The 144,179-nt window shown below is 42.9% G+C and overlaps 2 protein-coding genes and 2 pseudogenes across 4 annotated transcripts in view; 2 read left to right on the top strand and 2 right to left on the bottom strand.

Annotated features, from left to right (window-relative positions):
• LOC120064137 (aryl hydrocarbon receptor-like) overlaps positions 1–28,034 on the top strand; it is a 107,087-nt gene extending 79,053 nt beyond the window's left edge. Inside the window, exons 3-12 of the mRNA XM_039014501.1 lie at positions 2,857–2,957; positions 6,574–6,663; positions 22,299–22,419; positions 22,611–22,750; positions 23,003–23,205; positions 23,475–23,584; positions 23,680–23,821; positions 23,947–24,790; positions 24,926–25,972; positions 26,167–28,034. Of these exons, the coding sequence (XP_038870429.1) occupies positions 2,857–2,957; positions 6,574–6,663; positions 22,299–22,419; positions 22,611–22,750; positions 23,003–23,205; positions 23,475–23,584; positions 23,680–23,821; positions 23,947–24,790; positions 24,926–25,972; positions 26,167–26,427 (3,059 nt within the window). The 3' untranslated portion in view covers positions 26,428–28,034. The remainder of the gene's footprint in view (positions 1–2,856; positions 2,958–6,573; positions 6,664–22,298; positions 22,420–22,610; positions 22,751–23,002; positions 23,206–23,474; positions 23,585–23,679; positions 23,822–23,946; positions 24,791–24,925; positions 25,973–26,166) is intronic.
• A 12,745-nt stretch (positions 28,035–40,779) lies between these two features.
• On the top strand, positions 40,780–83,104 carry LOC120064136 (annotated as a pseudogene).
• A 26,498-nt stretch (positions 83,105–109,602) lies between these two features.
• LOC120064134 (major histocompatibility complex class I-related gene protein-like) lies at positions 109,603–123,227 on the bottom strand. 3 transcript variants are annotated; one of them, XM_039014498.1, is made up of 13 exons: positions 122,985–123,227; positions 118,196–118,447; positions 117,820–118,095; positions 117,129–117,428; positions 112,594–112,662; positions 112,335–112,364; positions 112,057–112,089; positions 111,860–111,898; positions 111,618–111,647; positions 111,207–111,252; positions 110,430–110,506; positions 110,239–110,258; positions 109,603–110,102 (listed from the first exon to the last, which is right to left on the bottom strand). In XM_039014498.1, exons 1-11 carry the CDS (start codon positions 123,040–123,042, stop codon positions 110,446–110,448), a joined length of 1,194 nt encoding a protein of 397 aa, XP_038870426.1. In that variant the 5' UTR covers positions 123,043–123,227; the 3' UTR covers positions 109,603–110,102; positions 110,239–110,258; positions 110,430–110,445. The 3 variants fall into 3 exon arrangements, with proteins under 3 accessions (XP_038870426.1, XP_038870428.1, XP_038870427.1); XM_039014500.1 differs by having other exon boundaries at positions 117,129–117,365; XM_039014499.1 differs by lacking the exons at positions 109,603–110,102; positions 110,239–110,258 and having other exon boundaries at positions 110,445–110,553.
• Positions 123,228–143,157: 19,930 nt separating this feature from the next.
• LOC120064133 overlaps positions 143,158–144,179 on the bottom strand; it is an 8,275-nt pseudogene continuing 7,253 nt past the window's right edge.

Below are 144,179 nucleotides of genomic sequence, written 5' to 3'. Positions count from 1 at the left end.
CAGGACCCTGGAGTGAGACAGGGATGCAGCTTAAGCCCCACCCTCTTCAACATATACACTGCTCAAAAAAATAAAGGGAACACTTAAACAACACAATGTAACTCCAAGTCAATCACACTTCTGTGAAATCAAACTGTCCACTTAGGAAGCAACACTGATTGACAATAAATTTCACATGCTGTTGTGCAAATGGAATAGACAAAAGGTGGAAATTATAGGCAATTAGCAAGACACCCCCAATAAAGGAGTGCTTCTGCAGGTGGTGACCACAGACCACTTCTCAGTTCCTATGCTTCCTGGCTGATGTTTTGGTCACTTTTGAATGCTGGCGGTGCTCTCACTCTAGTGGTAGCATGAGACGGAGTCTACAACCCACACAAGTGGCTCAGGTAGTGCAGCTCATCCAGGATGGCACATCAATGCGAGCTGTGGCAAGAAGGTTTGCTGTGTCTGTCAGCGTAGTGTCCAGAGCATGGAGGCGCTACCAGGAGACAGGCCAGTACATCAGGAGACGTGGAGGAGGCCGAAGGAGGGCAACAACCCAGCAGCAGGACCGCTACCTCCGCCTTTGTGCAAGGAGGAGTACTGCCAGAGCCCTGCAAAATGACCTCCAGCAGGCCACAAATATACAAATTCCATCTAGACACCGTTGCCCTAGAGCACACAAACTATACATACCTTGGCCTAAACATCAGCGCCACAGGTAACTTCCACAAAGCTGTGAACGATCTGAGACAAGAATGGCAGCCTTTCTATACCATCAAAAGGAACAATTCAACATACCAATTAGGATCTGCCTAAAAATACTTTAATCAGTTATAGAACCCATTTCCCTTTATGGTTGTGAGGTCTGGGGTCCGCTCACCAACCAAGAATTCACAAAATGGGACAAACACCAAATTGAGACTCTGCATGCAGAAATCTGCAAAAATATCTTCAGTGTACAACATAAAATACCAAATAATGCATACAGAGCAGAATTAGGCCGATACCCGCTAATTATCAAAATCCAGAAAAGAGCCGTTGAATTCTACAACCACCTAAAAGAAAGCGATTCCCAAACCTTCCATAACAAAGCCATCACCTACAGAGAGATGAACCTGGAGAAAAGTCCCCTAAGCAAGCTGGTCCTGGGGCTCTGTTCACAAACAGACCCCACAGAACCCCAGGACAGCAACACAATTCGACCCAACCAAATCATGAGAAAACAAAAAGATAATTACTTGACACATGGAAAGAATTAACAAAAAAACATAGCAAACTAGAATGCTATTTGGCCCTAAATAGAGAGTACACAGTGGCAAAATACCTGACCACTGTGACTGTACATAGTCAAAGCTTTCCTTAAGTTTGGGTCAGACTCAGTGAGCATAGCCTTGCTATTGAGAAAGGCTGCCATAGGCAGACATGGCTCTCAAGAGAAGACAGGCTATGTGCACACTGCCCACACAATGAGGTGGAAACTGAGCTGCACTTCCTAACCTCCTGCCAAATGTATGACCATATTAGAGACACATATTTCCCTCAGATTACACAGATCCACAAAGAATTTGAAAACAAACCAGGTTTTGATAAACATTTGTGACCTGTTGCCACAAGAAAAGGGCAACCAGTGAATAACAAACACCATTGTAAATACAACCCATATTTATGTTTATTTATTTTCTCTTTTGTACTTTAATCATTTGCACATTGTGAGAGGGAGGAGTGGTTAGAGGGAGTTGGGGCGGAGGGAGGGAGGGAGTTGGGGCAGTGGGAGGGAGGGAGGGAGTTGGGGCAGTGAGAGGTTGAGAGGGAGTTGGGGCGGAGGGAGGGAGGGAGGGAGTTGGGGCAGTGGGAGGGAGGGAGGGAGTTGGGGCAGTGAGAGGGAGGGAGGGAGGGAGTTGGGGCAGTGGGAGGGAGGGAGGGAGTGAGTTGGGGCAGTGAGAGGGAGGGAGGGAGTTGGGGCAGTGAGAGGGAGGGAGGGAGTTGGGGCGGAGGGAGGGAGGGAGTTGGGGCAGTGAGAGGGAGAGAGGGAGTTGGCAGTGAGAGAGAGGAGTGGTTAGAGGGAGTTTGGGCAGTGAGAGGGAGGGAGCGAGAGAGTTGGGGCAGTGAGAGGGAGTTGGGGCAGTGAGAGGGAGGGAGGGAGACAGAGAGCTGGGGCAGTGAGAGGGAGGGATAGAGGGAGTTGGGGCAGTGAGAGGGAGGGAGAGAGAGAGTTGGGGCAGTGAGAGGGAGTTGGGGCAGTGAGAGGGAGGGAGGGAGAGAGGGAGTTGGGGCAGTGAGAGGGAGGGAGGGAGAGAGGGAGTTGGGGCAGTGAGAGGGAGGGAGAGAGTTGAGGCACTGGGAGGGAAGGAGAGAGAAAGAGAGAGAGAGGAAATGGGTAATTGAGGATAGGCAGGTAGCCTAGCGGTTAAGAGCGTTGGGCCAGTAACCAAAAGGTTGTTCGTTCGAACCCCCGAGCCGGCAAAGTGGAAAAAAATATTTCATTCTGCCTTTGAGCAAGGCAGTTAACCTCCAACAACAACTGCTCCCCGGGCGCTGATGACATGGATTAAGGCATCCCCCCGCACCTCTCTGATTCAGAGGGGTTGGGTTAAATGCAGAAGATGCATTCAGTTGTGCAACTGACTAGGTATCCCTGTTTCTCAAGTGGGAGGAAGGGAGTGAGTGAGTGAATTTTGGAAGAAGGACAGAATGAGGGGCAGACAGAGTGAAAAAGGGTGAGAGAGAGATGGGAACATAAACTCAGAAGAGTTGGCTTAGGGCAGGTGAAAGTTCCAAATATCCAGACCCCAGAAACCCCAGATTCCTGTGTGTATTGCTTTCTGGATAGCGTGCTGATGTGAGCTTGTTGTTCTCCCTCTCTGTCTGCAGCAACCATGAAGAAAAGCAGTGTCCTGTTTCCTGGGGGGGATGGCCTGAACATGAATGGGATGAACGCCCCAACCTTCTCCGAGGGGGACCTACTTCTCCAGGTACAACATGGCACAGTACAGACAGACAGACAGAGAGCAGTTTGGGATGGGCCCATAGTGTCTAAATGTCTTGATTGACTGACAGACATCTCAGCACCCAGAACCAAATCCTCTGTGGGTGCTGGCCAGTTTTGAATGTTAAAAGTCATGAGAGACTACTGGCTGGCAGACGAGTAGGTAAAGACCCAGACATTGTTCATGCTATTGTTAATCCAGGTGGATTGAGTTATAATCCAGGAGCATCCATTTAGCAGGAAGTTTTGACAGGTGAAATAGGTTGTCTGACAGGTGAAATAGGTTGTCTGACAGGTGAAATAGGTTGTCGTGGTACTTCCTGCCAAGGCCTGGTCACGGTTTACTACGCTTAACAAAGCGAACGCTCGCCCAGTGCTCTAGCACGCTGTTTTCTCATTCTCAGATGTCAGGTACATTTTCACACCAAACGATGACTGGCATGTTTGGGATTCCTCTCTCAAGATGGAGGCTGGTATGATCATCAGTCAATGCAGAGGGAACTGTGATAGACAGTAAACAGGTTGCCAGATTATAATACCCCCATTGTTAGGACCAACGCCGGAGATGAGAAGCAGGTAGGGGAAGTTGAACATTTTAATGAGGAACAGCGTCGGCACACGGGTAAACAAGGACATATGACAATCAATGCAGAAGCAGGGAATAGAGCGGGGAACCAGACAGATATAGGGGAGGTAATGACAGAGGTGATTGAGTCCAATAATCACTGATGCGCGTGACGGGGAGAAGGCAGGTGTGTGTAATGATGGTGGCAGGAGTGCACAATGCTGGGTAGCCTGGCGCCCTCATGCGCCGGGGAGCTGGAGCAGGCGTGACACCCATAGTAAACAGGTTGCCAGATTATAATACCCCCGTAGTAAACAGGTTGCCAGATTATAATACCCCCGTAGTAAACAGGTTGCCAGGTTATAATACCCCCGTAGTAAACAGGTTGCCAGATTATAATACCCCCATAGTAAACAGGGTGCCAGATTATAATACCCCCATAGTAAACAGGTTGCCAGATTATAATACTCCTATAGTAAACAGGTTGCCAGATGATAATACCCCCATAGTAAACAGGTTGCCAGATTATAATACTCCTGTAGTAAACAGGGTGCCAGATTATAATACCCCCATAGTAAACAGGGTGACAGATTATAATACCCCCATAGTAAACAGGTTGCCAGATTATAATACCCCCATAGTAAACAGGGTGCTAGATTATAATACCCCTGTAGTAAACAGGTTGCCAGATTATAATACCCCCGTAGTAAACAGGTTGCCAGATTATAATACCCCCGTAGTAAACAGGTTGACAGATTATAATACCCCCGTAGTAAACAGGTTGCCAGGTTATAATACCCCCGTAGTAAACAGGTTGCCAGATTATAATACCCCCATAGTAAACAGGTTGCCAGATTATAATACCCCCGTAGTAAACAGGTTGACAGATTATAATACCCCCATAGTAAACAGGTTGACAGATTATAATACCCCTAGTAACAGGTGACAGATTATAATACCCCGGTAGTAAACAGGTTGCCAGGTTATAATACCCCCGTAGTAAACAGGTTGACAGGTTATAATACCCCCGTAGTAAACAGGTTGACAGATTATAATACCCCCATAGTAAACAGGTTGACAGATTATAATACCCCCGTAGTAAACAGGTTGACAGATTATAATACCCCCATAGTAAACAGTTGACAGATATAATACCCATAGTAAACAGGTTGACAGATTATAATACCCCCATAGTAACAGGTTGCAGATTATAATACCCCCGTAGTAAAAACAGGTTGACAGATTATAATACCCCGTAGTAAACAGGTTGCCAGGTTATAATAACCCCCGTAGTAAACAGGTTGCCAGATTATAATACCCCATAGAACAGGTTGCCAGATTATAATACCCCCATAGTAAACAGGTTGCCAGATTATAATACCCCCGTAGTAAACAGGTTGCCAGGTTATAATACCCATGTAGTAAACAGGGTGACAGATTATAATACCCCCGTAGTAAACAGGTTGCCAGGTTATAATACCCCCATAGTAAACAGGTTGACAGATTATAATACCCCCGTAGTAAACAGGTTGCCAGGTTATAATACCCCCGTAGTAAACAGGTTGCCAGATTATAATACCCCCATAGTAAACAGGTTGCCAGATTATAATACCCCCGTAGTAAACAGGTTGCCAGATTATAATACCCCCGTAGTAAACAGGTTGCCAGATTATAATACCCCCATTGTAAACAGGTTGCCAGATTATAATACCCCCGTAGTAAACAGGTTGCCAGGTTATAATACCCATGTAGTAAACAGGGTGACAGATTATAATACCCCTGTAGTAAACAGGTTGCCAAGTTATAATACCCCCGTAGTAAACAGGTTGCCAGATTATAATACCCCCATAGTAAACAGGTTGCCAGATTATAATACCCCCATAGTAAACAGGTTGACAGATTATAATACCCCCATAGTAAACAGGTTGCCAGATTATAATACTCCTATAGTAAACAGGTTGCCAGATTATAATACCCCCGTAGTAAACAGGTTGACAGGTTATAATACCCCCGTAGTAAACAGGTTGCCAGATTATAATACCCCCGTAGTAAACAGGTTGCCAGATTATAATACCCCCATAGTAAACAGGTTGCCAGATTATAATACCCCCGTAGTAAACAGGTTGCCAGATTATAATACCCCCATTGTAAACAGGTTGCCAGATTATAATACCCCCGTAGTAAACAGGTTGCCAGGTTATAATACCCATGTAGTAAACAGGGTGACAGATTATAATACCCCTGTAGTAAACAGGTTGCCAAGTTATAATACCCCCGTAGTAAACAGGTTGCCAGATTATAATACCCCCGTAGTAAACAGGTTGCCAGATGATAATACCCCCGTAGTAAACAGGTTGCCAGATTATAATACTCCTATAGTAAACAGGTTGCCAGATTATAATACCCCCATAGTAAACAGGGTGACAGATTATAATACCACCGTAGTAAACAGGTTGCCAGATTATAATACCCCCGTAGTAAACAGGTTGCCAGATGATAATACCCCCGTAGTAAACAGGTTGCCAGATTATAATACTCCTATAGTAAACAGGTTGCCAGATTATAATACTCCTATAGTAAACAGGTTGCCAGATTATAATACCCCCATAGTAAACAGGGTGACAGATTATAATACCCCCATAGTAAACAGGTTGCCAGATTATAATACCCCCGTAGTAAACAGGTTGCCAGATTATAATACCCCCGTAGTAAACAGGTTGCCAGATGATAATACCCCCGTAGTAAACAGGTTGCCAGATTATAATACCCCCGTAGTAAACAGGTTGCCAGGTTATAATACCCATGTAGTAAACAGGTTGCCAGATTATAATACCCCCGTAGTAAACAGGTTGCCAGATGATAATACCCCCGTAGTAAACAGGTTGCCAGATTATAATACCCAGATGAACAAAATGTCCTCTTTAATGCAACCCTGTCATTAATGCGTTTGTTTTTGAAGCTCGTCTGGAGCAGTCAAATTAAATGTTATATAGTGAGAGTGTGCATTACTGTATTAACACTGTATCTGGTCTTGCAGGCTCTGAATGGCTTTGTGCTGGTGGTCACAGCTGAGGGACATGTGTTCTATGCCTCTCCTACTATCCAAGACTACCTGGGCTTCCATCAGGTAACTACTATATCATCACTGTAACGACGTTTACATTTGACATTTTAGTCATTTAGCAGACGCTCTTATCCAGAGCGATTTGTAGTAGTGAGTGCATACGCCAGGGCTGTGGGAATCGAACCCACAACCCAGCACCATGCTCTACCAACACCATGCTCTACCAACTGAGCCACATGGGACATCACATCACATCTGTAACACAACTGTAACAACATCACATCTCTAACATAACACAACATCACATCACATCTGTAACATATAGTGGTTTGCGACAGTATTCACCCCCTTGGAATTTTTCCTATTTTGTTGCCTTATACCCTGGAATTAAAATAGATTTTTGGGGGTTTTGTATCATTTGAATTACACAACATGACTACCACTTTGAAGATGGAAAATATGTTTTTTGGTGAAACAAACAAGAAATAAGAAGAAAAAACAGAACTTGAGCGTGCATAACCATTCACCCCACCACCCCTCCCCCCAATAGTCGAAATTACTTTGTAGGATGGAAAACACCTTTTGCAGGCAATTTTCAGCTGCAAGTCTCTTGGGGTAGTTGTCTATGTCTAAGCGGGTTGGCATTATTTTAGGGCACTGGGATTTTTGACCCACATTCTTCAAGGCAAAAAACTCTGCCCCAGCTCCTTCAGTTGGTATGGGTTCTTCTGGTTGTACAGCAATCTTTAGAGTCATACCCACAGGGAATCTCAAAAAATTTTTGGGGATTAGGTCTGGGAATTGGAAAGGCATTTCCAAGACATTTAAAATGTTTCACCTTTAAAACACTAAAGTGTTTGCGGTTAGGCCAGAATGCATAGGGTCATTGTCCTGCTGGAAGGTGAACCTCCGTCCCAGAGGAGAGAGACAAGAGTAACATGTTGTTAACCAGGTCAACCTTCTAAGAGACAGAGAGACAAGAGTAACATGTGTTAACTAGGTCAACCATCTAAGAGACAGAGAGACAAGAGTAACATGTTGTTAACCAGGCAACCCTCTAAGAGGACAGAGAAAGGAGTAACATGTTGTTAACCAGGTCACTTCAGAGAGACAGAGAGACAAGAGTAACATGTGTTAACCAGGTCACCCTTCTAAGAGACAGAGAGACAAGAGAAAATGTTGTTAACCAGCACCTTCTAAGAGACAGAGCAGAACAAGTAGTAACATGTGTTAACCAGGTCAATACTAAGAGACAGAGAGACAGAGAAAATGTTGTTAACCAGATCCACCCTTCTAAGAGACAGAGAGACAAGAGTAACATGTTGTTAACCAGGATCAAGATGACAGAAGACAAGAGTAACATGTTGTTAACAGGTCAACCAGACTAGAGGACAAGAGAACCATGTTGTTAACCAGGTCACCCTTTAGAGAGACAGAGAGAAAGAGTAAACATGTTGTTAACCAGGTCACCACTTCTAAGAGACAGAGAACAAGAGTAACATGTTGTTAACCAGGTCAACCATCTAAGAGACAGAGAGACAAGAGTAACATGTTGTTAACCAGGTACCACCTTCTAAGAGACAGAGAGACAAGAGTAACATGTAGTTAACCAGAATCACCCGTTCTAAGAGACAGAGAGACAAGAGTAACGATGTTGTAACCAGGTACACCCTTCAGAGAGACAGAGAGACAAGAGTAACATGTTGTTAACCAGGTCACCCTTCTAAGAGACAGAGAGACAAGAGTAACATGTTGTTAACCAGGTCAACCTTCTAAGAGACAGAGAGACAAGAGTAACATGTTGTTAACCAGATCAACCTTCTAAGAGACAGAGAGACAAGAGTAACATGTTGTTAACCAGGTCAACCTTCTAAGAGACAGAGAGACAAGAGTAACAGTTGTTACCAGGTCAACCTTCTAAGAGACAGAGAGACAGAGTAACATGTTGTTACCAGGTCACCATTCTAAGACAGAGAGACAAGAGTAACATGTTGTTAACCAGGTCACCCTTCTAAGAGACAGAGAGACAAGAGTAACATGTTGTTAACCAGGTCACCTTCTAGAGAGACAGAGAGACAAGAGTAACATGTTGTTAACCAGGTCACCCTTCTAAGAGACAGAGAGACAAGAGTAACATGTTGTTAACCAGGTCACCCTTCTAAGAGACAGAGAGACAAGAGTAACATGTTGTTAACCAGGTCACCCTTCTAAGAGACAGAGAGACAAGAGTAACATGTTGTTAACCAGGTCAACCCTTCTAAGAGACAGAGAGACAAGAGTAACATGTTGTTAACCAGGTCACCCTTCTAAGAGACAGAGAGACAAGAGTAACATGTTGTTAACCAGGTCACCCTTCTAAGAGACAGAGAGACAAGAGTAACATGTTGTTAACCAGGTCACCCTTCTAAGAGACAGAGAGACAAGAGTAACATGTTGTTAACCAGGTCACCCTTCTAAGAGACAGAGAGACAAGAGTAACATGTTGTTAACCAGGTCACCCTTCTAAGAGACAGAGAGACAAGAGTAACATGTTGTTAACCAGGTCACCCTTCTAAGAGACAGAGAGACAAGAGTAACATGTTGTTAACCAGGTCACCCTTCTAAGAGACAGAGAGACAAGAGTAACATGTTGTTAACCAGGTCAACCCTTCTAAGAGACAGAGAGACAAGAGTAACATGTTGTTAACCAGGTCACCCTTCTAAGAGACAGAGAGACAAGAGTAACATGTTGTTAACCAGGTCACCCTTCTAAGAGACAGAGAGACAAGAGTAACATGTTGTTACCAGGTCACCCTTCTAAGAGGACAGAGAGACAAGAGTAACATGTTGTTAACCAGGTCCACCCTTCTAAGAGACAGAGAGACAAGAGTAACATGTTGTTAACCAGGTCACCCTTCTAAGAGACAGAGAGACAAGAGTAACATGTTGTTAACCAGGTCACCCTTCTAAGAGACAGAGGCAAGAGTAACATGTTGTTAACCAGGTCACCCTTCTAAGAGACAGAGAGACAAGAGTAACATGTTGTTAACCAGGTCACCCTTCTAAGAGACAGAGAGACAAGAGTAACATGTTGTTAACCAGGATCACCATTCTAAGAGACAGAGAGACAAGAGTAACATGTTGTTAACCAGGTCACCCTTCTAAGAGACAGAGAGACAAGAGTAACATGTTGTTAACCAGATCACCCTTCTAAGAGACAGAGAGACAAGAGTAACATGTTGTTAACCAGGTCACCCTTCTAAGAGACAGAGAGACAAGAGTAACATGTTGTTAACCAGAGTCACCCTTCAGAGAGACAGAGAGACAAGAGTAACATGTTGTTAACCAGGTCACACTTCAGAGAGACAGAGAGACAAGAGTAACATGTGTTAACCAGATCACCCTTCTAAGAGACAGAGAGACAAGAGTAACATGTTGTTAACCAGGTCACCCTTCTAAGAGACAGAGAGACAAGAGTAACATGTTGTTAACCAGGTCAACCATCTAAGAGACAGAGAGACAAGAGTAACATGTTGTTAACCAGGTCAACCTTCTAAGAGACAAGAGTAACATGTTGTTAACCAGGTCACCCTTCTAAGAGACAGAGAGACAAGAGTAACATGTTGTTAAACAGGTCACCCTTCTAAGAGACAGAGAGACAAGAGTAACATGTTGTTAACCAGATCAACCTTCAGAGAGACAGAGAGACAAGAGTAACATGTTGTTAACCAGGTCACCCTTCTAAGAGACAGAGAGACAAGAGTAACATGTTGTTAACCAGATCAACCTTCTAAGAGACAGAGAGACAAGAGTAACATGTTGTTAACCAGGTCACCCTTCAGAGAGACAGAGAGACAAGAGTAACATGTTGTTAACCAGGTCACCCTTCAGAGAGACAGAGAGACAAGAGTAACATGTTGTTAACCAGGTCACCCTTCAGAGAGACAGAGAGACAAGAGTAACATGTTGTTAACCAGGTCACCCTTCTAAGAGACAGAGAGACAAGAGTAACATGTTGTTAACCAGGTCAACCATCTAAGAGACAGAGAGACAAGAGTAACATGTTGTTAACCAGGTCAACCTTCTAAGAGACAGAGAGACAAGAGTAACATGTTGTTAACCAGGTCACCCTTCTAAGAGACAGAGAGACAAGAGTAACATGTTGTTAACCAGGTCACCCTTCTAAGAGACAGAGAGACAAGAGTAACATGTTGTTAACCAGGTCACCCTTCTAAGAGACAGAGAGACAAGAGTAACATGTTGTTAACCAGGTCACCCTTCTAAGAGACAGAGAGACAAGAGTAACATGTTGTTAACCAGGTCACCCTTCTAAGAGACAGAGAGACAAGAGTAACATGTTGTTAACCAGGTCACCCTTCTAAGAGACAGAGAGACAAGAGTAACATGTTGTTAACCAGGTCAACCTTCTAAGAGACAGAGAGACAAGAGTAACATGTTGTTAACCAGGTCACCCTTCTAAGAGACAGAGAGACAAGAGTAACATGTTAACCAGGTCACCCTTCAGAGAGACAGAGAGACAAGAGTAACATGTTGTTAACCAGATCAACCTTCTAAGAGACAGAGAGACAAGAGTAACATGTTAACCAGGTCACCCTTCTAAGAGACAAGAGTAACATGTTGTTAACCAGGTCACCCTTCTAAGAGACAGAGAGACAAGAGTAACATGTTGTTAACCAGGTCAACCATCTAAGAGACAGAGAGACAAGAGTAACATGTTGTTAACCAGGTCAGCCATCTAAGAGACAGAGAGACAAGAGTAACATGTTGTTAACCAGGTCAACCATCTAAGAGACAGAGAGACAAGAGTAACATGTTGTTAACCAGGTCACCCTTCAGAGAGACAGAGAGACAAGAGTAACATGTTGTTAACCAGGTCAACCTTCTAAGAGACAGAGAGACAAGAGTAACATGTTGTTAACCAGGTCAACCATCTAAGAGACAGAGAGACAAGAGTAACATGTTGTTAACCAGGTCAACCATCTAAGAGACAGAGAGACAAGAGTGACATGTTGTTAACCAGGTCACCCTTCTAAGAGACAGAGAGACAAGAGTAACATGTTGTTAACCAGATCAACCTTCTAAGAGACAAGAGTAACATGTTGTTAACCAGGTCAACCTTCTAAGAGACAGAGAGACAAGAGTAACATGTTGTTAACCAGGTCAACCTTCTAAGAGACAGAGAGACAAGAGTAACATGTTGTTAACCAGGTCAACCATCTAAGAGACAGAGAGACAAGAGTAACATGTTGTTAACCAGGTCAACCTTCTAAGAGACAGAGAGACAAGAGTAACATGTTGTTAACCAGGTCAACCATCTAAGAGACAGAGAGACAAGAGTAACATGTTGTTAACCAGGTCAACCTTCTAAGAGACAAGAGTAACATGTTGTTAACCAGATCAACCTTCTAAGAGACAGAGAGACAAGAGTAACATGTTGTTAACCAGGTCACCCTTCTAAGAGACAGAGAGACAAGAGTAACATGTTGTTAACCAGGTCACCCTTCTAAGAGACAGAGAGACAAGAGTAACATGTTGTTAACCAGGTCAACCTTCTAAGAGACAGAGAGACAAGAGTAACATGTTGTTAACCAGATCAACCTTCAGAGAGACAGAGAGACAAGAGTAACATGTTGTTAACCAGGTCACCCTTCTAAGAGACAGAGAGACAAGAGTAACATGTTGTTAACCAGGTCACCCTTCTAAGAGACAGAGAGACAAGAGTAACATGTTGTTAACCAGATCAAACTTCTAAGAGACAGAGAGACAAGAGTAACATGTTGTTAACCAGGTCACCCTTCTAAGAGACAGAGAGACAAGAGTAACATGTTGTTAACCAGGTCAACCATCTAAGAGACAGAGAGACAAGAGTAACATGTTGTTAACCAGGTCAACCATCTAAGAGACAGAGAGACAAGAGTAACATGTTGTTAACCAGGTCAACCATCTAAGAGACAAGAGTAACATGTTGTTAACCAGGTCAACCTTCTAAGAGACAGAGAGACAAGAGTAACATGTTGTTAACCAGGTCAACCATCTAAGAGACAGAGAGACAAGAGTAACATGTTGTTAACCAGGTCAACCTTCTAAGAGACAAGAGTAACATGTTGTTAACCAGGTCAACCATCTAAGAGACAGAGAGACAAGAGTAACATGTTGTTAACCAGGTCAACCATCTAAGAGACAGAGAGACAAGATTAACATGTTGTTAACCAGGTCAACCATCTAAGAGACAGAGAGACAAGAGTAACATGTTGTTAACCAGGTCAACCATCTAAGAGACAGAGAGACAAGAGTAACATGTTGTTAACCAGGTCACCCTTCTAAGAGACAGAGAGACAAGAGTAACATGTTGTTAACCAGGTCAACCATCTAAGAGACAGAGAGACAAGAGTAACATGTTGTTAACCAGGTCAACCATCTAAGAGACAGAGAGACAAGAGTAACATGTTGTTAACCAGGTCACCCTTCTAAGAGACAGAGAGACAAGAGTAACATGTTGTTAACCAGGTCACCCTTCTAAGAGACAGAGAGACAAGAGTAACATGTTGTTAACCAGGTCAACCATCTAAGAGACAGAGAGACAAGATTAACATGTTGTTAACCAGGTCACCCTTCAGAGAGACAGAGAGACAAGAGTAACATGTTGTTAACCAGGTCACCCTTCTAAGAGACAGAGAGACAAGAGTAACATGTTGTTAACCAGGTCAACCATCTAAGAGACAGAGAGACAAGATTAACATGTTGTTAACCAGGTCACCCTTCTAAGAGACAGAGAGACAAGAGTAACATGTTGTTAACCAGGTCAACCATCTAAGAGACAGAGAGACAAGAGTAACATGTTGTTAACCAGGTCACCCTTCTAAGAGACAGAGAGACAAGAGTAACATGTTGTTAACCAGGTCACCCTTCTAAGAGACAGAGAGACAAGATTAACATGTTGTTAATTAACCAGGTCAACCATCTAAGAGACAGAGAGACAAGAGTAACATGTTGTTAACCAGGTCACCCTTCTAAGAGACAGAGAGACAAGAGTAACATGTTGTTAACCAGGTCACCCTTCTAAGAGACAGAGAGACAAGAGTAACATGTTGTTAACCAGGTCACCCTTCTAAGAGACAGAGAGACAAGAGTAACATGTTGTTAACCAGGTCACCCTTCTAAGAGACAGAGAGACAAGAGTAACATGTTGTTAACCAGGTCACCCTTCTAAGAGACAGAGAGACAAGAGTAACATGTTGTTAACCAGGTCACCCTTCTAAGAGACAGAGAGACAAGAGTAACATGTTGTTAACCAGGTCACCCTTCTAAGAGACAGAGAGACAAGAGTAACATGTTGTTAACCAGGTCACCCTTCAGAGAGACAAGAGTAACATGTTGTTAACCAGGTCACCCTTCAGAGAGACAGAGAGACAAGAGTAACATGTTGTTAACCAGGTCAACCTTCTAAGAGACAGAGAGACAAGAGTAACATGTTGTTAACCAGATCACCCTTCTAAGAGACAGAGAGACAAGAGTAACATGTTGTTAACCAGGTCACCCTTCTAAGAGACAGAGAGACAAGAGTAACATGTTGTTAACCAGATCACCCTTCTAAGAGACAGAGAGACAAGAGTAACATGTTGTTAACCAGATCACCCTTCTAAGAGACAGAGAGACAAGAGTAACATGTTGTTAACCAGATCAACCTTCAGAGAGACAGAGAGACAAGAGTAACATGTTGTTAACCAGGTCAACCATCTAAGAGACAGAGAGACAAGAGTAACATGTTGTTAACCAGGTCACCCTTCTAAGAGACAGAGAGACAAGAGTAACATGTTGTTAACCAGGTCACCCTTCTAAGAGACAGAGAGACAAGAGTAACATGTTGTTAACCAGGTCAACCATCTAAGAGACAGAGAGACAAGAGTAACATGTTGTTAACCAGGTCAACCATCTAAGAGACAGAGAGACAAGAGTAACATGTTGTTAACCAGGTCAACCATCTAAGAGACAAGAGTAACATGTTGTTAACCAGGTCAACCTTCTAAGAGACAGAGAGACAAGAGTAACATGTTGTTAACCAGGTCAACCATCTAAGAGACAGAGAGACAAGAGTAACATGTTGTTAACCAGGTCAACCTTCTAAGAGACAAGAGTAACATGTTGTTAACCAGGTCAACCATCTAAGAGACAGAGAGACAAGAGTAACATGTTGTTAACCAGGTCAACCATCTAAGAGACAGAGAGACAAGATTAACATGTTGTTAACCAGGTCAACCATCTAAGAGACAGAGAGACAAGAGTAACATGTTGTTAACCAGGTCAACCATCTAAGAGACAGAGAGACAAGAGTAACATGTTGTTAACCAGGTCACCCTTCTAAGAGACAGAGAGACAAGAGTAACATGTTGTTAACCAGGTCAACCATCTAAGAGACAGAGAGACAAGAGTAACATGTTGTTAACCAGGTCAACCATCTAAGAGACAGAGAGACAAGAGTAACATGTTGTTAACCAGGTCACCCTTCTAAGAGACAGAGAGACAAGAGTAACATGTTGTTAACCAGGTCACCCTTCTAAGAGACAGAGAGACAAGAGTAACATGTTGTTAACCAGGTCAACCATCTAAGAGACAGAGAGACAAGATTAACATGTTGTTAACCAGGTCACCCTTCAGAGAGACAGAGAGACAAGAGTAACATGTTGTTAACCAGGTCACCCTTCTAAGAGACAGAGAGACAAGAGTAACATGTTGTTAACCAGGTCAACCATCTAAGAGACAGAGAGACAAGATTAACATGTTGTTAACCAGGTCACCCTTCTAAGAGACAGAGAGACAAGAGTAACATGTTGTTAACCAGGTCAACCATCTAAGAGACAGAGAGACAAGAGTAACATGTTGTTAACCAGGTCACCCTTCTAAGAGACAGAGAGACAAGAGTAACATGTTGTTAACCAGGTCACCCTTCTAAGAGACAGAGAGACAAGATTAACATGTTGTTAATTAACCAGGTCAACCATCTAAGAGACAGAGAGACAAGAGTAACATGTTGTTAACCAGGTCACCCTTCTAAGAGACAGAGAGACAAGAGTAACATGTTGTTAACCAGGTCACCCTTCTAAGAGACAGAGAGACAAGAGTAACATGTTGTTAACCAGGTCACCCTTCTAAGAGACAGAGAGACAAGAGTAACATGTTGTTAACCAGGTCACCCTTCTAAGAGACAGAGAGACAAGAGTAACATGTTGTTAACCAGGTCACCCTTCTAAGAGACAGAGAGACAAGAGTAACATGTTGTTAACCAGGTCACCCTTCTAAGAGACAGAGAGACAAGAGTAACATGTTGTTAACCAGGTCACCCTTCTAAGAGACAGAGAGACAAGAGTAACATGTTGTTAACCAGGTCACCCTTCAGAGAGACAAGAGTAACATGTTGTTAACCAGGTCACCCTTCAGAGAGACAGAGAGACAAGAGTAACATGTTGTTAACCAGGTCAACCTTCTAAGAGACAGAGAGACAAGAGTAACATGTTGTTAACCAGATCACCCTTCTAAGAGACAGAGAGACAAGAGTAACATGTTGTTAACCAGGTCACCCTTCTAAGAGACAGAGAGACAAGAGTAACATGTTGTTAACCAGATCACCCTTCTAAGAGACAGAGAGACAAGAGTAACATGTTGTTAAACAGGTCACCCTTCTAAGAGACAGAGAGACAAGAGTAACATGTTGTTAACCAGATCAACCTTCAGAGAGACAGAGAGACAAGAGTAACATGTTGTTAACCAGGTCACCCTTCAGAGAGACAGAGAGACAAGAGTAACATGTTGTTAACCAGATCACCCTTCTAAGAGACAGAGAGACAAGAGTAACATGTTGTTAACCAGGTCACCCTTCTAAGAGACAGAGAGACAAGAGTAACATGTTGTTAACCAGGTCAACCATCTAAGAGACAGAGAGACAAGAGTAACATGTTGTTAACCAGGTCAACCTTCTAAGAGACAAGAGTAACATGTTGTTAACCAGGTCACCCTTCTAAGAGACAGAGAGACAAGAGTAACATGTTGTTAAACAGGTCACCCTTCTAAGAGACAGAGAGACAAGAGTAACATGTTGTTAACCAGATCAACCTTCAGAGAGACAGAGAGACAAGAGTAACATGTTGTTAACCAGGTCACCCTTCTAAGAGACAGAGAGACAAGAGTAACATGTTGTTAACCAGATCAACCTTCAGAGAGACAGAGAGACAAGAGTAACATGTTGTTAACCAGGTCACCCTTCAGAGAGACAGAGAGACAAGAGTAACATGTTGTTAACCAGGTCACCCTTCAGAGAGACAGAGAGACAAGAGTAACATGTTGTTAACCAGGTCACCCTTCAGAGAGACAGAGAGACAAGAGTAACATGTTGTTAACCAGGTCAACCATCTAAGAGACAGAGAGACAAGAGTAACATGTTGTTAACCAGGTCAACCATCTAAGAGACAGAGAGACAAGAGTAACATGTTGTTAACCAGGTCACCCTTCTAAGAGACAGAGAGACAAGAGTAACATGTTAACCAGGTCACCCTTCTAAGAGACAGAGAGACAAGAGTAACATGTTGTTAACCAGGTCACCCTTCTAAGAGACAGAGAGACAAGAGTAACATGTTGTTAACCAGGTCACCCTTCTAAGAGACAGAGAGACAAGAGTAACATGTTGTTAACCAGGTCACCCTTCTAAGAGACAGAGAGACAAGAGTAACATGTTGTTAACCAGGTCACCCTTCTAAGAGACAGAGAGACAAGAGTAACATGTTGTTAACCAGGTCAACTTTCTAAGAGACAGAGAGACAAGAGTAACATGTTGTTAACCAGGTCACCCTTCTAAGAGACAGAGAGACAAGAGTAACATGTTAACCAGGTCACCCTTCAGAGAGACAGAGAGACAAGAGTAACATGTTGTTAACCAGATCAACCTTCTAAGAGACAGAGAGACAAGAGTAACATGTTAACCAGGTCACCCTTCTAAGAGACAAGAGTAACATGTTGTTAACCAGGTCACCCTTCTAAGAGACAGAGAGACAAGAGTAACATGTTGTTAACCAGGTCAGCCATCTAAGAGACAGAGAGACAAGAGTAACATGTTGTTAACCAGGTCAGCCATCTAAGAGACAGAGAGACAAGAGTAACATGTTGTTAACCAGGTCAACCATCTAAGAGACAGAGAGACAAGAGTAACATGTTGTTAACCAGGTCACCCTTCAGAGAGACAGAGAGACAAGAGTAACATGTTGTTAACCAGGTCAACCTTCTAAGAGACAGAGAGACAAGAGTAACATGTTGTTAACCAGGTCAACCATCTAAGAGACAGAGAGACAAGAGTAACATGTTGTTAACCAGGTCAACCATCTAAGAGACAGAGAGACAAGAGTGACATGTTGTTAACCAGGTCACCCTTCTAAGAGACAGAGAGACAAGAGTAACATGTTGTTAACCAGATCAACCTTCTAAGAGACAAGAGTAACATGTTGTTAACCAGGTCAACCTTCTAAGAGACAGAGAGACAAGAGTAACATGTTGTTAACCAGGTCAACCTTCTAAGAGACAGAGAGACAAGAGTAACATGTTGTTAACCAGGTCAACCATCTAAGAGACAGAGAGACAAGAGTAACATGTTGTTAACCAGGTCAACCTTCTAAGAGACAGAGAGACAAGAGTAACATGTTGTTAACCAGGTCAACCATCTAAGAGACAGAGAGACAAGAGTAACATGTTGTTAACCAGGTCAACCTTCTAAGAGACAAGAGTAACATGTTGTTAACCAGATCAACCTTCTAAGAGACAGAGAGACAAGAGTAACATGTTGTTAACCAGGTCACCCTTCTAAGAGACAGAGAGACAAGAGTAACATGTTGTTAACCAGGTCACCCTTCTAAGAGACAGAGAGACAAGAGTAACATGTTGTTAACCAGGTCAACCATCTAAGAGACAGAGAGACAAGAGTAACATGTTGTTAACCAGGTCACCCTTCTAAGAGACAGAGAGACAAGAGTAACATGTTGTTAACCAGATCAACCATCTAAGAGACAAGAGTAACATGTTGTTAACCAGGTCACCCTTCAGAGAGACAAGAGTAACATGTTGTTAACCAGATCAACCTTCTAAGAGACAGAGAGACAAGAGTAACATGTTGTTAACCAGGTCACCCTTCTAAGAGACAAGAGTAACATGTTGTTAACCAGATCAACCATCTAAGAGACAAGAGTAACATGTTGTTAACCAGATCAACCTTCTAAGAGACAAGAGTAACATGTTGTTAACCAGGTCACCCTTCTAAGAGACAGAGAGACAAGAGTAACATGTTGTTAACCAGGTCAACCTTCTAAGAGACAAGAGTAACATGTTGTTAACCAGGTCACCCTTCTAAGAGACAGAGAGACAAGAGTAACATGTTGTTAACCAGGTCACCCTTCTAAGAGACAGAGAGACAAGAGTAACATGTTGTTAACCAGGTCACCCTTCTAAGAGACAGAGAGACAAGAGTAACATGTTGTTAACCAGGTCACCCTTCTAAGAGACAGAGAGACAAGAGTAACATGTTGTTAACCAGGTCACCCTTCTAAGAGACAAGAGTAACATGTTGTTAACCAGGTCACCCTTCTAAGAGACAAGAGTAACATGTTGTTAACCAGGTCACCCTTCTAAGAGACAAGAGTAACATGTTGTTAACCAGGTCACCCTTCTAAGAGACAGAGAGACAAGAGTAACATGTTGTTAACCAGGTCACCCTTCTAAGAGACAGAGAGACAAGAGTAACATGTTGTTAACCAGGTCAACCTTCTAAGAGACAGAGAGACAAGAGTAACATGTTGTTAACCAGGTCACCCTTCTAAGAGACAGAGAGACAAGAGTAACATGTTGTTAACCAGGTCACCCTTCTAAGAGACAGAGAGACAAGAGTAACATGTTGTTAACCAGGTCAACCATCTAAGAGACAAGAGTAACATGTTGTTAACCAGGTCAACCTTCTAAGAGACAGAGAGACAAGAGTAACATGTTGTTAACCAGGTCACCCTTCTAAGAGACAGAGAGACAAGAGTAACATGTTGTTAACCAGATCAACCTTCTAAGAGACAAGAGTAACATGTTGTTAACCAGGTCAACCTTCTAAGAGACAGAGAGACAAGAGTAACATGTTGTTAACCAGGTCAACCTTCTAAGAGACAAGAGTAACATGTTGTTAACCAGGTCACCCTTCTAAGAGACAGAGAGACAAGAGTAACATGTTGTTAACCAGGTCAACCTTCTAAGAGACAGAGAGACAAGAGTAACATGTTGTTAACCAGGTCACCCTTCTAAGAGACAGAGAGACAAGAGTAACATGTTGTTAACCAGGTCAACCATCTAAGAGACAGAGAGACAAGAGTAACATGTTGTTAACCAGGTCACCCTTCTAAGAGACAGAGAGACAAGAGTAACATGTTGTTAACCAGGTCACCCTTCTAAGAGACAGAGAGACAAGAGTAACATGTTGTTAACCAGGTCACCCTTCTAAGAGACAAGAGTAACATGTTGTTAACCAGGTCACCCTTCTAAGAGACAAGAGTAACATGTTGTTAACCAGATCACCCTTCTAAGAGACAGAGAGACAAGAGTAACATGTTGTTAACCAGATCACCCTTCTAAGAGACAGAGAGACAAGAGTAACATGTTGTTAACCAGGTCACCCTTCTAAGAGACAGAGAGACAAGAGTAACATGTTGTTAACCAGGTCACCCTTCTAAGAGACAGAGAGACAAGAGTAACATGTTGTTAACCAGGTCACCCTTCAGAGAGACAGAGAGACAAGAGTAACATGTTGTTAACCAGGTCACCCTTCTAAGAGACAGAGAGACAAGAGTAACATGTTGTTAACCAGGTCACCCTTCTAAGAGACAGAGAGACAAGAGTAACATGTTGTTAACCAGGTCACCCTTCTAAGAGACAGAGAGACAAGAGTAACATGTTGTTAACCAGGTCACCCTTCTAAGAGACAAGAGTAACATGTTGTTAACCAGGTCACCCTTCTAAGAGACAGAGAGACAAGAGTAACATGTTGTTAACCAGATCACCCTTCTAAGAGACAGAGAGACAAGAGTAACATGTTGTTAACCAGGTCACCCTTCTAAGAGACAGAGAGACAAGAGTAACATGTTGTTAACCAGGTCACCCTTCAGAGAGACAAGAGTAACATGTTGTTAACCAGGTCAACCTTCTAAGAGACAGAGAGACAAGAGTAACATGTTGTTAACCAGATCAAACTTCTAAGAGACAAGAGTAACATGTTGTTAACCAGATCAACCTTCTGAGAGACAAGAGTAGCATGTTAACCGGTGTGAGCAAGGCAAGGTGGAGAGCTAAGCCCACTGCATAACTTGGTAAGAATCCACATTTCCATGTATCATCAAAGAAAGCGAATGTGCAACTCAACCACCTGTTAACGAACCAAAATAGGCAAGGTGTTAAAGGAAGTGTCTTGTAGCAAATTTGCAGTTGCGCTTCGCCTTTCTCCAGGTAATCATAGTTTGACAATTCCTTATGTAGTCATGACCTTGTCTTCCACAGAGGAAGAGAGATGACATTGTTGTGGATGTACTAGGTCACTCCAAACTGAACTACATGATCTACTCTAGCAGGAGTGCATATAGTACGTATATAGTAGGTACAGTACGATCCAAATAGTACGATTCCAGACCCTTAACACAGTACTGAGGCGTACATTTAGAAAAATATGTGGCTATTCTTAAGTAGCCAATGATGTAGTAACTTGCAACCAAACATACTGTACATAGAACCGGGACGATGTCTTTTAACAAAAATAGACGATGAATAATCCTACAGGTTTTACAGTATTTGTTCTCCCCAACAATATAGTTGTGGGTTGTCCTCTTAATTACAATTATACACTATAGGGTATTTTCAGTGCTAACAGGTGTGTCTTTAATACCCTGCTTTGTAGTTTACTTTGACCCTTTATGAGTTGTCACTCATGGGCTGTCCCCACCGGGTGATCAGCACACCAGACACACCCAGAGCTTACTGTGTTTCCCACTTAGGCCATAAATCACAAGACAAACAGTGTTTATAGTTGTTGGATTATAGTTAGGGTTATGGTTCGCTCAAAGCATTTCACATTGGTTTTTCAGTAGAAATGCATTGTTTCAGTTAATTCAGTTTGACCGAGGCAAAATGTATGAGTGCCGTCTGACTGATGGGCTATGTGGCAATGTGATGTTACTCTGTCGGGTTCCAACTTCCAAGAGTCCGCTTTGGCTTTGACCACAAACCTCATAGTTCCTTTTGTTCTGAGAGAAACTTCTAAGTAACAAGTGAATCACATGAAACCAGGAACAAACAGTGTCCAGGGCCCACTTCAGACTTGTGGCTTCAGGGTTTGTTTGCTTAGTAACAGACATGCTTTTGTAAGACTTCATAAGCTCCGGTCCATTACATTGTCGTTATAGTTTTTCAGGGGTGGGCAACACAGTTGCAAGTCCTACTAAAGTCCTATTAGTTGTCCATTCCAGTGGAGACTACAAGTGAAGTACCCATGTCATTAAGAAGCCCTGATACGGCGTGTAGACACCATTATTATTATGCCTCTACAATAACAATGGAGGCTACAGCCATAGTCATAAACTAGATTTAACTTTGATGGAGTTCAGTCGTTGAGTTTGCCCTCTCTCTTTGTCTGTCTGTAGTCAGACGTGGTCCACCAGAGTGTGTTTGAGCTGATCCACACAGACGACAGAGCCACGTTCAGACGACAGCTACACTTTGCCCTCAACCCCAAGCCCTTTGACCCAGAGCAGGGAGGAGACGGTGAGTGACCTGGAGAGAATGGGTTGTGAGCAGTTTGGGTCATTTTTTTCTGTGGATTTTAGTGGAAGTCATCGATTGATGTCAATGGGAGCATGTTCGAGCTAGGTGTGTTTATTTCAATTTAAGATTTGGCCCATGTTTTTGATGATAAGCTCTCATTTTACGATCTTTCACCACATTTCTATGTTCAGGCATGGCGAGCAGCAGTGACATCACCAGGAACATCGTGACCTATAACCCTGAGCAGCTCCCACCAGAGAACTCCTCCTTCCTGGAGAGGAACTTCGTGTGTCGCTTCCGCTGCCTCCTGGACAACTCCTCTGGCTTCCTGGTGAGTCTCTCATCTATAGGGCTGTAGAGAAAACATCCACTTTGTATTGTCACCAGAAAGCACTTCATACACTGTTTTGTGTCAAAAGAACACACACCAGCACTGTTGATGAATCTGACCGTATGATGTGAGTGGTGGATCTTGGCAAAGTTTGGCAAAACTTTTTATACAATCACTATCACTAGGCACGTTTCAGATCAATCTCTAGCTAAGTTTAAGAGTCTAACATACCTTTGTTCTCCTCATATCCAGGCTCTGAACTTCCAGGGGCGTCTGAAGTTCCTCCATGGCCAGAGCATGCTGGGGGATGACGGGACGCGCAGCCAGCCCAGGTTGGGCCTGTTCACCATCGCCACCCCTGTCCACACCCCGTCCATCCTGGAGATCAGAACCAAGACAATCTTCTTCCAGACCAAACACAAGCTGGACTTCACCCCCACGGGTGTCGATGCCAGGTGACTCTAAAGGCCTGAAACTAATTCTCACTGGGTCCCAAAAAAAGTTGGCAGGCTTACATTTAGGAAGGAAGTATGCTAGCATTTAATCTAAGTGCCTTGATCAAATGTAGGACTTGATCAAAAGGGAACTGTTTTTAAAATGTCACTATTTCACTTTTCTATTCAACATGTTTGAGGGATGACTTCACAGGTGAACATGATGTGTAATGTGCTGTACTTTCCACTAACGCTAACATGGTGTGGCCTGCCCTGTTGTCTCTCTACAGGGGGAAGGTTGTCCTGGGATACTCAGAGATTGAGTTGTGTATGAGAGGCTCTGGGTATCAGTTCATCCACGCAGCTGATATGATGTACTGTGCAGATAGCCATGTCAGAAGTATGTTTACAATGGGTTCATAATAACTCTAGCAATTATTTGTTTGATCATTATTTTTGTATGCTTATCTAATGATATCAATATTTTTCCCACAGTGATGAAGACAGGAGAGAGTGGTCTGACCACGTTCAGACTGCTGCAAAAGACTGGGTGCTGGGTCTGGGTCCAGGCCAATGCCAGGCTTGTCTACAAAGGAGGAAGGCCCGACTTCATCATCGCTCGCCAGAGAGCTTTACTGTGAGTAATTAATATCTGAAAGTACAATCTGTCTGCATCATCATTGACTGTCATGTCATTGTGTCTCAAAATATATGATTGTATCATTCATTCATTCATATTATTTTCTCTCTGTATCCCTTTAGTAATTCTGAGGGAGAGGAGAATCTACGCCAGAGGAAGATGCAGCTGCCCTTCAGCTTCACCACTGGGGAGGCCCTGCTGTATGAGACTGGCCCCACTCTGGATGCCACTGAGTTCCAAACTAACCCCCCAAAAATCTGCAAGGTGGAGTCTCTGGACCCCCAGTCTCTACTGGGCTCTTTACTAAAGCAGGACGAGTCCGTCTACACCCGGCCCCAGGAGCCTCAGCTACCCATAGACCAGGTATTCATGGACAGCCGAGCGCTCACCAACGTGGCCTGTAACTCCTGGCAGAGTAGCATGGAGCCCCAGGGGCCCGACGGGGATGATGATGGTGATAGCCCCAGGGAGGTCAAGCAGGAGGGGGCGTTGGTAGCCATGATCGATGCCCTGGAGAAGATGGCGCAGGATGGGGACCTGTGTGCGGCGCTGCAGGGGATGGACGTGGGTATGGCGGAGCTGATGGAGTGGGAGAGCACCCTTCTCAGGCTGAGCCAGGACTCCAACGGGACCGGGAGCGGGGACACCTCCCTAGAGCTGGATGACATCATGACCAACGACATCTTCTCTTACGTGGAGGAAGCCTTGTTCAAGGAGAGCAGTGAGGGGAGCGGAGGGGAGCTCAACTGCTCCACCATGGTCAACAACAACCCTAACCTGTTCACAGGGGTGCTCGACAACAAAAACCAGGGTGGACCATTCACAGGAGTGGTCAGCCCTACAGGTGCCGGACAGTGCAAGCCCGGGTTGCTTGACAAATTCAGCTTTGTCCAAAATGGCTCCCCAGTGAATGATCTAAATGGTATCAGCCACAGTCAGGTAACAGGCAACAGAGCAGTTGGTTTGGCAGGACAGATCCAGGCAGGACAGATCCAGGCAGGACAGAACCAGGCAGGACAGATCCAGGCAGGACAGATCCAGGCAGGACAGAACCAGGCAGGACAGATCCAGGCAGGACAGATCCAGGCAGGACAGATCCAGGCAGGACAGAACCAGGCAGGACAGAACCAGGCAGGACAGATCCAGGCAGGACAGATCCAGGCAGGACCACAGCAGGTGTTCAAGAGCACCCAGAGGCTCTCCCACTTCGACCCCCAGATCCCCCAGATTCCTCAGACGGGCCTGAACATCCCCATCCTGCAGCAGCTACAGCTCAACGACATCTTCACCCCCTCTCTAGAGCTCCCCGAGCTCAGTAACCCACATAGCTCAGGCCAGAATGAGTCTGTCACGTTTAGCACTTGCATGGCTGGATCCTGTGCTCAGGCACCAAACAACCACATGGGAAGCCCTCGGATCATCGCTGGCCAGGTCCAATCTAACCAGCCACTTCCACAGCGTTTCCCTCATAATGGCTTGCCAGCTGCAATGGCACCAAACGGACCAGAGGAGATCTCTGTTCCACAGTCCAACCATCTACCACCTATTCTGGTGGATGCTTGGGCATCTTTGAATCCCAGTAATGACTTTGTTTCACCCCAGATTGTCTGCAGTGCACCATTTCAGTCACTAAAAACCCAGAAAGTGCAGCAGTGGCCCCAGAACCAGCAGCATCAGCTACCACCCCCTGCCAGCACAATGAAGAATGGACACCAATTCATCCCAGACTGTCACAGTCAAGCCACAGAGACCCAAAGAGTCCCTCTCACAGGCCTTTGGCCACAGAACACCAACGGACCGTACCACCAACCCCAGCAGGGGCGATTGGCCAATGGCCAGCCTGCTCCAACCGGCAGCTGCATGTTTGAGAACGTCTCACCCCCCCTCCCCAACAGGAACAGCCACGTGGATTGCACCAGGCTGCCCCCACCCTTGTCTGTATGCCAGAATAGGATGGTGGACCCCCAGGACCAGAGCTACTTCCAGTGGGGCCCCAGTGAGCCGGTGGTGGACACGTCAGCCATTGTCCAGGACAACGCCGGAATCAGCTTCCCGTCTCGCCCGCTGGTGGCCAACAACACCACCCCCGAGAGCCTGCTGGCCATGCAGCAGTACCTTTCTGGATGCAACAGAGTCGGACAGACACAGGTAACTATGCCCCCTCTCTCTGTTGTGGATGGAGCACTGACTTTTTCCTTACCACATAACCTGGTTCTACTGGTCAAGTCACGTGGTTAGGAAAACTCAGGGCCCTAACTAGTTATGAAGTCATATATTGATATTAATAATTGTTACTTTATGAAACACGCCAGGCTCTATTTGTCATACTTTTTCCCTAACAGATCCCAAGCCTCTGTGTAGTAGACAGCAATGGAACATTCTCCTCACCCCTACTTGTCAATGGAACATTCTCCTCAGCCCCCCTTGTCAATGGAACATTCTCCTCAGCCCCCCTTGTCAATGGAACATTCTCCTCAGCCCCCCTTGTCAATGGAACATTCTCCTCAGCCCCCCTTGTCAATGGAACATTCTCCTCAGCTCCCCTTGTCAATGGAACCATGTGCTTTACAGACCACAATCAAACCAACTATTGCGACTTCTAAACATGAGTCACATGTTACGCTGTAAACATTATGGACAAAAAGAGGAGGAAGCCATCCATGGATCTATCCATCCATCCGTACACATTCAAAGACAACACGCTGCCTTAAGAGCTGCCTCAGGGAGGGTGTCGTGAAGACAAGCCATCTCCTAGTTAAACACACCATTCATCTCCCCATATCAGTGTTTGCAGGAAATACAAGGACTCTTTTGATGAAGCGCTTGTCACTTCTGTCAACAACGGAACAAAAAGCAGCAACTTTACATGGAACTGGTTTTCTTTTTTCTTTGTGTTGTCTTCTGTTTTGTTTGTTGTTGCCTTGTCTTTGTTTTTATTACTGTGGAAAAACAGTATCTGTCACAACTTCAATGTTATGAATGAAGTATGAATCCTCACTGGTGAATTTGGCTTGTGTTATAATGGCTTTTCAGGGTCATGCCCAATTCCCAAAATGATTTATATATATTAATGAAGCAGGCCGTATTCATTTCTTTTTACGTTTGTTTCTTCTTACATTATAGTTGGATGGTGACAGGACACCATTCAAGTTTTCACTCGTGGAAAAACATACAAAAAACTGATATTGTACTCAAGAGATTAAAAATAAAGGCATAACATCCTCAATTTATGTATGGAGTGTAGAGTTGCAAAATTCTGTGAACTTTCGATAAATTCCCTAATTTTCACAAAATCCCGGTTGGAGAATTCCTTGAATCAGGAGGGAATAAGCAGGATATCCAGAATCCTCCAACAAGGGGAAACCAGGGAATTTATTGAAAGTTCCCGGGATTTTGCAACCCTAATGAAGTGTAAATACAGAAATGGCCTCTATATTATTCTAAAGATATTATTGTTTTGATTATGTGAGTGTGTTATGGCTGTGATGAATATGACAGTGTGTACATGGGTGTGTTCCTGTTTGTGTTTGCTTGTTCTGAAGAATGAATGAAGCAGTGTACAAATAGACTTTCTGAGGAAAAAGCAACGTATTTCATTGAAATGTCTGCATTGGTTGCAGAGTAGGCTATAAAGAACCAAATTATGTGCTTTCAGATTATACTCCTTGGTAATGCTTTTGGTATCCAAATGTCATTACAATTTAACAATAGTCTGATATAGTACGTTGATAATGCTATATCAATAGTATTCAATCCATTTTTTGTTGTTTCTTTGTTTTATCTAAACTTCACTGAGCCATACGCTAACTTGTGGTCATTTTGTTACTTGAGTTTTGTGTTCATAATATCATCTGTGGAGGAAGGTGCATGTTAAGGAGACTCAGGAGACTTACAGTCGCTAGTGAAAGTCGACGCACCACTTGCACAGTCTTCACATTCTGCTACCTTAAAATCTAAAAAGGGATTACATCAGATCTTTTTTCCTACCGATCTAAACAATCTACTCCACATTTTCAAAGTGAAAGAAAAATGTATAAAAAAGAAATACAAAACAAAGATGTTTTGATTGCGTATGTCTTCGCAGCCGAGGGTTAACACTTGGTGGAAGCCCCCTTTTTTTGGTAATTTTTCTCTCCCCAATTTTGTGGTATCCAATGTGTAGTTATAATCTTGTCTCATTGCTGCAACTCCCCTACGGACTCGGGAGAGGCAAAGGTTGAGAGCCATGCGTCCTCCAAAACACGACCCTGCCAGGCCGCACTGCTTCTTGACACACTGCTCGCTTATCCCGGAAGCCAGCCGCACCATTGTGTCGGAGGAAACACCGTCCAACTGACGACCGATGTCAGCTTGCAGGTGCCCGGGCTAAACCCTCCCCTAACCCGGACGACGCTGGGCCAAACCTGGACGACGCTGGGCCAAACCCTCCCCTAACCCGGACGACGCTGGGCCAAACACTCCCCTAACCCGGACAACGCTGGGCCAAACCCTCCCCTAACCCGGATGACGCTAGGCAAATTGTGTGCTGCTTCATGGGTCTCCCGATCACGGCTGGCTGTGACACAGCCTGGGATTGAAACCGAGGCTGTAGTGACGCCTCAGCACTGCAATGCAGAGCCTTAGACCGCTGCACCACTTGGGAGGCCCCCGGTGGAAGCACCTTTGATAGTCATTACAGCTGTGAATTATTTTGAATAAGATTATACCAACTTTTAGAGAAACATATACTCATTGTTTATGTCAAAATTGCTTAAGGTCAGTAAATTTGGTTAGGAATCATTGATCGGCAGCCATATTCAGACCTTGTCTCTGATTGTCAAGCAAATTTAAGTCAGGGCTAAGGAACACTCAAGAACACTCAACACCTATTGGTAAGCCATTCTGGTGTCTTTGGCATTAAAATTTTAGTAACTGTGCCGCTGAAAATTGAACTCTATTCCAGGGTTTTCCTCTAACTTTTTACCTAGACTTTGCTCTTTTCATGTTTCTTTTGATCCTGACAAACTCCCCAGTCTAAGCTAGTGACAAGCATACCCATAACATGATGCTTCCACCACAATACTTGAAAATACAGACGGTTTGTATTGGATTTGACAAAAGCCTGTAGTTTTTTATTTAGGCCAAAAAGTGATTTATTTGCCGTGTTGTCTTGCAGTATTACTTAAGAGCCTTGTTGCAACCAGAATGGATGATTTGTCATGGATATTTTAACACAGGCTTCCTTCTTTTCACCTTATTATACAGGCCAGTAATGTGGAGTGAATGTAATGTTGTTGATCCTCTGTATTTTCAAGTATTGTGGTGTGGTGGCAGCATCATGTTATGGGTATGCTTGTCATGGCAGTGGCTGGGGACTTTGTCAGGATCAAAATAAATATAAAAGGAGCAAAGCCCAGGTAAAAAGCTAGAGGAAAACCTGCCTCAGTCTTCTGAATGCATAACCCTGGGATAGAGTTTTACATTTCTGCCGGACAATTACACAAAGTCAAATGCCAAAGACACACCAGTATGCCTTTCCAATAGGTGTTGAGTGGTCCTGAATGGTCCAGTCTCAGTCCTGACTCAAATCTGCTTCAATCAGAAACAAGATTTGAATATTGCTGCGCATCAATGATTCCCGAACAGATGTACTGTGCTTGAGTGATTTTGACAAAAACAATGGATACGCAGTATGTTGCTCTAAGAGTGGTAGAATCTTATTCAAAATATTCACAGCTTTAATGGCTGGTAAAGATGCTTCCACCAATTATCAATTCTGTGGTGTGAAGACATATGCAATCAAGACATCTTTGTTTATTTGTAATTAATTAGGAACATTTTCTATCATTTTTTTTCAATTTGAAAACGTGGCGTAGGTTGTGTACATCAATAGGAAAAAATGTGTAATCCAATTTTTAGATAACATTTTAATGTGAAGGAGTGTGCAGACTTTCACTAGGCACTGTAGGTCCTAGAAGTCTAGTGTAGTAACCATGGTTACTATAGACATGGGACTGGAAGTAGAACTTCCCACGAGTCCACCATGTTGATCAGCATATTCGACAAATGGAACTTCCCATTTAGTCCCATGTCAGTTGATGATTGACAGAAACATGGCAGGTCCTCCATTTGTAAAGGCCCCCTGACACTGAAGTCTCCCGTCATCACTTTGACTCCTCCCTCAAAGGCATCTGAGGCTAAATCAATATGGCTGCCCACCTTTTATTTCCCTTGACCTATTTCCTCATTCTGCTCATATGAAAAGACAAGACAAGACAGTATTTAGACATAAGACAAGACTAAACCCGGCCAACTAGAGGGCCTCTCCTGCCAAACTGCTCTCACTGATTCAGTTCTCTCAGCTCAATGAGGCAGAGGAAGTTACACATAGCAACGGGAGCCGTTATATGTATTGGTTGTATTCACATTTAGCTTTGCTTTTGAATTGTATTTAGCAACTTTTCCTCATGCTTTTTGCTTCACCAAGCTGATTTATAATATAATGGGTGTCAAGTTTTCAAAGCTGGGTGTTACGTTTTCAAAGCGCCTGCCTTGAAATGTTGATAAAGTTCCTTGTATCAAAGTTGATATAAAAGAAAGGGAAGGGTATACATTATATATCACCCCTATGGTGGCAAAATTCCGGGAACTTTCAATACATTTCCTGTTTTTCCAGAAATCCTTTTTGGAGGATTCCAGATTTCCTGCTTATTCCTTCCTGATTCCGGGAATCCTCCAACTGGGATTTCAGGGAAAAACCTGGGAATTTATTGAAAGTTCCCAGAATTTTGCCACCCTAATCCACCCCTTGCTATATATCTATTCGTTAAGCTTACTCTTCAAAGGTCTCCGACATCAGGCAGTTGCAGAGTCCAGCATCAATATATTATAAATATTTCAGTTTTTGCATTTGTTTGTCGTATGTTTGGTTATTTCATGTTGTTATTATGTCTCGTGGCCTTACAACATCTGTTAGACATTTATTCTACTTGGAAATATTTGTCTTCACATAAATATTTAATTTAGTGTAGTTCACTTGTATTTAGGCAAGTATAGAGTATGCAATGTATTGATATTTACCAGCTTATGTTGTTACCTTATATTCTCAATTGTCAAATTAATTCTCATATAAAAAATATTTCTAATAACTTACTAACGTGTTACTTGGTCATTATTAAAGTGCAATACTTCTGTTGGACACTGGAGGGCGCGTCTGTTTTACTGTTGACTGAAAAATATAATCTCAATTATCTATGTAATCAAATATCACCCAACACTGCCCATCCAAAACCCTCTTCATGGATCTGCATGAGTTGAACTTACACTGAAAGGACTTCTATCACCAATCAGTGAATTAGTGCAGGTACGGTTTTATAATGAAGGGATAAAGGGTTCTGTGCCGTGGCAGAGACATAAGAAACAGAGATAGCTGGTTTTGATGAGGTTTCCATGGCACTGCAGCCACAGGTTGGCACACAGCCAATGTCAATCATACCATACCAACCAGGGCTATCTGGCCCGGCCCGTAGGTACCACTCACAGACCAGTCCTGGTCTTGGCTCTGACTATTAGTTACTACTCAGTCATTAATCACAGAGAGCAATATTGTTTATTATCTATTTAACTTGCTTTGGCAATGTAAACATATGTTTCCCATGCCAATAAAGACCCTTAAATTGAAAAATGTAATTGAGAGAGAGTTTATTTAACTTTTGTTTATTATCTACTTCACTTGCTTTGGCAATGTTAACATATGTTTCCCATGCCAATAAAGCCCTTAAATTAAATTGAATTGAATTGAGAGAGAGGGCATTGTTACAAAACAGACCCCCCCCCCCCCCCCCCACCCCCTACCCCCAGATTCACTGAGTCACTATAAGACATTAGAAAGTGTTTCTGGGTTGAGGGTTTTTCACTGTGCTTTGTCTTCTCATTTACTTGTGTACGTTGGGGGATAGAAACTAAAAGGAACATACAGTAGAGTACAGAATGTAGATACACGTGCTGTGTACATACAGAGATACAGGCTTAGTATGTGCTGTAGTAGTTTCACCAAAATTAGGTTTGTAGGTTTTATTTATTCACACCAAAGAAAAGAAGTGAAAGTGAAAACAGTACAGATAAATACATAAAAAACGGTAAAAACGATGTGCAGGTGAGGGTTGGAGCCCAAAAGGGCTGATATGAAAATTACACCAGTTGAGATCAAGATCCCCAAAACTAAACTAACAAATGTCCCATATTTGATTATCTACGTTTAATTTACATCTCTCTACGTACTCTGCTTCAATCAAAGGGAAACAGAGATATCCACTCTTACAATCAGCTGTGCGTAATAATCCCATTTGTTCTGCTTCATTTAGGTGTTCTCTGATTCAGAGATTTGATAACACTTTCATTAGGCCATATGTAAGACCTATTGAAGGGCTACATAACACACGTGCAACCATTATATCATATTCATAAGATATTCATGAATGTTTATAATTCAGTGCTTATGAGGATGTTATACACTGCTTCTGAATGGGGCGGCAGGTAGCCTAGTGGTTAGAGCATTGAACTAGTAACCGAAAGGTTGCAAGATCAAATCCCTGAGCTGACAAGGTAAAAATCTGTCGTTCTGCTCCTGAACAAGTCAGTTAACCCACCTAAGCCATCATTGAAAATAAGAACTTGTTCTTAACTGACTTGCCTAGTTAAATAAATGTTTAAAAAATAAAAGATTGTGTGTAACGACCCCAGCCTACATAAGAGCATTGAGTAAAGTATCTAGAGACTGTGGCTCGCGTGTGATGAGAAGGTTGGGAGAGGAGAAGGGGATATGAGGGGAAAGAGTTGAGGGAGAGGACGGTCCCTGGGACTGGTTATGTCTAAACACACAACCTCTCTCTCACAACCTAGCAGACACTCCTAATGGCACTGGGATTTCTGCTCTCCATTCTGCTTGATGTTTCAGAGTAAATAAATAAACTAACAACTAAACAAAACTGCCTGGTACCCGCTTCCCCCACAGGGAAGGTCAATAATATCATCAGTCACCATTTGGTTATGTCTGCTCAGAGTAGTGCGTTCCACTGACAGTTTTGAAATTATAGTGACCATTGCAGGTTGGTTGCTGTGGTTGATATTAATTTTCCCCAGTCAGAGTACTTCCTTGAGTTGCTGAAATATAGTCTACATAAATTGAATTATTAGGACCGTTATACTCACAAGATTTACCAGATCAGTAAATGTACAGGTACTCTATAGATTCATCATATGTCATCTATAAATATATTGGTACAAAGCCAGTGAGAGGGGAGGAGAGAGGAGAGGAAGGAGGGAGGGAGGGAGGGAGGGAGGGAGGGAGGGAGGGAGGGAGGGAGGGAGGGGAGGAGAGAGGAGGGAGGGAGGGGAGGAGAGAGGAGAGGAGGGAGGCAGGGGAGGGGAGGAGAGAGGAGGGAGGCAGGGGAGGGGAGGAGAGGGGAGGGAGGGAGGGAGGGAGGGAGGGAGGGAGGGAGGGAGGGAGGGAGGGAGGGAGGGAGGGAGGGAGGGAGGGAGGGGCGGAGAGAGGAGGGAGGGAGGGGAGGAGAGAGGAGAGGAGGGAGGCAGGGGAGGGGAGGAGAGAGGAGGGAGGGAGGCAGGGGAGGGGAGGAGAGAGGAGAGGAGGGAGGCAGGGGAGGGGAGTAGAGAGGAGAGGAGGGAGGCAGGGGAGGGGAGTAGAGAGGAGAGGAGGGAGGCAGGGGAGGGGAGGAGAGAGGAGATGAGGGAGGGAGGGAGGCAGGGGAGGAGAGAGGAGAGGAGGGAGGGGAGGGGAGGGGAGGAGAGAGGAGAGGAGGGAGGCAGGGGAGGGGAGGAGAGAGGAGAGGAGGGAGGCAGGGGAGGGGAGGGGAGGAGAGGAGAGAGGAGAGGAGGGAGGCAGGGGAGGGGAGGAGAGGAGGGAGGCAGGGGAGGAGAGAGGAGAGGAGGAGGGGAGGGGAGGGGAGGAGAGAGGAGAGGAGGGATGCAGGGGAGGGGAGGAGAGAGGAGAGGAGGGAGGCAGGGGAGGGGAGGAGAGAGGAGAGGAGGGAGGCAGGGGAGGGGAGAGGAGGGAGGCAGGGGAGAGGAGAGGAGAGGAGAGGAGAGGAGAGGAGAGGAGAGGAGAGGAGACGAGAGGAGAGGAGAGGAGAGGAGGCAGGGGAAGGGAGAGGAGAGGAGGAGGAGGAGTGGAGGAGGGGAGAAGGGGGGGTGAGAGGATATGAGGGGAAAGAGGAGAGGAGGAAAGGAAAGGAGAGGAGGGGATGGAAAGGTGGAAAGGTGGAGAGGAGGAGAGGAAAGGAGGAGAGGAGGAAAAGAGTAGGGGGGAGAGGATATGAGGGGAAAGAGGAGAGGAGAGGAGATGATGAAAGGAGAGGAGGGTAGGGGAAGGTAGAGGAGGGGAGGAGGAGAGGTGGAGAGGAGAGGAGGAGAGGAAAGGATGAGAGGAGGAAGAGAGTGGGGGAGAGGATATGAGGAGAAAGAGGAGAGGAAAGGAGAGGGCGGTCCCCGGGACTGGTTATGTCTAAACACACAACCTCTCTCTCACAACCAAGCAGACACTCCTAATGGCACTGGGATTTCTGCTCTCCATTTGGCTTGATGTTTCAGAGTAAATAAATAAACAAACAACTAAACAAAACTGCCTGGTCCCCGCTTCCCCCACAGGGAAGGTCAATAATATCATCAGTCACCATTTGGTTATGTCTGCTCAGAGTAGTGCGTTCCACTGACAGTTTTGAAATTATAGTGACCATTGCAGGTTGGTTGCTGTGGTTGATATGAATGTTTCATAGCATAAGTTTCCAGCAACAAACTCAACTATCTATGTGGTGTATTGAGAAACAAAAGGCTCTGCCCTACATACATGATCCTATATGTCTCTGTCTTCTTCACATAACACAGGATATAGGCAGTGGTGTAAAGTGCTTACGTAAAAATACTTTAAAGTACTACTTAAGTAGTTTTTTGAGGTATCTGTACTTTACTTTACTATTCATATTTTTGACAACTTTTACTTCACTGCATTCCTATAGAAAATAATGTACTTTTTACTCTATACATTTTCCCTGACAACTAAAAGTACTTGTTACATTTTGAATACTTAGCGGGGCAGGAAAATTGTGAAATTCACTCACTTATCAAGAGAACACGTGGTCATCCCTACTGCCTCTGGCCTGTCGGACTCACTAAACACAAATGCATCTTTTGTAAATAATGTCTGAGTGTTGGAGTGTGCCCCTGGCTATCTGTAAGTAATGTCTGAGTGTTGGAGTGTGAACCTGGCTATCTGTAAGTAATGTCTGAGTGTTGGAGTGTGCCCCTGGCTATCTGTAAGTAATGTCTGAGTGTTGGAGTGTGAACCTGGCTATCTGTAAATAATGTCTGAGTGTTGGAGTGTGCCCCTGGCTATCTGTAATGATGTCTGAGTGTTGGAGTGTGCCCCTGGCTATCTGTAATGATGTCTGAGTGTTGGAGTGTGCCCCTGGCTATCTGTAAGTAATGTCTGAGTGTTGGAGTGTGAACCTGGCTATCTGTAAATAATGTCTGAGTGTTGGAGTGTGCCCCTGGCTATCTGTAAATAATGCCTGAGTGTTGGAGTGTGCCCCTGGCTATCTGTAATGATGTCTGAGTGTTGGAGTGTGCCCCTGGCTATCTGTAATGATGTCTGAGTGTTGGAGTGTGCCCCTGGCTATCTGTAATGATGTCTGAGTGTTGGAGTGTGCCCCTGGCTATCTGTAATGATGTCTGAGTGTTGGAGTGTGCCCCTGGCTATCTGTAATGATGTCTGAGTGTTGGAGTGTGCCCCTGGCTATCTGTAATGATGTCTGAGTGTTGGAGTGTGCCCCTGGCTATCTGTAATAATGTCTGAGTGTTGGAGTGTGACCCTGGCTATCTGTAATAATGTCTGAGTGTTGGAGTGTGCCCCTGGCTATCTGTAATAATGTCTGAGTGTTGGAGTATGCCCCTGGCTATCTGTAATGATGTCTGAGTGTTGGAGTGTGCCCCTGGCTATCTGTAATAATGTCTGAGTGTTGGAGTGTGCCCCTGGCTATCTGTAATAATGTCTGAGTGCTGGAGTGTGCCCCTGGCTATCTGTAATAATGTCTGAGTGTTGGAGTGTGACCCTGGCTATCTGTAATGATGTCTGAGTGTTGGAGTGTGAACCTGGATATCTGTAATAATGTCTGAGTGTTGGAGTGTGCCCCTGGCTATCTGTAATAATGTCTGAGTGTTGGAGTGTGACCCTGGCTATCTGTAATAATGTCTGAGTGTTGGAGTGTGCCCCTGGCTATCTGTAATAATGTCTGAGTGTTGGAGTGTGACCCTGGCTATCTGTAATAATGTCTGAGTGTTGGAGTGTGCCCCTGGCTATCTGTAATAATGTCTGAGTGTTGGAGTGTGACCCTGGCTATCTGTAATAATGTCTGAGTGTTGGAGTGTGCCCCTGGCTATCTGTAATGATGTCTGAGTGTTGGAGTGTGCCCCTGGCTATCTGTAATAATGTCTGAGTGTTGGAGTGTGCCCCTGGCTATCTGTAATAATGTCTGAGTGTTGGAGTGTGCCCCTGGCTATCTGTAATAATGTCTGAGTGTTGGAGTGTGCCCCTGGCTATCTGTAATAATGTCTGAGTGTTGGAGTGTGCCCCTGGCTATCTGTAATAATGTCTGAGTGTTGGAGTGAGCCCCTGGCTATCTGTAATAATGTCTGAGTGTTGGAGTGTGCCCCTGGCTATCTGTAATAATGTCTGAGTGTTGGAGTGTGACCCTGGCTATCTGTAATAATGTCTGAGTGTTGGAGTGTGACCCTGGCTATCTGTAATAATGTCTGAGTGTTGGAGTGAGCCCCTGGCTATCTGTAATAATGTCTGAGTGTTGGAGTGTGCCCCTGGCTATCTGTAATAATGTCTGAGTGTTGGAGTGTGACCCTGGCTATCTGTAATAATTTCTGAGTGTTGGAGTGTGCCCCTGGCTATCTGTAATAATGTCTGAGTGTTGGAGTGTGCCCCTGGCTATCTGTAATAATGTCTGAGTGTTGGAGTGTGCCCCTGGCTATCTGTAATAATGTCTGAGTGTTGGAGTGTGCCCCTGGCTATCTGTAATAATGTCTGAGTGTTGGAGTGTGCCCCTGGCTATCTGTAATGATGTCTGAGTGATGGAGTGTGCCCCTGGCTATCTGTACATAATGACTGAGTGTTGGAGTGTGACCCTGGCTATCTGTAATAATGTCTGAGTGTTGGAGTGTGACCCTGGCTATCTGTAATAATGTCTGAGTGTTGGAGTGTGCCCAGGGCTATCTGTAATAATGTCTGAGTGTTGGAGTATGCCCCTGGCTATCTGTAATGATGTCTGAGTGTTGGAGTGTGCCCAGGGCTATCCATACGTTTTAAAAACATGAAAATGGTGCCGTCTGCTTTGCTTAATATAAGGATTTATAAATGATTTATACTTTTACTTCTACTTTTGATACTTAAGCATATTTTAGAAATTACATTTACTTTTGATACTTCAGCATATTTAAAACCAAATACTTGTAGACTTTTACTCAAGTAGTATTTTACTGGGTGACTTTCCCTTTTACTTTAATAACTTTCTATTAAGGTACCTATACTTTTACTCAAGTATAGAAATTGGGTACTTTTTCCACCACTGGATATAGGCCCTGCTCCCTCCCAGCTCAGGATATAGGCCCTGCTCCCTCCCAGCTCAGGATATAGGCCCTGCTCTCTCCCAGCTCAGGATATAGGCCCTGCTCCCTCCCAGCTCAGGATATGGGCCCTGCTCCCTCCCAGCTCAGGATATAGGCCTTGCTCCCTCCCAGCACAGGATATAGGCCCTGCTCCCTCCCAGCTCAGGATATAGGCCCTGCTCCCTCCCAGCACAGGATATAGGCCCTGCTCCCTCCCAGCACAGGATATAGGCCCTGCTCCCTCCCAGCTCAGGATATAGGCCCTGCTCCCTCCCAGCACAGGATATGGGCCCTGCTCCCTCCCAGCACTGGATATGGGCCCTGCTCCCTCCCAGCTCAGGATATAGGCCCTGCTCCCTCCCAGCTCAGGATATGGGCCCTGCTCCCTCCCAGCTCAGGATATAGGCCTTGCTCCCTCCCAGCACAGGATATAGGCCCTGCTCCCTCCCAGCTCAGGATATAGGCCCTGCTCCCTCCCAGCACAGGATATAGGCCCTGCTCCCTCCCAGCACAGGATATAGGCCCTGCTCCCTCCCAGCTCAGGATATAGGCCCTGCTCCCTCCCAGCACAGGATATGGGCCCTGCTCCCTCCCAGCACTGGATATGGGCCCTGCTCCCTCCCAGCTCAGGATATAGGCCCTGCTCCCTCCCAGCACAGGATATAGGCCCTGCTCCCTCCCAGTACAGGATATGGGCCCTGCTCCCTCCCAGCTCAGGATATAGAGCCCTATTGGCTTAATGGTCACATGACTTCATGTATGCATTATCATAGTTGTATACATTTCCCTTTGTCTACTGTGTGAGAGCATTCACTTGAGCCTACCTGTATATGTTTTGTTTACATTGTGAGAGTCTCAACTGCCTTTCAGCAGTAATCGTGTTTTAAAAAGGCCTATTCGGACACAGTTCCTGACAAATTATTACAAACGTGTACAATAGAAAAGTAATCAGATGAATCATGAATATATGTAACGGTGTAATTAAATAGTTAAATTCCTGCATAAAACAGATATTATGCCACCTCCTGGTAGATTCATCTGTTTACATTGTCTAATACACTCAGTGGTAAAGGTATGGGATTCTGGGTAATCCGCAGTAGATTTATGGAGAATTGCTGTGGGTGATTTGAAAATTGAATGGTCCCAGGATAGAAATGTATAAAGTGGACATTACATCATAAAATCCACATTTTACATTGTGCATAATAACATAAATTTATGTTATTAGTAACTACCGTTGTTGGTTTAGCGTCTGGGTAGCCACTTTTTATATGTTGTTTGCCGAATCTCAGTTTTTCATGTGGGTTTTATGCTAGCTAAAGTTCCCTCTTTCAAGTTGGTAACAGTTAGCTAACTGAAAAAGGCATTATCTTTAGAAGTGCTATTTATGTCCCGTCGAGTACTGATCATTCATCCATACTGTGTGTGTCCCATCATTGCAGGTAATTTATGACAAATGTATAAAGTAGATGTTTTTTAAACTCATGAGCACAAGCCAGCGCATTAGCCTGGTTTTGTTAGTTTAGGAAAATATGTGGTGCGTTGTAGATGTATTATATTTATTTGCCACAAGAGTGTGACATTGAGTCATTTTTCAGGTTAATTTTATATATTTTGATACTAAAATGGATGATAGTTTATTTAGATTTTGTAAATATGAGATTACACGTGGAAACTATTTTATTTTTATTATAGTAAATTAGGAATTATTAGAAATTGTTAAATCGACTACACGATCACAATGACTTGATAGACATTTTTATAGTTTTTTTTTGTTAGTATATTATACAGCAGATTTATGGAAAATTGCTGTGGGAGTGCTATTTATATCCCGCTGACTACTGATCATTTATCCATACTGTGTGTGTCCCATGATTGCAGCGTTGGAAATAATATATATATATATATGCAAAGAGGTAGGCCTGTGTTTAGGTTTTGTCATGTATCAGCAGGTCTGTATCAATTTCCGTAGCCTATTCAAATTGTATTTGTCACATGCGCGGAATACAACGGGTGTAGTAGACCTTACAGTGAAACGCTTACTTACAATCCCCTTACCCAACAACGCTTTAAGAAGTTAAGAAAAATAAGTGTTGAGTAAAAAATAGAAAATAAAAAAATTCAAGTAACAAATAATTAAACAGCAGCAGTAAAATAACAATAGCAATATGTACAAGTAGGTAGAGTTAAAGTGACTATGCGTAGATAATAAACAGAGAGTAGCTGCAGCGTGAAAGAGGGGTCTGGCTAGCCCTCCTAATCAAATGTAGGCTATAGAGCACAAACGTTTATGGCCGAAAAAACTATTAAAAAGTCATTTCAACACCAGGGTATGTGTAACGGATGTGAAATGGCTAGCTAGTTAGCGGGTACGCGCTAATAGCGTTTCAATCAGTTACGTCACTTGCTCTGAAACCTAGAAGTAGTGTTGTGTTACATATGCTAAACCATTAATTTAGAACAACATGGTTTCATTATTTAAAATTCTAACCTCTGACCCACATATAGCAGAGGACACTAGGCTCAACAGAAACCGTTCTCATTTCCACTCTGATTGGATGAAACGGGCCGCTCGGGAACGCGCAAACATTGCCGCGCTCCCATGTGTTTCCAGGAGATTTTCGCTTCCCCGTTGACCTCTAGTGCGCGTGCCCGCCCAAATCTGGACCCAAGCAGGGCGATGCGCGTGACCGAATTTGACGAGATAATTGGGAATAGAGGACGTTAAGCATAGGACTAATACAGTAAATACAATTATTGTCCTAACGTTTTTCACATTAATGTCAGGGTAAAATATGAAAAAATAGCCTGGGAAAGAATTGGAAAGGTGCAAGCTACCATGGAAGGGGATTGCGGTTTGCAAAGCGCACCGGCACTACACATCTAGATCACCATTCCGCTAGACGATGAGATTAATTACTTGGGTTTTATATTGGGTTGAGGCATTGTTTTGCAGACTAATTTAGCATCTCGATGGACTGTAAACAGTATTGCAAATTGTATGCATTTCAACGGAGTTAATTCTGAGTACGCAACAAGGCCATTCATTTATATAAATTATATTTCTTAACCCATCTCTGGATCTGCGCACAATTGAAGGATAAAATATCAACTAAAAGTGCGACTATTTGTTGTTTTTGTCGTTGTCCTCTCGCTAATGTGTTTACGTGTTTCATCTGATGGATTAGTTTAACGACACTTCTTGTCGACTGTAGCCTAAGTAGCTCGAAGGGAACTGTAGCCTTCGCCAATATTTTTGGGGAGATTCATCGGACTTGCAATACAGCCATATCATGTATGCTGGACGTAAAAGGAGAAAACCAGTCCAGAGAGCGTAAGTACAGTTTATTTATATGAATTGAAAGGCCTTTTCAAAGCCCTGCATCCATACCAGCTCGTCCCTTTTAGCGCTCAATCACTCATCTTATATTTGTGCAGATTTAAATAGTATATTTCACCGGAATTAAATTGACAATGTCGATGACACACGATAGGACACATATTCAGGTGGGGCAAATCCAGTCGTCGGGCGCCTGATTGGTATCACACTTGCCCCAGCCAGGCTAATACATCTGACTTTCAAAAATCAACTAATCATGATATGCAGTTTAGTATGCAATTAGTTTAATCAGCAGTGTTTGCTAAAAAAGTGTGACACCACTCCGGCCCCGTAGGACTGAAGTTACCCATCTCTGGATGAACTAGTTCCTTCGCGCCCTGTTTGACAGTGTCAGAAAGGCCTCGACCAGGCACTCGCATTGTAAAACCGTTTATTTGACTATAAGACTATTACTTTGTGAAATAATATATATATATATATATATATAGGCTACCTTAAATCAATAGTGCAACTATTGTGTGATTGTATTTTTTTTGAATGATTTCGCAGTAAGGTAAAAGTTGCGTGCGCTCGCTCCAAAGTTGCACTTGTCGTCAAAAATAGTTGCTGCGTTTGTTATTTCGTTATCACGTGAAGCCAGAATTTACTGTTAACCTCGTTGCATTGTTTTTGTTAAATTTAAACCAACATAAACATTTGCATTTTGAAATAATGTTTATACATCCAATTTGTTAATGATTCTTTTCTACCACAGTCGCAAATATGCTGCGCCATTTTAGATTAGTCAACACGCCCTTTTATTGACTGTGTAACAGAAATAAAGCCAACACTTTACGATATTTGAGAGCAATCACCTTGCACCTGCTGAAAGGACACTGGACGGATGTAAAACCATTCAAATGTTCACAACAAATGGCTTTGAAGTATTATTATGTAATAATTATAGTATTACATTTTAATTTTTAGCCTGTGTATTATTATTTTGAAAAGCCTATTTTATAATTGACTAATTCACTAGTAAAAATGTACCTAACATGTATAAGTCTAACATGTGTTTACATAAATACATCTTTGTTGAACCAACAATGTTTGTATGTTGTCAGTGAAGAATGTGTATGTTTATGACATAATGCCAGAAGTGCTTTCAGCGCTCTGGGGCATTTATTGGCATGATTTGTTAACTCATGAGTGGATTGTTGAAGGAGCTCTATAAATTATGACTCAAAACAAAACAAATTATTTTTATTTTTTTTAAACATGGTGTTATTCACATGAGGCAAATCATGTTTTAAATTTAGCATTTATTTTTGTGCTGTTTTAATAATTTCAATGTTACTCTACTTGTTGAAGTATTTTAATTATTAATTTACCTATATTACTACGAAAGTATAATTTGTAATGATATTGATAGTGCTAATACTATTAATAATGCTAATAATTCATGAGAACTATAATCAACCGAAGACCCTTGAGTTTTCTGTAAAAATGTCAAGTTAAAAATAATGATTTCTTCTCTCCTTGCAGCGTAAAACCGCCACAATCAGAAGGGGCCAAGTCGAACCCCTCGAAGCGCCACCGGGACCGTCTGAATGGAGAGCTGGACAGGCTGGCCAGCCTCCTCCCCTTCCCTGAGGAGGTCACCACCAGCCTGGACAAACTCTCCATCCTCCGCCTTAGTGTCAGCTACCTCCGGGCCAAGAACTTCTTCACTGGTAAGAAGTGGTCCACAAAGAACCCTATTATTGCTCTGGAACTATTGCTTGAATAGTGCCCTTAGTTTGAGGTCCTCAATAGAGTGCTTCCTGAAATGTTGTGCTTCCTGTGTAGACATAAGGTCCTTGTTTTGTAAACAGAGGTCCACTGATCCCTCACTGTGTACTGCACAAGGGTGTGTTAGCATAGCACACGGCCACTACAGTATGTAGCTAAAGCCTATCCTAAAAATATGCTCTACTTAAAGAGCATCAGAGCAGGGAGCTATCAGAGCAGTTAGCTTGAGCCCCTTCTAGCGTCCCTGTGCTGACTTGCTGTCTTCTCTGTACAGTTAGTAGATGGAACAGAGCAGTACGGTAGTTGCTATGCATAGTCATGGGAAGCACTGTGAGGAGCTACTGGGACTTTTTAAACCAAGCTTCCTTCCCTAGAACTCTTATGAAGATATCAAAACAGTAGAGAACCTGGGTCTTTCATGGCCTGTGTTTCCTGACACCTTCAAAGTACATTTAATCAGCTGTGAAAGCCAGCCTCACTCAGCCAACCAGCCAGCCAGCCTCACTCAACCAGCTAACCAGCCAGCCTCACTCAACCAGCCAGCCTCACTCAGCCAACCAGCCAGCCAGCCAGCCTTACTCAGCCAGCCAGCCAGCCAGCCTCACTCAACCAGCCAGCCTCACTCAGCCAGCCAGCCAGCCTCACTCAGCCAGCCAGCCTCACTCAGCCAGCCAGCCTCACTCAGCCAGCCAGCCAGCCAGCCAGCCTCACTCAGCCAGCCAGCCTCACTCAGCCAGCCAGCCTCACTCAGCCAGCCCATTATTTCATCCTGGAGAAGAAGAGGCCTCAATATTTCATAGAGGCTGTGACTCTGCCTTTATTTGTAGTTAAGGATGGAAGAGTAAGCAAGGGCTCCATTAAAAACGGAGGAGAGTGTGTTTGGGAACAAAATAATTGCATACAAAGAGGACGGATTTGTATTTTTTCTCTCCTATGTTGTGGGGAAAAGACGTTATTTTAGGCAGTGCTCTTTAAAAGAGAATGCTGCAATGCAGGCGTTGGATACTCTCGAAGCATTAATAATTAAGAGAAACCCCCGAGTTTAAAGAATTTATGAAATGGAGGGAGGGCAGTGTTTGTTTAAGACTGTGGCTTCTTGAAATGGCTGTTTGGGCTGCGCCGTACTGGATACGGGGCCTGTGATACCAGTGTGTTGTGGGGAGATATTGCAAATGTATGGCTTTTTTTGGTGTGAAGAGAGAGGGCCTATGTACAAATACTTTGTGGAGAGGAATGGAAATGCTGGAAAGGGGTGGGGGGAGAATCCAGCCTTTAGTTCTATGGGACTAAATAATCTGTAGCTTTAATCATTTGAAAAAGCCATATTATTATATATATATATATACATTTTGTTTTAAAATGTTAACCTTGATAAATGTAGTCATTTCTTGGGTCGTCAAGGGGTTGATTTGTCTCTGAAATTGTGTGACTTTGCTTGATTATGAAATCTCATGATTGGCACTATGAATATAACTGATTGTTGTGTTATGGTTCTAACAAATCTCTTCAGCCTGTCAAAATATATTGTTGATGTTGTATTGCAGCGTCACACGTCAAAGTGTGCTGCCAAGCCCTCGTGTCCTTGTAGTGTTACTGCATTAGCCTCCTTCCTTCCCTGACTGCACAAACAGTGAGTAATTAACAGGCCTCACATTCAGGAAGTACATGATGAGACAGCGGGCCTTAACCTGCAGCTTTATCAACACCCCTATCAGCCCATCATGTATGCCTGCCTGCCTGTCTGACTGCCTGAGGACGGGCCCATGGCCTCCGTCTCTGTGTCTCCCATCATCATTTGTTGTATGTAAACAGAGCTGCTGCTCAGTGCGCTGGGATTAGGCCCTGGTACAGTGTTGGATGGGTGATTTATGAAGAGGTGGCTCAGCTCTGCCTAACCGTCCAGGTCTCTGTCTCTATGGTGGCTAGTAGGCCATGCAGCCACCACCATCATTACACAACCACTTGCTGTTAATTAGCTGAGTTTGCCTACCGAATACTGTGTAGTGTTGGTTTAACAATCAGAGTGAACTAGCATTGTGCTCTGGTAGGGACACTATGTTCTGTATTTTTTAAGAATACCTCAGATGAATACCCAGTGTTGTTGCTCTGTGTGGAATTAAATGTCTTGTACAAGTTGAACAAAGCCTATCAGAGCCTGTTTAATCCGTCTGACAATATTATCCATCCCAGCTGCCTCCTCTCCTCCTCGTCTTCAGGCCTACTGGCATCCCTCCTCTGCCAACCTAAAGGAATGAGAGCAGGACTGCCTAAAACCTAAAGCACAGTAAATACCAGATAATTGTTCAGTATACATAGGCATTTCTCCCTGATAGGCAAAGCCACATTTGGCAGCATTTGGTTTGTTCCATGCTAATGCCTCAGACAAGGACATCACTCAATGTTCTGGTCCAAATGTCCTGGGTGCTTAAGGAGGAGATTCTATCCTGCACCATGCCCCCTGTACTTAGCCGGTTACATGTACAACAATTCACTCTCAGGATTATCAGTAACCCGGAATGAGCACTATACAACCACCAGGATCTCATCACAGGGAATCATGGGAGGCTATAACATCCTGGTCTCTGATGGGAGGCAGCTACCCACTGGGTACAGACATCAATTCAATGTCTTTTCCACGTTGGTTCAACGTCATTTCATTGAAATGATGTGGAAACAACGTTGATTCAACCGTGTGTGTCCAGTGGGTAGGCTGTGCTGTGTCCAACAATGCACCCTATTCCCTATGTAGTGCACTACTTTTGACCAGAGCCATATGGGCCTTGTAGTGCACTATGTAGGGAATAGGGTGCCGTTTGGGATGCAACATGTGTGAGCTCTGTGACCCTGGGTCCATGTGACACACCATGGTGGCCTCACGCGGGCAAATGTTGCGTGCGGGAACGTTGCAAAATAATTGTTATTCAATTATTTCAGCCACTCACTCGTCTGCGTCAACGAGCGTCTGCGTAGCCAGGCGCTAAAATATAACTGGGTTCTGTTTTAACCGCTCTGCAAGTCCTCTGTTGGATATCAGGAAGATACAGACCCACGTGGATACTTGAAAGACCAACGAGGAGAGAATAATTAAAGATAACTAACTAGGTTTCTCTTTTTATCTGTGGATTAATCGTCGGAGTAGATAAACACAATATTTTGTATGACTCTGGGTCAACATTCTACAAAGAACCAGCTAAAAAAAATAAGGACCATATGCATGCCAAGTAAAAGAAGAACCCAATGTTCATCTCCCAGGACAAACTAGCTAGCAACAGCAAGCTAGCTAAATGTGTGTTTCGACCTGCTCCCAAATTAGTATAGTTGTTTCACAGTTAGTTTTGATATTTTAACCTGCGTGTGATGATCGCGTCTGGTGGGGATAGACAAAATCAACATGCGCATGGTCCGTGACCAGTGTAGTCAGTATGTTCGGTAATCAGGATTTTGTTTCACTGTCAAAGTGTCCACAGAATGTGTTTCTGTATAATGTGTCATGCACTTCTGTTGATGGCATTGTCTTGTGCTAGATATTTACTGCAGCGTAAATGCTTTACTGTAATAGTTTTGCTGGTGGCTTTGTAACTTTTTTTCCCCAGCGTGGTCAAATCTCTATTCGAGCTGGAAACTTCATCTGTGTGGTGTAAAATACTTAAATAACTTAAATAAAAATACTTCAAAGTACTACTTAAGATGTTTTTGGGGGTATCTTTACTTCAAAACATTCCTAAGGAAAATAATGTACGTTTTACTCTGACACCCAAAAGTACTCATACATTTTAATGCTTAGCAGGACAGGAAAATGGTCCATTCATGCACTTATCAATAGGACATTCCTGGTCATCCCTACTGTCTCTGATCTGGCGGACTCACTGAACACACATGTTTCGTTTGTAAATGATGTTGGAATGTACTCTTGGCTATCCATAAATTAATAAAACAAGAAAATGGTGCCGTCTGGTTTGCTTAATGTAAGGAATTTGAAATTATTTCTACTTTTGATACTTAAGTATATTTAAAACCAAATACTTTTAGACTTTTATTCAAGTATTATTTTACTGGGTGACTTTTACTTTTACTTGAGTCATTTTCTATTAAAATTAAAATTACTTTTACAAAAAAATCACAATTGCATACTTTTTCCACTTGTGTGTGTGTGCCCACATGAGTCTGCATGCCAACTGCAGTTCCCCTCCCAAGACTCCTTATACATGGACTAGGGGAGGGAATCATTGTGACACACAGTAACATAAAAACACACCTTATGGCTTTCCACTGCTGCTGTCAGAATGCAGCGATTAGAAGTGTGTATATAGCTGTTCTGAAGAAGCCCTCTCAGAGCTCTGGCTCTGGTCTCTAATGTTGCCAGTGTTTCCTCTGTTAATGGGCCACTCCCTGTTGTGATGGTCCCCACACTAACAACCACAGACAAGCCAAGCTCCAGTTGTGTTTCCCTCTGGCTCGCAGGCAGTCAGATTATAAACATAGATGAGGACACAAATCCAATGCACTCATAATATTTTGTGCAATGTAAATGTGTAAGCCCTTCATTTAGATGGTACAATAAGAAGGCTGAACTATATAGAAGGCTGATTAACTCTGTTGACATTACACAACCCCTCGTGTATCAACCCCCAGCATTAGAAACTGCCCTCCACATTTTGTATGACACTATTTAACAACACAATGCCCTAAATTTGCTTCCACCATAGTTTTTTTCATTCCGTCATTCTGTTTTTTTGTTGTTTTTTTGTCATTTTTACAAAGAGGTTTAGGGGCCCCCTGGGAGCGAGGAATGGCCCTTCCATTGTGAGTTCTTCTGTTGTAAAGACGGAAGGGTGAAAGGTGTCACCTTTATCACCACACGTTTCTCCTGTGAGGTGGAAAACGCCAATAACTAAGCTAATAAGAGTGCTCCTGGGATTCCTGGAAGAGCTGTCTTTACCAGCAACCAACCAGGAAGCATCAGCCCTCTTCCTTTTCTTCCTACCGTTTGCTCTCTGTTGCGCAACTTCCTGGTCCATAGCTAGCTAATGACCCAGTCCCTTTTTAAATGGAATCATGTGCTTTTTGCTGTGAAGCTAAGTAAAATCAAATCGTATTGGTCACATACACGTGATTAGCAGATGTTATGCTTGTGATTCTAGCTTCGACAGTGCCGTAATATCTAACAAGTAATATCTAACAAATTACGCAACATATACCCAATACACACAAATCTAAGTAGGAATGAATTAGGACTATATACATATGGGCGAGCGATGTCAGAGCGGAACGGACTAAGATACAGTATATACATATGAGATGAGTAATGCCAGATACGTAAACATTATTAAGTGACTAGTGTTCCTTTCCTTAAAGTGGCCAGTGATTCCTAGTCTATGCCTATAGGCAGCAGCCTCTAATGTGCTAGTGATGGCAGTTTAACAGTCTGATGGCCTTGAGATAGAAGCTGTTTTTCAGTCTCGGTCCCTGCTTTGATGCACCTGTACTGACCTCGCCTTCTGGATGGTAGCAGTGTGAACAGGCAGTGGCTCGGGTGGTTGATGTCCTTGATGATCTTTTTGGCCTTCCTGTGACATCGGGTGCTGTATGTGTCCTGGAGGGCGGGTAGTTTGCTCCCGGTAATGCGTTGGGCAGACCTCATTTGACATCATGACCAACACTCATAAATCTAAAATGGAATGTGCAATTTACACATCTCAACAATTAGCTGTTTCTTATCAAAATCTGCTTAAAGAGACAGTGTGTTGGGTATGCAGGTTCAGGATAACAGATGCAATCCAATTACAATATCATAGGGATATGTATGGTTGTTGTGATTGGGGGTATGGTTGCACTCTGACCTTTGGCCTATAGTTGCTGTAAATATAGATTTGAGATTAGAATGAATAATCCCTGTGAATTCTGAAAGGGTTCTGTTTGCTTTGGAGGGTTGTTCGCCAACTTATTCAGACTAATACTGGATTAGCAAGTTATTTCTGCTCCATGCATCGCTTCTCAATCACTCGTTTTAAAATCTTGTTTCATTATCTCAACTTTCAACACAGAGAATAGGGGGGGGGAAACGTTTTACTAAGAATATCATGAGGGTCTCGCTTGAACGGCCGCGATTCCGTTTTTGTTATTGAGGTCATTCCTGTGTTCACCACAGCGAAAGGTTATGATTGATATCAAAGGCCTTACTCTTTAATATCCTCACAGTTCTATAAATAAATCCTCTCAGTTCTATAAATATATCCTCTCAGTTCTATAAAACTATACACCTTTGGTTCAACATAGTAGTGTGAAGGAAAGAGATGTCAAGTACTATTGAGTAGGATAGGTTTGAATCCTGGTCTGTTGCTTAGTGGATAACACCGGAAAATAATGCTTGAAAAATAAAGTCATGTGTTCAGTTCTCCCTCTTTTTGGAGCCAAATACAGGAGTTTACATTCAGTATGTAGATAGGGGCGGCAGGGAGCCTAGTGGTTAGAGCGTTGGGCCAGTAACCAAAAGGTTGCTGGATCGAATCCCCGAGCTGACAAGGTAAAAATATGTCGTTCTGCTCCTGAGCAAGGCAGTTCCCCGGGCGCCGAAGACGTGGATGTCGATTATGGTAGCCCCCCCCCCTCTCTCTGATTCAGAGGGGTTGGGATAAATGCAGAAGACACATTTCACTTGAATGCATTCAGTTGTACAACTGACTAGGTATCCCCTTTTCCCCTTCCCTAGATAGGTAAGCCATGAGAAAACCAGAAATGGATGGATGGATGGATCTGGATCAGGACATAGATCCAGATCATAGCCATATCCTCCAATGGGATAGCCGTGTTGTATGCATACTCATTAAAAAGAGTAGTTAGTAGAATTCTATGCTGCTGTATGTAAAGAGTTGAAATGGGTTCAATATGGATTAGGTCCGTGCTTTTGCTTCACGTGTTGCTATAGGCTACATCTGCACTGAAATGTGTTTGATATCAAATCAAATGTTATTTGTCACATGCACCGAAGACAACAGGTGTAGTAGACTTTACAGTGAAATGCTTACTTACAAGCCCTTAACCAACAATGCAGTTTTAAGAAAATGGAGTTAAGAAAATATTTACTAAATAAACTAAAGTAAACATTGAAAATAAGTAACACAATAAAATGAGGCTATAGACAGGGAGTACCAGTACCGAGTCAATGTGCGGGGGTACAGGTTAGTCGAGGTAATTTGTACATGTAGGTAGGGGTAAAGTGACTATGCATAGATAATAAACAGCAAGTAGCAGCAGTGTAAAAACGGGGGGGGTAATGCAAATAGTCTGAGTGGCCATTTGATTCGTTGTTCAGCAGTCTTATGGCTTGGGGGTAGAAGCTGTTAAGGAGCCTTTTGGTCCTAGACTTGGCGCTCTGGTACCGCTTGCCGTGTGGTAGCAGAGAGAACAGTCTATGACTTGGGTGAGCCTTTGACAATATTTTGGGCCTTCCTCTGACGCTGCCTAGTATATACAGTACCAGTCAAAAGTTTGGACACACCTACTCATTCAAGGGTTTTTCTTAATGTGTACTATTTTCTACATTGTAGAATAATAGTGAAGATTGGCTCAAACGCATTAAGAATACATTTTCTTTCCCACAAATTAACTTTTAAAATGCACACCTGTTAATTTCAATGCATTCCAGGTGACTATCTCATGAAACTGGTTGAGAGAATGCCAAAAGTGTGCAAAGCTGTCATCAAGGCAAATGTTTTTTTTTTTTTTAAGAATCTAGAATATCAAATTTATTTTGATTTGTTTAACACCTTTTTGCTTACTACCTGATTCCATATGTGTTATTTCATAGTTTTGATGTCTTCACTATTATTCTACAATTTAGAAAATAGTAAAAATAAAGACAAAAAAAATACCTTTGACTGGTACTGTATATCATGCATATACCGTATATACGACTAATACAACTTGAAACTTCCCATAATCCACTTGTAAATAGCTAATTAAAAATCGTCAAACATTTGCTAAATATTGTTGGTGTTTTGAAATGGGTTCCTACGGTTTTGCTGCAAGCAAGCCTGCCTCTCTGTCGGACAAATCCCAAACAACATAGCTGGATCAGGTCATGAGCTGTTCTCCACAGAAAAGTGTCAGTAAGCAATGTGATGCCTCCATGCGGATGGCTTGGATCGCTCCCAATATGGCTTCTGGGTCATCAGTCCAGAGAGGGGGTGGGGGAGGGGGTGTTTGATGCCCATAGTTGGAGCTCGTTTCTCAGTCCCAGGTACCTCAGCAGTATAGAACCATATTTCTACCTCGCTGCTCTCACCACTACTTCAACCTCCCCACCCCCCTTCTCCTACCACACAAGTTAGAGTCCATTGCCCTTTCACAAGCTGTCAGATTTTCAGGGTCACTGCTTATTTGTCAGGTTTGCTTAATCAAATTCTCAGCCTGCCTCAACCTCACACATGAGGAGAGGGTGGCGATAGGAGGCCGGTTCTGTTTAGTATTGCTGTAGCCTATAGGCTTTAAAAAGGAGAACGTCCCCAGAGACAGTTTTATAAAAGAAGGCGGCAGGTTTGTGCAGTTTGGCTCAGCAGCGGTTTACCGTTCCAAAGGAGCATTTATATTCAGTGGTAGTGTTCTAAGTGCTGCATCGTTATCGCAAGTGCCTCCGAAGCACATTGGTGGAGCCATAAGTCTGACAGCCAATCAATAATTCATATTCTGATTAAAACTTGAAATAACGTATTTTGACTTAAGTGAAATGTTCCATTTATTCATAAGGGAAGGAAATATTAGAAAAATATCAAGTAGTAGTGGAACTAATGTGTCCCTCACAAAGAAAGCACAGACATTCGTCTGGAGATCCTACAATGGTTTTGGGTGGAAACAGTGGTAGGACGAGGCAGTGGTAGGACTGGGTAGTGGTAGGACTGGGTAGTGGTAGGACTGGGCGTGGTAGGACTGGGTAGTGGTAAGACTGGGTAGTGGTAAGACTGGGTAGTGGTAGGACGAGGCAGTGGTAGGACAATGCAGTGGTAGGACGGGGTAGTGGTAGGACGAGGCAGTGGTAGGACGGGGTAGTGGTAGGACTGGGTAGTGGTAGGACTGGGTAGTGGTAGGACTGGGTAGTGGTAGGACTGGGTAGTGGTAGGACGAGGCAGTGGTAGGACTGGGTAGCCTGTGAAATATGAAGCATGTATTTTGATGTTTTTATTGCTTGTTTCCTTGTCTTATCAATAAATGGAACATTTCATTTATGTCTAAATACATTATTTCTCCATTATGCTCAGTTAAGTGTATTTGGCAAAGCCGAGCTGTTAAATTCAGCTTCAGCTAAATTCATGCCCTCAGGTATTGCAGGAGCGCTATACAAATGTCAATCTATTGTCAATCTAATGTCAATCTTTTGAGTTGATCTATCATTTCTGAGTTCATCAGTGACAACAAAGCCCAGGCAACACCAGTAGGGCTTCACTAATCCGTTTGGAGGCGTACCTTTTTTCCTCATGGATGCGTTGGATGGACCACGTGACGGACCAGTACCAGAAAGCGCAGTGACCTACTACAATGGGATCAATAACAACAAAGGTTACCCAAGCAGACTGGCTGGCAAAATATCTCTCAGGCCAAAGGTCACGACACTGACCTGGGGTGTTACCACTGGCCACATACCGAGCCACTCCATTACGCAATGGATGTCAACAGACCATGAAAGGCTACTATTGCTCAAGGTCTGAATATCAATGTAAGGTTACGTATTATGGAAGGAGATGCTTTCTACTTTCTGCAAGCAAGTTTGTAGCGTTGATGTGACGGTGGACTTAGACTATTTGTCTTTAGGGTCAATGGATGCTCGTTTAAGTTGGTACAGTAACGCAACAAAATCTAGGGTGTGGGCATCGGCCAGAACTGCTGAGACGAGATATACTGTAGCTGACATATTTTAAACTCACAAATACTCACAGTCCCGGTGATATGTCTGATATGATATGTCAAACCCCTGATAGAGAGATTGGTATGGGAATTAGGTCAGGGTGTCCACTCAACGCCCTCCACCCATGCTCCGTGTGATGGGGACAAGCCCCATCAGGTGTCTGGCCTTAGCATAGCGTCCAATCCTCTCCTACTCTTCTCTCTGCTGACCCCTCAGACAACAAAAGACCTGACCCGACCCCATTTACCCAGTCATGTCAAGACATCGCCTTAGCGGTCAGAGGTTGTTGTGGGTCACAGTACGGGTCGTCATAAAGGTCATATTCCCATGACATCATCAGTATTCCAGACTTTTCTTGCATTCTCCCATTTCTTCTCTGTTCGTTGGGTTCTTTTAAATTCTGCCGTTATTTATTCTCTGTTCGTTGGGTTCGAAACGTCATGGTTTTTGCTTGGAAGTAATACAGTTCTGTGTCTCTTCTGTAGAAATGTGTAGAACATGGCATGGCCCATTGTATATAAGACTAGTGAGTATAGTGTTATAGCTTAACAGTAAACCTTATGAGGTTATCAGACCAGAATTCAGGCCAACTGCTAAGTCCCCCCACTTTGCACTGACCTGTTCAACTGTAGCTGTCCTGACCTGTTCAACTATAACTGTCCTGACCTGTTCAACTATAACTGTCCTGACCTGTTCAACTGTAGCTGTCCTGACCTGTTCAACTGTAGCTGTCCTGACCTGTTCAACTATAACTGTCCTGACCTGTTCAACTGTAGCTGTCCTGACCTGTTCAACTGTAACTGTCCTGACCTGTTCAACTATAACTGTCCTGACCTGTTTAACTATAACTGTCCTGACCTGTTCAACTATAACTGTCCTGACCTGTTCAACTGTAGCTGTCCTGACCTGTTCAACTGTAGCTGTCCTGACCTGTTCAACTGTAGCTGTCCTGACCTGTTCAACTGTAGCTGTCCTGACCTGTTCAACTGTAGCTGTCCTGACCTGTTCAACTATAACTGTCCTGACCTGTTCAACTATAACTGTCCTGACCTGTTCAACTATAACTGTCCTGACCTGTTCAACTGTAGCTGTCCTGACCTGTTCAACTGTAGCTGTCCTGACCTGTTCAACTATAACTGTCCTGACCTGTTCAACTGTAGCTGTCCTGACCTGTTCAACTATAACTGTCCTGACCTGTTCAACTATAACTGTCCTGACCTGTTCAACTGTAGCTGTCCTGACCTGTTCAACTGTAGCTGTCCTGACCTGTTCAACTATAACTGTCCTGACCTGTTCAACTATAACTGTCCTGACCTGTTCAACTGTAGCTGTCCTGACCTGTTCAACTGTAGCTCTCCTGACCTGTTCAACTATAACTGTCCTGACCTGTTCAACTGTAGCTGTCCTGACCTGTTCAACTATAACTGTCCTGACCTGTTCAACTATAACTGTCCTGACCTGTTCAACTGTAGCTGTCCTGACCTGTTCAACTATAACTGTCCTGACCTGTTCAACTATAACTGTCCTGACCTGTTCAACTGTAGCTGTCCTGACCTGTTCAACTATAACTGTCCTGACCTGTTCAACTGTAGCTGTCCTGACCTGTTCAACTGTAGCTGTCCTGACCTGTTCAACTGTAGCTGTCCTGACCTGTTCAACTGTAGCTGTCCTGACCTGTTCAACTATAACTGTCCTGACCTGTTCAACTGTAGCTGTCCTGACCTGTTCAACTGTAGCTGTCCTGACCTGTTCAACTATAACTGTCCTGACCTGTTCAACTATAACTGTCCTGACCTGTTCAACTATAACTGTCCTGACCTGTTCAACTGTAGCTGTCCTGACCTGTTCAACTATAACTGTCCTGACCTGTTCAACTGTCCTGACCTGTTCAACTGTAGCTGTCCTGACCTGTTCAACTGTAGCTGTCCTGACCTGTTCAACTGTAGCTGTCCTGACCTGTTCAACTGTAGCTGTCCTGACCTGTTCAACTATAACTGTCCTGACCTGTTCAACTATAACTGTCCTGACCTGTTCAACTGTAGCTGTCCTGACCTGTTCAACTGTAGCTGTCCTGACCTGTTCAACTATAACTGTCCTGACCTGTTCAACTATAACTGTCCTGACCTGTTCAACTGTAGCTGTCCTGACCTGTTCAACTATAACTGTCCTGACCTGTTCAACTATAACTGTCCTGACCTGTTCAACTGTAGCTGCACTTTAAATGAAAAAGAAACGCTGCACAATAATTGCTCCGATGCAATTCTGTATTTTCCAACGTTTCGACAGCAAGCTGTCTTCATCAGGGTTTCATGGCCCTGCAGGTCACCAGTATAGGTTTTGATAGGTGTCCATAATCATGGCCGACTATGGCCTGATATCATTGGTCAATATACAGATAATATAGAGAGAAAAAAAGTAGAAATGGATATACAATGATCACAGATGGCCTACAATTTCATCATAAATAGTCTAGTATACACAGTGATTTAGAACAGATAACAGGAAGGGTTTCAGATCAAACTCAACATTCAGACCATAGGGAGCGAAGGTCTTTCAATTTAACATCCATGCGGCCCCTGTCCTGGAGAGGGTGACATGTTCGATGACAATATAGCGAAGGGGAGAAATAAGGTGGTTCGCTTCTAAATAAGTGGGCAGCATCTGGGTGTGTCAAGTTTTTACACCTTAAGGTGCTACGGTGCTCAGAGACTCTGACTTTTAGTTTTACCTTACTGTAGCCGCAACCACACTCCCAGCAGTCTTCAATGTACTCAGTGTCTCAGCTCTCTGCATAAGCTCTCTGCATGGTTCTTTAGTTTAATGTGACCGTGGAGTTGAGACAAGTGTTTGACGAGCTATTGCAATGGATCGTATTGCGCTTAATGCTTGTTCTGCCCCTCCAGATTGGTTCTGGAACCACTAAGCTGCTGGAGCCAATGAGGATAGATGAACCGAGAGAGAGAGAGTGTGGGTGAGGGGAAGTGGGAAGGAGGAGCACGGGAGAGGGAAGAAGGGAGAGAGGGATTAGCTTGGCGAGCAGTGAAGTGCAAAGGAGTTGTCACCTCATTTCACTCTGATGCAGCGTTAATGGGAATCTGTCTCTCTCTCTGTGTGTTGCTTCTCCTGCGATGCTGTTTTCTGTCTCTCTGTCTCAGTCTCTCTCTGTGTCTCTTTCTCTCGCTGTCTCTCGCTCGCTGTCTTTTGCTCTCTCGCGCTCTCTTTCTCTCTCTCTCTCTCTCTCGTGTGTGTGTTTTCTCTGATTTCTGCTACAGTATTCACAATAAATGAGGTGTCAGTGTGTTTGTTGAATATCATTGCGTGTCAAAGATGTTTCAATTTGCATTTCATTTCACTCCCCACTGTTGGACGATTAGAATTTTCCAAAGACGTTTGCTGTGTGCTGCTAGTGAAAGACTACTTTTAGAACAGCTACAGATCAGTGATTTAATATGTTTGTGACACCACATAAAGGGGGATACCTAGTCATGCAACTGAATGCATTCAACTGAAATGGGTCTTGAGGTGAAAGACCACAAACGTATGGGTGAAACATCACACTGTGAAGAATAGGCGATAAGCGCCATGCATCCTGTTGTAGGAGGTCCCATCTCGCAGAACAGAGTGTTTAGAACGCTGAGCACGATGACCTCACATTCTAATTATAGACCATGAACGTGCTGACGTGTTGCTTCCCAAGCCATTATGATGTAACCAGGTTGGGCAAAGATAAAAGGCCTGGATGTGGATCGTCATTTTTAACATGCTATTTGATGAAACTTGCATGAGCTGCAATCCTGTCCTGCATACAGTGCACTAAAACATAAAGCTTTCTGACATTCACAGCAGTGCTTTGTAAACATTATTACAAGACTAAAGCCTCTGTCTCTCTATCCCTCCCCTCCTTCCTCTCCTCTCTCTCTCTTCCTCACTCTTGCCTCTCTCCCTCCCTCTTCTTTCCTCTTCTCTGTCTCTCTCTCTGTGTCTCTCTGTCTGCAGTTGCCCTGAAGAACTGTACTTGCAATGATGGTAGCGCTGACAACAGCAAAGCCACAGGATTGGAGGACAGTTGGCTGCCTGAAGGAGAACTCTTGCTGCAGGTCAGTGCTAAAGGCATGTGGAATCATCTAAAATATAAAGACAAAAACAACTTGTTTTTGGTAATTAATTACAAGGCTTAATATCCAGTGATGAAGTGTTGGATATACCCCATAACTCACTGGCCTCACTTTGTCTTAAATCCCCCCCCAAAAAATCATTTTGTCATACTGGAATTCATTCTTATTTCATTTAGTTTACAATTCTATCACAATTTCTAGGGAGCTATTTTCATTTTGTTTCTCTGTATGTGTGATTGAGTGGAGAGTGATCTAGTTGGCTGCCAGATCTCTTTTGGATAAGCCAGTGTCATTGATTTTCCAGTCCAGTTCCCCTGTATGTGCAGCACAGTGGAATTCCAGAGCAGAACAGAGGAAACAGTCTGCCACACATCCCTGCCCTATGAGTGAAGTTTCATTATTATGATAAACCTACATCTCTCCAATGTGTTAGTAATGAAGCATGAAAGCTCATTCTGGGGAGGAGGAAATCTTTTATTCAGATTGAGATAACAGCCACGGGACATTTTAAAAGACAGGGAGGCAGGACGAAAAGGCAGGGTTAGGGGAAGAAGCGGAGAAGGGGAGCGGTAATTGAAGATTTCTCTCTTCTTCTTTGTGGTTCAACATCAGACACTTAGTAGTGAATTGTAGAGGAGCTGTGAGGTCATCCATTATTTACATCAGGAGAGGAGGGGGAAAATATAGTTTTCACCTCTTACTGTCATGGTTGAAAATAGACTCAGACTACCTCTTATACACCCTTATGACACCCTCCACCGTGTGGGAAAGTAGCCTGACACCCTCCACCGTGTGGGAAAGTAGCCTGACACCCTCCACCGTGTGGGAAAGTAGCCTGACACCCTCCACCGTGTGGGAAAGTAGCCTGACACCCTGCACCGTGTGGGAAAGTAGCCTGACACCCTCCACCGTGTGGGAAGTAGCCTGACACCCTCCACCGTGTGGGAAGTAGCCTGACACCCTCCACCGTGTGGGAAAGTAGCCTGACATCCTCCACCGTGTGGAAAAGTAGCCTGACACCCTCCACTGTGTGGGAAAGTAGCCTGACACCCTCCACCGTGTGGGAAAGTAGCCTGACACCCTCCACCGTGTGGGAAAGTAGCCTGACATCCTCCACCGTGTGGAAAAGTAGCCTGACACCCTCCACCGTGTGGGAAAGTAGCCTGACACCCTCCACCGTGTGGGAAAGTAGTTCTGCAGAATGCAGACAGATCCTGTAAGTTTTGGTACTGTACCAGCATGCAAAAAATGCAAAGCTATTGGGGGTGTGGTTTCTTTTCTGTTCAACCAGGAAGTCTATAATCTAGTTTGCACACATTGTGGTTCTCTGATTGCATGAGTTCAACTGTGTTCATATGGGGTCTGCCGCTAGGGGCTTGTTACATTTATTTCACTTCACTAATTTGTAGTTGCTGAACGTCTGGTACATTAGACCCTGGAAGTTGGCTATTTACTTGCAAGATGGTGTACAAACCATCCAAGCTGACATGATAATGTTTATGTTTCACTGGACTGCTTACACACAGAGAGGATGTGCTGCAGATAATTGGGGTGAATCATTGATTATTAGTTAAAGAGCAACATGACATCACCATGCCTTAGTCACAGTTCAGCCCCTGGGAAGACTGAGGGTACTTCCTGTGGATGCACCCATTGCACTGTGTGTGTGTGTGTGTGTGTGTGTGTGTGTGTGTGTGTGTGTGTGTGCGTGCGTGCGTGCGTGCGTGCGTGCGTGCGTGCGTGCGTGCGTGCGTGCGTGCGTGCGTGCGTGCGTGCGTGCGTGCGTGCGTGCGTGCGTGCGTGCGTGCGTGCGTGCGTGCGTGCGTGCGTGCGTGCGTGCGTGCGTGCGTGCGTGCGTGCGTGCGTGCGTGCGTGCGTGCGTGCGTGCGTGCGTGCGTGCGTGCGTGCGTGCGTGCGTGCGTGCGTGCGTGCGTGCGTGCGTGCGTGCGTGCGTGCGTGCGTGCGTGCGTGCGTGCGTGCGTGCGTGCGTGCGTGCGTGCGTGCGTGCGTGCGTGCGTGCGTGCGTGCGTGCGTGCGTGCGTGCGTGCGTGCGTGCGTGCGGCCCGGGGTTTTGTGTGTGTTAACAAATCAGGTGATGGATGAACAAGCTAATGTCTGTTTTGTTTGAGTAAGGTAGATATGGTTGTATGCCTGTTTGTGCATTTGTTTACAAAATGTTCCTGTGTTCGAGGGAGCGGGAGTGTGTTTAGTGGGGTGGAAACATGGGACCAGCTGTTCCTGTTTGGGATAAAACAAATGACTGACTAATCCGTCTATCTTTTATTCCTGACATTAGTTCTCTCCGGTTCAGAACAAACCCGTCTTGCATGTAGTACACTGACAGCTCCCCCTCCACTCCGGGGGGCAGAGTCCACCCATCTCACTGTAGGACACCTCACAACCACTACCGTCACATGTTGCTTAAGTAGTCAAAAAACAATGTCTCATTAAGCAAAATTCAGTAAATATAAAACATATCTAAGTCTGTTTGAGATGCATGTTGGAACAGAACCCGGAGATATGAAAAGACTAAGGAAGAACCAGACAAGGCACCAGGATAAAGGGATTAAGGGGGCAGTTGAAATCGGTTCTTGCATTGGAATTATATTGAAAACTACTTATTTCACAATAAACATAAAGTTCAAATGCCCAGACTCTGAGACCGTTGGTTAAGTGCTTTTTAAGTGACAGGTTAGAGCGAAATCTGTAGCAGCACAATGGACTGCGCCCTACACACTAAAGCAATGCCGTTTTGGTGATGAATATAGGCTACAGGATAGAAAGGGTAATTCACATGTTACAAAGCGCCTATGTGAATACAGCTGTACACACACAGCTGTCTTACCAAAATAATGCAAACTAAATGCAGAAAGTAATAGCCTAGTTATTCTTGCATTGAAACAAACATACTGAGTAGCAGTTTGGCTTAGAATACCGACACAACTGTGATGCAAACGAATGAATGAGAACAGAATAAACCAGCGGTACTAAGTAGTAGGCCTAGTAAATAAAATATCAGATTAAGGCATGACACAATCTATATTTAGGCTAGTTACATTAACAGTAAACAAAGGGTGAAAGGAGATCCAGATAACCAGAACAGCCTACAGCCTACTACAGTGAGATGCAGCATACTACAGTGAGATGCAGCCTACAGCCTACTACAGTGAGATGCAGCATACTACAGTGAGATGCAGCCTACAGCCTACTACAGTGAGATGCAGCATACTACAGTGAGATGCAGCCTACAGCTTACTACAGTGAGATGCAGCATACTACAGTGAGATGCAGCCTACAGCTTACTACAGTGAGATGCAGCATACTACAGTGAGATGCAGCATACTACAGTGAGATGCAGCCTACAGCTTACTACAGTGAGATGCAGCCTACAGCTTACTACAGTGAGATGCAGCATACTACAGTGAGATGCAGCCTACAGCATACTACAGTGAGATGCAGCCTACAGCTTACTACAGTGAGATGCAGCCTACAGCTTACTACAGTGAGATGCAGCATACTACAGTGAGATGCAGCCTACAGCCTACTACAGTGAGATGCAGCATACTACAGTGAGATGCAGCCTACAGCTTACTACAGTGAGATGCAGCCTACAGCTTACTACAGTGAGATGCAGCATACTACAGTGAGATGCAGCCTACAGCCTACTACAGTGAGATGCAGCATACTACAGTGAGATGCAGCCTACAGCTTACTACAGTGAGATGCAGCCTACAGCTTACTACAGTGAGATGCAGCCTACTACAGTGAGATGCAGCCTACAGCCTACTACAGTGACATGCAGCCTACAGTCTCCTACAGTGACATGCAGCCTACAGTCTCCTACAGTGAGATGCAGCCTACAGCCTACTACAGTGAGATGCAGCTTACTACAGTGAGATGCAGCCTACAGCCTACTACAGTGAGATGCAGCCTACTACAGTGAGATGCAGCCTACAGCCTACTACAGTGAGATGCAGCTTACTACAGTGAGATGCAGCCTACAGCCTACTACAGTGAGATGCAGCTTACTACAGTGAGATGCAGCCTACAGTCTCCTACAGTGAGATGCAGCTTACTACAGTGAGATGCAGCCTACAGCCTACTACAGTGAGATGCAGCCTACTACAGTGAGATGCAGCCTACAGTCTCCTACAGTGAGATGCAGCCTACAGTCTCCTACAGTGAGATGCAGCTTACTACAGTGAGATGCAGCCTACAGCCTACTACAGTGAGATACAGCCTACTACAGTGAGATGCAGCCTACAGCCTACTACAGTGAGATGCAGCCTACAGCCTACTACAGTGAGATGCAGCCTACAATCTACTACAGTGAGATAGTCTCCTACAGTGAGATGCAGCCTACAGCCTACTACAGTGAGATGCAGCCTACAGCCTACTACAGTGAGATGCAGCCTACAATCTACTACAGTGAGATAGTCTCCTACAGTGAGATGCAGCCTACAGCCTACTACAGTGAGATGCAGCCTACAATCTACTACAGTGAGATGCAGCCTACAATCTACTACAGTGAGATAGTCTCCTACAGTGAGATGCAGCCTACAGCCTACTACAGTGAGATGCAGTCTACTACAGTGAGATGCAGCCTACAATCTACTACAGTGAGATACAGTCTACTACAGTGACATGCAGCCTACAGTCTCCTACAGTGAGATGCAGCCTACAGCCTACTACAGTGAGATACAGCCTACTACAGTGAGATACAGCCTACTACAGTGAGATGCAGCCTACAGCCTACTACAGTGAGATGCAGCATACTACAGTGAGATGCAGCCTACAGTCTACTACAGTGAGATGCATCCTACTACAGTGAGATGCAGCCTACTACAGTGAGATGCATCCTACTACAGTGAGATGCAGCCTACTACAGTGAGATGCATCCTACTACAGTGAGATGCATCCTACTACAGTGAGATGCAGCCTACTACAGTGAGATGCATCCTACTACAGTGAGATGCATCCTACTACAGTGAGATGCATCCTACTACAGTGAGATGCATCCTACTACAGTGAGATGCAGCCTACTACAGTGGGATACAGCCTACTACAGTGAGATACAGCCTACTACAGTGAGATACAGTCTGCTACAGTGAGATACAGCCTACTACAGTGAGATACAGCCTACTACAGTGAGATACAGTCTACTACAGTGAGATGCAGCCTACTACAGTGAGATGCAGCCTACTACAGTGAGATGCAGCCTACTACAGTGAGATGCAGTAGTAGGACTAAGCCTAATGGAAAGACTAAGCCTAATGGAAGGACAAAGCCTAATGGAAAGACTAAGCCTAATGGAAGGACTAAGCCTAATGGAAGGACTAAGCCTAATGGAAGGACTAAGCCTAACCGAAATGTATTCCTCCCCCTTTATTTTGATAGGGAGTCATGCTGAGACCAAGGTCTCTTTTACCGATGAGCCCTGTATACACATCAGTACACATCAATATACACATTAGTATACATCACTATATGCATCAATGTACACATCAGTATACATCAATATACACATCAATATACACATCAGTACACATCAATATACACATCAGTACACATCAATATACAGATCAGTACACATCAATATACACATCAGTACACATCAATATACACATCAATACACGAAAAGCAAAACACAATCATAGAAAACAAACTAAAAGCTGCTTTTTCCTGACTCGATGTCATCAGTGAGTTGCATTGTTTTGTATAACAATATTGTGTTATCTTGTGCATGTTTGACATACAGGCTCTGAACGGCTTCGTCCTGGTGGTCACGAATGATGGGACCATTTTCTACTCCTCTCACACCATCCAGGATTACCTGGGCTTCCACCAGGTACCGTACAGATTGTCCCTCCTCCCTTTCCGTAACCCAGTGAAGGTTCTATTCCTAAAGCATGACCAGGGTGTTCTGTGCCTCAGCTCATTCATAATAGACAAGCAGGCATCTGGTGAGGCAGCTGGATCGTCTCTGGGATCTTGGCTGACTAATAGCATTAATTCTACTGCTGGGTCAGCCTGGTGCAGCATTCACATGCATGTTTGCAAACATTAAAGCATAATCCTCCATCGACACATGGTCATCTCTGCTTGAGGTTTTTATAAATGATTTGCATGCAATACAAGCATAGAATGATACCCTGTAGAGGTTGTCACTGTAGAGACGGTTGCCTATAGATGCTATGGCATCAAATAATTGGTTAGATTTGATCTCAATGAGACTGATCTGTATAAACCTGATTTAAATGAAAATAATATTCATTGGAGTTATGGTTGGGTTTGAGGGTTGCGTGCGGTGTCTGCTGTGAACTGTCAGGGGCCGTTGTCTGGGCCCTACCTGCTTGGTGAGGAGTCTGATTCTGCTCAGCCGGTCCACAGAGAGAGACTGGGTGAGACCAGTCTATTAATAGCTTGGCCTTTAGTGGAGAGAGACCACCAGCCGTGGTAGTGGGCAGTGGGCAGCAGCCCTAACCAGCACCACAGCATCACAGACCCTGCAGAGATGGATGGGAATATGGGGGGATGGTGAAGAGGCACAAAGGATTGAAGCACTTCTCACACATTATGCAGTCTACTGTATGACATTCAGGCTCTGGAGAAGTTCAGCACACACTGAGACACTGGTAATTCAACACACTCTTGGAGAGATATCACAGACCCCTTCAGTATAGAGATGTTCCCATAACGTCACCCCTTCAGTATAGCGATGTTCCCATAACGTCACCCCTTCAGTATAGCGATGTTCCCATAACGTCACCCCTTCAGTATAGCGATGTTCCCATTACGTCACTCCTTCAGTATAGAGATGTTCCCATAACGTCACCCCTTCAGTATAGCGATGTTCCCATTACGTCACTCCTTCAGTGTAGCGATGTTCCCATAACGTCACTCCTTCAGTATAGCGACGTTCCCATAACGTCACTCCTTCAGTATAGCGATGTTCCCATAACGTCACCCCTTCAGTATAGCGATGTTCCCATTACGTCACTCCTTCAGTGTAGCGATGTTCCCATAACGTCACTCCTTCAGTATAGCGACGTTCCCATAACGTCACTCCTTCAGTATAGCGATGTTCCCATAACGTCACCCCTTCAGTATAGCGATGTTCCCATTACGTCACTCCTTCAGTGTAGCGATGTTCCCATAACGTCACTCCTTCAATATAGCGATGTTCCCATAACGTCACTCCTTCAGTATAGCGATGTTCCCATTACGTCACTCCTTCAGTGTAGCGATGTTCCCATTACGTCACTCCTTCAGTGTAGCGATGTTCCCATAACGTCACTCCTTCAGTATAGCGATGTTCCCATAACGTCACTCCTTCAGTGTAGCGATGTTCCCATTACGTCACTCCTTCAATATAGCGATGTTCCCATAACGTCATTCCTTCAGTATAGCGATGTTCCCATAACGTCACTCCTTCAGTGTAGCAATGTTCCCAAAACGTCATTCCTTCAGTATAGCGATGTTCCCAAAACGTCACTCCTTCAGTATAGCGATGTTCCCATAACGTCACTCCTTCAATATAGCGATGTTCCCATAACGTCACTCCTTCAGTAAACAGTGCATTCGGAGTATTCAGACCCCTTGACTTTTTCCACATTTTGTTTCGTTTTTAGACATTTTTTCAAATTTATAAAAAAAACGAACAGAAATATCATCATTTTCATATGTTTTTCAGACCCTTTACTCAGTCCTTTGTTGAAATACCTTTGGAAGCGATTACAGCCTTGAGTCTTCTCGGGTATGACACTACAAGCTTGGCACACCTGCATTTGGGGAGTTTCCCCCATTCTTCTTCTTTGCAGTTTGAGGTCCTGAGCGCTTTGGAGCAGGTTTTCATCAAGGATCTCTCTGTACTTTGCTCTGTTCATCTTTCCCTCGAACATCCCCACAGCATGATGCTGCCACCACCATGCTTCACCGTAGGGATGGTGCCAGGTTTCCTCCATGTTTCTCATGGTCTGAGAGTCCTTTAGGTGCCTTTTGGCAAAATCCAAGCGACTGTCATGTGCCTTTTACATAGAAGTGGCTTCCGTCTCGCCACTCTACTATAAAGGCCTGATTGGTGGAGTGCTGCAGAGATGGTTGTCTTTCTGGAAGGTTCTCCCATCTCCACAGAGGAACTCTGGAGCTCTGTCAGTGACCATCAGGTTCTTGGTCACCTCCCTGACCAAGGCACTTCTCCCCCGTTTGGCTGGCCGGCCAGCTCTAGGAAGAGTCTTGTGGTTTCCAGACTTCAACCAATTAAATCATGATGGAGGCCACTGTGTTCTTGGGGACTTTCAATGCTGCAGACATTTTTTGGTACCCTTCCCCAGATCTGTGCCTCGACACAATCCTGTCTCGGAGCTCTACGGACAATTCCTTCAACCTCATACCTTTGCTCTGACTGCACTGTCAACTATGGGACCTTATATAGACAGGTGTGTGCCTTTCCAAATCATGTCCAATCAATTGCATTTACCACAGGTGGAATCCATTCAAGTTGTAGAAACATCTCAAGGATGATCAATGGAAACAGGATGCACCTGAGCTCAATTTTGAGTCTCATACAAAGGGTCTGAATACTTAAATAAGGTATTTCTGTTTTATTTCTGTTTTCTAAAAACCTGTTTTCGCTTTGTCATTATGGGGTATTATGTGTAGATTGATGAGGATTTTTAAAATCCATTTCAGAGTAAGGCTGTAACATAGCAAAATGTGGAAAAAGTGAAGGGGTCTGTAGCAGTGTAGCACTGTAGCAGTATAGTGTCTGAAGTTCCCATAATGTAATTTACATAAGGATCTATCATTTAGACATTGTTTGTGTCTGTATTGTGCATGCTTCCCATCTTTATTTTAACTGCCTCCATGTGATGGATATTTCCATCTTTATTTTGTTTGTCTCTATATAATCCCTCCTTCCCTTCGTACTCCCTCGCTCTCCTTCTCTCCCTCTCTCTCTCTCTCCCCTCCCTCTCTCCCTCTCTCTCTCTCCCCCTCTCCCTCTTCCTCTCTCTCTCTCTCTTTCCTTCCTCAGACTGATATTATGCATCAGAGTGTGTATGAGTTGGTCCACACTGAGGACCAGCAGGAGCTGAGGAGGAACCTCCACTGGGCCCTCAGCCCACCTGCCATCGTGGACCCACTGGGAGAGTCCTCCTCAGGTGACTTCCTACCTCCATGTTAGACCCTGAAACACCACCTCCGTGTTAGACCCTGAAACACCACCTCCGTGTTAGACCCTGAAACACCACCTCCTCGTTAGACCCTGAAACACCACCTCCTCGTTAGACCCTGAAACACCACCTCCGTGTTAGACCCTGAAACAACACCTCCTCGTTAGACCCTGAAACACCACCTCCGTGTCAGACCCTGAAACACCACCTCCGTGTTAGACCCTGAAACACCACCTCCGTGTTAGACCCTGAAACACCACCTCCGTGTTAGACCCTGAAACACCACCTCCGTGTTAGACCCTGAAACACCACCTCCGTGTTAGACCCTGAAACACCACCTCCGTGTTAGACCCTGAAACAACACCTCCGTGTTAGACCCTGAAACAACACCTCCGTGTTAGACCCTGAAACACCACCTCCGTGTTAGACCCTGAAACACCACCTCCGTGTTAGACCCTGAAACACCACCTCCGTGTTAGACCCTGAAACACCACCTCCGTGTTAGACCCTGAAAAACCACCTCCGTGTTAGACCCTGAAACACCACCTCCGTGTTAGACCCTGAAACACCACCTCCTCGTTAGACCCTGAAACAACACCTCCTCGTTAGACCCTGAAACACCACCTCCGTGTTAGACCCTGAAACAACACCTCCTCGTTAGACCCTGAAAAACCACCTCCGTGTTAGACCCTGAAACACCACCTCCGTGTTAGACCCTGAAACAACACCTCCTCGTTAGACCCTGAAAAACCACCTCCGTGTTAGACCCTGAAACACCACCTCCGTGTTAGACCCTGAAACACCACCTCCTCGTTAGACCCTGAAACACCACCTCCGTGTTAGACCCTGAAACACCACCTCCGTGTTAGACCCTGAAACACCACCTCCTCGTTAGACCCTGAAACACCACCTCCTCGTTAGACCCTGAAACACCACCTCCTCGTTAGACCCTGAAACACCACCTCCGTGTTAGACCCTGAAACACCACCTCCGTGTTAGACCCTGAAACACCACCTCCGTCAATGAAAAAACATTAAAAGAGATTCAATCATAGAAATTAATGCAGAACTTTCGATAGCATTTCCTACGAATACCCTCTGCATAATGCATTACAAATGCAGTTATAACACCTTATGAAGTATGCGTAATGCATTACATAAGTATATAATAACTCATTATTATGCATTATATAAACATCTATACTTAATAAATGCTCATAAACATTCAAGAAAGGCTCAGGCCTCTACACTGACTTACCTCTCCACTAGTGGGTGGTGTTGCACATTTGTTCTTCCCCTGCTAGAGAGGAAGCCGTCACATGTCGTGCTAAGACTACATTAGCCTCTGGGGCTAATTACATAAGTGTATTTTCAACAGAGCTAGGAGACCACGGCCATTGAGGACAGGACACACAGTCGGGTCAAACAGAACACACACTGCTGAGGGATATTGAATAAGGCTTTGTTTAAAGTGTCATGACACATCTCTCAGCAGAGACCCAAGCCAGACACCTCACGTCAGCTTTTCTTTCAAGCCCAAACATTCATGTCAACACACAGTCAACAATGTTGTTATTCATTTGTTAGCTTTTTGTGTTGATGAATTCCTGTACGATCATAAAAACAATAATTATTTCATGATGACATAATCAGGTGATCACTGATTACCCGTTTGTATGACCACCTTAGAGAAGTTGCACACATTTTGTTCTGTTTCTACAGTGTGACTGAACTGTATACTGTAATCTTGAGGATCGTTTCCAAATATAGTGCAATAGGTGGTTAGATGATTTTGATGGTAAAGCCTGGTCTGAACATGTCATATCTTCTGATCCATAGATGTGGAGCCGGAGAGTAGCACCACTGTGACCTATAACCCTGAGCAGCTCCCACCAGAGAACTCCTCCTTCCTGGAGAGGAACTTTGTGTGTCGCTTCCGCTGCCTCCTGGACAACTCCTCTGGCTTCCTGGTAGGTGTTATTGACACCTCACACCGACCGAATGCCTACAACCTCCCAATAGTGTTTGTCTATTAGTATTTTAAGCTCACTCAGAGGAAAGCTCACACATTGACATAGGGTGATGTGTTAACACGTTGAAATACAATTTTGATGGATGAAAATCAGATTGTTGTCGGATAGAATTTGGACAGATATTCAAACACATGGACAATCGAAGACAAATAGATACATGTCTAAAACAAAATGTTTGCGTCCTCGTCCCCCCCCCCCCGCCAGGCCCTGAGTCTGCAGGGCAGGCTGAAGTTCCTGCGTGGTCAGAACCAGCGGCAGGAAAACAGGGTCAAGGCGCCGCCCCAGCTGGCCCTGTTTGCCATCGCTACGCCCCTCCAGCCCCCCTCCATCCTGGAGATCAGGACCAAGAACATGATCTTCAGAACCAAACACAAACTGGACTTCACCCCCATGGCCTGCGACGCCAAGTACGCTCACTTTGACTTCCTCGTTATTATGATAATGTTGTGGTGACAGTTGCAATCATCCAAATAAATAGACTACTATTACAATAGTATTGAATAGACTGACATTTGTCAGTCATACTGCTATTGTTATGTAGTACTGGTTATTATATGATGTGAAATAATTGTTTATTGACATCATCCCTTTTTGCAGGGGGAAAATTGTGCTTGGGTATACTGAAGCTGAACTTCGGGTGCGAGGCTCTGGGTATCAGTTTATCCATGCGGCGGATATGTTGTACTGCGCTGAGAACCATGTCCGAAGTAAGCCTCACCTCCATTACCTAAAAATACAAAAACATGGGAGTATTTATTTGGATTGGGTTGAATTGGTTTGTCCTCAAAACATTGGTGAGGCCAGGTCTGACCAGGTCAAAGATGGTGGTCACAGAGTTCGGACAGTTTTCCCAAGTAATCCCAGTGGATTACGGCGCAGATTGAGCAAAGCCGCAGAGCTTCTAGAGGATAGGATAGGCCACAGATACACTACATGAGCAGAGCAGCAGCAATAATCCATATACACTACAACAAATAGTATGTGGACACCTGCTCGTCGAACATCTCATTCCAAAATCATGGGCATTAATATGGAGTTGGTCCCCCTTTTGCTGCTGTAACAGCCTTCCACAGGCTTTCCACTAGATGTTGGAACATTGCTACGGGGACTTGCTTCCATTCAATCACGAGCGTTTGTGAGGTCGGGCACTGATGTTGGGCGTTTAGGCCTGGCTCGCAGTCGGCGTTCCAATTCATCCCAAAGGTGTTCGGTGGGGTTATCATGCTGAAACAGGAGAAGGCCTTCCCCAAACTGTTTCCACAAAGTTGGAAGCACAGAATCGTCTAGAATGTCATTGTATGCTACAGAGTTAAGGGGCCTAGCCTGAACCATGAAAACAGCCTCGGACCATTATTCCTCCTCCACCAAACTTTACAGTTGGCATTATGCATCCTCCAAACCCAGATTCTTCCGTCGGACTGCCAGATGGTGAAGCGTGATTCATCATTCCAGAGAACACGTTTCCACTGCTCCAGAGTCCAATGGCAGTGAGCTTTACACCACTCTAGCCGACGCTTGGCATTGCTCATGGTGATCTTAGTCTTGTGTGCGGCTGCTCGGCCATGGAAACCCATTTCATGAAGCTCCCGACAAACAGTTCTTGTGCTGACGTTGCTTCCAGAGGCAGTTTGGAACTTGGGAGTGAGTGTTGCAACTGAGATGACAGATTATTTTTTTACGCGCTTCGGCACTCCGCTGTCCCGTTCTGTTAGCTTGTGTATTTGTATTGATTAAGGATCCCCATTAGCTGCTGCCAAAGCAGCTACTCTTCCTGGGGTCCAAACACATTAAAGCACTTACATTACATATAAAACAGTACATCATATAAAATTATTACACCACTACATATCTACAATACAAAATGTATAATACCATCATACTACTATATTACAATGTGTGCGTATGTGTGTGTCTATACCTTTGTGTGTGTCTCTTCACAGTCCCCGTTGTTCCATAAGGTGTATTTTACCTGGTTTTTGTATTTATTTTTTATCTGATTCTACTGCTTGCATCAGTTACTTGATGTGGAATAGAGTTCCATGTAGTCATGGCTCTATGTAGTACTGTGCGCCTCCCATTGTCTGTTCTAGACTTGGGGACTGTGAAGAGACCTCTGGTGGCATGTCTTGTGGGGTATGCATGGGTGTCCGAGCTGTGTGCTTGTATTTTAAACAGACAGCTCAGTACATTCAGCTTGTCACCACTTCTTACAAAAACAAGTAGTGATGAAGTCAATCTCTCTTCCACTTTGAGCCATGAGAGATTGACATGCATGTCATTAATGTTAGCTCTCTGTGTACTTTTAAGGGCCAGCCGTGCTGCCCTGTTCTGAGCCAACTGCAATTTTCCCTAGTCCCTCTTTGTGGCACCTGACCACATGACTGAACAGTAGTCCAGGTGTGACAAAACTAGGGCCTGTAAGACCTGCCTTGTTGATAGTGTTGTTAAGAAGGCAGAGCAGCGCTTTATTATGGACAGACTTCTCCCCATCTTAGCTTCTCCCCACTTTTGGGCTCCCTAATGGTGCAGAGGACTACGGCACTGCATCTCAGTGCTGGAGGCATCACTACAAACACCCTGGTTTGAATCCAGGCTGTATCACAACCGGCCGTGATTGGGAGTCCCATAGGGAGGCGCACAATGGGCCCAGCATCGTCTAAGTTTGGCCGGTGTAGACTGTCATTGTCAATAAGAATTTGTTCTTAACTGACTTGCCTAGTTAAATTAAGGTTAAATTTTTTTTTTAAATGTAATACTGTTGTATCAACATGTTTTGACCATGACAGTTTACAATCCAGGGTTACTCCAAGCAGTTTAGTCACCTCAACTTGCTCAATATACACATTATTCATTACGAGATGTAGTTGAGGTTTAGGGTTTAGTGAATGATTTGTCCCAAATACAATGCTTTGGAAATATTTAGGACTAATTTATTTGTTGTCACCTATTCTGAAACTAACTGCAGCTCTTTGTTGAGTGTCATTTCAGTCGCTGTAGTAGCTGACGTGTTGAGTGATCCGCATACATAGACACACTGGCTTTACTCAACATTCACAGTGTTGGTTGGAAAAAGTATGTGAACCCCTAGGCTAATGACTTCTCCATAAGTTAATTGAAGTCAGGAGTCAGCTAACATGCTAACATCTCTGTTGACGAGTCTATGATACGTAAAACACTGAACAAGAATGGTGTTCATGGGAGGACACCACGGAAGAAGCCACTGCTGTCCAAAAAAAACATTGCTGCACGTCTGAAGTTCGCAAAAAGCACCTGGATGTTCCACAGCGCTACTGGTAAAATATTCTGTGGACAGATGAAACTACAGTTGAGTTGTTTGGAAGGAACACACAATACTATGTGTGGAGAAAAAAAGGCACAGCACACAACATCAAAACCTCATCCCAACTGTAAAGTATGGTGGAGGGAGCATCATGGTTTGGGGCTGCTTTGCTGCCTCAGGGCCTGGACAGCTTGCTCTCATCGACGGAAAAATGAATTCCCATGTTTATCAAGACATTTTGCAGGAGAATGTAAGGCTATCTATCCGCCAATTGAAGCTCAACAGAAGTTGGGTGATGCAACAGGACAATGACCCAAAACACAGAAGTAAATCAACAACAGAATGGCTTCAACAGAAGAAAATACGCCTTCTGGAGTGGCCCAGTCAGAGTGCTGACCTCAACCTTATTTGAGATGCTGTGGCATGACCTCGAACAGTTCACACCAGACATCCCAAGAATATTGCTGAACTGAAACAGTTTTGTAAAGAGGAATGGTCCAAAATTCCTCCTGACCGTTGTAAAAGTCTGATATGCAACTACAGAAATGTTTGGTTAGGGTTATTGCTGCCAAAGGAGAGTCAACCAGTTATTAAATCCAAGGGTTCACATACTTTTCCCACCCTGCACTGTGAATGTTTACACGGTGTGTTCAATAAAGACATGAAAACGTATACTTGTTTGTGTGTTATTAGTTTAAGCAGACTGTGTTTATCTATTGTTGTGACTTAGATGAAGATCAGATCTAATTTTATGACCAATTTATGCAGAAATCCAGGTAATTCCAAAGGGTTCACATACTTTTTCTTGCCACTAACTCTTTATCCATATTGTAGCAGAGGGTGTAAAGCAGTAACACATATACATTTTTCCAGTAGCAGATTATGATCAATAATGTCAAAAGCTGCACTGAAGTCCAACAAAACAGCCCCCACAATCTTTTTATCATCAACTTCTCTCAGCCAATCATCAGCCATTTGTGTAAGTGCTGTGCTTGTTGAATGTCCTTCCCTAAAACATGCTGAAATTCTGTTGTCAATATGTTTACTTTAAAATAGCATTGTATCTGGTCAAACACAATGTTTTCCAGAATTTTACTAAGGGTTGGTAAAAGGCTGATACGTCGGCTATTTGAGCCAGTAAAGGGGGCTTTACTATTCTTTGGTAGCGGAATGGCTTTAGCTTTCCTCCAGGCCTGAAGGCACACACTCTCTAGTAGGCTTAAATTGTAGATGTGGCAAATAGGAGTGGCAATATCGTACACTATTATCCTCAGTAATTTTCCATCTAGATTGTCAGACCCCGGTGGCTTGTCATTGTTGATAGACAACAACAAAAAATGCACCTCTTCCACACTCAATTAACAGAATTCAAAAGTACAATGCTTGTCTTTCATAATTTGGTCAGATATACTTGGATGTGTAGTGTCAGCGTTTGTTGCTGGCATGTCATGCCTAAGTTATCTTGCCAATGAAAAAGTAATTAAAGTGGTTGGTAATATCAGTGGGTTTTATGATGAATGAGCCACCTGATTCAATCAATGATGGAGCCAAGTTTGCCTTTTTCCCCAAAATGTTATTTAAGGTGCTCCAAAGCTTTCAACTATCATTCTTTATATAATTTTTATTCATTTCATAGTTTAGTTTCTTTTTATTTAGTTTAGTCACATAATTTATTCATTTGCAGTACGTTTGACAATTGTTTGGGCTGCCAGACTTATTTGCCATACCTTTTGCCTCATCCCTCTCAACCATAACATTTTTCAATTCCTTTTTACAGTCATGTTCTTAATGGGCGCATGCTTATTAGTAACTGGAATAAGCAATTTCATAAATGTGTCAAGTTCAGGATCTGGTTGCTCCTAATTACACACCACAGAGCAGCAAATATTATTTACATCATCAACATAAGAATCACTACAAAACTTATTGTATGACTTTTCCCAGAAAATATACCTCTCTGTTGATATCACATACATTATCAAGCATTTCTCACACATTATCCAGATACTGACTGTTAGCACTTGGTGGTCTATAGCAGCTTCCCACCAGAATGGGCTTTAGGCGAGGCAGATGAACTTGTAGCCATATTACTTCAACAGTAGTTAACATGAGATCCTCTCTAAGCTTTACAGGAATGTGGTTCTGAATATAGACTGCAACACCACCTCCGTTGGCATTTCTGTCTTTTCAGTAGATGTTATAACCATGTATTGCTACCACTGTATCATCAAAGGTATTATCTAAGTGAGTTTCAGAGATAGTCAGAATATGGATGTCATCTGTTACAAATAAGTTATTAACTTCATGAACCTTGTTTCTTGGGCTGCATATGTTAATATGGGTTATTTTTATCACTTTTCTGGGTTGCTTGATTTGTTTTTAATGCTTTACTGAGAAGCTTATCAGAAGTAGACTTGCTCATGTTATTTATATTGGAGCTGATAGTGCACAGTGAGCTGCAAACGGGACTTCCTACTACAGCACACCGTCTCAGTGCTAACAGTGTAACTCTGATTCATGGTTAATGCCTTCAATAGCTGTAGGATAAACAAGTATTCAGGGCAATTAGGGGGACATAAATTAAGTTACTTACATTGTGTCTGCCAACGCCCCTGGGATAATGTACATTTGCTGCAGCATTATGACGAGTCATTGTCACAATGGTAGGAATTAACTGAGCTGGTCTTGGGTCATTGATAAGTCATTGTCTCAACGCAGCTTTGAAATACGTGGACAGAGTACTCCGTCATTCCTGTCTTCTGTTTCCAGGTGTCAAATGTATCTATAAAAGTGATTCCAACAGAGCTACGGTAATCTTTTAGCCAGATGTGTGGCCTACTGCTTCGCGGCTGAGCCGTTGTTGCTCCTAGACATTTCCACTTCACAATAACAGCACTTACAGTTGACCGGGGCAGCTCTAGCAGGGCAGAATATTTGACGAACTGACTTGTTGGAAAGGTGGCATCCTATGACGGTGCCACGTTGAAAGTCACTGAGCTCTTCAGTAAGGCCATTCTACTGCCAATGTTTGTCTATGGAGATTGCATGGCTGTGTGCTCGGTTTTTATACACCTGTCAGCAACAGGTGTGGCTGAAATAGACAAATGCACTAATTTGAAGAAGGGATGACCACATATTTTTGTATATATAGTGTAGCTACCAACATAGCCACATAATTAATATTACAGGGTACATCTAGTTACCCCCTCTGCCTAATGGAATTTGCTCGAGATTCGAGATTTCTAGCTACCATTGCCTTATACTCCTTGCCAGAGTCCAGGGTAAATATAACAGGCAATGGTACATAGCTAGATATCTTCAGAGTTGAACCATGAACCTGATTCCTCATCTACTGTACCCGTTGCCACATCTGCCTACTAGTGCTGTAGCTTGAATTGAATGTGAATGTGTACCCTCCCATCCTAAACGACTGTGTCCTGTTGTTCCAGTGATGAAGACAGGGGAGAGCGGTTTGACAGTGTTCAGGCTCCTCACCAAGGACAACCTCTGGAAGTGGGTCCAGGCCAACGCCAGGCTGGTGTACAAGAAGGGCAAACCAGACTACATCATCGCCACACAGAGGCCTCTGATGTACGTGCACTCCCCTGGGCCCTGTCACTGTCTAGGAACAGTCGTTTTCCTAGTCAGTTCACCTGGCCAGAAAATACTCAGTCCTCATAGACGTAGGGCCACAGTTATGACACTGTTCTTCTGATGTGAATAGAACACCAGACAACACAGATGGAGGAAAGGATTATGTGGTCCTCTGTAGCTCAGTTAGTAGAACATGGTCCTCTGTAGCTCAGTTAGTAGAACATGGTCCTCTGTAGCTCAGTTAGTAGAACATGGTCCTCTGTAGCTCAGTTAGTAGAACATGGTCCTCTGTAGCTCAGTTAGTAGAACATGGTCCTCTGTAGCTCAGTTAGTAGAACATGGTCCTCTGTAGCTCAGTTAGTAGAACATGGTCCTCTGTAGCTCAGTTAGTAGAACATGGTCCTCTGTAGCTCAGTTAGTAGAACATGGTCCTCTGTAGCTCAGTTAGTAGAACATGGTCCTCTGTAGCTCAGTTAGTAGAACATGGTCCTCTGTAGCTCAGTTAGTAGAACATGGTCCTCTGTAGCTCAGTTAGTAGAACATGGTCCTCTGTAGTTCAGTTAGTAGAACATGGTCCTCTGTAGTTCAGTTAGTAGAACATGGTCCTCTGTAGTTCAGTTAGTAGAACATGGTCCTCTGTAGTTCAGTTAGTAGAACATGGTCCTCTGTAGCTCAGTTAGTAGAACATGGTCCTTTGTAGCTCGGTTAGTAGAACATGGTCCTCTGTAGCTCGGTTAGTAGAACATGGTCCTCTGTAGCTCGGTTAGTAGAACATGGTCCTCTGTAGTTCGGTTAGTAGAACATGGTCCTCTGTAGTTCGGTTAGTAGAACATGGTCCTCTGTAGCTCAGTTAGTAGAACATGGTCCTCTGTAGTTCAGTTAGTAGAACATGGTCCTCTGTAGCTCGGTTAGTAGAACATGGTCCTCTGTAGCTCAGTTAGTAGAACATGGTCCTCTGTAGCTCAGTTAGTAGAACATGGTCCTCTGTAGTTCAGTTAGTAGAACATGGTCCTCTGTAGCTCGGTTAGTAGAACATGGTCCTCTGTAGCTCAGTTAGTAGAACATGGTCCTCTGTAGCTCAGTTAGTAGAACATGGTCCTCTGTAGCTCAGTTAGTAGAACATGGTCCTCTGTAGTTCGGTTAGTAGAACATGGTCCTCTGTAGCTCGGTTAGTAGAACATGGTCCTCTGTAGTTCGGTTAGTAGAACATGGTCCTCTGTAGCTCGGTTAGTAGAACATGGTCCTCTGTAGCTCGGTTAGTAGAACATGGTCCTCTGTAGCTCAGTTAGTAGAACATGGTCCTCTGTAGCTCAGTTAGTAGAACATGGTCCTCTGTAGCTCGGTTAGTAGAACATGGTCCTCTGTAGCTCGGTTAGTAGAACATGGTCCTCTGTAGCTCGGTTAGTAGAACATGGTCCTCTGTAGCTCGGTTAGTAGAACATGGTCCTCTGTAGCTCGGTTAGTAGAACATGGTCCTTTGTAGCTCGGTTAGTAGAACATGGTCCTCTGTAGCTCGGTTAGTAGAACATGGTCCTCTGTAGCTCGGTTAGTAGAACATGGTCCTCTGTAGTTCGGTTAGTAGAACATGGTCCTCTGTAGTTCAGTTAGTAGAACATGGTCCTCTGTAGCTCAGTTAGTAGAACATGGTCCTCTGTAGTTCGGTTAGTAGAACATGGTCCTCTGTAGCTCGGTTAGTAGAACATGGTCCTCTGTAGCTCAGTTAGTAGAACATGGTCCTCTGTAGTTCAGTTAGTAGAACATGGTCCTCTGTAGCTCGGTTAGTAGAACATGGTCCTCTGTAGCTCAGTTAGTAGAACATGGTCCTCTGTAGCTCAGTTAGTAGAACATGGTCCTCTGTAGCTCAGTTAGTAGAACATGGTCCTCTGTAGCTCAGTTAGTAGAACATGGTCCTCTGTAGCTCAGTTAGTAGAACATGGTCCTCTGTAGTTCAGTTAGTAGAACATGGTCCTCTGTAGCTCGGTTAGTAGAACATGGTCCTCTGTAGCTCGGTTAGTAGAACATGGTCCTCTGTAGCTCGGTTAGTAGAACATGGTCCTCTGTAGCTCAGTTAGTAGAACATGGTCCTCTGTAGCTCAGTTAGTAGAACATGGTCCTCTGTAGCTCAGTTAGTAGAACATGGTCCTCTGTAGCTCAGTTAGTAGAACATGGTCCTCTGTAGCTCGGTTAGTAGAACATGGTCCTCTGTAGCTCAGTTAGTAGAACATGGTCCTTGTAATGCCAGGGTAGTGGGTTCGAGACCGAGATCTCACAGGTGCTGTTTGTTTTCTATCCTTTTAGGGAGGAGGAAGGAGGCGAACACCTACGTAAACGTTCCATGCACCTCCCCTTTACCTTTGCCACGGGAGAGGCCCTGCTCTATCAGTCCAACCATCCAATTGGACGCTTCAACCACAGCACCCAGGGCTCCGAGAAGAACGGCGACAAATCCAAGAAGGGACGGATTGACAGGGTGTCCAGGGATGGCCTGGACCCGGGCTCCCTCTTGGGGGCGCTGATGAGTCAGGATGAGTCTGTATATGTCTGCCAGCCGGCCTTGGAGCCCCAGCTGTCCTTCCACAGCAGTCTGTTCGGAGACCGGGTCGGCTTCTCTGACTCCGACCCCACCGCCCTGCTCCAGGGCTGGGATGAGTCGTCCAACGGAGTGGTGGGTCCGAGGCTTCCAGAGCCGGCGTGGAGCTTCGACCCTATGCTGGCGACTCTGGATTCCCTGTCCCCGGAGGTTCTGGGGGGTGGGGTTGACCGGGATGGGGATGGAGGCAATGGGGAGAACTGTTCCAACGGGGAACTGTTTGGGGCTTTGGAGGGCCTGGGGCTGAGCGCTGAGGACCTGGAGCTGCTGCTGCTGGACGAGAGGATGATCCGGGTGGAGATGGACCCTGAGCGGGTTCCCACCCTGGATGATCTGCTGACCAATGATGAAATCCTGTCCTACATCCACGACTCCCTGGAGGCAAAGACAGACGGGGCAGAGGACGGGGACCGGGTATCCTCCACTATCCCAGGAACAAATGCCCCAAAAACCACCACAAAAACAACAAAGGCTCCTGTTGAAAGTTATCCCACTTCTGCCACCAATGTGTACTCTCAGTACGTTCCCCATAAGGCTCCCATAGTTCAGCTCTCCCAGAAGATGCAGAAGCCCCTCAGCATGCGGCCAGGGAGGGCGGTCCAAGACTGGGCCCAGCATAGCAACCACTTACCCCATCCAGTGGTGAATGGACTGCAGGGGCAGGGTCAGCAAATACACAACGGACAATGGGCATCCCAGCACATTCTAGCCAGTACAGGGGTCCCGGTTGGCGACTGTCACAACCCCCAGACTTTGTTAAATGGAAAGGCGTCAGAGCCGGATGGCGACCATCACTGGCGGCAAGCCCACCAACGTCAACACTACCTCCAGCAGCAGCAGGCCAGGGTCCAGAGACAGCTCCCTCACAGCCATGCCAAACATCCAGGCGCTAATCTCAACGGAGTATGTGGCATTCCAAACACACACACAAAGCATCGCCCAGCTGGCAAACAGCAATGCCAGGACTATAGCTACTGCCCCCCTGGAGAAACCACCCTGAACAGCAACCCCCCTGGGGAAACCACCCTGAACAGCAACCCCTCTGGGGAAACCACCCTGAACAGCAACCACCCTGGAGAAACCACCCTGAACAGCAACCCCCCTGGGGAAACCACCCTGAACAGCAACCCCCCTGGGGAAACCACCTTGAACAGCAACCCCCCTGGGGAAACCACCTTGAACAGCAACCCCCCTGGGGAAACCACCTTGAACAGCAACCCCCCTGGGGAAACCACCCTGAACAGCAACCCCCCTGGAGAAACCACCCTGAACAGCAACCCCCCTGGGGAAACCACCCTGAACAGCAACCCCCCTGGGGAAACCACCTTGAACAGCAACCCCCCTGGGGAAACCACCTTGAACAGCAACCCCCCTGGGGAAACCACCTTGAACAGCAACCCCCCTGGGGAAACCACCCTGAACAGCAACCCCCCTGGGGAAACCACCTTGAACAGCAACCCCCCTGGGGAAACCACCTTGAACAGCAACCCCCCTGGGGAAACCACCCTGAACAGCAACCACCCTGGGGAAACCACCCTGAACAGCAACCCCTCTGGGGAAACCACCCTGAACAGCAACCCCTGCCTTAACAATGGCCAGGTACCTCTCCTCACACACACCACCGTAGACGCTTGTATGAATTACACTATGGCTGATGTTCCCGGCATGGATTATACCATCAACGGATGTACATATGGGGGGAACGGGCAGCACTATGGGACCGGGGCTGCCGTTTCGTCCTACCAGAGGATGAACCACAGGCAGCAGCAGCAGGAGAAGCTGCCCCCTCTCTTGGCTCAGGTGCAGTGCCCTCCTCCCTCTGCTACAGTAGAGCAGATCCTTGTGGTTGGACACTCTTCACTGGAGGCCAATGGCATGGTGACCTCTGACATCCCTCACCAACCCAACCACAGTAAGGTGAGACCACAGGGATTATATATTCATACATTGAGTATACAAAACATTAAGAACACCTGCTCTTTCCATGACAGACTGACCAGGTGAATCCAGGTAAAAACTATGATCCCTTATTGATGTCACTTGTTAAATCCACTTCAATCAATGTAGATGAAGGGGAGGAGACAGGCTAAATAAGGAATGTTAAGCCTTGAGACAATTGAATGGATTGTGTGTGTGCCATTCAGAGGGTGAATGAGCAACACAAAATATTTAAGTGCCATTGAATGGGGGTATGGTAGTAGGTGCCAGGCACACTGATTTGTGTCAAGATCTGCAATGCTGCTGGGTTTTTCACGCTCAACAGTTTCCCGTGTGTATCAAGAATGGTCCACCACCCAAAGGACGTCCAGCCAACTTAACACAACTGTGCAAAGCATTAAGGTCAAAATGGGCCAGCATCCCTGTGGAACACTTTCGACACCTTGTAGAGTCCATGCCCTGAGGAATTGAGACTGTTCTGAGGGCAAAAGAGGGGGCTGCAACTCAATATTAGGAAGGTGTTCCTAATGTTATGTACACTCAGTCTTCTAATTCTTTTCCTTTGGGCGAGAGCTCCTGACACTGGCATTAGGGTGGACGTTATGGATAGGATTAGAAATTGGTTAAGTTATGGTTAGGTTAGGTTAGGGCTGGTTTACGATTAATGGTAGGGTTAAGGTTAGGGCGGAGGTTAAGGTTAGGCTACGATTAATGGTAGGGTTATGGTTAGGGTTAAGGTTAGGCTACGATTAATGGTAGGGTTAAGGTTAGGCTACGATTAATGGTAGGGTTAGGGTTAAGGTTAGGCTACGATTAATGGTAGGGTTAAGGTTAGGGCTGAGGTAAGGGTTAGGGTTATGGGTCTGCTAGTTGAATATGCACTGCCTAAGAACTAGATTATTTGCACACGGGTTCATCAATTTTTATACATGTAGGATCTTAATTTGAGCCAGTTTGCTACAGCAGGAATTGTACATTCTTATGTGGATTATAATTAATGGATACATTTTGTGTAAGGGACAATCAGAGGTCCTTTTAAACCTCAAATACACTAAACATTTTAAATGTCCTGTTATCTTGCAACAGGGTGATCAAATTAAGATTCTACATCTGTACACCTCTTCCCAAAATCTTCATATTGATTGAGGAACAGTGACGGATACAACAAAGCTGGGACAATGCTCCCTTAACAGAGGGCCTCAGAGGCCTTGCAAGCTGGACAGTGTCTTCAGTGAACATAATGGAGTTTACGTAAATGCCCACTCATACAGTAAGACACAACACACAGTAGAAGCCCTCTAACTTCAACACTGACATCTGGTGCTAACTGTTCCTTGACAGATTCCTACTTTCACTCCTCCTCCTGTCAACAGTAGCATAATTATTCCTCCCCTCCTCATGATTATTCAACAATAAAGTTTGTATACTGTTATTTTTGTACCCCTTTTGTGGCACTTGTTCAGGGTCAGTACACTTTTAGAAAAAAGTTGCTATCTAGAACCTTTAAAGGGTTCTTCGGCTGTCCATCCATATGGATAACCCTTTGAAGAACCATTTTTGGTTTCAGGTAGAACCCTTTTTGGTTCCAGGTAGAACCCTTTTTGGTTCCAGGTAGAACCCTTTTTGTTCCAGGTAGAACCTTTTTGGGTTCCATGTTGAACCCTTTCCACAGAGGGTTCTACATGGAACTCAACAGGTTTCCACCTGGAACCAAAAAGAGTGGTCCTATGGGGACAGCTGAGGAACCCTTTTGGAACCCTTTTTTTCTAAGACTGGAGCATTTAATTAATGGCCAATATTTAAAGGGAACTGACAAGCACTTAATTGCAGATTTAAGACAACGGGTTCTGTAGAGACAGTAAGGTTCCATAGTTCACACCAGGACAGGAGGTGCTACTCAGGGCCGCAATGTGTTTAGATAAATCATTACAATCACCATTCATTGACAAATAACTTCCATAATTAATACTGCAAATCACAAAATGGGTAAGCTTAAGTTAAAATATTTTTTTAGATTGATGATGTTTGATATTGATAATGTATCTTTCAACAGCTCTTTATTAAATTGCTGACAATACAGTCATTGGTATTTCACGTGTCAATCTGCTGCTGGTAGTCAACCATCAACATCATACCATTCACAAGCTGAAAGACAGGTTCCCTTCATTGTCTCCATGTCTTCTTCTTCCTCTTTTCTCAGATGGAAAATGGCTGCATTCTTAACGGGACCTACTCAGGAGGCTGTGTTCTGCCTCATAGGAGTGGTGCCCTCTAACGGCCAGCTCCCCTGCCCTGACACTCTCCAGCCTCCCAGACCCCCAGACCTCAGGCTTTTACCTCTGACTGGGGACCTCCAGGGGACACTAACTGACTGGAGGCTCCCAGCCACCCACCCTACCACTGGACCAGCTTGTTACTCTAGTTGACAACATGGAAACAAAAGCAACACTTAGGCCTAAATATTTTTGGTACTTTTGTTTGGTTGGGTTTGATGTTTCATAATAACATAATTATCATTTGAGTCCTTTGTTTACAGTATGACGTCGGAGCGATAAAGTTGAGTTTTATTCTGTTTTTGAAAGAACTCAAAAGAAAATAAGAGTCTTAGAAGCATTGTTTCTGTGTTTTTTATGTAAAAATATATATATTTTTAGTCCTGGTGGAAGTATAACATAGTCATTGGTAGTCATGGAGACACCACCTAACCCTGCATGTATAGATGCTTATGGCACCATCATCTTTATGATTTGTTGTGACACACAGGAATGGCACCTTCAAATGCAAAGTCCAGTGCTCATGAGTTTCCTCTATTGGGTAACATTAATGACTTGTTTCAGAATATTAGATTAAGTAATGTAAAGCTTTGAAGAAGGAAAAACCGGTTTAGAATATCCTGCACTTTATTTCAAGCACCCAGTGATGCAGATACGGTAGTCGGTCAGGGAAACTAGGATTATTTAGGTCCCCAAAAAATGATACAGAGATGGACCTTCTTTTACATTTTAATATTTGGGGTTGGGAAATGTGTAACAATTGTTGTCTTTTTGTTCTATTTTTGTGGTATTATATTTCAGGTTGATGTCCTCACACTTCTGTACAATTGTCATATTTTTGTTCACTTGAATTATCATCTTGTTGTTGTCGTTGACATCTTGTACCTCTGTGAGAGTGTTTGTCCAATACTAAGGTCAACTGTGACTCATCTAGCTGAAGGCTGCTTTGAATTCAGTATTTATTCATTTGTGATTCAAGTCCTCTAACATACATTACAAGATACCATCTTGGTGAGATGGGAAGTACTGTATATCGTCAGATTCGAAACGTTGCCAGCAACTATTCCAGTCTAATGATGTTGATCTAATGACAGTTTACTGACAAATCTGAAAACCAAACGAGTTTTATAACGATCTCTTCTGGAAGGATACCATGTTGAATGTAAATACTACATGATTAGGCAGTAATGCTAAATATAATTATTTCATCATGGAGATGCTGAAAAGAGATTTCCTTGTAGTTACAATAATTATCATCATTATTATTGTTATTATTACCATTATTGTCATTTATTGTGTTTTAAGTTGAAATGTGATACAAGTGGTTTCAGAATCAACTTGGTTTCTTTCCCCATTCTTTTTTTACTATGAAAATGTTGGATATATTTAATATGATTGATGTGGCCTATTAACAATATGATTTAAAAAAAAGTGTAAACAATGGTTTTGAGAAATACAGGTATGTAAATAAGTCCTGCGTCATTTCACTTGTTTTAAAACACACTGCTGCTTATCAAACTCTTGTGTTGACTCCATTTCCATTGTACAGTGCATTCGGAAAGTATTCAGACCCCTTGACTTTTTCCACATTTTGTTAAATTACAGCCTTATTGTAAAATGGATTACATAATTTTTCCCCCTCATCAATCTACACATAATACCCCATAATGACAAAGTGAAAATGTTTGCAAAAAAACCAAACCTTATTTACATAAGTATTCAGACCCTTTGCTATGAGACTCGAAATTGAGCTCAGGTACATCCTGTTTCCATTGGTCATCCTTGAGATGTTTCTACAACTTGATTGGAGTCCACCTGATGTAAATTCAATTGAACATGATTTGGAAATGCACACACCTGTCTATATAAGGTCCCACAGTTGACTGTGCATGTCAGAGCAAAAACCAGGCCATGAGGTCTAAGGAATTGTCCGTAGAGCTCAGAGAAAGGATTGTGTCGAGGCACATTTATGCAGCATTGAAGGTCCCCAAGAACACAATCTTAAATGGATGATGAGTGTGCAAATCTATCATCAAGGCAAAGGGTGGCTACTTTGAAGAATCTCAAATATAAAATATATTTTGATTTGTTCAATACTTTTTTGGTTACTACATGATTCCATATGTGTTATTTCATAGTTTTGATGTCTTCACTATTATTCTACAAGGTAGAAAATAGTAAACATAAAGAAAAACCCTGGAATGATTAGGTGTGTCCAAACTTTTGACTGGTACTGTGTGTAAAGGTGATTACTGTAAAGGTTTTTACTGTGTCATTATGAGGTATTGTGTGTAGATTGATGAGGAAAAATAACATTTTAATCCATTTTAGAATAAGGCTGTACAGTATGTGGGAAAAGTGTGGGAAAAGTCATGGGGTCTGAAAACTTTCCGAATACACTGTACATGTACTCTCTGTCACAAAAAAGGTTGGACTCTTCTGATATTCCAAATTGGTGCCATACTACTGAAACTCAACTCATTTAACATACTGAGAACTTTATTTTGAATCTTTAATGTAGTTACTTAGAATTTACTTTAACATGCTAACAGGAACAGATGTAGTTATGAGATACATTTTGACCCATGGCCTTTGACTACTTGTTTCAAATGTATTATTTTGGTCCTTTGAAATAAAGGATTTTTGCAATCACATTGATACTTTAATATTATTTGACATGTGTTCAAGCCAGTTTTGTCTTTAATAAAGGTTTTTGGCATACAGATATAGGATCTTCATTTGACCAGTTAGTCACAGCAGGAAAATATTCCTGCAGCAACAGGAAATGTTAATTATTGTGGATTATAATTGATACATTTTTTTAGGCCAAATCAAGTCTGACATTTTAAAGTTTGAATACAAGTTTGCATGGTAGGTGTCTTTGGGTCCATGAAAAGCCCTATATAAATCCCATGTATTATTATAATATTCAGTGAGTCACCTGAAAGATAACTACTGTGTCCAATGGAGACAAATATGAAAAGCATGAATCACATGAAAGAGGCAGACTAAAATAGCTCTTTATGATGGTTTGGACTTTGGCCCTTGCTCTACTGCAGCAGTACTTTAGAAGTATTCAGACAGGCTTTTAAAGGCATGGCCTGTTCAGTGTCCTCTTCCCTCCATACTCATACTGCTATTTGGGATTTCAGAGTTGGCCAGGGCTGCTTTTTTCCCATCATATCCCTGCCTAAAACCAGACATGGTAAGGCTGAGTAAACCCCTTCTTATTTGAGAAGGACGGCTCTAGTCCTCTTTAATTATTTTGGTAAAATAAGAGTTTTTACTAGATGTCACGACAGAGGGAAAACTGACTACAGTATTTGAGCATGCTGCTTTCTGTTGTGTGTTTGTTGCATCGTTCTGTGCCCAGTAGCCTCTACAGCCCTTGGCTTGGTCGGGGCTTTTCAAAAGACAAAAGATACATTTGGGTTCGCTGACGAGGCTTCTTTTGTCGTTGTCGTTTCAGCTTTAATAGTGACCCAGACTGAGGAGCCTCGTCTCGGCCCACAGTACTCACCATGATGCTTTGTGATCAGCGGGCCGCCAGAGGGGAACAAAGGCCATGTGGGTGGAGTGGGAAGGAGTTTTAGTTTAGAGTTTGTTAGTCACATGCACAGGGTCACAGATGTAATTGCAGGGTACAGTGAAATTCTTACGCTCCGAGCTCCACCTGTGCAGGTCAAGAGAAGTGAATGGGACAATAATAAAAATAATAATATATATATATTTACAACTGTAACAATGATAAATGTTCACTGGGGGGTGGGAGCAGGGTAAATGTCCGCTGAGGGGGAGGGGAGTAAAATGTCCATATGGGGAGCAGCGGGGGGATAGGTAGTTTGGGGAGCCGGAGGGAGACGGGGAACAGATTGCTGACTAGTGGTGGCTGTTCAGCAGCCTGATGGTCTGGGGGAAGAAGCTATTGATCTGACAGTTTTTGCCATGATGCTCCTATATTGCCCCCGTCTGACTGATGGAGGTGGGGAGAACAGGCCATGGATCGGGTTGCTGGGGTTCCTGATGATCTTATTGCCTTCCTGCGACAAGAAAGGGGCGGAAGAGCAGTCACAATATTGTGATGGTCCATACACCATGGTTACGCTTCTGGCTATCTCCATAATACTCCTACCCCCAGGTTAGTGGCTAAACAACATTCCATAATACTCCTACCCCCAGGTTAGTGGCTAAACAACATTCCATAATACTCCTACCCTCAGGTTAGTGCCTAAGCAACACTCCATAATACTCCTTCCCCCAGGTGAGTAGCTAAGCAACATTCCATAATACTCCTACCCCCAGGTTAGTGACTAAGCAACATTCCATAATACTCCTACCCCCAGGTTAGTGACTAAGCAACATTCCATAATACTCCTTCCCCCAGGTTAGTGACTAAACAACATTCCATAATACTCCTACCCCCAGGTTAGTGACTAAACAACATTCCATAATACTCCTTCCCCCAGGTTAGTGACTAAACAACATTCCATAATACTCCTACCCCCAGGTTAGTGACTAAACAACATTCCATAATACTCCTACCCCCAGGTTAGTGACTAAGCAACATTCCATAATACTCCTTCCCCCAGGTTAGTGACTAAACAACATTCCATAATACTCCTACCCCCAGGTTAGTAACTAAACAACATTCCATAATACTCCTTCCCCCATGTTAGTGACTAAGCAACATTCCATAATACTCCTACCCCCAGGTTAGTGACTAAGCAACATTCCATAATACTCCTTCCCACAGGTTAGTGACTAAACAACATTCCATAATACTCCTTCCCCCAGGTTAGTGACTAAACAACATTCCATAATACTCCTACCCCCAGGTTAGTAACTAAACAACATTCCATAATACTCCTTCCCCCAGGTTAGTGGCTAAACAACATTCCATAATACTCCTACCCACAGGTTAGTGACTAAACAACATTCCATAATACTCCTACCCCCAGGTTAGTGACTAAACAACATTCCATAATACTCCTACCCCCAGGTTAGTGACTAAACAACATTCCATAATACTCCTACCCCCAGGTTAGTGACTAAACAACATTCCATAATACTCCTACCCCCAGGTTAGTGACTAAACAACATTCCATAATACTCCTACCCCCAGGTTAGTAGCTAAACAACATTCCATAATACTCCTACCCCCAGGTTAGTGACTAAACAACATTCCATAATACTCCTTCCCCCAGGTTAGTGACTAAGCAACATTCCATAATACTCCTTCCCCCAGGTTAGTGACTAAACAACATTCCATAATACTCCTACCCCCAGGTTAGTGACTAAGCAACATTCCATAATACTCCTTCCCCCAGGTTAGTGACTAAGCAACATTCCATAATACTCCTACCTCCAGGTTAGTGACTAAACAACATTCCATAATACTCCTACCCCCAGGTTAGTGACTAAACAACATTCCATAATACTCCTTCCCCCAGGTTAGTGACTAAACAACATTCCATAATACTCCTACCCCCAGGTTAGTGACTAAGCAACATTCCATAATACTCCTTCCCCCAGGTTAGTGACTAAGCAACATTCCATAATACTCCTACCCCCAGGTTAGTGACTAAACAACATTCCATAATACTCCTACCCCCAGGTTAGTGACTAAACAACATTCCATAATACTCCTACCCCCAGGTTAGTGACTAAACAACATTCCATAATACTCCTACCCCCAGGTTAGTGACTAAACAACATTCCATAATACTCCTACCCCCAGGTTAGTGACTAAACAACATGCCATAATACTCCTACCCCCATGTTAGTGACTAAACAACATTCCATAATACTCCTACCCCCAGGTTAGTGACTAAGCAACATTCCATAATACTCCTTCCCCCAGGTTAGTGGCTAAACAACATTCCATAATACTCCTACCCCCAGGTTAGTGACTAAACAACATTCCATAATACTCCTTCCCCCAGGTTAGTGACTAAGAAACAATCCATAATACTCCTACCCCCAAGTTAGTGGCTAAACAACATTCCATAATACTCCTTCCCCCAGGTTAGTGGCTAAACAACATTCCATAATACTCCTTCCCCCAGGTTAGTGACTAAACAACATTCCATAATACTCCTACCCCCAGGTTAGTGACTAAGCAACATTCCATAATACTCCTACCCCCAGGTTAGTGACTAACCAACATTCCATAATACTCCTTCCCCCAGGTTAGTGGCTAAGCAACACTCCATAATACGATTTTTTCCCAGATTAGTGGCTCAGCAACACTCCATAATGCTATTTTCCCCCAAGTTAGTGGCTAAGCAGAGACCATATGGGGCTCATGACCTAGCCTTTCATCAATCTTAAGGAACAGATTTTATATACAAAATATACGAGTACAGTACAATATACAGCTATGAGCGGAAGCCCTCTTGTCACATTCACCATGTAAAACACACACTCATTTTCTCTCACTCTCTTGCTCCCTCTGTGTCTCTGTCCTTCTCATAAGCTTAAACCAATCAACAAACAACACACTTAGGGAACTCTTCCAATATAACTTTTAATAGTATTGGATGGTGTTCCCCGAAGCAAACTGCTGACATCACCACTGGGCTATTGCAACTGCATGGTGCATAGCCTACAGATAATGCAAGGGGAAGTGACTGTCCCACACTAAGAGCAGAGGAATGCCGTGTCAGCTATGCATAACTACTCCAGTGCATTCCATGCATCCAGTGGCTATCTGTCTGACATACAGTATGGCCAAGGGAAACGTCCTCTTTCTGTCTCATGTTTCATTAGAAAGGGAATGTTTCAGGTATTTTTAGGCATACAGTGCATTCGGAAAGTATTCAGACCCCTTGACTTTTTCCACATTTTGTTACGTTACAGCCTTATTCTAAAATAGATTAAATCGTTATATTCCCATCATCAATCTACACACAATACCCCATAAGGACAAAGCAAAACAGGTTTTTAGACATTTTAGCAAATGTATAAAATAAAAAAAACTGAAATATCACATTTACATAACTATTCAGACCCTTTACTTAGTTCTTTCCTTTGGCAGCGATTACAGCCTTGAGTCTTGGCACACCTGTATGGGGAGTTTCTCCCATTCTTCTCTGCAGATCCTCTCAAGCTCTGTCAGGTTGGATGGGGAGCGTAGCTGCACAGCTATTTTCAGGTCTCTCCAGAGATGTTCGATCAGGTTCATGTCCGGGCTTTGGCTGGGCTACTCAAGGACATTCAGAGACTTCTGCGTTGTCTTGGCTGTGTGCTTAGGGTTGTTGTCCTGTTGGAAGGTGAACCTTCGCCCCAGTCTGAGGTCCTCTGAGTGCTCTGGAGCAGGTTTTCATCAAGGATCTCTTGGTACTTTGCTCCGTTCATCTTTCGATTCTGACTAGTCTGCTGAAAAACATCCCCACAGCACAATGCTACCACCACCATGCTTCACCGTAGGGATGGTGCCAGGTTTCCTCCAGTCGTGACGCTTGGCATTTAGGCCAAAGAGTTCAATCTTGGTTTCATCAGACCAAAGAATCTTGTTTCTCATGGTCTGAGAGTCCTTTAGTTGCTTTTGGCAAACTTCAAGTGGGCTGTTATGTGCCTTTACTGAGGAGTGGCTTCCGTCTGGCCACTCTACCATAAAGGCCTGATTGGTGCAGTGCTGCAGAGATGGTTGTCCTTCTGGAAGGTTCTCCCATCTCCACAGAGGAACTCTGGAGCTCTGTCAGAGTGACCATTAGGTTCTTGGTCACCTCCCTGACCAAGGCACTTCTCCCCCGTTTGCTAAGTTTGGCCGGGCGGCAAGCTCTAGGAAGAGACTTGGTGGTTCCAAACTTCTTCCATTTAAGAATGATGGATGCAACTGTGTTCTTGGGGACCTTCAATGCTGCAGAAACATTTTGGTACCCTTCCCCAGATCTGTCCTTAGACACAATCTTGTCTCCCAGCTCTACGTACAATTCCATTGACCTCATGGCTTGGTTACATGTCAACTGTGGGATCTTATGGGATGTTATATAGACAGGTGTGTGCCTTTCCAAATCATGTCCAATCACTTGAATTTACATCAGGTGGACTCCAATAAAGGTTGTAGAAACATCCCAAGGATGATCAATGGAAACAGGATGCACCTGAGCTCAATTTCGAGTCTCATAGCAAAGGGTCTGAATACTTATGTAAATAAGGTATTTCTGTATTTATTGATTTTTTTTATACATATATATAATTTATATATATGTCATTTATAATATATATATGTATATATATATATAATTTCTAAAAACCTGTTTTCGCTTTGTCACTATGGGGTATTGTGTGTAGATTGATGAGGAAAAAAGTATTTAATACATTTTAGAAAAAGGCTGTAACGTACAGTAACAAAATGTGGAAAAGGGGTCTGAATACTTTCAGAATGTACTGTATGTCAACGAGAGGCGGAGTGGACCTCACTTTGGATCTGATGACGACTAGGGGAGGGGAGATGGGTCTTTCTGCTCTTGACCTACAAGACAGGAATCATTCAGACATCGCCCATCTCAACCTATACTGAAATAACAAGGCAAAAAAGCAGCCAACAAGAACAAGTGTGCCCAAGGGACATTGTTATGGATATAATGCTCCATTTAGAGACGTGATCTTCGTCTCAGCTTTATGAGATAATGACCGCCCAATTAGCTGTGTGTCCTACAGACTGGAGGGGGAAAGCAGAGGGGGCTGGGACGAGTGAATCATCACCCAAATATATCCCGTTCTCTTCCCACTTACTACTGGGCTGGAGACTGACGTTCTGGTGGGTTTATTACGCCATTGATTCCCAGCATGAGAAGACAAACGGGGCCTTAGAACTGGAACATGATGCACTGCAACGTAGATATCATTGAATCAACTTGATGTCATTGGAGGGTATTCAACAGATATTTATCATGGAATCAACTTGATGTCATTGGAGGGTATTCAACAGATATTTATCATGGAATCAACTTGATGTCATTGGAGGGTATTCAACAGATATTTATCATGGAATCAACTTGATGTCATTGGAGGGTATTCAACAGATATTTATCATGGAATCAACTTGATGTCATTGGAGAGTATTCAACAGATATTTATCATGGAATCAACTTGATGTCATTGGAGGGTATTCAACAGATATTTATCATGGAATCAACTTGATGTCATTGGAGGGTATTCAACAGATATTTATCATGGAATCAACTTGATGTCATTGGATGGTATTCAACAGATATTTATCATGGAATCAACTTGATATCATTGGAGGGTATTCAACAGATATTTATCATGGAATCAACTTGATGTCATTGGAGAGTATTCAACAGATATTTATCATGGAATCAACTTGATGTCATTGGAGGGTATTCAACAGATATTTATCATGGAATCAACTTGATGTCATTGGAGGGTATTCAACAGATATTTATCATGGAATCAACTTGATGTCATTGGAGGGTATTCAACAGATATTTATCATGGAATCAACTTGATGTCATTGGAGGGTATTCAACAGATATTTATCATGGAATCAACTTGATGTCATTGGAGGGTATTCAACAGATATTTATCATGGAATCAACTTGATGTCATTGGATGGTATTCAACAGATATTTATCATGGAATCAACTTGATATCATTGGAGAGTATTCAACAGATATTTATCATTGAATCAACTTGATGTCATTGGATGGTATTCAACAGATATTTATCATGGAATCAACTTGATATCATTGGAGGGTATTCAACAGATATTTATCATGGAATCAACTTGATGTCATTGGAGAGTATTCAACAGATATTTATCATGGAATCAACTTGATGTCATTGGAGGGTATTCAACAGATATTTATCATGGAATCAACTTGATGTCATTGGAGGGTATTCAACAGATATTTATCATGGAATCAACTTGATGTCATTGGAGGGTATTCAACAGATATTTATCATTGAATCAACTTGATGTCATTGGAGGGTATTCAACAGATATTTATCATTGAATCAACTTGATGTCATTGGATGGTATTCAACAGATATTTATCATTGAATCAACTTGATGTCATTGGAGAGTATTCAACAGATATTTATCATGGAATCAACTTGATGTCATTGGAGGGTATTCAACAGATATTTATCATGGAATCAACTTGATGTCATTGGATGGTATTCAACAGATATTTATCATGGAATCAACTTGATATCATTGGAGAGTATTCAACAGATATTTATCATTGAATCAACTTGATGTCATTGGATGGTATTCAACAGATATTTATCATGGAATCAACTTGATATCATTGGAGGGTATTCAACAGATATTTATCATGGAATCAACTTGATGTCATTGGAGAGTATTCAACAGATATTTATCATGGAATCAACTTGATGTCATTGGAGGGTATTCAACAGATATTTATCATGGAATCAACTTGATGTCATTGGAGGGTATTCAACAGATATTTATCATGGAATCAACTTGATGTCATTGGAGGGTATTCAACAGATATTTATCATGGAATCAACTTGATGTCATTGGAGGGTATTCAACAGATATTTATCATTGAATCAACTTGATGTCATTGGAGGGTATTCAACAGATATTTATCATTGAATCAACTTGATGTCATTGGATGGTATTCAACAGATATTTATCATTGAATCAACTTGATGTCATTGAAGAGTATTCAACAGATATTTATCATTGAATCAACTTGATATCATTGGAGGGTATTCAACAGATATTTATCATGGAATCAACTTGATGTCATTGGAGGGTATTCAACAGATATTTATCATTGAATCAACTTGATATCATTGGATGGTATTCAACAGATATTTACCATTGAATCAACTTGATGTCTTCAATATTAGACATTTGTCTAACGGCCACAAACATCAGATTTTGGAATGTCGAATTATGACTTGGGAGTGACTTGCCACGTGAACACAAGAACAACAATTGGTTACATTTAGGCAAGGTGACATGTATAGGTCAGGGGTATGGTTAAGGTTGAGGTTAAAACAGAATAAGTTTTCCTCCCCAGACCCTGGTCAGCTTTCTTTTCTTAGTCAGAAAATCCCTTGAAGTGTTTGAGTTTTTCCCCAGAACTGCCCACGTAGTCTGTATTCAATTACAGCGGTGTTGTTGTGGCTGCGTTGACGTCGCCAATATAAATATTTAGTCATCCAGTCATCATAGTTGACCTCTGGCGGTTGTCTCCCTCATTCCTTCTTTTCCTCCAGTAGGCCATCTACTCCTCCTGCACTGAATCATGGGTCTCGTTACTCATCCAGAGCTGCTTTTCCTCGAGTGAGACCCAGTACAGTTAAAATGTATCAACCATTCACGTCCTATTCACTCAGCTCTCACAGTCCGTTGAAACCGAGATGATAATTCTTCCCTCTCCATCTGAAATAGTTCATTTCACTGTAGCTATAGATGTATTGCTATGCACTGTGCACCCGACACCTCTAACAAAACAACTGCTAATACATCACAAGTCATGCATCTTTCTGATTTTGGCTTGTAAATATCTTCCTCATCCCTATGAGCTGAGCTGAGCAACCCTCAAGACACAGAGAAGAGTTTCTGGGTATCAAATAGTTACAGAGCCATCTGGTGGGCAAAGTGGAGTACCTATTTATAGAAAAAAATACTTTTGTATAGGTTACAAACACTGCACAAAAATATAAACACAACATGTAAAGTGTTGGTCCCATGTTTCATGAGCTGAAATAAAAGATCGCAGAAATGTTTCATATGTACAAAAAGCTAATTTCTCTCAAATTTTGTGAACAAATTTGTTTACATCCCTGTTGCCCCCCGCACCTCTCTATTTCAGAGAGGTTGGGATAAATGCAGAAGACACATTTCAGTTGAATGCATTGTACAACTGACAAGATATCCCTGTCCCTTGTGAGAATTTCTCATTTGACAAGATAATCCATCCACCTGACAGGTGTGGCATATTAAGAAGCTGATTAAACGCCATGATTATTACACAGGTACACCTTGTGCTGGGGACAATAAAAGGCAATTAAAATGTGCAGTTTTATCACACAACAAAATGTCACAGATGTCTCAAGTTGAGGGAGCATGAAATTGGCATGTTGACTGCAGGAATGTCCACCAAACCTCTTCCAACCTCGTTTTAGAGAATTTGGCAGTACATCCAACCTCACAACAGCAGACCACGTTTATGGCATCTTGTGTGCTAGTGGTTTGCTGATGTCAACGTTGTAAACAGAGTGCCCCATGGTGGCAGTGGGGTTATGGTATGGGCAGGTAGGTATAAGCTATGGACAACAAACACAATTGCATTTTATCGATGGCAATTTAAATGCAGATACTGTGACGAGATCTGAGGCCCAATGTTGTGCCATTCATCTGCCACCATCACTTCATGTTTCAGCATGATCACTACACAATTTTTAAAAGCTGAAAATGTCCCAGTTCTTCCATGGCCTGCATACTCACCAGACATGTCACTCATTGAGCATGTTTGAGATGCCCTGGATCGATGTGTGCGGCAGCGTGTTCCAGTTCCCGCTAACATCCAGCAACTTCACACAGCCATTGTGTTCTTAACTGACTTGTTAAAAGGTTAAAAAAATGTCAAATGTAAAGGCTGTAGAAAGGTTCTCCATTCAAATCAAAATGTCATATTAAACAATTTTTATGAAATAATGCACATTATTTAATTTCGTTCTGAGATTCTGATATAATCACTTGTAATCATTAACTATGCCTAGTATCCCTATTTTAATTTGGTTCTCATTCCAATATGTTGGTGGAAATGTGTTAGGGAAATCCTGCAGTGTAGAGGGCTCATCACTCCCCAAATAAGAACACTCAGGCAATCCCCTAGTTTGCCCTAAACAGCCATCTAATGTAACATCCATATTGGTGCAGTGTGGTGACAGTGCAGATAGTCCCACATCATTGCCCATAAATCAAAAGGAGTCAGTGAAGATAGAAAGTCACAATCAAAAATGAGAAAAGTTAATTTCCTGAAGAAAATGTGGTGTGCATGCCATCTTGTGAAGGATTGATTCATTGATAGGATAGCCTGACTGATAAAATAGAGTGTACTGTATGTGTTACCTACACAGGCATATTAGGCAATTAGCCTGGTGGGTAGAGCTTTGGCCCAGTAATCGAAAGGTTGCTGGATCAAATCCCTGAGCTGACAAGGTTAACAATCTGTCTTTCTGCTGCTGAACAAGGCAGTTAACCCACTGTTCCCCAGTAGGCTGTCATTGTAAATAAGAATTTGTTCTTAACCTGATGATGATAGAGGGCGCTATTTACACTTTGGGGGAAAAACGTGCACAATTTAAACGGCCTCGTACTCTATTCTTGCTCGTACAATATGCATATTATTATTACTATTGGATAGAAAACACTCTCTAGTTTCTAAAACCGTTTGAATTTTGTCCGTGAGTAAAACAGAACTCATTTGGCAGCACACTTTCTGACCAGGAAGTGGAAAGTCTGAAAATTATGCTCTGTTCAAGGGCCTGCCTATAAATGGGCATGACACATATGAGTATACATGCACGTCATACACCTTCCCCTGGATGTCAAGAGGACGTGAGAGAAGAAAGGAAGTGTTTATCTTGGTCTGAGGTGGAATAAATCATCTTGGCACGACGAGTCATCCATTTTTTTTTTCTGGAGAGCGCGCAGTTGGACCTGGAATTGCCTTTTGACAAGCTGTCGTTATAGGCGAATACTATCTCTGGCTTGGATTGTATTTGATACATGTCACAATATCATCGTAAAGTATGTTTTTTCAATATAGTTTTAATAGATTATTGAAATTTTTTCGGGACGTTAGGCGTGTTGCGTTGTCTGTGTTTGTTGACGATGGGGAGCTTAGCGCCACTTAGCCAGTGTGCTTGCTAGTTCAAGAGGGAAACACGATGTTCTAAATCCAAACAACGACTGTTCTGGACAAAGAACCCCTTGTCCAACATTCTGATGGAAGATCACAAAAAGTAAGAAACATTTTATGATGCTATTTCATATATCTGTCGAACTGTGTACTAGTAGTTTTGCGCCCAGGTTTTGGGCACTTGGTCGACATAACGTAAGCCTTATGTAGTAATGAAGTTATTTTTTAGAATTCTAACACGGCGATTGCATTAAGAACTAGTGGATCTATCATTTCCTATACAATATGTATTTTTTTGTAATGTTTATGAATAGCTATTTGGTCAGAATAGGTGAGAGTCTAATAGAAATATCCACACATTCTGGGAAAAAGATGCTATGTTAGCATAATGGATAACCACTGATTTCAGCTCTAAATATGCACATTTTCGAACAAAACATAAGTGTATGTATAACCTGATGTTATAGGACTGTCATCTGAGGAAGTTTTATGAAGGTTAGTGAAAATGAATATCTTTTGCTGGTTTATTCGCTAACGCTAACGTGCCTATTGCTATCGCTAACGTGCCTTGATGAATGAATGCGGTTGTGTGTTTGGCTATTGTAGTAAGCTAATATAATGCTATATTGTGTTTTCGCTGTAAAACACTTAAAAAATCTGAGATATTGGCTGGATTCACAAGATGCTTGTCTTTCATTTGCTGTACACGATGCATTTTTCAGAAATGTTTTATGATGAGTTTTAGGTATTCCACGTTGGTCTCTATAAATACTCTGGCTGCTTCGGTGCTATTTTTGACGGTAGCTGTGATGGTAGCTGCAATGTAAAACTGATTTATACCTCAAATATGCACATTTTTCGAACAAAACAGATTTATTGTGTAACATGTTATAAGACTGTCATCTGATGAAGTTGTTTCTTGGTTAGTTTGGTTGGTTCTTGGTTAGTTAGGTTGGCTTTGTGCATGCTACCTGTGCTGTGAAAAATGTCTGTCCTTCTTTGTATTTGGTGGTGAGCTAACATAAATATACGTGCTGTTTTCGCTGTAAAACATTTTAAAAAATCGGACATGTTGACTGGATTCACAAGATGTGTATCTTTCATTTGCTGTATTGGACTTGTTAATGTGTGAAAGTTAAATATTTCTAAAAAGTATTTTTTGAATTTCGCGCTCTGCCTTTTCAGTGGAATGTGGGAGGAGTTCCGCTAGCGGAACGCCTCGGCCAAACAGGTTGTTCTTAACTGACTTGACTAGTTACATTTAAAAAAAATGTTTTTACTGTAAGACACAGTACACCCTCTCTTACATACCCAGGTATATTACTATAAGACACAGTAAACCCTCTCTTCCCTCCACAGGTATATTACCATAAGACATACAGTACACCCTCTCTTACATACACAGGTATATTACTATAAGACACAGTACACCCTCTCTTACCTACACAGGCATATTATTATAAGACATACAGTACACCCAATCATACAAACACAGGCATATTATTATAAGACACAGTACACCCTTCACAGACATATTACTATACTATAGTAATATGCCTTAAATTCCTGTGTGAATTTAAGTATGCTCTCTCTAATTCTCTCCTTCTCTCTTTCTTTCTCTCTCTCGGAGGACCTGAGCCCTAGGACCATGCATCAGGACTACCGGGCATGATGACTCCTTGCTGTCCCCAGACCACCTGGCCTTGCTTCTGTTCCAGTTTCAACTGTTCTGCCCGCGGCTATGGTACCCTGACCTGTCCACCGGACGTGCTACCTGTGCCAGACCTGCTGTTTTCAACTCTCTAGAGACCGCAGGAGCGGTAGAGATACTCTTAATGATCGGCTATGAAAAGCCAACTGACATTTACCCCTGATTATTATTTGACCATGCTGGTCATTTATGAACATTTGAACATCTTGGCCATGTTGTTATAATCTCTACCCGGCACAGCCAGAAGAGGACTGGCCACCCCTCATAGCCTGGTTCCTCTCTAGGTTTCTTCCTAGGTTTTGGCCTTTCTAGGGAGTTTTTCCTAGCCACCGTGCTTCTACACCTGCATTGCTTGCTGTTTGGGGTTTTAGGCTGGGTTTCTGTACAGCACTTCGAGATATTAGCTGATGTACGAAGGGCTATATAAAATAAACTTGATTTGATACTATAAGACATGCACAATGTGTTAGGCTTCCCAAATACACATTTTCCCACATACTGAAAATTGGTTTGGAGTCTTGAACAGATCAAGGGTGAGTTATAATCATAGTTGATACGTTTCAACCTCTCTTGTAGGGGGCAGTATTTTGACATCCGGATGAAAAGTGTGCCCAAAGAAAACTGCCTGTTACTCAGGCCCAGAAGCTAGGATATGCATATAATTGGTAGATTTGGAAAGAAAACTCTAAAGTTTCTAAAACTGTTGAAATCATGTCTGTGTATAACAGAACTGAAATGGCAGGCGAAACCAAGGACAAACCATCCCATTACCACTATTTAATGGCTAGTATTTTAATAATAAGGCCAAGTCCTCCCAGATTGCAGTTCCTAGGGCTTCCACTAGATGTCAACAGTCTTTAGAAAGAGTTTCAGGCTGGTTTTTGGAGAAATGACCCAGAAATTGTAGTTTTTCTAGGTGGCTCCCATTTTGGCTGTAGTGTTTCCAAGCGCGTGGAGGAAAGCGCGTTCTTTCTTAATCATCTCCGGTAATGAACATACTATTCTCCGTCTTAAATTTGATAGTTTATTTGCGTATTAGGGCACCTAAGGTTTGATTATAAATGTTGTTTGACTTGTTTGGAAAAGTTTACTAGTAACGTTTGGGATTAATTTTGTATGCATTTTGATGGTGGGAAATTTAGCGGATTATTGACTGAAGCACGCCAGCTAAACTGAGTTTTCATGGATATAAAGAAGGACATTATCGAACAAAAGGACCATTTGTGATGTAACTGGGACCTTTTGGAGTGCCAACAAAAGATCAAAGGTACGGCATTTTTCATATTGCTATTTCTTACTTTTGTGCCACACCTTCCTGGTTAAAATCTGGTTGTTTTTGTATGCGGTGCCCTGTCCTCATCGCATGGTTTGCTTTCGCCATACAGCCTTTTTGACATCTGACACAGCAGCTGGATTAACAAGTTAACAAACAGATTACCGACCATTTCGAATCCCACCGTACCTTCTCCGCTATGCAATCTGGTTTCAGAGCTGGTCATGGGTGCACTTCAGCCACGCTCAAGGTCCTAAACGACATCATAACCGCCATCGATAACAGACATTACTGCGCAGCTGTATTCATCGACCTGGCCAAGGCTTTCGACTCTGTCAATCACCACATTCTTATTGGCAGACTCGACAGCCTTGGTTTCTCAAATGATTGCCTCGCCTGGTTTACCAACTACTTCTCTGATAGAGTTCAGTGTGTCAAATCGGAGGGCCTGTTGTCCGGACCTCTGGCAGTCTCTATGGGGGTGCCACAGGGTTCATTCCTAGGGCCCACTCTCTTCTCTGTATACATCAATGATGTCGCTCTTGCTGCTGGTGATTCTGATACACCTCTACACAGACACCATTCTGTATACTTCTGGCCCTTCTTTGGACACTGTGTTAACTAACCTCCAGACGAGCTTCAATGCCATACAACTCTCCTTCCGTGACCTCCAACTGCTCTTAAATGCAAGTAAAACTAAATGCATGTTCAACTGATCACTGCCCGCACCTGCTCGCCCGTCCAGCATCACTACTCTGGACGGCTCTGACTTAGAATACGTGGACAATTACAAATAGCTAGGTGTCTGGTTAGACTGTAAACTCTCCTTCCAGACTCACATTAAAACTTCATATGGATAGGGGGCAGCATTTTCATGTTTGGGTGAAAAGCGTGCCCAGAGTAAACTGCCTCCTACTCAGTCCCAGATGCTAATATGCATATTATTAGTACTATTGGATAGAAAACACTCTGACGTTTCTAAAACTGTTTGAATGATGTCTGTGAGTATAACAGAACTCATATGGCAGGCAAAAACCTGAGAAAAAATCCAACCAGGAAGTGGGAAATCTGAGGTTTGTAGTTTTTCAACTCAGCCCCTATTGAAGATACAGTGGGATATGGGTCATCTTGCACTTCCTAATGCTTCCACTAGATGTCAACAGTCTTTATAACGTTGTTTCAGGCTTCTACTGTGAAGGGGGGCTGAATGAGAGGGGAATGAGTCAGGTCTGCCAGCAGCCACGGGCTCGTGATGCGCGGTCATGAGAAAGTTACCTCTCGTTCCATTGCTTTTCTACAGACAAATTAATTCTCTGGTTGGGACATTATTGAACATTTATGATAAAAACATCCTAAAGATTGATTCTATACATAGTTTGATATGTGTCTACGACCAGTAATATAACTAAACGCCCTAACAAAAGGAGGAATTTGGACATAAATCATGGACTTTATGGAACAAATCAAACCTTTATTGTGGAACTGGGATTCGAAGACCATCAAAGGTAAGTGAATATTTATAATGCTATTTCTGACTTATGTTGACTCCAACATGGCGGATATCTTCTTGGGTTATGTTGGTCTCTGAGCGCCGTACTCAGATTATTGCATGGTTTGCTTTTTCGGTAAAGTTTTTTTGAAATCTGACAGCAGTTGCATTAAGGAGAAGTATATCTTTAAATCTGTGAATTACACTTGTATCTTTTATTAATGTTTATTACGAGTATTTCTGTGATTTGATGTGGCTCTGTGCAAATTCACAGGATGTTTTGGAGGCAAAGCCAAATGTAAACTGAGGTTTTTGGATATAAATATGAACTTGATCGAACAAAACATACATGTATTGTGTAACATGTTGTCCCGGGAGTGTCATCTGATGAAGAATATCAAAGGTTAGTGATTCATTTTATCAATATTTCTGCTTTTTGTGACTCCTCTCTTTGCTTGGAAAATTGCTGTATGCTTTCTGTGACTAGTTGCTGACCTAACATAATGATATGTTCTGCTGTCGCCGAAAAGCTTTTTTGAAATCGGACACTGTGGTTGGATTAACGAGAATGTTATCTTTAAAAATGGTGCCTAATACTTGTATGTTTGAGAAAATTGAATTATGAGATTTCTGTTGATTGAATTTGGCACCTTGCAATTTCATTGGCTGTTGGCGAGGGGTTCCGCCAGTCCTAGACAGGTTAAAACCTCTTACAGCTACCCTCCCCCTTTTTCAATTTCCGCCTGAAGACATACCCAAATCTAACTGCCTGTAGCTCAGGCCCAGAAGCAAGGATATGCATATTCTTGGTACCATTTGAAAGAAAACTCTGACATTTTTGTAAATGTGAATTGAATGTAGGAGAATATAACACAATAGATCTGGTTCAGATAATACAATGAAAAAAACCATATGTTTTTTCTTTTTATTGTTTTATCATCATCTTTAAAATGAACAAGACAAAACAAACATTCAGATAGGATGATGGGGACAATTTCAGTGAAAAACATAAGGGGGCAACAGTACTTGTGCAAAGTTTCAGAATGATAACTTCCAAAATGAGTGTGCTACATGACATTTATCATGAAGTCACCCAGGTGTCCCACACAAGTAGCCCAAATGTACCCAAGTGGCCAAATTGGTGAAGGTATACATTTTGAAACAAATAACTATATACAAAATGGTATTCTAACACACCCCCCCCCCCCCAAAAAAAATGGGGGGAAAAAAATAATATTTACATTTACAAAATAACATGGGTAACTATATACACACTTCCAATATTTGGAAGACCCTCAGTCCTCTACACAATATTGTGCTCCAGGTGCCATAGCAGTCTCTTTCTGCTGTTACATTCTACTCCATAGGAGTATATATATATATATACACTGCTCAAAAAAATAAAGGGAACACTTAAACAACACAATGTAACTCCAAGTCAATCACACTTCTGTGAAATCAAACTGTCAACTTAGGAAGCAACACTGATTGACAATAAATGTCACATGCTGTTGTGCAAATGGAATAGACAAAAGGTGGAAATTATAGGCAATTAGCAAGACACCCCCAATAAAGGAGTGATTCTGCAGGTGGTGACCACAGACCACTTCTCAGTTCCTATGCTTCCTGGCTGATGTTTTGGTCATTATTGAATGCAGGCGGTGCTCTCACTCTAGTGGTAGCATGAGACGGAGTCTACAACCCACACAAGTGGCTCAGGTAGTGCAGCTCATCCAGGATGGCACATCAATGCGAGCTGTGGCAAGAAAGTTTGCTGTGTCTGTCAGCGTAGTGTCCAGAGCATGGAGGCGCTACCAGGAGACAGGCCAGTACATCAGGAGACGTGGAGGAGGCCGTAGGAGGGCAACAACCCAGCAGCAGGACCGCTACCTCCGCCTTTGTGCAAGGAGGAGCACTGCCAGAGCCCTGCAAAATGACCTCCAGCAGGCCACAAATGTGCATGTGTCTGCTCAAACGGTCAGAAACAGACTCCATGAGGATGGTATGAGGGCCCGACGTCCACAGGTGGGGGTTGTGCTTACAGCCCAACACCGTGCAGGACGTTTGGCATTTGCCAGAGAACACCAAGATTGGCAAATTCGCCACTGGCGCCCTGTGCTGTTCACAGATGAAAGCAGGTTCACACTGAGCACATGAGCACATGTGAGACGTGACAGAGTCTGGAGACGCCGTGGAGAACGTTCTGCTGCCTGCAACATCCTCCAGCATGACCAGTTTGGCGGTGGGTCAGTCATGGTGTGAGGTGGCATTTCTTTGTGGGGCCGCACAGCCCTCCATGTGCTCGCCAGAGGTAGCCTGACTGCCATTAGGTACCGAGATGAGATCCTCAGAGCCCTTGTGAGACCATATGCTGACACATGCACATTTGTGGCCTGCTGGAGGTCATTTTGCAGGGCTCTGGCAGTGCTCCTCCTTGCACAAAGGTGGAGGTAGCGGTCCTGCTGCTGGGTTGTTGCCCTCCTACGGCCTCCTCCACGTCTCCTGATGTACTGGCCTGTCTCCTGGTAGCGCCTCCATGCTCTGGACACTACGCTGACAGACACAGCAAACCTTCTTGCCACAGCTCGCATTGATGTGCCATCCTGGATGAGCTGCACTACCTGAGCCACTTGTGTGGGTTGTAGACTCCGTCTCATGCTACCACTAGAGTGAGAGCACCGCCAGCATTCAATAATGACCAAAACATCAGCCAGGAAGCATAGGAACTGAGAAGTGGTCTGTGGTCACCACCTGCAGAATCACTCCTTTATTGGGGGTGTCTTGCTAATTGCCTATAATTTCCACCTTTTGTCTATTCCATTTGCACAACAGCATGTGAAATTTATTGTCAATCAGTGTTGCTTCCTAAGTGGACAGTTTGATTTCACAGAAGTGTGATTGACTTGGAGTTACATTGTGTTGTTTAAGTGTTCCCTTTATTTTTTTGAGCAGTGTATATACACACACACACACACAAACATAGGCTGTGTTTCATTCACATACATACCCCCACCCACAATGTATAGCCAATGTGTACTTTACACATTTCATTACATTTTTATATATTGCAAATAAAAAAATGTAATCACAAATAATATTTGATATTATTCATTTCAAATAGCATTAGCATGAGAAGAACTTACCAGTCCAAAACAATGTCCTCTCCGTTCAAAAAATATTCTTCCATTTTGGAGTCATAGCTATGGTCGCTAACTGAATCGTCCTCCAAAAGCATATCTGTTTCACTATCACAATCAATTTCTTCTATAATTTTGTCTACATTTGTATATCTAGTCTTAGATTTAGCTTTCCCTGACTTATTTGCCATAATGTTTGATATATAAACAGCTGAAGATGCGCTTTACCGAAATTGTGCGTAACAAGCGTGGCTCTTTCCAGTATGAATCTTCAATGGCGAATGACCGTCTTTACGCCGGAGTTTACTACATGGGTTGGTCTTCCAACACATATCCATTACATATTGCCTTTTACCTCAGCTCATTGGCTATTGGGTGAAAATACAGTCAATCAACGAAACAGCGGTCATATAATTGGTGCACAATGAGGTCATTACTTGTTGTCTTCAAATCGGTTTCTTTCAGTCAATATGTCCCGCGAAATGACCCATCAAGTTTGGTTGTGTTACAAACAACCAGTTGATTGCAATGAAACCAAACATGACTGGATGAAGTCACGTTTAGTGTGTGTATTTACATCGAATGTTTCGTCGAAAATTGAATGAGACGGTATTCACGACACAAGCGGTTCACAAAATGTTTCGCGTTAGGCTATAAAAATAGATTTTATCAAACAAAAGACCATTCATTGTGTAACAATGAGCCTAGGGATTGCAAACAGAGGAAGATCGTCAAAGGTAAACAATTTCTTTTATTGCAATTTGTGATTGTGTTACGCCTGTGCTGGTTGAAATAGTACTTTGTTATGGGGCTCTGTCCTCAGATAATCGCACCGTATTCTTTCGCAGTAAATCCTTTTTTAAATCCGACAGCGCAGTTGGATTAGCAAGATTCAAGGCTTTTGAACCATGTGAGACACTTGTATTTTCAGGAATGTTTAATATGACTATTTATGTAGCGCTCACCGTATGTTGTCGAATTTAATCCTGGTAACGGGCTCTGTGCAGAGAAGTTAAGGAGAAGTATATCTTTAAATCTGTGAATTACACTTGTATCTTTTATTAATGTTTAGTACGAGTATTTCTGTGATTTAATGTGGCTCTGTGCAAATTCACAGGATGTTTTGGAGGCAAAGCCAAATGTAAACTGAGGTTTTTGGATATAGATATGAACTTGATCGAACAAAACATACATGTATTGTGTAACATGTTGTCCCGGGAGTGTCATCTGATGAAGAATATCAAAGGTTAGTGTTTCTGTGACTAGTTGCTGACCTAACAATGATATGTTCTGCAGTCGCCGAAAAGCTTTTTTGAAATCGGACACTGTGGTTGGATTAACGAGAATGTTATCTTTAAAATGGTGCCTAATACTTGTATGTTTGAGAAAATTGAATTATGAGATTTCTGTTGATTGAATTTGGCGCCCTGCAATTTCATTGGCTGTTGGCGAGGGGTTGCTAGTGGAACCCAAGTCCTAGACAGGTTAACTGACTTGCCTAGTTGAATAAAGGTTATACACACACCAAAAAGTTACTTTGTTGGCATTTACGTATGTCCCCATTAATAGTAAAACATAATCAAAACCTATTTCTTTCACTCACTTGCTGTGCCGTTTCATTGTTGAATTGTCCAGCCGTTTCATTCTCAACCAGGATTTCTATGGAACGCCGTTACGGTCTTTGCGTGTCATCAAATAAGCTTGTTGACCAATCAGGACCTGAATATGACTGCACATCACATAATTTAACGCATTCATTATTTTTTACGTTACACATTGATTACACCATCACTCGTATTTCATGTCACAGCGATTCATCGATACGTTATGATGCTGGTAAAGTTGTTCCGCGCAACTACAGTGCTTGTATTAAAAAAAAGCGAGCTAGCTCATGGACGCAAACAATGCTCTTCCCCAAAAACATAGCAAAACGACATAATCTGTTTCAGTAGCTATAGTTAGCTAGCTAACTATATAGCTAGGTGTCATCATCTAAAATAACCCTAATTTATAAAGACAGTTCTTATTTGATTAATGGTGCTCGAACCAATCTATGTGAAGCTAGCCACAATAAGGATTAGCCACAATAGTGGACTTTGCGTTTAGCCTTCAAAATGAAAGTCTGTCATTGACAGCGATTATTTTTTACGTTACACATTTACACGTTACACCTAAATGAATACAAATAGTAGAACTATGCAATAATTGAAAAAAATAATGCTAAACAAGGTAGGAATGTTGTTATATAAAATCAACAAAAGACAATAATTTGTTAATTTGACAAAAATCTGTTGAAACCACACCGGATGTATTATACGCCAAGTCTAGACCCAAAAGCCTCCTCAACAGCTTCTACCCCCAAGCCATACGACTGCTGAACAATTAATAAAATCTCCAACGGACAATTTACACTGCATCCCCCCACACACACTTTTTTTTTTTTTATATTTTATTTTTGCATTTTCCAATTAAGAACATTCAAGACAAAAGTGAAAAGATATTAGACAACAATAGGACAAAGTGACAGTAACAGACGAGCGTAACAAAGAAAAAATACAACTAATTATATATAGAAACATACAATAAAAAAAATTGAGACATTGGATCATATGGTCACCTGCCGTAGGCTACATATTATACATTACGTGTGAAACATTATATAAGTATTATATAGAGATTCAATCAATGTGATGTGGGGGTAGATTCTCCATATAGTCAATAAAAGGTTGCAAAATTCTGTAAAATGTCTTTAACTTATTCCTCAAGCAGTAAGTAATTTTCTCCAGTGGGATACAACTATTAACTTCCGATAGCCACATTGCAACTGGCAGGGAGGAATCCAATTTCCATTTCAAGGCAATACATTTCTTGGCAATCGCTAGCAATATTTTTGTTAGCTTTATAGTATGGCTTTGCCTAAGATTGGTGTTAGTAAGGTAGACAGACCTCCGGGTCTAAAGGGAATGCAACCCCGTGAATTGAGGATATGGTATCGCATACCCCCTGCCAGACACCGTGTAGTTTTGAACACTGCCAAGTGGAATGGAGGAATGTTCCTTCATCTGAGCCACATCTAAAACATAGGGAGGAGATATCAGGGTTGAACTTGTGCAATCTAGATGGGGTGATATAGAGCTGATGGAGGAAATTAAACTGGATCAGTCTGTATCTGGAGTTCAATGTGGATGTAACACCATCCCTGCATAGGTCACTCCATAGAGCCTCATCAAGATCAATACCCAGATCTTTTTCCCATCTAAGCCGGGGTTTATCTAGCTCAGGCAGTGTTAGTCCTGACATAAGAGCATCGTAAACACGGGAAATGGTATTGAACAGTGGTTGGTCTGTGTGGCAGAGTTGTTCAATAGGTGACATCTTAGGTAGGTTCCATTGTCCCTTGAGAGTCACCCTAATAAAGTTTCGTAGTTGTAGGTAGCTAAAGAAGTCCCTGTTAGGCAAGTGGTATTTCTGTTTCAGCTGATCAAAAGACATAAGAACTCCCTCCTCGTAACAATGTTCCAGAAGAGTGATCCCCTTATCAGACCATGGTCTAAAGTTACTATTCTGGAAAAACATAGGAATCAATCTATTGTTCCATAAAGGGGTTTTAGGGGAAAGGAATCCCCCTCGTCCGAACAGCTCATGCAGTTTGCACCATGCCAGGACAGAATGTATGATTAAAGGGTTGTCTGTGATGGTTTTTATAGATTTTCTGTCCCATTTGTAAAACAATTCTGCCCCAGTGTCATCATTTACCTCAAGCTTTTCAATGTTCATCCATGAGGGAGAGGGACCATTGTCAAACCTCTGAGCCAGAAACCTAGACTGTGCAGCCCAGTAGTACATTCTAAAATTGGGGAGGTTTAAGCCCCAGTTTATCCAGGCCAACCCTAGGGGTTTTGCCGTGCCAGATAAACCGTCTGGTCAGCTTGTCGAGAGAGGAAAAGAATGCTGCGGGAACAGGGATAGGGAGAGATTGAAACAGATATAGAAATCTGGGCAGGACATTCATTTTAATTACATTGATTCTACCCAGTAGAGTGAGAGGTAAGTCCATCCATTTACAAAGGTCACCCTCCACCTTTTGCAACAAACTGGACAGATTGAGTTTATAGAGGTTGTTCAGATTACCATCCACCATTATGCCCAAATATGTGAAGCCCGTAGGCGACCATCTAAATTGCGCTTTTATCAAAATTGACCTTATATCCAGAGAAAGAACTATAACACTGCAGTAGGATCTGCAAGTAAGACAGCGAGTGTTCTGGGTTTGTTAGAAATAAGATAAGGTCGTCCGCAGAGTGACAATTTATGGGTATGGGGGCCCACCTCAAAGCCATGTATGTCAGGGCACGTTCTAATAGCCTCAGCCAACGGTTCGATGGCGAGGGCAAAGAGGTGGGGGCTAATTGGGCAACCTTGTCTGTTCCTATAGAGAGGGAAAGAGGATGAAGTAATCCCATTGGTAGCAATCCTAGCTTTAGGAGATTTGTAGAGTGATTTAATCAAATACGTAAACCAAACTTTTCCAAGACGTGAAATAGGTATGGCCATTCAACCCTATCAAAGGCCTTTTCAGCGTCGAGGGAGACTGCGACACTAGGTATTTTGTTTTTGTTAGCAAGGTGAATTATATCAAAGAACCTTCTGGAGATTATTGGAGGACAATCTATTAATTATGAAGCCAGTCTGATCTGGGTTGACCAACAGGGGAAGACATGACTCCAGTCTTTTAGATAGCATCTTGGTGACCAGTTTACAATCTGTGTTAAGGAGAAAGATTGGTCTATAGGAGGCGCACTTTAGCAGGTTTTTCCCTTTCTTGTGGATTACAGTAATCACTGCTTGAGAGAAAGACTCTGGAAAGCAGTTGTCTTCCCTGGCTTTAAGTACCTCCATAAACTCCCTAAATTCTTTATAGAACTCTGGAGGGAAGCCATCCTCCCCAGGAGATGTATTAGAAGGTAACGATTTAATGGCCTCCAACAATTCAGGAATTGAGAAGTGTTCACTCAGGCGCTCGCTGTCTTCCCCTGACAGGCATGGGAGGTTGAGAGAAGAGAAAGGAGTCGATCTCTGATAAATCATCGCTTGATTGGGAAGTGTAGAGGTCTTCATAGTATTTCTTGAAAGTATTATTAATTTCAGTAGGGTCGAAAGATCTCATTAGTAAGAGTTTCTATAGCATTAATTGTCCTTACTTTCATCTGCTTTCAGTTGCCATGCCAATACTTTGTGAGCTTTCTCTCCAAGCTCATAATAACGCAGTTTTGATTTAGTGATGGCCCTCTCAGCTTGATATGTGTTCAGAATATATTTCAATTTTTTATTTACCAAAAGCCTGTATAGATCTTTAGTCGGGCCTCTTTGGTAGGTTCTCTCTAGCTCGGAGATTTCAGATTCAAGGGCACTCAGTTCCGCACCGTGTTTTCTCTTCAGCCCTTTAGGATAGGAAATGATCTGTCCCCTCAGATAGGCCTTCAATGTGTCCCAAAGAATGAAACTGTCAGGAGCGGAGGGTTTGTTTGTCAAAGTAAAAATATTGATCTGCTCTTTGATGACTGCACAAAATTCAGGTTGCTTTAGGAGTGTAGAATTTAGTCTCCATCTATATGCTCCATTTACCTTGTTAGGAATGGAGATTGATAATACCAGAGGAGAATGGTCACTAAGCAATATGGGGAGATACTCGACATCTAACACTCTATGAAACAGTTGTGTCGATAGTAAAAAGTTATCTATGCGTGTGTGTGTCTTGTGTGGGTGTGAATAAAAAGAGTAGTCCCTATCCTGTGGGTGCAACTGTCTCCAGATGTCTAGTAAATTGAGATCTTTCATGAATGACATGGTGAGCTTGCCGGCTTTGGTAAGAAGTGAGGGTTTATCAGAGGACCTATCAAGAACTGTATCTAAACAAAAATGTAAATCTCCTCCAACCAGTAGCCATCCTGGTGGTGCTTGAGCGACCTGAAGGAAGACATTCTGAATAAACATATGGTCATCGAAGTTATGAGCATAAATATTCAATAGGGTCCAAGACTCTGAAAACATATGCCCCTGCACCAAAACAAACCTGCCAGAGGGATCAGAGATGGTGTTGTTGATGCAGAAGGGGATGTGTCTACTTATCAAAATTGCAGTTCCTCTTGCTTTGGAGTTAAAAGAGGACGCAAAAACTTGTCCTACCCATTCCCTCTTCAATTTCTTGTGTTCACTGGCTTCACTGGGTCAGTCCGGATAAGAGAAAACAAACAAACTGCATCTTATCCCCCAGAGAGACCGTCCTGGCTCAGACGTTGTTCAGTTCTTTGAGAAAAGTGTACACGTCTCCCGGTGTGTTGAAGAGATGGCTTCGGCCTTTGTACTGAACTTTCCTCCGCGCAGGGTGGATGAGGTAGCCGGTGAGATCTTCTCCTTCAGTGCTTTGGCGGCAGGTCTGGACTGCTTGCGACGTCTGGCGAGATCCGCTCTCATATCCGGGAAAAGGCTGACCCTCTTGTCATCGATGGTGATGTCGCCTTTGGCTCTTGCGAGTTGCAGTATCTTCTCTCTGTCCTGGAAACGGAGGAACCTGATCAGGACGGCCCGTGGGGGCTCATCTGGACGGGGTTTCGGCGCTGATGTTCTGTGGGCGCGTTCGATTTCCAGTGGCTTGGTGAAGTTGATTATGCCTAGGACATCTGGAATCCATTGAGTGAAGAAACGGACCGGGTCACGGCCCTCGCTGTCCTCTTTCAATCCCACCACACGGCTATTACTACGTCTGCTCTGGTTCTCCATCTGATCTACCTTGTTTTTGAGGTAGGCATTGTCCTTTTGCAGTTGTATCAAGACCTGGTCATGTTGAGCGATGGTATCTTCAACTGTGCTAATGCGCAACTCTGCCTCAGTCGTTCTCAAAAGGAGATCATTCATGGAGGATTTCAGGTCGTCAATGGAAGAATGGAGTTCAGCCGATTTCTTATTAATTTTCATAGAAATACCTTTGTTACCATCCTGAATTTCCCGGAGGAGAGTAGCCAGCATGTCGGCAGGCTCGCAAGAGGCTTTTGTAACTCCACGGATAATTCAGGTGTCCAAGATCACAAAAAGAAGACACCCCTCCAACTGCAGTCAACCTAAACTAAAAACATAGGAAAGAGAACATACTATCAGCACTATTAGCAGATATGTTATTAAAGCAGATTCATGTAATTAAAGAATATTAAAACTATTCAAGAACATACAGCAAATAAGATGTTAAACAGATCCCAACTTACATGTCTTGACAAGAGGAGTTCTAGGGGGAAAGCAAAGATACAATAAAAAAAAAATGAAATCAGAACAAAGCACAGCACTTCGAAAGTTATATCCATGTACAAAATCAATGCACAAGTTCATCTGTCACACAGGATTCAAAACATGTACTTTACATGCTGATATTATTCAACACAATATAATGGATACTTACGTATAGTCTCCAGTCATCAGAGACTTTTGAAGAGCTTGAGGAAATTGTACCGCTTCTGTTGGACGATCTGTCGTAACCTTAAATATGAAAACATTCATCCTGAACTTTCCTGAACAAAATTCACCTTAAAACAACAGAAGATTATTTATTTCAAAAATGGATTGCACTACAATATTAGCGGGAATAATATTTTTCATAGCATATAAAATGCATACCACATAAATGACCATAATCTATTGACAATAATCACAGTATTATGTGCACGTACATTTGAATAAGATCCCTGCCACAAGCTATCTGATTTTTTTCTCCCTCTGCATTCTAGTCCTGTAGCAGACACTCTTATCCAGACCACCTAAAAGTAGTGAGTACATTCATTTTCATAATTTTTCCCCTACTAGTCCCCTGTGGGAAACAAACCCACAACTGTGGCGTTGCAACCGCCATGCTCTACCAACAGAGCTACATTTGTACATGTGACGTGTGGATAAATAAACAACAAACTGAAAATAATTTATGGGGAAGGAGAGGCCACCATCCAGACATGGGTTTGTTTAAGAACCTATAAGAGGTCTGGATGACTAATAAACTCATAACTTGACAGTGTCTTCAGGTCCACAAAATACCTTGAAGGAGAGTCTGCGTCAAGTCTTTGGTGCATTTAAAGTGACATTTAGATTCATTTGCATTCATTGACTGGTTTCAGATTGTTCATTGAAGAACTCGTTTTCAACTCCAACTATGAAGCTATACAAATACAGGAATAAATATTCTTACCAGTCGTCTTGATTCGGGCACTGGAGAGTATCAGCTGGATGGCTCACTGAAAAGCAGCATATTTCTTTATTTTAACATGTCAACATTAAACTGTGAAAATCACATCGTTTTCTACTTTCCGTACTGATACCGGGGACATTTAAACAAGAATGCATTAATGGAAGACTTAGTGATAGGACATCACCAGAATAGTTGGGTGACTTATGAAGTCTCTCCACCACAGACCATCTATCTAGGCTCCCCACCGTGTATGGCGATGTCATATTGCTGAGTCTGGACTTCAAACATCCCTACTTCAATTCTTCAGGTTTCAGTACGGAAAGTACATTGAAGACATACAAGTGAGTGGGGTCACTTATCAATATGAAATGTACTATCACTGACAATAACTCTCCACGTGGCAGTACTCACTTTTTGGTTTCTCCATTTCAGCAGGTTTTGCTAGGGGGAAATACATGTTTTTATTTCAATTAGTAATGGAGGAAATGCCTTGATGGATTATATACACATAATTTTTGCAAAGATCTTTAATGTTCAACTCCTCAAATTATACTCTTAATGAAAAGGGAAACAACTACCAGACTGAACTTCTTTACTGCCGAAGGGTCATATTTGAGTCCAAGTTTGAGTAAAATAGAAATCTGAATACTCACCATCGTTGAGCAGAAGAACATTCTTCTCCGGGAGACTTGCTGAGAATTGGGAAAAAGGAACATTTCACAATAACTTCCACCTCACCTTTTCAGTAAGGAAAGTTGAGTATAGTTGAGTAGGTTACTGATTGATATGAAATCCTTCATAAAGGATTCACTCCTCTATTGCATACAGCACAACACAGTTCAGTACTCACTTGGACACTGTTTTTCCTTTCCAGCTGTTGGATCTAGAAGACAGTAGAAAGATTAACGCTATAATAGCCTCCAGAATTTCAAAACCGACTAATCTTTCCCTGTGTAATACTGAAAATGAATGCTATTCCAATAAACAAAGAGTTCAAATGTCAGAATATTTGTTAAACACAATATAATGTTTAGTAGACACTGCAGCAATTGAGTGTACTTAGAAACCTCTCATTTTGCAGTATTATCAACAGGGACATAGTGGCTAAAAGAATAGGTGGGAACTTACCTTTTCCTTTCCAGCCCTTTCTCTTTATTACTTGGATAAATGGAGAAAAAGATGTGGCAATTAGTTTTTTCCTTCTTTTATCATCATTGGTAATCTAAATCAAACTGTTTCAATCATTTCAATGACAAAACAAAATACATGTAACACTATGGTGTTGTGTATTATTGACATTCACATGTACATGATGCACTGGATGTTAAATCGTTGCCACATTTGTGTGTCTGTTGGTGTCTATAGTGGTGAGGAGGGCTTGACGTACCAACAACACCGATGACCAATGTGACCAATACAAAGACCATGAAGATGGTGATGGTGATGTTGTAGTGCCCTGAGATCAAAGAAGAAATGCTCAATGTGAATACATTAGATTTCATGACAAACATTACACTATTAGTGATGAATCATGTTTAGTGTTAAATCGTGATCAAAACTGATCAGACTCTAGGGGCAGAGGATCACAACATCACTTTTCACAGTGGCCCGTAAGAATGCACGTTTGAAAAGAGGCTGCCATATACAACTGGTTTGCTAATAGATGAAAAACATACAGTCCTCTGTCTGGACAATTGTTCCTTTATGATCTAGTCAGGTCATTACATTGGTGTCAGAAGTAAAAACTTTGATAAAAGTTAGCCAGCTGACTTCTTTGGCTAGCTATCGTAGGTGAGAACAGGGGTTGAAAATGCATCGAGGGAATCCGAAAGTGAAGGTAGGGGACGATTATGGCCAAGGAGGTGCGTGTGCATGGACGTCGGAGGATCTGGCTGAGGAGATCGCGCGGACTACAGGCGGCTGAATGAGGTAACCAGGAAGGACTCATACCCCATACCACGTATCGATGAGTCGCTGGACCTGGTTAGGGGGTCCTCCTGGTTCTCCTCACTAGACCTCCGCAGTGGCTACTGGCAGGTGCCCCTCTCCCCAGAGGCCAGAGCCAAAACTGCGTTCTCCACTAAAAGAGGACACAGGCAGTTCAAGGTCCTGTGCTTCGGCCTGTGCAACGCTCCAGCTACTTTTGAGCGTTTGATGGACAGGGTGCTGGATGGCATCCCCCGACAGCAGTGTCTGGTATACCTCGATGACATCCTGGCCCATGGCAGCTCCTTCCAGTCAGCCCTGGGGGCGCTACGGCGTGTGCTGGAGCGGGTGGCTACCGCAGGTCTGAAGCTCCACCCCGAGAAGTGCCACTTCATGAGGAGAGAGGTGTCCTTCTTGGGCCACCGAGTGGGGAAGGAGGGGATCAGCACCATGGAGGACAAGGTGGGGGCTGTCCAAGACTGGCCCACCCCCACTGAACATCGTCAGCTGAAGAGCTTCCTGGGCCTGGCCTTGTACTACAGGAGGTTTGTACGGGGCTTCTCAAGCGTCGCTGCTCCCCTGAACCACCTGCTGCCGAAGGACAAGGACTTCACTTGGACAGTGGCGTGTGAGGAGGCCTTCAACACGCTCAAACGTGCACTGATCAAGGCCCCCGTGCTCGCCCCCCGCTGACCTCACCTTGCCCTTTATCCTGGACACAGACGCAAGCATTGTGGGAATGGGTGGGGTGCTGGCCCAGGTGGGGCCAGAAGGGGAGAGAGTGGTGGCGTACTTCAGGAAAACATTTGACAAACATGAGTGCCGCTACTGTGTCACCCGGCAGGAGCTCTTGGCTGTTGTGGCTTCCGTCAAACACTTCAAGTACTACCTGGGTGGTCTGCCCTTTACTGTAAGGACTGACCACTCTGCTCTCCAGTGGCTCATGTCTTTCAGAGAGCCAGAGGGGCAGGTGGCACGCTGGTTGGAGGAGCTTCAGCCGTATGACATCACAGGGCAGGGGCACGCCACTCCAACGCCATATCACGTCGGCCCTGTACTGCTGACGGCTGCCGCCCCTGTGAGCGGAGAGAGGGACGTGAGAGAGAGCTGTATGCAGAGGGGGTCTGTGCCACAGTGTGTCGGGCGAACGGGCCTGTCTGCTATGAGCTGCAGACTGTCGACGTGACTGAATGGGGGAAGCAGCAGGGACGGGACACAGACCTACAGCAAGTGCTACAGTGGCTAGAGGCGCAGGTGAGGCCACCGTGGAAAGAGGTGACAGCGCTCTCACTCGCGACCAAAGGGTTGTGGTCAAAGTTTGAGACTGCGGCTGGCTGATGGCGTGCTACAGCGGGCCTCTCCTCTCAGCTACGGGAGAGGAGAGGTGGCAGGTGGTGGTCCCAAAAGCATTGCGGGAGGCTGTGCTCCAGAGTACTCATGGGGGGGTAGGGACTAGACACTTTGGGGTCACAAAAACACTGCGCCGCCTCCGTCAGGGCTTTTACTGGGGGCAGCACAAGAGGGATGTGGAGGACTTTTGCCGCCGCTGTGACAACTGCACAGCGAGAAAGGGCCCCCAGGCCGGTCTCATGCTCAGCTCCAACAGTTCCCAGTGGAGGCTCCCATGGAGAGGGTGGGAGTGGATGTAGTTGGGCCGTTCCCCACCACAGACAGTGGAAACCGCTGGGTGCTCCCGGCCATGGACTATTTCACAAAATGGCCCGAGGCCTATGCTCTGCCTGACCAGGAGGCAGAGACCATCGTCGACGCCCTGACAGCGGTGATGTTCAGCAGGTTTGGAGCTGCGGAGTCCATCCACAGCGATTAAGGCGGAAACTTTGAGTCCCGCGTGTTCGCCACCATGTGTGAGAGGCTGGGTATGCACAAGACCCGCACTACTCTTCTCCATCCTCAAAGTGATGGCCTTGTGGAGCGCTTCAACAAAACGCTTGGACAGCAGCTGGCCATTGTCTCTGCCAAACACCAGCGTGACTGTGACAAGCACCTGCCTATGGTCCTCATGGCATGCCGCTTCGCTGTCCAAGACTCCACCTCCTTCACGCCTGCCCTCCTCATGCTGGGGAGAGAGATCCGCACACCTGCAGAGATGACGTTTGGTCGGCCCCTGAATAGCCCTCATGTTCCCCTGGGGCCGGAGTATGCCTGAAGACTCCACGACCGCCTGGAGACAGCCCACACCTTCGCCAGAGAGCAGCTGGTGAATGCAGGTGTGAGGCAGAAGAGGAACTATGACGTGCACACCCGGGGAAGGCACTTTGTGGCTGGGGAGCTGGTCTGGGTCTACAGCCCCCTAAGAAAAAAGGCAGATGCCCCAAGTTGGACAGTCACTGGGTGGGACCCTGCAGTGTCCTGGAGAGGGTAGGGGAGGTTGTTTACCGGGTGCAGCTTCCTCCCAGGGGGAGGTTAGGACATCTACTTCATGCATAACACAAGTAATTTTTCCAACAATTGTTTACAGACAGATTATTTCACTGTATCACAATTCCAGTCGGTCAGAAGTTTACATACACTAAGTTGACTGTGCCTTTAAACAGCTTGGAAAATTCCAGAAAATTATGTTATGGCTTTAGAAGCTTCTGATAGGCAAATTGACATAATTTCAGTCAATTGGAAGTGTACATGTGGATGTATTTCAAGGCCTACCTTCAAACCCAATGCCTCTGTACTGATGAACATGGTAACCTTCAGGCAGTTGGAAATTGCTCCCAAGGATGAACCAGACTTGTGGATGTCTACAATTTCTTTTCTGAGGTCTTGGCTGATTTCTTTTGATTTTCCCATGATGTCAAGCAAAAACAATAGTACGCAAGTATAAACACCATGGGACCGACCACGCAGCCATCATACCGCTCAGGAAGGAGACACGTTTTGTCTCCTAGAGATGAACGTACTTTGGTGCGAAAAGTGCAAATCAATTCCAGAACAACAGCAAAGGACCTTGTGAAGATGCTGGAGGAAACAGGTACAAAAGTATGCATATCCACAGTAAAACGAGTCCTATATCGACATAACCTGAAAGGCCGCTCAGCAAGGAAGAAGCCACTGCTCAAAAACCACCATAAAAAAACAGACTACGGTTTGCAACTGCACATGGGGACAAAGATCGTACTTTTGGAGAAATGTCCTCTGGTCTGATGAAACAAAAATAGAACTGTTTGGCCATCGTTATGTTTGGAGGAAAAAGGGGGATGGTTGCAAGCCGAAGAACACCATCCCAACCGTGAAGCACGGGGGTGGCAGCATCATGTTGTGGGGGTGCTTTGCTGCAGGAGGGACTGGTGCACTTCCCAAAATAGATGGCATCATGAGGGAGGAAAATTATGTGAATATATTGAAGCAACATCTCAAGACATCACTCAGGAAATTAAAGCTTTTGTCGCAAATGGGTTTTCCAAATAGACAATGACCCCAAGCATACTTCCAAAGTTGTGGCAAAATGGCTTAAGGACAACAAAGTCAAGGTATTGGAGTGGCCATCACAAAGCCCTGACCTCAATCCTATAGAAAATTTGTGGGCAGAACTGAACTGACGCATTTACACCAGCTCTGTCAGGAGGAATGTGCCAAATTTCACCCAACTTATTGTGGGAAGCTTGTGGAAGGCTACCAGAAATGTTTTACCCAAGTTAAACAATTTGAAGGTAATGCTACCAAATACTAATTGAGTGTATGTAAACTGCTGACCCACTGGGAATGTGATGAAAGAAATAAAAGCTTAAATAAATCATTCTCTCTACAATTATTCTGACATTTCACATTCTTAAAATAAAGTGGTGATCCTAAATGACCTAAGACAGGGAATATTTACTAGGAATAAATGTCAGGAATTGTGAAAAACTGATTTTAAATGTATTTGGCTGAGGTGTATGTAAACTTCCGACTTCAACTGTAACATTTAGATGTAACATTTAGAAACAAAAACCTGGATTCCCAGGGTACTTGAGAACTGATTTGGTTAATAGGAGAACGACTTACTGCGAATATTCCTGCGAATGCTGTCCCTGTTAGCAGACAGAACCACATCATCACCTCTAATGTGTTGGACAGTGCATGTGTAGTTGTACTTCTGTAGGTCTTCAGGGGACACAGTGAGATGGGTTCTCTTCTGATACGTCCCATCCCCATTAGGCAGGGTCTCTTCATGCACCACATCATCATGGATCTCTACTCCATCTCTTCCCCAAAATATCTTGATTGCTTTCGGGTAGAAGCCTGTTGCATGGCAAGTCACAGGACAGGAGAGGTTTTTCTGAAACAAAGTTACCTGCGGTGGGACTGTGTAAAGGAAATACACAAACATCAGGATATTGTTAAAATATACAAACATCAAGATATTGTTAAAATATACAAACATCAAGATATTGATTAAATATAAAGACATCAGAATATTGATCAAATGTACAAACATCAGGATATTGATCAAATGTACAATCATCAGGATATTGATCAAATATATACATCTCTATAGTGTTTATGTTGTTCTTCAGATGACAGAATCTAGCTGTATACTATTCCAGAGGAAGGCTACTGGACAAGTCAACAAAAAGGACTACTTGTTTGAAAAATCTAACTGTATGCACACATGTAATTAGAATCTCCAAGACATAGAAATAGTAAAGCTACTTAAGTTGTGTAAAAACAAATTAAGTTTTAATAATAATAATACCTGTCCTCTCCAGCATGCTTCTCTGATAGGGAACATATTTTTTCAGCCATTCAATACACGTATGGGTTAGATAGTGAATTTTGGCTTTAAGCTTAACATTATCATCCCACTTCATTTTGGTGATGAGTCCCTGACGAACAGGTGCAATCCATCTTTCATTCTTCATATCAAATAAAAGGAAGTCCTCTCCTCCATATCCATACTGTTCATGTCCATCTGTAGCACCGGTTTCCTCATCCCACTCACACTTGTACAGTTTCTGCAATACTAGGGCACCTAAAAGGGAAGAACACATTGTAACATCGATCCTTCAATCTTCAATAAGTGTTTACGGTTAGCTATCTATCAAAACATGCTCTGATGATCGCCTACTAACTTGTCTGGTTGAAGCGAGCTCTTGCAGTGTTCATGTTGTCTTTGAACACGTTCTCAGTCTCCATAAGAATGTGTGTACTTCTTCCCCAGAAGTCTGGATCCACGGCTTCTTTAACCCACTCCTGTCGAGCTACCACTTCCTTTGTAGAACTGTCATAGGAATATATTGGTTCCTCATCCAAATACGCAACAGCACTGAACTCTGGAAGGCCAGTAGATTGTGAGAGCGCTCTGTAAAAATACTTCAGGGCAACTAGAAAAAAATCACATGTACCGGTATAAATTAATGGATGGAAACAAAAGCAATACTGTCACATAAACAGGCACAATTACTTACTGAAATCATGGTAGCACTAGCATCATAACAGTATAATAATCATGGTAGCACTAGTAGCATAACAGTATAATAATCATGGTAGCACTAGCATCATAACAGTATAATAATCATGGTAGCACTAGTAACATAACAGTATAATAATCATGGTAGCACTAGCATCATAACAGTATAATAATAATGGTATCACTATTAACATAACAGTATAATAATCATGGTAGCACTAGCATCATACAAGTATAATAATCATGGTAGCACTAGTAACATAACAGTATAATAATCATGGTAGCACTAGCATCATACCAGTATAATAATCATGGTAGCACTAGCATCATAACAGTATAATAATCATGGTAGCACTAGCATCATACCAGTATAATAATCATGGTAGCACTAGCATCATAACAGTATAATAATCATGGTAGCACTAGCATCATAACAGTATAATAATCATGGTAGCACTAGCATCATAACAGTATAATAATCATGGTAGTACTAGCATCATAACAGTATAATAATCATGGTAGTACTAGCATCATAACAGTATAATAATCATGGTAAAATAGTAACATAACAGTATAATAATCATGGTTGCACTAGTAACATAACAGTGAAATGACCATTTATGACATACCTGTTCAACTGTTAAAACCTTGGACATTGATATCAGGTATACATTGTAGAGGTCGACCGATTATGATTTTTTTAACACCGATACCGATTATTGGAGGACCAAAAAAAGCTGATGCCGATTAATCGGCCAATTTTTTTTAAATTTAATTTATTTATTTGTAATAATGACAATTACAACAATACTGAATGAACACTTTTATTTTAACTTAATACATCAATAAATCAATTTAGCCTCAAATAAATAATGAAACATGTTCAATTTGGTTTAAATAATGCAAAAACAAAGTATAGGAGAAGAAAGTAAAAGTGCAATATGTTCCATGTAAAAAAGCTAACGTTTAAGTTCCTTGCTCAGAACATATGAAAGCTGGTGATTCCTTTTAACATGAGTCTTCAATATTCCCATGTAAGAAGTTTTAGGTTGTAGTTATTATAGGAATTATTGGACTATTTCTCTCTATACCATTTGTATTTCATATACCTTTGACTATTGTATGTTCTTATAGGCACTTTAGTATTGCCAGTGTAACAGTATAGCTTCCGTCCCTCTCCTCGCCCCTACCTGGGCTCGAACCAGGAACACATCGACAACAGCCACCCTCAAAGCATCGTTACCCATCGCTCCACAAAAGCCGCGGCCCTTGCAGAGCAAGGGGAACAACTACTTCAAGGTCTCAGAGCGAGTGACGTCACCGATTGAAACGCTATTAGCGCGCACCCTGCTAACTAGCTAGCCATTTCACATCGGTTACACCAGCCTAATCTCGGGAGTTGATAGGCTTGAAGTCATAAACAGCAATGCTTGAAGCATAGCGAAGAGCTGCTGGCAAACGCACGAAAGTGCTGTTTGAAAGAATGCTTACGAGCCAACTGCTGCCTATCACCGCTCAGTCAGACTGCTCTATCCAATATCAAATCAGACTTAATTATAACATAATCACACAAATACGAGCCTTAGGTCATTAAAATGGTCAAATCCGGAAACTATCATTTCGAAAACAAAACGTTTATTCTTTCAGTGAAATACAGAACCGTTCCGTACTTTATCTATAATTACGTACAATTCTGGCAAATTACGGTCTTTGTTAGGAAGAAATGGTCTTCACACAGTTCGCAACGAGCCAGGCGGCCCAAACTGCTGCATATACCCTGACTGCTTACACGAAACGCAAGAGAAGTGACACAATTTCCCTAGTTAAAAGACATTCATGTTAGCAGGCAATATTAACTAAATATGCAAGGTTTAAAATTATATACGTGTGTATTGATTTTAAAGAAAGGCATTGATGTTTATGGTTAGGTACACATTGGGGCAACGACAGTGCTTTTTTCGCAAATGCGCTTGTTAAATCATCACCCGTTTGGCGAAGTAGGCTGTGATTCGATGAGAAATTACCAGGCACCGCATCGATTATATGCAACGCAGGAATAGCTAGATAAACTAGTAATATCATCAACCATGTGTAGTTAACTAGTGATTATGTTAAGATTGATTGTTTTTTATAAGATAAGTTTAATGCTAGCTAGCAACTTACCTTGGCTCCTTGCTGCACTCGCGTAACAAGTAGTCAGCCTGCCGCGCAGGCTCCTCGTGGAGTGCAATGTAATCGGCCACAATCGTGTCGAAAAACGCAGATTATTGATTGCTATGAAAACTTGAAATCAGCCCTAATTAATCCTCCATTACGATTAATTGGTCGACCTCTAATACATTGACTGACTCTCTTACACACACTCACACCCACCACTTATGCTGCTGATTTAGCAGTGTGATGTGTTCCCCTAGATTATGCACCAAATTGCACACAAGGACCAATTCAAATAGGCCAGGTCAAGAGGGGATGTTAATCATTTGATGATAATAATAATAATAATTCAGTGTTTTTTATTTAATTACAGCTGTATAGCTATTGTTATTTTGTTGTGTCCAAACACTTTTTCATATCTATATTGTAGATACACTTGATTGTAAAAGTTTTGTATATTTTGGTTTGGTCCATCGTGGGGGATCTGTGTTACTGTACCCTTCTATTGTTCTCTCTTGCCTGACCTTCAGCTAGCGAGGTGCCTGAGAGCTGTGACTGTGCCAAGGACTAACATATTGTGCGTTGTCTCTTCGTGTGCAGGACAAATAAAAATCCAACAAGCAGACCTCCAGTTGTGGCAGTGTCCTCATTAAATGACACAACGCAGAACAAACCACGCTACACTGACATACTGTTTATTATGATTATTTATCCGGCTACCAGTCACTTTCTCCTAATCCATGCCTACATGTAAATATCTACCTCAGTATCCCTGCACATTGTAAATGTAATACTGGCACTGACCCTGTATATAGCTTCCTCTTTAATTTAGAATATTAGTTATATCTTTTGATATTCAATACTGCACTGTTGGGTAGGACTAGCAAATCAAGTGTTTCACTGTACTGGTGCATGTGACAAATAAAACTTGACCTCGAACATTTGTCTGTTTACAAGAACAAATGGAAACAATGGAGGAAAACCTTACATTTTAGCTCAGTGTTTCCCAACCCTGGTCCTATAGTCCACCCAACAGTACACATTTTATAGTTGTAACCCTGGACAAACACACCCCATTCAGCTCATTGAGGGCTTGGTGATTAGTTGACAAGTTGAATCAGGTGTGCTTGTCCAGGGCTACAATGAACATGTTCACTGTTGGGGGGACTGGAGGACCAGGGTTGGGAAACACTGTTTTAGGTATAGCCTAATAGGGTAAGGTAGTTGTACTTATGAGACATGTTCTTCAAGAATCAGTTATTAAATATCATTCATTTAAATGTCCATTGGATTGTAGGTCTGGGCCTATTGCACATATCTTGGTATCCTATTTAGAGTTCACATTCTTCTAAATCAAGGAGTAGGCTATATATTTTTAATATGTTATGTACCCTTAGTGAGTGAAAACAAATACTATCCTAAGCATGTCATGGGAATAGCAATAAAATAAAAATATGAACAATCGTATATGAAACTTTATATTTGAAACAATCAGAAATAGCCTAGTCCTAGCAGTTACTTCATACCTCGATCCAAAACAATCACATTTCCAGGAAACTATATGGATAAACTTCAGGCAAGCACGATTGACTGAAAAATCTAGTTGTACTCATCAACACTTATATCTAGGCAAACTGTACTGGTGCAGGTTGTAAGTCAAAGTAACTTCGAGAAATCACGTTGACAGACACAATAGACTATACTAAAGATTTTTTTTTAAAGGGTACATTGACTTATAAATTGAGTAATATTTAGCTCCAGTAATTTAGTAAGATATCCATGGCAGGTGATTGTAGCTTAGTGTAAGAGATTAGCTATAACTCCCATAGGGCGGTGCACAATTGGCCCAGGTTAGGGCCAGGGGTAGGCCGTCGTTGTAAATAAGAATTTGTTCATAACTGACTTGCCTAGTTAAATAAAGGTTAAATAAAAAAATAAAACAAGATGAAGTAATTGTCTTTAAAACACTGAGTGTGCTTGCCTTAGAAGTCTAAAGTAGCCTGTTTTGTGTACGCTCCACAATTGTTTTGCCTCCTAGAAAATATAAATAATGCCAAATCTGTTTCTCTATTTGGAACAGAAGATATAACGTTAGGCTATACAATCAACCCTTCCCAGGCCGCAGAGCCTGACACTCAGTTTGGGAAATAATTTCAGAACTCAACCTACATTACCACATTCAAGTCTATAAGAAAATGCGTTGTTGGATTGTTGTTATTTTACTTCAAAAACAGCATTTGAGTTAAGGCAATGAACGAACCGCTTTAAGCCTAAGCAAACAACAGAAAGGTTCTCACCTGAGGATACTGTAGGCAGGCTGAGAAACACCCATAACACAAGGATTTGGCCTAACATGTTGATTAACGGTAGCCGATTTCTGTCAATTTCGATCAATTTGAAATAACAGAAAACGGATAATGAGTGGTGAAATCATTATCCATCATCCTGGTTAATGTAGGAAAGTCATTGGCCCGAAGGTACACGAACCGTGGTACAGTACCAATAACTATCTTGGTACTCTAGGCAGGCTCTTCTGCACTAAAACCAGGAAGAAGAGTAGACCAGTTTCTCGTGTTTTCTAAATGATATTTGAGCGCATACAAATTTAGCGAATGATTAATACGGGATAAGACGGTCACGTGTAACTAAGCAGAAATCAGAAGGCAAGTCTTTGCCATGCCTATACACATTAGCTTCATCGCCGCCTACAAGCATAAAATCAAATCCTAATGGATTTATTTTTCAACTCCTTTACTAGAAACAAAACACATTTTCCAACTGCTTACTTGAAATGAAACTCTTTTTTCAAGTAATTAATAAAAATAAAACATGTTTTGAATTGTTTTAATTGAAAGTAATTAATGGCTTGACTTACTTTTTATATTACCCTAATAAAGTTTAGAAATGTTTGGAATGGTATGGTGTGGCTATTATTAAGCTTTAGCTACTGCAGGCCTATGATATGAAGGCAGTGCGCCCCGGCACTCCAACTGACTCCAACAGTTGAACTTGGGGTGAGGAAGACTGTTTCAGATCTACCAGACGTAGTCCTATAATCTAACAATATAATGCTCATCTTTATATGAAATATTCAGCTAGAAAATTTACAAATTACCCTCCTTTTCTGCACGTCTATATCTGTGTATAGCAGACGCAGTAACCATCTAACATAAAGAGATGCATGTCGGTGTCGTAGCATGTCGGTGTCGTAGCATGCCACCGACATATCTCTATCTTTCTGGGGTTAGGCCTAAACGTCTATATATATCTTCCTTTATATATATATAGATATATTGAACCAAAATATAAATGCAACATGTAAATTGTTGGTTCCATGTTTCATGAGCTGAAATAAAAGATCCCAGAAATTTCCATAAGCACAAAAAGCGTATTTCTCTCAAATTGTGTGCACAAATGTGTTTACATCCTGGTGAGTGAGCGTTTCTCCTTTGCCAAGATAATCCATCCCACCTGACAGGTGTGGCATATCAAGAAGCTGATTAAACAGCATGATCATTACACTGGTGCACCTTATGCTGTGGACAATAAAAGGCCACTCTAAAATGTGCAGTTTTGTCACACGACACAATGCCACACAGATGTCTCAAGTTTTGAGGGCGTGTGCAATTGACATGCTGACTGCAGAAATGTCCACCAGAGCTGTTGCCAGAGAATTGAATGTTAATTTCTCTACCATAAGCCGCCTCCAACATTGTTTAAGAGAATTTGTCAGTACGTCCACCCGGAAAGCTGATGAAACTGAGGAGTATTTCTGTCTGTAATGAAGTCCTTTTGTGCTGAAAAAACTAATTCTGATTGGCTGGGCCTGGCTCCCCAGTGGGTGGACTGGGCTCCCAAGTGGGTGGGCCTAGCCCTCCTAGGCCCATTCATGTGAAATCCATAGATTAGGGCCTAATGAATTTATTGAAAATTGACTGATTTCCCTATATGATGTAACTCAGAAAAATTGTTGAAATTGTTGTATGTTGCGTTTCTATTTTTGCTCAGAATACAGTACCAGTCAAAAGTTTGGACACACCGAAACATTCAAGGGTTTTTCTTTATTTAAAAAAAAATCTACATTGTAGAATAATAATGAAGACATCAAAACTATGAAAAAACACATATGGAATCATGTAGTAACCAAAAAAGCGTTAAAGAAATCAAAATACATTTTATATTTTAGATTATTCAAAGTAGCGACCCTTTGCCTTGATAACAGCTTTGCACACTCTTATCGTTCTCTCAAGCAGCTTCATGAGGAATGCTTTTCCAACAGTCTTGAAAGAGTTCCCACATATGCTGAGCTGCTTTTCCTTCACTCTGTGATCGAGTGATTGTGGAGGCCAGGTCATCTGATGCAGCACTCCATCACTCTCCTTGGTCAAATAGCCCTTACACAGCCTGGAGTTGTGTTTTGGGTCATTGTCCTGTTGAAAAAGAAATGATAGTCCCACTAAGCACAAACCAGATGGGTTGGAGTATCGCTGCAGAATGCTGTGGTAGCCATGCTGGTTAAGTGTACCTTGAATTCTAAATAAATCACAATGTCACCAGCCAAGCACCCCCACACCATCACACCTCCTCCTCCATATTTCACGGTGGGAACCACACATGCGGAGATCATCCGTTCACCTACTCTACGTCTCATAAATACACGGCGGTTTAGAACAAAAAATCTAAAATTTGGAATCATCAGACCAAAGGACAGATTTCCACCAGTCTAATTTCCATTGCTCGTGTTTCTTGGCCCAAGCAAGTCTCTTATTATTATTGGTGTCCTTTAGTAGTGGTTTCTTTGCAGCAATTCGACCATGAAGGCCTGATTCACGCAGTCTCCTCTGAACAGTTGATGTTGAGATGTGTCTGTTACTTGAACTCTGTGAAGTATTTATTTGGGCTGCAATTTCTGAGTCTGGTAACTCTAATGAACTTATTCTCTGCAGCAGAGTTAACTCTGGGTTTTCCTTTCCTGTGGCGGTCCTCATGAGAGACAGTTTCATCATAGCGATTGATGCGACTACACTTGAAGAAACTTTCAAAGTTCTTGAAATTTTCCGGACTGACCTTCATGTCTTAAAGTAATGTTGGACTGTCTTATTTGAGCTGTTCTTGCCATAATATGGACTTGGTCTTTTACCAAATAGGGCTATCTTCTGTATACCACCCATACCTTGTCACAACACAACTGATTGTCTCAAACACATTAAGAAAAAAAAACACTTTCAACAAAGCACACCTGTTAATTGAAATACATTCCAGGTGCCTACCTCATGAAGCTGGTTGAGAGAATACCAAAAGTGCGCAAAGCTGTCATCAAGGTAAAGGGTGGCTACTTTGAAGAATCTCAAATATATTTTGGTTACTGCATGATTCCATATGTGTTATTTCATAGTTTTGATGTCTTCACTATTATTCTACAAGGTAGAAAATAGTAAACATAAGAAAAAAACCCTGGAATGAGTAGGTGTGTCCAAACTTATGACTGGTATATGTAAAGGTGATTTTTCAAACCTGTTTTTACTGTCATTATGGGTTATTGTGTGTAGATTGATGAGGAAAAATAACAATTTAGTCCATTTTAGAATAAGGCTGTACAGTATGTGGAAAAAGTCAAGGGGTCTGAATACTTTCCAAATACACTGTACATGTACTCTCTCATGTCACAAAAAAGGTTGGACTCTTCTGATATTCCAAATTGGTGCCATACTACTGAAACTCAATTAATTTAACATATTGAGAACTTTATTTTGAGTCTTTTACTCAGTCACATTGAGTTTACTTTAACATGCCAACAGGAACAGATGTAGTTGTTATGAGATACATTTGACCCATGGCCTTTGACTGCTTGTTTCAAATGTATTATTTTGGTCCTTTGAAATAAAGGATTTTTGCAATCACATTGATACTTTAATATTATTTGACAAATGTGTTCAAGCCAGTTTTGTCTTTAATAAAGGTTTTTGGCATACAGATATAGGAACTTCATTTGACCAGTTACTCACAGCAGGAAAATATTCCTGCAGCAACAGGAAATGTTAATTATTGTGGATTATAATTTATACATTTTTTTAGGCCAAATCAAGTCTGACATTTTAAAGTTTGAATACAAGTTTGCATGGTAGGCGTCTTTGGGTCCATGAAAAGCGCTATATAAATCCCATGTATTATTATAATATTCAGTGAGTCATCTGAAAGATAACTACTGTGTCCAATGGAGACAAATATGAAAAGCATGAATCACATGAAATAGGTAGACTAAATATCTCTTTATGATGGTTTGAACTTTGGCCCTTGCTCTACTGCAGCAGTACTTTAGAAGTATTCAGACAGGCTTTTAAAGGCATGGCCTGTTCACTGTCCTCTTCCCTCCATACTCATACTGCTATTTGGGATTTCAGAGTTGGCCAGGGCTGCTTTTTTCCCATCATATCCCCGCCTAAAACCAGACATGGTAAGGCTGAGTAAACCCCTTCTTATTTGAGAAGGACGGCTCTAGTCCTCTTTAATTATTTTGGTCACCGACAGATGTCACCGACAGAGGGAAAACTGACTACAGTATTTGAGCATGCTGCTTTCTGTTGTGTGTTTGTTGCATCTTTCTGTGCCCAGTAGCCTCTACAGCCCTTGGATTGGTTGGGGCTTTTCAAAAGACAAAAGATACATTTGGGTTCGCTGACGAGGCTTCTCTTTGTCGTTGTCGTTTCAGCTTTAATAGTGACCCAGACTGAGGAGCCTCGTGTCGGCCCACAGTACTCACCATGATGCTTTGTGATCAGCGGGCCGCCAGAGGGGAACAAAGGCCATGTGGGTGGAGTGGGAAGGACTTTTAGTTTAGAGTTTGTTAGTCACATGCACAGGGTCACAGATGTAATTGCAGGGTACAGTGAAATTCTTGCGCTCCGAGCTCCACCTGTGCAGGTCAAGAGAAGTGAATGGGACAATAATAAAAATAATAATATATATATATTTACAACTGTAACAATGATAAATGTTCACTGGGGGGTGGGAGCAGGGTAAATGTCCGCTGAGGGGGAGGGGAGTAAAATGTCCATATGGGGAGCAGCGGGGGGATAGGTAGTTTGGGGAGACGGAGGGAGACGGGGAACAGATTGCTGACTAGTGGTGGCTATTCAGCAGCCTGATGGTCTGGGGGAAGAAGCTATTGGTCTGACAGTTTTTGACATGATGCTCCTATACTGCCCCCGTCTGAGTGATGGAAGCGGGGAGAAAAGGCCATGGATCGGGTTGCTGGGGTCCCTGATGATCTTATTGGCCTTCCTGCGACAAGAAGGGGGAGGAAGAGCAGTCACAATATTGTGATGGTCCATACACCATGGTTACGCATCTGGCTATCTCCATAATACTCCTTCCCCCAGGTTAGTGACTAAACAACATTCCATAATACTCCTTCCCCCAGGTTAGTGGCTAAACAACATTCCATAATACTCCTTCTCCCAGGTTAGTGGCTAAGCAACATTCCATAATACTCCTTCTCCCAGGTTAGTGGCTAAGCAACATTCCATAATACTCCTTCTCCCAGGTTAGTGGCTAAGCAACACTCCATAATACTCCTTCCCCCAGGTTAGTGACTAAACAACATTCCATAATACTCCTTCCCCCAGGTTAGTGGCTAAACAACACTCCATAATACTCTTAACCCCAGGTTAGTGACTAAACAACACACCATAATACTCTTACCCCCAGGTTAGTGACTAAACAACATTCCATAATACTCCTTCCCCCAGGTTAGTGACTAAACAACATTCCATAATACTCCTTCCCCCGGGTTAGTGGCTAAGCAACATTCCATAATACTCTTTCCCCCAGGTTAGTGGCTCAGGAACATTCCATAATACTCCTTCCCCCAGGTTAGTGACTAAGCAACATTCCATAATACTCCTTCCCCCAGGTTAGTGGCTCAGCAACATTCCATAATACTCCTTCCCCCAGGTTAGTGACTAAGCAACATTCCATAATACTCCTTCCCCCAGGTTAGTGAATAAACAACATTCCATAATACTCCTACCTCCAGGTTAGTGACTAAACAACATTCCATAATACTCCTACCCCCAGGTTAGTGACTAAGCAACATTCCATAATACTCCTACCCCCAGGTTAGTGACTAAACAACATTCCATAATACTCCTTCCCCCAGGTTAGTGGCTCAGCAACATTCCATAATACTCCTTCCCCTAGGTTAGTGACTAAGCAACATTCCATAATACTCCTTCCCCCAGGTTAGTGACTAAACAGCATTCCATAATACTCCTACCCCCAGGTTAGTGGCTCAGCAACATTCCATAACACTCCTTCCCCAGGTTAGTGACTAAACAACATTCTATAATACTCCTTCCCCCAGGTTAGTGACTAAACAACATTCTATAATACTCCTACCCCCAGGTTAGTGGCTCAGCAACATTCCATAATACTCTTTCCCCCAGGTTAGTGACTAAACAACATTCCATAATACTCCTTCCCCCAGGTTAGTGGCTAAACAACATTCTATAATACTCCTACCCCCAGGTTAGTGGCTCAGCAACATTCCATAATACTCCTTCCCCCAGGTTAGTGACTAAACAACATTCCATAATACTCCTACCCCCAGGTTAGTGGCTAAACAACATTCTATAATACTCCTACCCCCAGGTTAGTGGCTCAGCAACATTCCATAATACTCCTTTCCCCAGGTTAGTGACTAAGCAACATTCCATAATACTCCTACCCCCAGGTTAGTGACTAAACAACATTCCATAATACTCCTTCCCCCAGGTTAGTGGATAAACAACACTCCATAATACTCCTTCCCCCAGGTTAGTGGCTAAACAACACTCCATAATACTCTTACCCCCAGGTTAGTGGCTCAGCAACATTCCATAATACTCCTTCCCCCGGGTTAGTGGCTAAGCAACATTCCATAATACTCTTTCCCCCAGGTTAGTGGCTCAGGAACATTCCATAATACTCCTTCCCCCAGGTTAGTGACTAAGCAACATTCCATAATACTCCTTCCCCCAGGTTAGTGAATAAACAACATTCCATAATACTCCTACCTCCAGGTTAGTGACTAAACAACATTCCATAATACTCCTACCCCCAGGTTAGTGACTAAGCAACATTCCATAATACTCCTACCCCCAGGTTAGTGACTAAACAACATTCCATAATACTCCTTCCCCCAGGTTAGTGGCTCAGCAACATTCCATAATACTCCTTCCCCTAGGTTAGTGACTAAGCAACATTCCATAATACTCCTTCCCCCAGGTTAGTGACTAAACAGCATTCCATAATACTCCTACCCCCAGGTTAGTGGCTCAGCAACATTCCATAACACTCCTTCCCCAGGTTAGTGACTAAACAACATTCTATAATACTCCTTCCCCCAGGTTAGTGACTAAACAACATTCTATAATACTCCTACCCCCAGGTTAGTGGCTCAGCAACATTCCATAATACTCTTTCCCCCAGGTTAGTGACTAAACAACATTCCATAATACTCCTTCCCCCAGGTTAGTGGCTAAACAACATTCTATAATACTCCTACCCCCAGGTTAGTGGCTCAGCAACATTCCATAATACTCCTTCCCCCAGGTTAGTGACTAAACAACATTCCATAATACTCCTACCCCCAGGTTAGTGGCTAAACAACATTCTATAATACTCCTACCCCCAGGTTAGTGGCTCAGCAACATTCCATAATACTCCTTTCCCCAGGTTAGTGACTAAGCAACATTCCATAATACTCCTACCCCCAGGTTAGTGACTAAACAACATTCCATAATACTCCTTCCCCCAGGTTAGTGACTAAGCAACATTCCATAATACTCTTTCCCCCAGGTTAGTGACTAAACAACATTCTATAATACTCCTACCCCCAGGTTAGTGGCTCAGCAACATTCCATAATACTCCTTCCCCCAGGTTAGTGACTAAACAACATTCCATAATACTCCTTCTCCCAGGTTAGTGGCTAAGCAACACTCCATAATACTCCTTCCCCCAGGTTAGTGGCTCAGCAACATTCCATAATACTCCTTCCCCCAGGTTAGTGACTAAACAACATTCCATAATACTCCTTCCCCCAGGTTAGTGACTAAGCAACATTCCGTAATACTCTTTCCCCCAGGTTAGTGACTAAACAACATTCTATAATACTCCTACCCCCAGGTTAGTGGCTCAGCAACATTCCATAATACTCCTTCTCCCAGGTTAGTGACTAAACAACATTCCATAATACTCCTACCCCCAGGTTAGTGACTAAACAACATTCCATAATACTCCTTCCCCCAGGTTAGTGACTAAGCAACATTCCATAATACTTCTACCCCCAGGTTAGTGACTAAGCAACATTCCATAATACTCTTTCCCCCAGGTTAGTGACTAAGCAACATTCCATAATACTCCTACCCCCAGGTTAGTGACTAAGCAACATTCCATAATATTCCTACCCCCAGGTTAGTGACTAAACAACATTCCATAATACTCTTTCCCCCAGGTTAGTGACTAAGCAACATTCCATAATACTCCTACCCCCAGGTTAGTGACTAAACAACATTCCATAATACTCCTACCCCCAGGTTAGTGACTAAACAACATTCCATAATACTTTCCCACAGGTTAGTGACTAAGCAACATTCCATAATACTCCTTCCCCCAGGTTAGTGACTAAGCAACATTCCATAATACTCTTTCCCCCAGGTTAGTGACTAAGCAACATTCCATAATACTCCTTCCCCCAGGTTAGTGACTTAACAACATTCCATAATACTCTTTCCCCCAGGTTAGTGACTAAGCAACATTCCATAATACTCCTACCCCCAGGTTAGTGACTAAGCAACATTCCATAATACTCCTACCCCCAGGTTAGTGACTAAGCAACATTCCATAATACTCTTTCCCCCAGGTTAGTGACTAAACAACATTCCATAATACACCTACCCCCAGGTTAGTGACTAAGCAACATTCCATAATACTCCTACCCCCAGGTTAGTGACTAAGCAACATTCCATAATACGATTTTTCCCCAGATTAGTGGCTCAGCAACACTCCATAATACTATTTTCCCCCAAGTTAGTGGCTAAGCAGAGACCATATGGGGCTCATGACCTAGCCTTTCATCAATCTTAAGGAACAGATTTTAATATACAAAATATACGAGTACAGTACAATATACAGCTATGAGCGGAAGCCCTCTTGTCACTTTCACCATGTAAAACACACACTCATTTTCTCTCACTCTCTTGCTCCCTCTGTGTCTCTGTCCTTCTCATAAGCTTAAACCAATCAACAAACAACACACTTAGGGAACTCTTCCAATATAACTTTTAATAGTATTGGATGGTGTTCCCCGAAGCAAACTGCTGACATCACCACTGGGCTATTGCAACTGCATGGTGATAATGCAAGGGGAAGTGACTGTCCCACACTAAGAGCAGAGGACTGCCATGTCAGCTATGCATAACTACTCCAGTACATTCCATGCATCCTGTGGCTATCTGTCTGACATACAGTATGGCCAAGGGAAACGTCCTCTTTCTGTCTCATGTTTCATTAGAAAGGGAATGTTTCAGGTATTTTTAGGCATACAGTGCATTCAGAAAGTATTCAGACCTCTTGACTTTTTCCACATTTTGTTACGTTACAGCCTTATTCTAAAATCGATTAAATCGTTGTATTCCCATCATCAATCTACATACAATACCCCATAAGGACAAAGCAAAACAGGTTTTTAGACATTTTAGCAAATGTATTAAAAATAAAAACTGAAATATCACATTTACATAACTATTCAGACCCTTTACTTAGTTCTTTCCTTTGGCAGCGATTACAGCCTTGAGTCTTCCTGGGTATGACGCAACAAGCTTGGCACACCTGTATTTGGTGAGTTTCTCCCATTTTTCTCTGCAGATCCTCTCAAGCTCTGTCAGGTTGGATGGGGAGCGTAGCTGCACAGCTATTTTCAGGTCTCTCCAGAGATGTTCGATCAGGTTCATGTCCGGGCTTTTGCTGGGCCACTCAAGGACATTCAGAGACTTCTGCGTTGTCTTGGCTGTGTGCTTAGGGTTGTTGTCCTGTTGGAAGGTGAACCTTCGCCCCAGTCTGAGGTCCTCTGAGTGCTCTGGAGCAGGTTTTCATCAAGGATCTCTTGGTACTTTGCTCCGTTCATCTTTCGATTCTGACTAGTCTGCTGAAAAACATCCCCACAGCACAATGCTACCACCACCATGCTTCACCGTAGGGATGGTGCCAGGTTTCCTCCAGTCGTGACGCTTGGCATTTAGGCCAAAGAGTTTAATCTTGGTTTCATCAGACCAAAGAATCTTGTTTCTCATGGTCTGAGAGAACTTTAGTTGCCTTTTGGCAAACTCCAAGTGGGCTGTCATGTGCCTTTACTGAGGAGTGGCTTCCGTCTGGCCACTCTACCATAAAGGCCTGATTGGTAGAGTGCTGCAGAGATGGTTGTCCTTCTGGAAGGTTCTCCCATCTCCAGAGGAACTCTGGAGCCCTGTCAGAGTGACCATCAGGTTCTTGGTCACCTCCCTGACCAAGGCACTTCTCCCCCGTTTGCTAAGTTTGGCCGGGCGGCAAGCTCTAGGAAGAGACTTGGTGGTTCCAAACTTCTTCCATTTAAGAATGATGGATGCAACTGTGTTCTTGGGGACCTTCAATGCTGCAGAAACATTTTGGTACCCTTCCCCAGATCTGTCCTTAGACACAATCTTGTCTCCCAGCTCTACGTACAATTCCATCGACCTCATGGCTTGGTTACATGTCAACTGTGGGATCTTATGGGATGTTATATAGACAGGTATGTGCCTTTCCAAATCATGTCCAATCACTTGAATTTACATCAGGTGGACTCCAATCAAGGTTGTAGAAACATCTCAAGGATGATCAATGGAAACAGGATGCACCTGAGCTCAATTTCGAGTCTCATAGTAAAGGTTCTGAATACTTATGTAAATAAGGTATTTCTGTTTTGGTTTATTTATATACATTTGCAAACATTTCTAAAAACCTGTTTTCGCTTTGTCACTATGGGGTATTGTGTGTAGATTGATGAGAGGGAAAAAGTATTTAATACATTTTAGAATAAGGCTGTAACGTACAGTAACAAAATGTGGAAAAGGGGTCTGAATACTTTCAGAATGTACTGTATGTCAACGAGAGGCGGAGTGGACCTCACTTTGGATCTGATGACGACTAGGGGAGGGGAGATGGGTCTTTCTGCTCTCCACCTACAAGACAGGAAACATTCAGACATCGCCCATCTCAACCTATACTGAAATAACAAGGCAAAAAAGCAGCCAACAAGAACAAGTGTGCCCAAGGGACATTGTTTTGGATACAATGCTCCATTTAGAGACGTGATCTTCGTCTCAGCTTTGAGAAAATGACCGCCCAATTAGCTGTGTGTCCTACAGACTGGAGGGGGAAAGCAGAGGGGGCTGGAACGAGTGAATCATCACCCAAATACATCCCGTTCTCTGTTCTGTTCCCACTCACTACTGGGCTGGAGACTGTCGTTCTGGTGGGATTATTACGCCATTGATTCCCAGCATGAGAAGACAAACGGGGCCTTAGAACTGGAACATGATGCACTGCAACGTCGATATCATTGAATCAACTTGATGTCATTGGAGGGTATTCAACAGATATTTATCATGGAATCAACTTGATGTCATTGGAGGGTATTCAACAGATATTTATCATGGAATCAACTTGATGTCATTGGAGGGTATTCAACAGATATTTATCATGGAATCAACTTGATGTCATTGGAGGGTATTCAACAGATATTTTTCATGGAATCAACTTGATGTCATTGGAGGGTATTCAACAGATATTTACCATTGAATCAACTTGATGTCTTCAATATTAGACATTTGTCTAACGGCCACAAACATCAGATTTTGGAATGTCGAATTATGACTTGGGAGTGACTTGCCACGTGAACACAAGAACAATTGGTTACATTTAGGCAAGGTGACATGTATAGGTCAGGGGTATGGTTAAGGTTGAGGTTAAAACAGAATAAGTTTTCCTCCCCAGACCCTGGTCAGCTTTCTTTTCTTAGTCAGAAAATCCCTTGAAGGGTTTGAGTTTTTCCCCAGAACTGCCCACGTAGTCTGTATTCAATTACAGCGGTGTTGTTGTGGCTGCGTTGACGTCGCCAATGTAAATATATAGTCATCCAGTCATCATCGTGACCGTTCATCATAGTTGACCTCTGGCGGTTGTCTCCCTCATTCCTTCTTTTCCTCCAGTAGGCCATCTACTCCTCCTGCACTGAATCATGGGTCTCGTTACTCATCCAGAGCTGCTTTTCCTCGAGTGAGACCCAGTACAGTTAAAATCAATCAACCATTCACGTCCTATTCACTTAGCTCTCACAGTCTGTTGAAACCGAGATGATAATTCTTCCCTCTCCATCTGAAATAGTTCATTTCACTGTAGCTATAGATGTATTGCTATGCACTGTGCACCTGACACCTCTAACAAAACAACTCTGCTAATACATCACAAGTCATGCATCTTTCTGATATTGGCTTGTAAATATCTTCCTCATCCCCATGAGCTGAGCTGAGCAACCCTCAAGACACAGAGAATAGTTGATGGGTATCAAACAGTTACAGAGCCATCTGGTGGGCAAAGTGGAGTTTCTATTTATAGAAAAAAAAACTTTTGTATAGGTTACATATACTGCACACAAATATAAACACAACATGTAAAGTGTTGGTCCCATGTTTCATAAGCTGAAATAAAAGATCGCAGAAATGTTTCATATGTACAAAAACCTAATTTCTCTCAACTTTTGTGAACAAATTTGTTTACATCCCTGTTGCCCCCCGCACCTCTCTATTTCAGAGAGGTTGGGATAAATGCAGAAGACACATTTCAGTTGAATGCATTTGAATGCATTCAGTTGTACAACTGACAAGATATCCCTGTCCCTTGTGAGAATTTCTCATTTGACAAGATAATCCATCCACCTGACAGGTGTGGCATATTAAGAAGCTGATTAAACGCCATGATTATTACACAGGTACACTTGTGCTGGGGACAATAAAAGGCAATTAAAATGTGCAGTTTTATCACACAACAAAATGTCACAGATGTCTCAAGTTGAGGGAGCATGAAATTGGCATGTTGACTACAGGAATGTCCACCAAACCTCTTCCAACCTCGTTTTAGAGAATTTGGCAGTACATCCAACCTCACAACAGCAGACCACGTTTATGGCATCTTGTGTGCTAGTGGTTTGCTGATGTCAACGTTGTAAACAGAGTGCCCCATGGTGGTAGTGGGGTTATGGTATGGGCAGGTAGGTATAAGCTATGGACAACAAACACAATTGCATTTTATCGATGGCAATTTAAATGCAGATACTGTGACAAGATCTGAGGCCCAATGTTGTGCCATTCATCTGCCACCATCACTTCATGTTTCAGCATGATTATGCACGGCCCCATGTCGCAAGAATCACTACACAATTTTTAAAAGCTGAAAATGTCCTAGTTCTTCCATGGCCTGCATACTCACCAGACATGTCACTCATTGAGCATGTTTGAGATGCCCTGGATCGATGTGTGCGGCAGCGTGTTCCAGTTCCCGCTAACATCCTGCAACTTCACACAGCCATTGTGTTCTTAACTGACTTGTTAAAAGGTTAAAAAAAATGTCAAATGTAAAGGCTGTAGAAAGGTATGCCTTTCTCCATTCAAATCAAAATGACATATTAAACTATTTTTATGAAATAATGCACATTATTTAATTTCGTTCTGAGATTCTCATATAATCACTTGTAATCATTAACCATGCGTAGTGTCCCTATTTTAATTTGGTTCTCATTCCAATATGTTGGTGGAAATGTGTTAGGGAAATCCTGCAGTGTAGAGGGCTCATCACTCCCCAAATAAGAACACTCAGTCAATCCCCTAGTTTGCCCTAAACAGCCATCTATTGTAACATCCATATTGGTGCAGTGTGGTGACAGTGCAGATAATCCCAAATCCTTGTCCATAAATCAAAAGGAGTCAGTGCAGATAGAAAGTCACAATCAAAAATGAGAAAAGTTAATTTCCTGAAGAAAATGTGGTGTGCATGCCATCTTGTGAAGGATTGATTCATTGATAGGATAGCCTGACTGATAACACATACAGTACACTCTATTTTACCTATACAGGCATATTAGGCAAGTAGCCTAGTGGTTAGAGCTTTGGCCCAGTAACCGAAAGGTTGCTGGATCAAATCCCTGAGCTGACAAGGTTAAAAATCTGTCTTTCTGCTGCTAAACAAGGCAGTTAACCCACTGTTCCCCGATAGGCTGTCATTGTAAATAAGAGTTTGTTCTTAACTGACTAGTTCATTTATTATTATTTTTTTTTTACTGTAAGACACAGTACACCCTCTCTTACATACACAGGTATATTACTATAAGACACAGTACACCCTCTCTTCCCTCCACAGGTATATTACCATAAGACATACAGTACACCCTCTCTTACATACACAGGTATATTACCATAAGACATACAGTACACCCTCTCTTCCCTCCACAGGTATATTACTATAAGACACAGTACACCCTCTCTTACATACACAGGTATATTGCCATAAGACATACAGTACACCCTCTCTTCCCTCCACAGGTATATTACTATAAGACACAGTACACCCTCTCTTCCCTCCACAGGTATATTACCATAAGACATACAGTACACCCTCTCTTACATACACAGGTATATTACTATAAGACACAGTACACCCTCTCTTCCCTCCACAGGTATATTACCATAAGACATACAGTACACCCTCTCTTACATACACAGGTATATTACTATAAGACACAGTACACCCTCTCTTCCCTCCACAGGTATATTACCATAAGACATACAGTACACCCTCTCTTACATTCACAGGTATATTACTATAAGACACAGTACACCCTCTCTTCCCTCCACAGGTATATTACCATAAGACATACAGTACACCCTCTCTTACATACACAGGTATATTACTATAAGACACAGTACACCCTCTCTTCCCTCCACAGGTATATTACCATAAGACATACAGTACACCCTCTCTTACATTCACAGGTATATTACTATAAGACACAGTACACCCTCTCTTCCCTCCACAGGTATATCACCATAAGACATACAGTACACCCTCTCTTACATACACAGGTATATTACTATAAGACACAGTACACCCTCTCTTACCTACACAGGCATATTATTATAAGACATACAGTACACCCAATCATACAAACACAGGCATATTACTATAAGACACAGTACACCCTACACAGACATATTACTATAAGACATGCACAATGTGTTAGGCTTCCCAAATACACATTTTCCCACATACTGAAAGTTGGTTTGGAGTCTGTAGCTTGAACAGATCACGGGTGAGTTATAATTATAGTTGATACGTTTCAACCTCTCTGGTGTAGGGGGCAGTATTTTGACATCCGGATGAAAAGTGTGCCCAAAGAAAACTGCCTGTTACTCAGGCCCAGAAGCTAGGATATGCATATAATTGGTAGATTTGGAAAGAAAACTCTAAAGTTTCTAAAACTGTTGAAATCATGTCTGAGTATAACAGAACTGAAATGGCAGGCGAAACCCCAAGGACAAACCATCCCATTACCACTATTTTCAATGGCTAGTATTTTAATAATATGGCCAAATCCTCCCAGATTGCAGTTCCTAGGGCTTCCACTAGATGTCAACAGTCTTTAGAAAGAGTTTCAGGCTGGTTTTTGGAAAAATGACCCAGAAATTGTATTTTTTCTAGGTGGCTCCCATTTTGGCTGTAGTGTTTCCAAGAGCTTGGAGGAAAGCGCATTCTTTCTTATTTATCTCCGGTAATGAACATACTATTCTCCGTCTTAAATTTTATAGTTTATTTGCGTTTTAGGGCACCTAAGGTTTGATTATAAACGTTGTTTGACTTGTTTGGAAAAGTTTATTAGTAACGTTTGGGATTCATTTTGAATGCATTTTGATGGTGGGAAACTGAGTGGATTATTGACTGAAGCGCGCCAGCTAAACTGAGTTTTTATGGATATAAAGAAGGACATTATCGAACAAAAGGACCATTTGTGATGTAACTGGGACCTTTTGGAGTGCCAACAAACGATCATCAAAGGTATGGCATTTTTCATATTGCTATTTCTGACTTTTATGCCACACCTTCCTGGTTAAAATATGGTTATGTTTTTGTATGCGGTGCGCTGTCCTCAGATAATCGTATGGTTTGCTTTCGCCATAAAGCCTTTTTGACATCTGACACAGCGGCTGGATTAACAAGTTAACAAACAGATTACCGACCATTTCGAATCCCACCGTACCTTCTCCGCTATGCAATCTGGTTTCAGAGCTGGTCATGGGTGCACTTCAGCCACACTCAAGGTCCTAAACGACATCATAACCGCCATCGATAACAGACATTACTGCGCAGCTGTATTCATCGACCTGGCCAAGGCTTTCGACTCTGTCAATCACCATATTCTTATTGGCAGACTCGACAGCCTTGGTTTCTCAAATGATTGCCTCGCCTGGTTTACCAACTACTTTTCTGATAGAGTTCAGTGTGTCAAATCGGAGGGCCTGTTGTCCGGACCTCTGGCAGTCTCTATGGGGGTGCCACAGGGTTCAATCCTCGGGCCGACTCTCTTCTCTGTATACATCAATGATGTTGCTCTTGCTGCTGGTGATTCTCTGATACACCTCTACGCAGACACCATTCTGTATACTTCTGGCCCTTCTTTGGACACTGTGTTAACTAACCTCCAGACGAGCTTCAATGCCATACAACTCTCCTTCCGTGGCCTCCAATTGTTCTTAAACGCAAGTAAAACTAAATGCATGCTCTTCAACTGATCACTGCCCGCACCTGCCCGCCCATCCAGCATCACTACTCTGGACGGCTGTGACTTAGAATACGTGGACAATTACAAATAGCTAGGTGTCTGGTTAGACTGTAAACTCTCCTTCCAGACTCACATTAAAACTTCATATGGATAGGGGGCAGCATTTTCACGTTTGGGTGAAAAGCGTGCCCAGAGTAAACTGCCTCCTACTCAGTCCCAGATGCTAATATATGCATATTATTAGTAGTATTGGATAGAAAACACTCTGAAGTTTCTAAAACTGTTTGAATGATGTATGTGAGTATAACAGAACTAATATGGCAGGCAAAAACCCAAGAAAAAATCCAACCAGGAAGTGGGAAATCTGAGGTTTGTAGTTTTTCAACTCAGCCCCTATTGAAGATACAGTGGGATATGGGTCATCTTGCACTTCCTAAGGCTTCCACTAGATGTCAACAGTCTTTATAACGTTGTTTCAGGCTTCTACTGTGAAGGGGGGCTGAATGAGAGGGGATTGAGTCAGAGGTCTGCCAGCAGCCTCGGGCTCGTGATGCGCGGTCATGAGAAAGTTACCTCTCGTTCCATTGCTTTTCTACAGACAAATGAATTCTCCAGTTGGGACATTATTGAACATTTATGATAAAAACATCCTAAAGATTGATTCTATACACCGTTTGATATGTGTCTACGACCAGTAATATAACTAAACGCCCTAACAAAAGGAGGAATTTGGACATAAATTATGGACTTTATGGAACAAATCAAACATTTATTGTGGAACTGGGATTCGAAGATCATCAAAGGTAAGTGAATATTTATAATGCTATTTCTGACTTATGTTGACTCCAACATGGCGGATATCTTCTTGGGTTGTGTGCGCCGTACTCAGATTATTGCATGGTTTGCTTTTTCGGTAAAGTTTTTTTTTTTTTATCTGACACAGCGGTTGCATTAAGGAGAAGTATATCTTTAAATCTGTGAATTACACTTGTATCTTTTATTAATGTTTATTACGAGTATTTCTGTGATTTGATGTGGTTCTGTGCAAATTCACGGGATGTTTTGGAGGCAAAGCCAAATGTAAACTGAGGTTTTTGGATATAAATATGAACTTGATCGAACAAAACATACATGTATTGTGTAACATGTTGTCCCGGGAGTGTCATCTGATGAAGAATATCAAAGGTTAGTGATTCATTTTATCAATATTTCTGCTTTTTGTGACTCCTCTCTTTGCTTGGAAAATTGCTGTATGCTTTCTGTGACTAGTTGCTGACCTAACATAATGATATGTTCTGCTTTCGCCGAAAAGCTTTTTTGAAATCGGACACTGTGGTTGGATTAACGAGAATTTTATCTTTAAAATGGTGTCTAATACTTGTATGTTTGAGAAAATTGAATTATGAGATTTCTGTTGATTGAATTTGGCGCTCTGCAATTTCATTGGCTGTTGGCGAGGGGTTCCGCTAGTGGAACCCAAGTCCTAGACAGGTTAACTGACTTGCCTAGTTGAATAAAGGTTATACACACACACCAAAAAGTTACTTTGTTGGCATTTACGTATGTCCCCATTACCAGTAAAACATAATAAAAACCTATTTCTTTCACTTACTTGCTGTGCTGTTTCATTGCTGAATTGTCCAGTCGTTTCATTCTCAACCAGGATTTCTATGGAACGCCGTTACGGTCTTTGCGTGTCATCAAATAAGCTTGTTGACCAATCAGGACCTGAATATGACTGCACATCACATAAAAATGTAACGCATTCATTATTTTTTACGTTACACATTGATTACACCATCACTCGTATTTCATATGTCACAACGATTCATCGAGACGCATGTTATGATGCTGGTAAAGTTGTTCCGCGCAACTACAGTGCTTGTATTAAAAAAAAAGCGAGCTACATTATGGACGCAAACAATGCTCTTCCCCAAAAACATAGCAAAACGACATAATCTGTTTCAGTAGCTATAGTTAGCTAGCTAACTATATAGCTAGGTGTCATCATCTAAAATAACCCTAATTTATAAGACAGTTCTTATTTGATTAATGGTGCTCGAACCAATCTATGTGAAGTTAGCCACAATAAGGATTAGCCACAATAGTGGACTTTGCGTTTAGCCTTCAAAATGAAAGTCTGTCATTGACAGTGATTATTTTTTACGTTACACATTTACACGTTACACCTAAATGAATACAAATAGTAGAACTATGCAATAATTGAAAAAAATAATGCTAAACCAGGTAGGAATGTTGTTATATAAAATCAACAAAAGACAATAATTTGTTAATTTGACAAAAATCTGTTGAAACCACACCGGATGTATTATACGGCAAGTCTAGACCCAAAAGCCTCCTCAACAGCTTCTACCCCCAAGCCATACGACTGCTGAACAATTAATAAAATCTCCAACGGACAATTTACACTATTCCGTTTACACTCAGTTCCGCACCGTGTTTTCTCTTCAGCCCTTTAGTATAGGAAATGATCTGTCCCCTCAGATAGGCCTTCAATGTGTCCCAAAGAATGAAACTGTCAGGAGCTGAGGGTTTGTTTGCCAAAGTAAAAATATTGATCTGCTCTTTGATGACTGCACAAAATTCAGGTTGCTTTAGGAGTGTAGAATTTAGTCTCCATCTACCTTGTTAGGAATGGAGATTGATAATACCAGAGGGGAATGGTCACTAAGCAATATGGGGAGATACTCGACATCTAACACTCTATGAAACAGTTGTGTCGATAGTAAAAAGTTATCTATGCGTGTGTGTGTCTTGTGTGGGTGTGAATAAAAAGAGTAGTCCCTATCCTGTGGGTGCAACTGTCTCCAGATGTCTAGTAAATTGAGATCTTTCATGAATGACATGGTGAGCTTGCCGGCTTTGGTAAGAAGTAAGGGTTTATCAGAGGACCTATCAAGAACTGTATCTAAACAAAAATTTTAATCTCCTCCAACCAGTAGCCATCCTGGTGGTGCTTGAGCGACCTGAAGGAAGACATTCTGAATAAACATATGGTCATCGAAGTTATGAGCATAAATATTCAATAGGGTCCAAGACTCTGAAAACATATGCCCCTGCACCAAAACAAACCTGCCAGAGGGATCAGAGATGGTGTTGTTGATGCAGAAGGGGATGTGTCTACTTATCAAAATTGCAGTTCCTCTTGCTTTGGAGTTAAAAGAGGACGCAAAAACTTGTCCTACCCATTCCCTCTTCAATTTCTTGTTTTCACTGGCTTCACTGGTTCAGTCCGGATAAGAGAAAACAAACAAACTGCATCTTATCCCCCAGAGAGACCGTCCTGGCTCAGACGTTGTTCAGTTCTTTGAGAAAAGTGTACACTTCTCCCGGTGTGTTGAAGAGATGGCTTCGGCCTTTGTACTGAACTTTCCTCCGCGCAGGGTGGATGAGGTAGCCGGTGATGTTCTTCTCCAACTGTGCTAATGCGCAACTCTGCCTCAGTCGTTCTCAAAAGGAGATCATTCATGGAGGATTTCAGGTCGTCAATGGAAGAATGGAGTTCAGCCGATTTCTTATCAATTTTCATAGAAAGACCTTTATTACCATCCTGAATTTCCCGAGGGGAGTAGCCAGCATGTCGGCAGGCTCGCAAGAGGCTTTTGTAACTCCACGGATAATTCAGGTGTCCAAGATCACAAAAGAAGACAGCCCTCCAACTGCAGTCGACCGAGACTAAAAACCTAGGAAAGAGAACATACTATCAGCACTATTAGCAGATATGTTATTAAAGCAGATTCATGTAATTAAAGAATATTAAAACTATTCAAGAACATACAGCAAATAAGATGTTAAACAGATCCCAACTTACGTTTCTTGACAAGAGGAGTTCTAGGGGGAAAGCAAAGATACAATTTAAAAAAAAAAATGAAATCAGAGAACAAAGCACAGCACTTCGAAAGTTATATCCATGTACAAAATCAATGCACAAGTTCATCTGTCACACAGGATTCAAAACATGTACTTTACATGCTGATATTATTCAATAAAAGGATCTCAATATAATGGATACTTACGTAGAGTCTCCAGAGTCATCAGAGCCACTAGAAGAGCTTGAGGAAATTGTTCTGCTTCTGTCGGAACCTTAAATATGAAAACATTCACCTTGAACATTCCTGAACAAAAGTCACCTTTAAAACAGCGGAAGATTAATTACTTCAATGGATTGCACCACAATATTAGTTGGATAATATTTTTCATAGCATGTAAACAGCATATCCTGTAAATGAACATAATCTATTGACAATAATCACAGTATTGTGTGAATTTGAGTAAGATTCCTCCCACAAGCTATCTGATTTTTATCTCCCTCACCCGCCATGATTATGCTTCACATTTTAGTCCTTTAGCAGACACTCTTATCCAGACCGACTAACAGTAGTGAGTGCATTCATTTTCATAATTTCTTCTTACTACTCCCCCGTGGGAATCAAACCCACAACACTGGCATTGCAACCGCCATGCTCAACCAACTAACATGCCCCAGGGCAGTGATTGGGGACACTGCCCTGTGTAGTGTGCCGTCTTTCGTATGGGACGTTAAACGGGTGTCCTGACTCTGAGGTCATTAAAGATCCCATGGCACTT

The sequence above is a fragment of the Salvelinus namaycush genome, chromosome 19 (assembly GCF_016432855.1).
Source record: "Salvelinus namaycush isolate Seneca chromosome 19, SaNama_1.0, whole genome shotgun sequence".
NCBI classification, from domain to species: Eukaryota; Metazoa; Chordata; class Actinopteri; order Salmoniformes; family Salmonidae; genus Salvelinus; species Salvelinus namaycush.
The sequence above is the reverse complement of the archived record's forward strand: the minus strand, read 5'-3'. Positions and strand labels throughout refer to the sequence as shown.

Coding starts and splice junctions, on each gene's coding strand:
- LOC120064134 (XM_039014498.1), bottom strand. CDS start 123,042: ATGTTAGGCCAAATCCTTGTGTTATGGGTGTTTCTCAGCCTGCCTACA. Junction 111,899..112,056: donor AAAGGAAAAACAGTGTCCAA/GTGAGTACTGAA, acceptor CCCAATTCTCAG/CAAGTCTCCCGGAGAAGAAT. Junction 110,507..111,206: donor TGCCCGAATCAAGACGACTG/GTAAGAATATTT, acceptor TTCATATTTAAG/GTTACGACAGATCGTCCAAC.